Source organism: Protomyctophum bolini (assembly GCF_963924005.1).
Source record: "Protomyctophum bolini genome assembly, chromosome: 16".
Taxonomy (NCBI): domain Eukaryota; kingdom Metazoa; phylum Chordata; class Actinopteri; order Myctophiformes; family Myctophidae; genus Protomyctophum; species Protomyctophum bolini.
Window position 1 is genome coordinate 37,141,026 of NC_137877.1, and position 144,179 is coordinate 37,285,204.

The 144,179-nt window shown below is 42.5% G+C and overlaps 5 protein-coding genes across 7 annotated transcripts in view; 2 read left to right on the forward strand and 3 right to left on the reverse strand.

Moving 5' to 3' along the window:
• The first annotated feature begins 14,163 nt into the window (after positions 1–14,163).
• On the forward strand, positions 14,164–20,971 carry dhrs12 (dehydrogenase/reductase (SDR family) member 12). Its single transcript, XM_080785704.1, has 10 exons — positions 14,164–14,358; positions 14,812–14,945; positions 16,160–16,242; positions 16,685–16,777; positions 17,083–17,164; positions 17,678–17,739; positions 18,198–18,302; positions 18,553–18,643; positions 19,322–19,462; positions 20,372–20,971. The coding sequence occupies exons 1-10, from the start codon at positions 14,303–14,305 to the stop codon at positions 20,482–20,484; spliced, it is 960 nt and encodes a 319-aa protein (XP_080641830.1). The 5' UTR covers positions 14,164–14,302; the 3' UTR covers positions 20,485–20,971.
• A 2,121-nt stretch (positions 20,972–23,092) lies between these two features.
• wdfy2 (WD repeat and FYVE domain containing 2) lies at positions 23,093–46,938 on the reverse strand. The gene is made up of 13 exons (XM_080786557.1): positions 46,668–46,938; positions 45,566–45,633; positions 42,538–42,611; positions 38,447–38,501; positions 37,382–37,532; positions 34,334–34,446; positions 32,069–32,195; positions 31,574–31,679; positions 29,281–29,382; positions 28,017–28,147; positions 26,639–26,747; positions 25,224–26,013; positions 23,093–25,152 (listed from the first exon to the last, which is right to left on the reverse strand). Exons 1-12 carry the CDS (start codon positions 46,802–46,804, stop codon positions 25,984–25,986), a joined length of 1,203 nt encoding a protein of 400 aa, XP_080642683.1. The 5' UTR covers positions 46,805–46,938; the 3' UTR covers positions 23,093–25,152; positions 25,224–25,983.
• Positions 46,939–50,193: 3,255 nt separating this feature from the next.
• On the forward strand, positions 50,194–86,821 carry ints6 (integrator complex subunit 6). Its single transcript, XM_080786606.1, has 18 exons — positions 50,194–50,716; positions 50,909–50,986; positions 51,516–51,665; positions 57,454–57,543; positions 60,276–60,459; positions 66,788–66,913; positions 69,651–69,802; positions 71,748–71,900; positions 73,874–74,006; positions 76,587–76,681; positions 76,938–77,048; positions 77,942–78,163; positions 80,312–80,438; positions 80,961–81,103; positions 81,603–81,804; positions 82,500–83,027; positions 83,155–83,248; positions 83,687–86,821. The coding sequence occupies exons 1-18, from the start codon at positions 50,606–50,608 to the stop codon at positions 83,778–83,780; spliced, it is 2,793 nt and encodes a 930-aa protein (XP_080642732.1). The 5' UTR covers positions 50,194–50,605; the 3' UTR covers positions 83,781–86,821.
• Positions 86,822–87,403: 582 nt separating this feature from the next.
• serpine3 (serpin peptidase inhibitor, clade E (nexin, plasminogen activator inhibitor type 1), member 3) lies at positions 87,404–99,419 on the reverse strand. Its single transcript, XM_080785679.1, has 9 exons — positions 99,309–99,419; positions 98,361–98,680; positions 93,477–93,716; positions 91,915–92,157; positions 90,247–90,445; positions 89,289–89,389; positions 88,659–88,742; positions 88,086–88,169; positions 87,404–87,503 (listed from the first exon to the last, which is right to left on the reverse strand). The coding sequence occupies exons 2-9, from the start codon at positions 98,623–98,625 to the stop codon at positions 87,451–87,453; spliced, it is 1,269 nt and encodes a 422-aa protein (XP_080641805.1). The 5' UTR covers positions 98,626–98,680; positions 99,309–99,419; the 3' UTR covers positions 87,404–87,450.
• A 10,025-nt stretch (positions 99,420–109,444) lies between these two features.
• The window catches only part of fam124a (family with sequence similarity 124 member A), a 45,360-nt gene continuing 10,625 nt past the window's right edge, over positions 109,445–144,179 (reverse strand). For 2 of the 3 annotated variants that reach the window (XM_080785427.1, XM_080785425.1), the window contains 4 exons: positions 121,638–121,861; positions 120,539–120,864; positions 119,374–119,644; positions 109,445–111,191 (listed from right to left, as the gene is read on the reverse strand). In XM_080785427.1, the coding sequence (XP_080641553.1) occupies positions 110,187–111,191; positions 119,374–119,644; positions 120,539–120,864; positions 121,638–121,861 (1,826 nt within the window). In that variant the 3' untranslated portion in view covers positions 109,445–110,186. The remainder of the gene's footprint in view (positions 111,192–119,373; positions 119,645–120,538; positions 120,865–121,637; positions 121,862–144,179) is intronic. The other variant, XM_080785426.1, reaches the window with a different exon arrangement.

Sequence of the window (144,179 nt, forward strand, 5' to 3'; positions counted from 1 at the left end):
CCAACCTCTCGGCCAGCGGGAGATTGCCCCTGTGTTTCAATGGCGTTGCCACGTCTGCTCGTATCAAGCCTGGCTTCGTCCACTGAAAACGTTTTTATTTCGGGAACATTTTTCTGATTTTATTTGACTTGATTATGTTGTTCTTATTTGCTTGTTGTACTGTCACTGTTTTAATTATGATTGATTTGATTGTGTCACTGTACAGCACTTTGTAACATTGTTAAGAAAGGTGCTTTATAAATAAAATGTACTTACTTACTTACACAAGGCAGGTCGCTGGTTTCCGTGGCAAAACATGGCAACGACCCAGTGCGTCTCACAATGTTGTGATTTCTCTGCATGCATGCAATTAAAATGAATGACCTGTAGGTGTCGTCAATGCACAGCGTCTGATCAATAGTTGAAATGTCAATTTTGATTGATTTAAATATTTATTAACAGTTTGCAGAATTACAGTAGGCCTACATTTCAAAAACAAACTCAATACAAAGACTGTTAACTGTGAGTGGACGACCCAATTAAGCCTTACACTTGTTTACCAAAAGGGCATTGTTCAATTCATCAAAACATTTAGAGACAAACAAATAGACACTTAAATCAAATGTAAAATTCTACAGTGTAAAGACACCAATTTAATTATAAATGTCAATAAAGTTGAATATCTAAGAATATCAATTTAAAATGTATTATCCAATACAAATTTCCTTACCATTTTTAATGTTTTAGTTTTGTATTGCTATTTTTATTTGCTAATTGTAGATTGACCTACTTTTTGTTTCTGGCATTCCGCTGCTTGTTATTTTTTATTTTATTTTCATGTGAAGTACTTTGAGTTGCATTTTATGTATGAAATGTGCTATATAAATAAAGTTTACACCACTGACTGTCCCTCCATATAAAATAAAGGCGAAAGTCACAAAAGAAAATTGATCAGTTACAATTCCAGACTATGAAGAATCATTTAATAAAGGAAGACTTCCAGATTCAGTTAAAGATTAGCTACAAAATTGTGATATTAAAAGTTAAATGCTCGTAATATGACATAACAGAGAGGAATGGGCCGGACCCTGCGCGCAGGATCCGGAACAATCCTCTCTGTTTTACCCCTGCCCTTATTGGCCGCCCAAAAGCATGCAGGCTCCCATTGGACCGTGAGTTCCAACCTCTCGGCCAGCGGGAGATTGCCCCTGTGTTTCAATGGCGTTGCCACGTCTGCTCGTATCAAGCCTGGCTTCGTCCACTGAAAACGTTTTTATTTCGGGAACATTTTTCTGATTTTATTTGACTTGAGTATGTTGTTCTTATTTGCTTGTTGTACTGTCACTGTTTTAATTATGATTGATTTGATTGTGTCACTGTACAGCACTTTGTAACATTGTTAAGAAAGGTGCTTTATAAATAAAATGTACTTACTTACACAAGGCAGGTCGCTGGTTTCCGTGGCAAAACATGGCAACGACCCAGTGCGTCTCACAATGTTGTGATTTCTCTGCATGCATGCAATTAAAATGAATGACCTGTAGGTGTCGTCAATGCACAGCGTCTGATCAATAGTTGAAATGTCAATTTTGATTGATTTAAATATTTATTAACAGTTTGCAGAATTACAGTAGGCCTACATTTCAAAAACAAACTCAATACAAAGACTGTTAACTGTGAGTGGACGACCCAATTAAGCCTTACACTTGTTTACCAAAAGGGCATTGTTCAATTCATCAAAACATTTAGAGACAAACAAATAGACACTTAAATCAAATGTAAAATTCTACAGTGTAAAGACACCAATTTAATTATAAATGTCAATAAAGTTGAATATCTAAGAATATCAATTTAAAATGTATTATCCAATACAAATTTCCTTACCATTTTTAATGTTTTAGTTTTGTATTGCTATTTTTATTTGCTAATTGTAGATTGACCTACTTTTTGTTTCTGGCATTCCGCTGCTTGTTATTTTTTATTTTATTTTCATGTGAAGTACTTTGAGTTGCATTTTATGTATGAAATGTGCTATATAAATAAAGTTTACACCACTGACTGTCCCTCCATATAAAATAAAGGCGAAAGTCACAAAAGAAAATTGATCAGTTACAATTCCAGACTATGAAGAATCATTTAATAAAGGAAGACTTCCAGATTCAGTTAAAGATTAGCTACAATAATTGTGATATTAAAAGTTAAATGCTCGTAATATGACATAACAGAGAGGAATGGGCCGGACCCTGCGCGCAGGATCCGGAACAATCCTCTCTGTTTTACCCCTGCCCTTATTGGCCGCCCAAAAGCATGCAGGCTCCCATTGGACCGTGAGTTCCAACCTCTCGGCCAGCGGGAGATTGCCCCTGTGTTTCAATGGCGTTGCCACGTCTGCTCGTATCAAGCCTGGCTTCGTCCACTGAAAACGTTTTTATTTCGGGAACATTTTTCTGATTTTATTTGACTTGATTATGTTGTTCTTATTTGCTTGTTGTACTGTCACTGTTTTAATTATGATTGATTTGATTGTGTCACTGTACAGCACTTTGTAACATTGTTAAGAAAGGTGCTTTATAAATAAAATGTACTTACTTACTTACACAAGGCAGGTCGCTGGTTTCCGTGGCAAAACATGGCAACGACCCAGTGCGTCTCACAATGTTGTGATTTCTCTGCATGCATGCAATTAAAATGAATGACCTGTAGGTGTCGTCAATGCACAGCGTCTGATCAATAGTTGAAATGTCAATTTTGATTGATTTAAATATTTATTAACAGTTTGCAGAATTACAGTAGGCCTACATTTCAAAAACAAACTCAATACAAAGACTGTTAACTGTGAGTGGACGACCCAATTAAGCCTTACACTTGTTTACCAAAAGGGCATTGTTCAATTCATCAAAACATTTAGAGACAAACAAATAGACACTTAAATCAAATGTAAAATTCTACAGTGTAAAGACACCAATTTAATTATAAATGTCAATAAAGTTGATTATCTAAGAATATCAATTTAAAATGTATTATCCAATACAAATTTCCTTACCATTTTTAATGTTTTAGTTTTGTATTGCTATTTTTATTTGCTAATTGTAGATTGACCTACTTTTTGTTTCTGGCATTCCGCTGCTTGTTATTTTTTATTTTATTTTCATGTGAAGTACTTTGAGTTGCATTTTATGTATGAAATGTGCTATATAAATAAAGTTTACACCACTGACTGTCCCTCCATATAAAATAAAGGCGAAAGTCACAAAAGAAAATTGATCAGTTACAATTCCAGACTATGAAGAATCATTTAATAAAGGAAGACTTCCAGATTCAGTTAAAGATTAGCTACAAAATTGTGATATTAAAAGTTAAATGCTCGTAATATGACATAACAGAGAGGAATGGGCCGGACCCTGCGCGCAGGATCCGGAACAATCCTCTCTGTTTTACCCCTGCCCTTATTGGCCGCCCAAAAGCATGCAGGCTCCCATTGGACCGTGAGTTCCAACCTCTCGGCCAGCGGGAGATTGCCCCTGTGTTTCAATGGCGTTGCCACGTCTGCTCGTATCAAGCCTGGCTTCGTCCACTGAAAACGTTTTTATTTCGGGAACATTTTTCTGATTTTATTTGACTTGATTATGTTGTTCTTATTTGCTTGTTGTACTGTCACTGTTTTAATTATGATTGATTTGATTGTGTCACTGTACAGCACTTTGTAACATTGTTAAGAAAGGTGCTTTATAAATAAAATGTACTTACTTACTTACACAAGGCAGGTCGCTGGTTTCCGTGGCAAAACATGGCAACGACCCAGTGCGTCTCACAATGTTGTGATTTCTCTGCATGCATGCAATTAAAATGAATGACCTGTAGGTGTCGTCAATGCACAGCGTCTGATCAATAGTTGAAATGTCAATTTTGATTGATTTAAATATTTATTAACAGTTTGCAGAATTACAGTAGGCCTACATTTCAAAAACAAACTCAATACAAAGACTGTTAACTGTGAGTGGACGACCCAATTAAGCCTTACACTTGTTTACCAAAAGGGCATTGTTCAATTCATCAAAACATTTAGAGACAAACAAATAGACACTTAAATCAAATGTAAAATTCTACAGTGTAAAGACACCAATTTAATTATAAATGTCAATAAAGTTGAATATCTAAGAATATCAATTTAAAATGTATTATCCAATACAAATTTCCTTACCATTTTTAATGTTTTAGTTTTGTATTGCTATTTTTATTTGCTAATTGTAGATTGACCTACTTTTTGTTTCTGGCATTCCGCTGCTTGTTATTTTTTATTTTATTTTCATGTGAAGTACTTTGAGTTGCATTTTATGTATGAAATGTGCTATATAAATAAAGTTTACACCACTGACTGTCCCTCCATATAAAATAAAGGCGAAAGTCACAAAAGAAAATTGATCAGTTACAATTCCAGACTATGAAGAATCATTTAATAAAGGAAGACTTCCAGATTCAGTTAAAGATTAGCTACAAAATTGTGATATTAAAAGTTAAATGCTCGTAATATGACATAACAGAGAGGAATGGGCCGGACCCTGCGCGCAGGATCCGGAACAATCCTCTCTGTTTTACCCCTGCCCTTATTGGCCGCCCAAAAGCATGCAGGCTCCCATTGGACCGTGAGTTCCAACCTCTCGGCCAGCGGGAGATTGCCCCTGTGTTTCAATGGCGTTGCCACGTCTGCTCGTATCAAGCCTGGCTTCGTCCACTGAAAACGTTTTTATTTCGGGAACATTTTTCTGATTTTATTTGACTTGATTATGTTGTTCTTATTTGCTTGTTGTACTGTCACTGTTTTAATTATGATTGATTTGATTGTGTCACTGTACAGCACTTTGTAACATTGTTAAGAAAGGTGCTTTATAAATAAAATGTACTTACTTACTTACACAAGGCAGGTCGCTGGTTTCCGTGGCAAAACATGGCAACGACCCAGTGCGTCTCACAATGTTGTGATTTCTCTGCATGCATGCAATTAAAATGAATGACCTGTAGGTGTCGTCAATGCACAGCGTCTGATCAATAGTTGAAATGTCAATTTTGATTGATTTAAATATTTATTAACAGTTTGCAGAATTACAGTAGGCCTACATTTCAAAAACAAACTCAATACAAAGACTGTTAACTGTGAGTGGACGACCCAATTAAGCCTTACACTTGTTTACCAAAAGGGCATTGTTCAATTCATCAAAACATTTAGAGACAAACAAATAGACACTTAAATCAAATGTAAAATTCTACAGTGTAAAGACACCAATTTAATTATAAATGTCAATAAAGTTGAATATCTAAGAATATCAATTTAAAATGTATTATCCAATACAAATTTCCTTACCATTTTTAATGTTTTAGTTTTGTATTGCTATTTTTATTTGCTAATTGTAGATTGACCTACTTTTTGTTTCTGGCATTCCGCTGCTTGTTATTTTTTATTTTATTTTCATGTGAAGTACTTTGAGTTGCATTTTATGTATGAAATGTGCTATATAAATAAAGTTTACACCACTGACTGTCCCTCCATATAAAATAAAGGCGAAAGTCACAAAAGAAAATTGATCAGTTACAATTCCAGACTATGAAGAATCATTTAATAAAGGAAGACTTCCAGATTCAGTTAAAGATTAGCTACAAAATTGTGATATTAAAAGTTAAATGCTCGTAATATGACATAACAGAGAGGAATGGGCCGGACCCTGCGCGCAGGATCCGGAACAATCCTCTCTGTTTTACCCCTGCCCTTATTGGCCGCCCAAAAGCATGCAGGCTCCCATTGGACCGTGAGTTCCAACCTCTCGGCCAGCGGGAGATTGCCCCTGTGTTTCAATGGCGTTGCCACGTCTGCTCGTATCAAGCCTGGCTTCGTCCACTGAAAACGTTTTTATTTCGGGAACATTTTTCTGATTTTATTTGACTTGATTATGTTGTTCTTATTTGCTTGTTGTACTGTCACTGTTTTAATTATGATTGATTTGATTGTGTCACTGTACAGCACTTTGTAACATTGTTAAGAAAGGTGCTTTATAAATAAAATGTACTTACTTACTTACACAAGGCAGGTCGCTGGTTTCCGTGGCAAAACATGGCAACGACCCAGTGCGTCTCACAATGTTGTGATTTCTCTGCATGCATGCAATTAAAATGAATGACCTGTAGGTGTCGTCAATGCACAGCGTCTGATCAATAGTTGAAATGTCAATTTTGATTGATTTAAATATTTATTAACAGTTTGCAGAATTACAGTAGGCCTACATTTCAAAAACAAACTCAATACAAAGACTGTTAACTGTGAGTGGACGACCCAATTAAGCCTTACACTTGTTTACCAAAAGGGCATTGTTCAATTCATCAAAACATTTAGAGACAAACAAATAGACACTTAAATCAAATGTAAAATTCTACAGTGTAAAGACACCAATTTAATTATAAATGTCAATAAAGTTGAATATCTAAGAATATCAATTTAAAATGTATTATCCAATACAAATTTCCTTACCATTTTTAATGTTTTAGTTTTGTATTGCTATTTTTATTTGCTAATTGTAGATTGACCTACTTTTTGTTTCTGGCATTCCGCTGCTTGTTATTTTTTATTTTATTTTCATGTGAAGTACTTTGAGTTGCATTTTATGTATGAAATGTGCTATATAAATAAAGTTTACACCACTGACTGTCCCTCCATATAAAATAAAGGCGAAAGTCACAAAAGAAAATTGATCAGTTACAATTCCAGACTATGAAGAATCATTTAATAAAGGAAGACTTCCAGATTCAGTTAAAGATTAGCTACAAAATTGTGATATTAAAAGTTAAATGCTCGTAATATGACATAACAGAGAGGAATGGGCCGGACCCTGCGCGCAGGATCCGGAACAATCCTCTCTGTTTTACCCCTGCCCTTATTGGCCGCCCAAAAGCATGCAGGCTCCCATTGGACCGTGAGTTCCAACCTCTCGGCCAGCGGGAGATTGCCCCTGTGTTTCAATGGCGTTGCCACGTCTGCTCGTATCAAGCCTGGCTTCGTCCACTGAAAACGTTTTTATTTCGGGAACATTTTTCTGATTTTATTTGACTTGATTATGTTGTTCTTATTTGCTTGTTGTACTGTCACTGTTTTAATTATGATTGATTTGATTGTGTCACTGTACAGCACTTTGTAACATTGTTAAGAAAGGTGCTTTATAAATAAAATGTACTTACTTACTTACACAAGGCAGGTCGCTGGTTTCCGTGGCAAAACATGGCAACGACCCAGTGCGTCTCACAATGTTGTGATTTCTCTGCATGCATGCAATTAAAATGAATGACCTGTAGGTGTCGTCAATGCACAGCGTCTGATCAATAGTTGAAATGTCAATTTTGATTGATTTAAATATTTATTAACAGTTTGCAGAATTACAGTAGGCCTACATTTCAAAAACAAACTCAATACAAAGACTGTTAACTGTGAGTGGACGACCCAATTAAGCCTTACACTTGTTTACCAAAAGGGCATTGTTCAATTCATCAAAACATTTAGAGACAAACAAATAGACACTTAAATCAAATGTAAAATTCTACAGTGTAAAGACACCAATTTAATTATAAATGTCAATAAAGTTGAATATCTAAGAATATCAATTTAAAATGTATTATCCAATACAAATTTCCTTACCATTTTTAATGTTTTAGTTTTGTATTGCTATTTTTATTTGCTAATTGTAGATTGACCTACTTTTTGTTTCTGGCATTCCGCTGCTTGTTATTTTTTATTTTATTTTCATGTGAAGTACTTTGAGTTGCATTTTATGTATGAAATGTGCTATATAAATAAAGTTTACACCACTGACTGTCCCTCCATATAAAATAAAGGCGAAAGTCACAAAAGAAAATTGATCAGTTACAATTCCAGACTATGAAGAATCATTTAATAAAGGAAGACTTCCAGATTCAGTTAAAGATTAGCTACAAAATTGTGATATTAAAAGTTAAATGCTCGTAATATGACATAACAGAGAGGAATGGGCCGGACCCTGCGCGCAGGATCCGGAACAATCCTCTCTGTTTTACCCCTGCCCTTATTGGCCGCCCAAAAGCATGCAGGCTCCCATTGGACCGTGAGTTCCAACCTCTCGGCCAGCGGGAGATTGCCCCTGTGTTTCAATGGCGTTGCCACGTCTGCTCGTATCAAGCCTGGCTTCGTCCACTGAAAACGTTTTTATTTCGGGAACATTTTTCTGATTTTATTTGACTTGATTATGTTGTTCTTATTTGCTTGTTGTACTGTCACTGTTTTAATTATGATTGATTTGATTGTGTCACTGTACAGCACTTTGTAACATTGTTAAGAAAGGTGCTTTATAAATAAAATGTACTTACTTACTTACACAAGGCAGGTCGCTGGTTTCCGTGGCAAAACATGGCAACGACCCAGTGCGTCTCACAATGTTGTGATTTCTCTGCATGCATGCAATTAAAATGAATGACCTGTAGGTGTCGTCAATGCACAGCGTCTGATCAATAGTTGAAATGTCAATTTTGATTGATTTAAATATTTATTAACAGTTTGCAGAATTACAGTAGGCCTACATTTCAAAAACAAACTCAATACAAAGACTGTTAACTGTGAGTGGACGACCCAATTAAGCCTTACACTTGTTTACCAAAAGGGCATTGTTCAATTCATCAAAACATTTAGAGACAAACAAATAGACACTTAAATCAAATGTAAAATTCTACAGTGTAAAGACACCAATTTAATTATAAATGTCAATAAAGTTGAATATCTAAGAATATCAATTTAAAATGTATTATCCAATACAAATTTCCTTACCATTTTTAATGTTTTAGTTTTGTATTGCTATTTTTATTTGCTAATTGTAGATTGACCTACTTTTTGTTTCTGGCATTCCGCTGCTTGTTATTTTTTATTTTATTTTCATGTGAAGTACTTTGAGTTGCATTTTATGTATGAAATGTGCTATATAAATAAAGTTTACACCACTGACTGTCCCTCCATATAAAATAAAGGCGAAAGTCACAAAAGAAAATTGATCAGTTACAATTCCAGACTATGAAGAATCATTTAATAAAGGAAGACTTCCAGATTCAGTTAAAGATTAGCTACAAAATTGTGATATTAAAAGTTAAATGCTCGTAATATGACATAACAGAGAGGAATGGGCCGGACCCTGCGCGCAGGATCCGGAACAATCCTCTCTGTTTTACCCCTGCCCTTATTGGCCGCCCAAAAGCATGCAGGCTCCCATTGGACCGTGAGTTCCAACCTCTCGGCCAGCGGGAGATTGCCCCTGTGTTTCAATGGCGTTGCCACGTCTGCTCGTATCAAGCCTGGCTTCGTCCACTGAAAACGTTTTTATTTCGGGAACATTTTTCTGATTTTATTTGACTTGATTATGTTGTTCTTATTTGCTTGTTGTACTGTCACTGTTTTAATTATGATTGATTTGATTGTGTCACTGTACAGCACTTTGTAACATTGTTAAGAAAGGTGCTTTATAAATAAAATGTACTTACTTACTTACACAAGGCAGGTCGCTGGTTTCCGTGGCAAAACATGGCAACGACCCAGTGCGTCTCACAATGTTGTGATTTCTCTGCATGCATGCAATTAAAATGAATGACCTGTAGGTGTCGTCAATGCACAGCGTCTGATCAATAGTTGAAATGTCAATTTTGATTGATTTAAATATTTATTAACAGTTTGCAGAATTACAGTAGGCCTACATTTCAAAAACAAACTCAATACAAAGACTGTTAACTGTGAGTGGACGACCCAATTAAGCCTTACACTTGTTTACCAAAAGGGCATTGTTCAATTCATCAAAACATTTAGAGACAAACAAATAGACACTTAAATCAAATGTAAAATTCTACAGTGTAAAGACACCAATTTAATTATAAATGTCAATAAAGTTGAATATCTAAGAATATCAATTTAAAATGTATTATCCAATACAAATTTCCTTACCATTTTTAATGTTTTAGTTTTGTATTGCTATTTTTATTTGCTAATTGTAGATTGACCTACTTTTTGTTTCTGGCATTCCGCTGCTTGTTATTTTTTATTTTATTTTCATGTGAAGTACTTTGAGTTGCATTTTATGTATGAAATGTGCTATATAAATAAAGTTTACACCACTGACTGTCCCTCCATATAAAATAAAGGCGAAAGTCACAAAAGAAAATTGATCAGTTACAATTCCAGACTATGAAGAATCATTTAATAAAGGAAGACTTCCAGATTCAGTTAAAGATTAGCTACAAAATTGTGATATTAAAAGTTAAATGCTCGTAATATGACATAACAGAGAGGAATGGGCCGGACCCTGCGCGCAGGATCCGGAACAATCCTCTCTGTTTTACCCCTGCCCTTATTGGCCGCCCAAAAGCATGCAGGCTCCCATTGGACCGTGAGTTCCAACCTCTCGGCCAGCGGGAGATTGCCCCTGTGTTTCAATGGCGTTGCCACGTCTGCTCGTATCAAGCCTGGCTTCGTCCACTGAAAACGTTTTTATTTCGGGAACATTTTTCTGATTTTATTTGACTTGATTATGTTGTTCTTATTTGCTTGTTGTACTGTCACTGTTTTAATTATGATTGATTTGATTGTGTCACTGTACAGCACTTTGTAACATTGTTAAGAAAGGTGCGTTATAAATAAAATGTACTTACTTACTTACACAAGGCAGGTCGCTGGTTTCCGTGGCAAAACATGGCAACGACCCAGTGCGTCTCACAATGTTGTGATTTCTCTGCATGCATGCAATTAAAATGAATGACCTGTAGGTGTCGTCAATGCACAGCGTCTGATCAATAGTTGAAATGTCAATTTTGATTGATTTAAATATTTATTAACAGTTTGCAGAATTACAGTAGGCCTACATTTCAAAAACAAACTCAATACAAAGACTGTTAACTGTGAGTGGACGACCCAATTAAGCCTTACACTTGTTTACCAAAAGGGCATTGTTCAATTCATCAAAACATTTAGAGACAAACAAATAGACACTTAAATCAAATGTAAAATTCTACAGTGTAAAGACACCAATTTAATTATAAATGTCAATAAAGTTGAATATCTAAGAATATCAATTTAAAATGTATTATCCAATACAAATTTCCTTACCATTTTTAATGTTTTAGTTTTGTATTGCTATTTTTATTTGCTAATTGTAGATTGACCTACTTTTTGTTTCTGGCATTCCGCTGCTTGTTATTTTTTATTTTATTTTCATGTGAAGTACTTTGAGTTGCATTTTATGTATGAAATGTGCTATATAAATAAAGTTTACACCACTGACTGTCCCTCCATATAAAATAAAGGCGAAAGTCACAAAAGAAAATTGATCAGTTACAATTCCAGACTATGAAGAATCATTTAATAAAGGAAGACTTCCAGATTCAGTTAAAGATTAGCTACAAAATTGTGATATTAAAAGTTAAATGCTCGTAATATGACATAACAGAGAGGAATGGGCCGGACCCTAAGCGCAAGGGGACAATTTACAATTTAGGCATTTAGCAGACGCTCTTAATCCAGAGCGATTTACATTTTAAATTGATATTGTAATCACAGACTATCTTCTTGGTGTCTTTGAACTATAATTTGACATTTGATTTAAACATACAAAAGGACAAAAGTGTCATCAAAGCAGGTTATTGAGCAATGCAGGGCCTCGCACCCCATATAGGTCAGCAGAAGCTGGCTAATAGTACTATTACCATCGCTTTTCGTGTTGCTTTGCTTTGTGACACTTGAGTTCATTGTTCATCATCCAGCAGTTAGCTAACATGCTAACAGATACTACATGTCCATAACTAAGCCAAAAATGGACAGAAATGTTCCAAATTAAAATCGTTCCCTTATTGGCCCCTGGAGAAAGCCCTGCCGCCTTTAAATATTTTCCAAACGCCTTGTACGATTTAATAAAAAAATATCAAATATTCACACATGATATTAAGAACCCATCATCACCATCATCATCCAGCAGCTAGCTAACATGCTAACAGATACTACACGTCCATAACTAAGCCAAAAATGGACAGAAATGTTCCAAATTAAATTCGATCCCTTATTGGCCCCTGGAGAAAGCCCCGCTGCCTTTAAATATTTTCCAAACACCTTGTACGATTTATTAAAATTATGAATACGTCCATCCACCGCACACTGTAACAAGATGGCCGCCGCCGTGCTGTTTTTGGAATTACTGAGAGGTAGGGGCGGGACCATGCCCCCATTGGCTCCTGGGTTGGAACCCCAGGTGGAACCCCAGGTGGAACCAGCCAATGGTAGCCTGCACGATCCGGGCACCGGCCAATCGGTGGCCCGGAAGTTGAAACAATGTTGGAACACTGCTGTAGTAGTAGTAGTAGTAGTAGTAGTAGTAGCACTGTAGCAGCCAGCAACCTATAGTTTTGAGGCTTAGGATGATACACCTAAAACAACTTGTATTGGTAAGATGGCAAGAAAGTTACATGGTTTTATTTTTGTATTTACTTTGTATAATGGCCTGGGAGACAGCATGGGCAGTGGGCACCAACATCAGCCTTAAAACTTGCGCACAGTTTGAGAGTCCATATGATATGCTTTCACTTTGTTTACAGTAGACTATATAGTGCTTTAGTTTATTTACAGTACAGTACAGTGACATCAGATGACTACTATACGTCAAAAGACTGGCCACATGAAGTTCGAGTATGGATTCCAAAACCACGTGATTTATATAGCCTACCCTACACGAGATGTTTTGTATTATATTGTTGTAAATAATTCGTCAAGGTGCCATAGTTCTTGGCTTTCATATCATCACAACGTAATATGATTCTTTCCGGCGCAAAAGTAATGTCAGAAGGATTCGAACCCACGCCTCCATTCGGAGACCAGAATACCCATTTTCTATGGAAGGAGCAACCTTGAGTCTGGCGCCTTAGACCGCTCGGCCATCCTGACAACTGGTTTTCATAGCACTCGAATAACGTATTTGAACTTGCAATCAATAGTTGGCATTGACTGGTGTTTATATTATTGTGTTCAATGAAAGCTATAAGCTTTATGAGCTAATACTATACATTAAAAAGTAAATATAGCAGAGTAAAATTATTGGGTTTCTGCTCTTGCAGTCGGACAAAATAGCAAAGCAGTAGTAGTAGGCTAATCTGAATCAAGGTAAATTCGGGTGCCTGTGTGAGATTGAGATCATGTTATGAAACAGATTTACCGGTAGCTAAATATTAGAACGTACTCCAGACTGCTAATTAGAAGGCTAACGTTACATGAAACGTCAAACATCAGAAGAAGACAAAAATAAACTTAATCAAGTTAATCCAGTTTACCAGTTTATGGGTAACTTAGATATGTATAATGTATTGAAAATTCAAAAAGATTCTGTCAGAAGTGGGATTTGAACCCACGCCTCCATTCGGAGACCAGAATACCCAATCCTATGGAAGGTTTCAACCTTGAGTCTGGCGCCTTAGACCACTCGGCCATCCTGACAACTGGTGTGTGCGGGGGAATAAATGGTACATAACATGACGATATCATGCAGTCTGTGTGACGACGCTATTTCATTGGCAAAATAGGCAGCTCATCAAATTAAAGACGTTTCAAAGGTACAAAGCAACACGTTGTTTTTCAGCGTCAGTTGCTGCCATTCATGAATGTGAGAGGCTAGGCTAGCTAGCTGGGGTGGCTACGCTAGTTAGCATCCGAATAACAAGAGAGCTTAGTCCAGTTACCCTGGGTAAACATAGTACATAGGAGTGCTGCACTGTGCTGCCTGTCAGCCTGTGCCTGGCCTGCGTCCAATGATAAGAAATAAAGCACAAATGAAGCTAAACATACGGGTAAACGACGGGGGCTTTAAGTCACTCAAGGTTGTGGCCATTTTTTTCTTCATAAAATAAGAAGTGATTCGAAACAAACAGCAGATGCTATGTTTTATTCGTGTCAGGCTGCTGGACTGGGTCTTTCTTGAGCGGATAAGGAAACGGTTCATCCATGTTTGCGTGTGTGCTGTGTGAGTGTGACCCCTCCTCGCGTGAAAATGACCGAATATAGTAGGCGGGATATAGACCGGATCACATTAGTTAATTCAAAGTGGAAACCATGGCCACGTGAGACATGAGACCCGTCCCTTTTACTACATAACCATTGCTTCTTCTGTTGTTGTTGTTGTAGTCAGTCATATAATAACGTTACGTTACTAGGTGAGGTCTATTTTAACGTTAACTTGTGCCTGGTTACTGTCACATTGGAGGTCTTCTCTTCCCCGAACAGATCAGTGCTTTGTCTTAGAAAATGTCACTTTACAGAAACGCGGTTTGGATAGCCAAAGGTCTTCAGGAGTACACCAAGTAAGTGTAATTACTAGGCTATGTGCTTTGTGTAACGCTGTCTGACCTGACCCAATCAGCTTGTGCAATGTCCATTAACCACTAAACCTCTTCGGACATGTGAGTATAGGCAATAACTGACGTGTTTTCTATTCATTAGGAATTAATTAATTGTTTTAGTGGTTAAATAACTTTGATTGATTGATGTTTTCATTTCACAGTATGCCGAATGAAACATTTTAACCGAAAACACAAGTCAATATAAAAACTGTTACTTTGTGAACGATCCATGATAAAGCATTACACTTGTTTACAACAGGGTCCACAACTGTTAGTGTTACTGACACCGTGACAGATTAGGTCTGATAAAATAACCCTTGCACTTTGCAGCATGCAACTTTTATTCATTTATATACTGTATGTGGTGGTAGCTATAGTGCATAAACTATGTTTCACCTTTGTTCTGACCTACAGGAGTGGCTATGAAGCTGCAGCGAAGCGTTTCAATCCAGGGGACCTCGATGTGAACCTAAGTGGCAGGACCTTCATGATAACAGGGGCCAACAGCGGCATTGGAAAAGCCACAGCCCTGGAAATAGCTAAAAGAGGTGAGATATTTACATTTTTTTACAATAAGACCCTTGGTAAATGAATGATGCTTTTAAAATAATGGTATGCCTAATCAATGCAACTGTAATGCAGTATAGCCAGCCGGTAATAGTCAGGAGTATCCTGGATCCTGGACACCTTTTTTGTATTTGACATGACGTGGGATACCTCATCTCAAATACAAAAAAAGGTATCCCGGGTTCCGGAAGGGTATAGCTATGTGCTGAGATGATCGTCTGAAAAGACAAAATGCATAATATTCTTTATTTTAAAAAAAATATTTTTTTCACCCAGTGTCAATGATCTAATGTAATCCTGGGTGCTACACTTCCTCTGCCAACCTGGGGGGGCAGCGGACTGACCTCATGCTTCCTTCTATGCATGAGGAGTTTCCCTGGTTGGACGTAGCACGTGGAAGGAACACGTTATTTCCGACCAGTTCCTTTCCCCTCCATCAGGCCCCCCGGCTGGCCAGGGGGAGGTAGTTTTAGAGACCAGGATTACTGCATGTTTTGTGTGAGGGTACCTACCCTAGGGCAGGGGTTCTCAACGTTTTTGGCCGGGACCCCCAGAAAAGCTTTGGCAATGTCTCGGGACGTCCGCCCCGCCCCCCAATACGAATTGACTGCTACAATAACCTTAATAATAGAGACGATACACCATAAATAAATACTGAAACCAGATGTACCGTAATCATTAGGGAAGGTGTATGCATGTACTATGTGTACTATATGTAAACTCTTCATTTCCATTTTCCGGCCATTCAGTTGCAAAAAAATATTTGGGGACCCCCCAAAATAATTTGGTGACCCCCCCCCCCGAGGGGTCGCGACCCACGGGTTCAGAACCCCTGCCCTAGGGGACACGGGAAGAACATGCGAACTCCACACAGAAAGGCCCCTTTGAAAAAAAAAGCATCCTCTTGACAATAAAGAGGGCGAGTGAAAAGTATGATAAGGCAATGCACTTGCAATGTCCACAATACTGTACAGATCATTTGTTGTAACATAAGGTTGTAAAGTTTCAATGTATGTCAAAGGTAAACATGTTTTCTCGTATCCTTGTATGGTTTGGCCTGGGAACTCCAAAGACAATGGCCACATCTGTCCAAGTGCTAAATAGAAGTAACACAATTCTGCTTTCTCATAGCTTTGGAAAAGAAAAAATGTGAATGTAGTCTGTCCACCATAATGACTTCTTTATGTGTCTAAAGGGGGAACGGTCCATATGGTATGTCGCAACAGGGGGCGGGCAGAGGCAGCCAAGGACGACATCATGGAGCTGACTAAAAGTCAGGTGAGGATTGGTAGTTCACACACCTTCCATTCATACCATATTGGGCTCTGAAGTACATGTTTTGTTGTTATGTGAAAGTTTGAAGACATTATGGAGCGAAACACGTGCTATAATGGGTCCTTGGCTTGCTAATATGTCCTGGTCTCTTAGACTTTTGTAATAAATCCAGAGTGGCTCACAATGCAGAAGCAAACCGTAGCTTAAATGTAGGCTAGTGATGAACCGGGTAAAACAAAGTATTTTGTGTAAAGTCAAAGCTTCAGAGACTGACCCGTGTGTCTAAATAGTTCTGCACTGATACGATGGACCAAGACAGTTTGTCACAGACACACGGTCGAAATAAACATGGAAAGTCTATACTGCGAGCTCTTAGCAGGTGTCATTCTGTACAAATGATTAATATGATATCACTAATTATTCAGTTTCTGTTTTTTCTTCTCAGAGTGTTCATGTACATGTTGTGGATATGTCCAGTGCTAAGCAAGTGTGGGAGTTCGCTCAGAACTTCTCACAGAATAACAGTTTACATGTATTGGTACGTATATGCGTATATGAGCACAACACTGAGACATCAAAACCTGTGAAATGAATAATTTACAGAACAAATCAACAAGATAACACTAAGGAATTAAAACAGTGTAGTAAAAAGCAAACGACAAAATAAAAATAAAACCAAATGGCATCAATAAAACAATGCAAGAAAGTATACGCACACTATAGAAAAATGCCTTGGCGTCAAAAATAATATGTTTCCAGAAGAGATTTAAAAGACGACCCTGACCTTGCTAGCCTTAGATCCTAAGATGTGAAAATAATGGTTTATCTTTTCCTTTTCTTTAGATCAACAATGCAGGGTGTATGGTCAATCAGAGAGAACTAACTGAGGAGGGCTTGGAGAAGAACTTTGCCACAAATACTCTGGGTAAGAAAGAAAGGGAACGCTAATATGCCACTTTGTATTTCAGTAAAAACAACCAGGGTTTGTAAAGCAAACCGAGAGATCGACACTTCTCTAATATACATTTCTGTTTATTGTGATATTATCAAATATGAATTTCATTATCAAACATGTCTGACAGTACATTTTGCAAAGGGAAATGCATTTATTTAATTCCGTCTGAGCCAAAGCAGGGATGAAACCTCGTGTATACAGTATATATAAAAGCCTTTACAGACGGGGAGCGAGTGACGCAGGCGTTATGTCTGGTCATGAAATAAAACATCACCACAATCCTGGTCTGGTGGCCCGCTGACGTAATCGCCTCTCAACTTCTCCGCGTGTCCAAAATAAACGCACGCCTCTCATTGACAATGAAATGCTAAGGCACGTCGAGTCGTCAGCTGCTCCCCGTCTGAAAAGGCCTTAACGGTGCAAGTGGAGCGTCCAAGAAATGGGTTGCCGACTTGTTTTCTCCCCGCTTGTGTTTATTTGCAGGCACGTACATCCTCACTACAGCCTTGATACCTACCTTGAAACAAGCTGAAGACCCCAGAGTGGTGGGTTGTGGCCTGTCTTTATTACTTTGTTGTATGGTGTTATGCAAAGATGCAGGCATATGATGGCATATGATGATGCCATGCCCGAAATAGGGAACACCAGGTGGTGAAAGTGGTTTAAGAGCTTGAATTTGACCACACTGATGCACACATGTTATAATCGGCGTGGTAATCGATTGCAGTCCTGTTTACTTCCATTATGGAATAAAAGTTAAATGTTTCAAAACCTTTACAACATATGTGGAGGTGGGGGAAATAGTGGAGATACTTCTGTGAACCTACTGGCAGTGTGTATACAAACTTTGGCGCTGACAGTTGTAGTAGTTAAGCTAAATTAGCTCCAGGCAGTGCCACAGACGCAAATAGACACGCTGACATAGATGACTAGCCTCAGCTATGTCAGCCTAGCCTCTTGCAGAGTCACACTGTAAAAATAATTTACTATGCCATCTTTGCAGATCACTGTGTCATCAGGAGGCATGCTGGTGCAAAAGCTGAAAGTGGATGACATGCAGTGTGAGAAGGGGACATTTGATGGCACCATGGCCTACGCTCAGAACAAAGTATGAAATGGAGACACTGTACTTGGGAGGGACAGACGAGACCTATATCTTAAAGCACTGTTTCTTAACCAGTGGTCCGTGGCATATTTACAAGTGGTCCATCGAATGTTTAAATAATCTGACTGTGTTACACCTTCTTTTATACAACATATATTCATATTGTTTGTAAGGTGGGTTGGGTTAGTCCTTGAGGATTCAAGAGATCAAATGTTTACACCTGTTAAAGTGCCCCATGCTTTTGTTCTGACAGAGGCAGCAGGTGATCCTGACAGAGCGATGGGCATCCCAACACAAAGACATTCACTTTTCCGTCATGCACCCTGGCTGGGCAGACACACCAGGTAACAATACAGAGAACAGATCTCATGCCATACGTAAGTCAATCGCTGTGCTGCATAATTATGATCTGGATTGATTGTGTTTATAGCAGTAGAGCACCCAACACACTCTCAAATCGTGTCATCAGGGCCGGGCTATATACATTTGTTTTTGGCTTTATTGATAGGAAAGTGGGAGAGAGAGAAGGGGAGAGACACGCAGCAAAGGTCGTCATGAACGGGACCCGAACACGCAACACACTGTCAGGCCTATATGTGGAATTCATGCGCCTGGACCACTAGGCCAGCGGGCGCCCGGGCTGGGCTATATATGACGGTAGCTGTTAGATTGTGATAGGAGAGTTAACAGTGTATTTTGAATATTGCGATGTGGCATGTGTCGTCTTTTTCCTGGGTTGAATTATTTACGCCTTATTTTATTCTTTCAACTATGAGCTTCTGGAGTAGGCCTGTGCCGCCTGTGGAGTAGGATCAGACAACTGCCTATTTAATTGTGATAAACCGCCTCCCCCTGGCCAGCAGGGGTTGCCTGATGGAGGGGAAAGGAACTGGTTGGAATAACGTGTTCTCTTTCCGCGCGCTACGTCCAACCAGGGAAAAAAAGTGATACCAAGTCTGTCGGCCTGCTTACTTGTGAGTGAATTTGGAGCCTTTCTTTTGTGTTTCTAACTTCCTCCATAGCTGTCCGGTCATCCATGCCAGACTTCTACGACAAGATGAAGAACAAACTGCGGACAGAGGCCATGGGGGCAGACACGGTGGTGTGGTTGGCCCTGTCAGCCGACGGAGCTGCTAGGCAGTCCAGTGGACTCTTCTTCCAGGGTGAGACACAGTCGGTGTTAAAATAAGATAATGAATTGCATTTTTATGGCGCTTTTCCAAGTGCTCAAAGCGCTTTACAATGGTTCGTTCATTCATACATTTGGAGGTGACGCGGCGAACAGTCGACGCCAGCGTCCTCACTTCGCACATTCACACACCGACGGTGGCAAAGCTCACACCGACCGACTCATTGGAGGCGATGTAGGGTTCAGTGTCTTGCCCAAGGACACTTCGACATGTGGACAGGAGGAGGAGGAGCCGGGATTTGAACCGCCGACCCAGGGATCATTGGACGACCTGCGCTCTACCTCCTGAGCCACAGGCTCCCTGGATTAGAGTTTTAAATAAACACTAGGGGCTCTATTTTTGTCGATTTTTTTCTTTACTATTTTATTTTTATTCTTTTTACTATTTTTAAATAGTTAAAATCTACAAGCTCACAACGTGTCGATGTAGATCAGCTAGTTGAACTATTTCAAAATAGTAAAAAAGGCAAATAAGTTTAGGGATAAGGGGTTTAGCATGGACGAAAATAGAGCCTTAAGTATTTTACTGTGTACGGAGGCTATTCATAATATATTGACTGAGCAAATATCACTGACTTGTAGTGAAGTTGAATAATATTTGACTAGCAGTATATATATATATACTTAAACTGTAGTACTGGAGTGGAGTACGTTGGCCCTATATTCTTTGTTGCACAATGAACATTTCAAATAGCGAATCTACAGGCTCACACAACATGTCGCAGCACATTGTAGATCGGCAATTAGGTTCCATTTTCATTTTGCTGTCCAAATGTCCAAAATAGGGTTGCCATGTGGAAAGTGGTTAAACGTCTACAAACTACTCATACACCACTGGGTTCTTGCTTTGTCTCATACTGTTCATACCTACAATTTATTGCAGACCGCAAAGCTGTGGCCTCACACTTACCCCTGGCCTGGACCAGAGCCTCGCCACAAGAAGAGGACATGATGGTCGCTACGCTGGAACAGCTGGCCAACAAGCTCAAACCATGAACTCTGACAAAACAGGAAACCTCATAACTCCAAAATGTTCATTTTTCAGGAAATGAAAAATATAACATTTTTCAGGAAATTAAGAAAACCTTTATATTTATAGGTGGTGGAGTTAGTTGCTTTAGCAGACATTTTGAGGGTCCAATGGAGTTAAGAAGTTTTGTCCAAAGCACTCTTTACTACTTTCCGTTGGTTCAGTGGAGTTATGAGGTTTCCTCCCGACAGCAACGATTATTATATTAATTAACACTTATTACTTATATTACTTAACACTCCTAATGACGGATAGATTTTACATCTACTACTGCAAATTCTTTTGACCGATTTGAAAAATATTTAAAGAATTGAGGCACTTGGCCTGGCGGGCAGAAGAAATACGACGCTACCCTACCTCATAGTACAAGATACTACATGAAAACATGTTCTCCTGGTGGAGAGAACTATATTTAGTTTGCATTCTGAGAATGTTTAGTCATTTAGTGGGGGGGGGGAAATCTTGGAAATGGACAGTACCGTTCAGCACTTTAACTGTTCCAGTTAAGTGATTAGGAGGAAGCAATGTTGACATTCTGTAAGTTGTACGTACGGTTAAGTAGAAATATCGACCATTTAACAAAAAGTACTGTAGCTAATGAACATGGAATAGCCTCCCCCCTGCGGTTGTTGTTGGAGACATGCACTGAGTAGTATCAATGCCTTTAAGAGGCTGAGCAAGCACCTCCTCAGTATGTGACCGCTATCCCTTCAAACACCTCCTCAGTATGTGACCGCTATCCCTTCAACCTTGACAGTCAAACGTGCCAATGAAAAAAACAGTAATATATTGACATCACACTATCAGCCTCTCCCCTAACCCCTCCCCCTTTATCATACAACTACAGCTGTGGGTGCGGCTTCAGTTCAGGTGGATCACATACTTAATTAACTGGTGGGGGTGCCCACATAAAAACGACATTTTAACAAATACTGTACACTTTTGTTTTGAAAAACTTCCTCCTCCTCCTTATGACCTGATGATGTTTTAGGGTGGAAAAAAATCATGGCACTCCATCTTTCAGTTTATACAGTATATACCCCTGACTGAGTAGCTGCAGATCAGTGATACAGTGATATTTCTGCCAAATCTTAATAATAAACGTGGACAGTGTTTACAATGCCATAATACCACCGATTGCAAATTCTTCTCACCCCCATTGAGAGGTAAAAAGTTCAAACACAAACTCAGATTCTAGGTATATTATGTATAAATGTAAGTTTCAGGGAGAATATTTGTATTGCCAAAGTGCAATGTAAATACATTTACATATAAGCAAAACCAGCAGCATAAGATTTTCGTGGAAAGTGGTTAAACTAGCACAATAGTATTCTGAATGAAATTAATTGAATTGAAATGCAAAGAAAATGTATGGATCTTTTATGAAAAATGTCTCCTTTCCCAATGGACCATCTTCGGTCCTTGGAACAACATATTTTGAGATGGGGTTCGGAGGGCAAATATACAGATATTTTTTGGGGTCCTGGACATGACAATGTTTGAGAACCACTGACACGTTTCTGTGTCAGTGGTTCTCAAACATTTTCATGTCAATAGGTTTTTCAGATTTTCATGATTTAGAAGACATTTTGTAGAATTGAGCTCAGCTCAAGTGAAAGGTTGAGCACTATGGGCCACGCATAAAACATAAATTAATATACAAAACTAACGTCATGTTGACCTATTTCTACCTTCTGTTCAACTTTGACCCCTCGGGAACTTGTGCTGCTGCTGCACAAATAGTCCCATGTGACAGAGGGGTCAAAATATCTAACTATTATATCTATTTAATGTATAATCTGATATATATATACACATACACACTATGAGATAATATATAACTCTTTAGATTATATAACTATTACAGTATAACTTAATACAATACTGTACACGAAATATGGTAGACAACCGAGAACCATGAGCAGTGAAGTTGTTACACTGCTAACCTTTCAGACTTCTCTAGTTGCAAAACATACATAAAAAATGTAATAAATTAATTGATGAAATGCTACTGTACAGTAACATCATGACTTGGTACCTTAGTAGATAGAATACACTTAGTGTTAGGAAACCATATTTGTTCTTCAAATACAACATGAAATAGTAAAGGGCCGTTCACCCTTAAAATGATAGTTTTAGCCCATTCTGGACGGGAACATATGTTATACTTATGTTATAGCTGTTGAAAAATAGCAGATCTACAGTACAAGCACAGAGTGCCGCGCGACGAGCTTGTAGCGGGAGGATCAATGGAACAACATATTAGACGGGGATCGGCGGCTAATTGCATATCATTTCTGGGCTCCTTGACATGAAAATGTTTGAGAACCCCTGAAATAGAAATATAGGTTTTTCAGAAAACTGTCAGGATTTAGAAGTCATTTTGTAGAATCGTCCTCACTCTCAGGTCTAAATGGGTTAAAATATAGTTTTAAAATCATTCAAAAGTCAAGTGGATGGCAGAGTTCAACTATAAAACAAATACAATGGTGAATTATATAGTTATCGGTATAGTGTGAACGGCACTTAACACCAAAAACCTTGCATTTTGGGGACAGTAAATCTTCTAAAAGAACCAGTTAATCTTTTTTTTAATTCAAGTACAAATGTCAAACACTACGACCAAAGTTACAAGGTTTTTTTTTCTTTTTCTTGACAATCTGTTACAAATCTTCTCTTTTGATTCCAGTGCATGAACTGACACAAACAGTATATATTATGATTTAAAAACAAAATCAAAGCAAAAAGTGCCCATTACACAGATTCCTTTTAGTCCCGTTACACGTCACCACCAAGGTCAATGATTATAGCTTAAGGATATGGACATATTCATATAACAGACACAATTCATAATAAATATAATCATAAGACATTTACAATACCCCTTGATGACAGTATATAAGCATGAGCTACAACAATGTACACTTCTATTTTCAAATCAGTAGGTAATGAAAGCATATATGGTTTCTTATTAAAGTGCTCCAGTATATTTCGTTGCAAAGCATGTGAAATGCAAAGATAATTCGTCATTATGGGACCTCAAGTGTAAACATGTAATATTCTCATTGCTTACATTACATGCCGTGACCGGATTTAGGAAATGTACGCGTGACCTGGTGACGTATAGTCCATAGACATATACTGTATGAAGTCTATATGGCTCAAGGCGGAGTCTCTGACGTAGTTCACATGGAGGCCATCTTGCTTGGGGACTACAGTTCCAATCTTGACGGATTTACAAACGGGTTGGTTTTAATACGTGGCTATGACTCAGGACGCGTATCCGCTTCATTTTAAGTTTTAAGACGTATCTGACGTTTATAACAAACCAAACCGTTTGAAAATCGGTTGAGAATTGAGCAAGTTATGGTTATTTAAAAGTACATGTCTATAGAATAGACACAATGTTATGCTGCCACTCCATTGGCCAGAGCGTGCGCGGGTGAGCCATCTAGCTTTCTTACATACATCTGTGACGTAGTCAGCCCCTACAGTATTTATTTTTGTCATTATGTATCCTCTTGAAAAGAACAGAAATAACAAAATAAACTTTGGATCATATAACACTTTCTCACCTCACCATCTTTCAAAACAAACCTCGAGGCCCCAGTGCATGAAGACAGTGGACTCCCTTCATTTCATTAAATCTATTCTTCCAGCCTGCCAACATTGAAACATAAACCTTTTCAAATTGATTATAGTTGTGAATACTGGCATTTTGAATGGTTGCTGTCGAATGGGTGACGACTTCGAAATCAAGAGGCCACCACCATTCTGCACTAGGCCTTACTTTTTTTCTTTTAAAACAAACTGATAACATGACATTTCACATAGATGTCAGCTCTATTTGGCGGTTCTGAAGCTGATAAAAGCATGCATGATATAAAAACTCAGCATGCTTCTATGTGCACAGGCCAGGTCTCCCTCTTGTGTTTGATGCAGGGTACCGCAGCATCAATAAGCAACTCAACATTGAGTATAGGTTTCAGATCCTTGTTTTGACAAACCTCAAGGACCATCCATCGCCCTCGTCAGCTTGTTAATGTTTACAATATATGGTTCATTATTGTTCCTGTCAATTCCGTCTTCAGAGGGGTTTAGACTTCACTATAGTTCAAAGTAGAGATGTCCCCGATACTGTATCGGTATCGGAAAAAGGATCGGGATCGGCCTTTTTTTTTGTCATATCGGGTCATATCGGTATCGGCAAATATGCCAGTCTAACCACCGATCGGACACAGGGGGTAATGGGGCAGGTAAATAAAATGTTGGGTCATGTGGAGTTTGCTTTCGAGTTGCCCCAAACTGCAAGTGCACATTTGAGTGAGGAGTCTGCTATAAACAACACAAGATAAAATTAAGTAATTTTCTTTTTTTATTATTATAAATATTATTCTCTGGTAGTGGTTTTATCGGTATCGGTATCTGCTAACACAGAAATTGTTGGTATCGGGACATCCCTAGTTCAAACAAAGGTGAAAGTCTTGATTGATTTAACCCATTCTGACCTGAGATCAGATTCATACGAGGTTTCCACTGGACACACACTGGTCTGATTAACCCATTCTGACCTGAGATCAGATTCTAAAAATGTCAGTCGTTCTTCGATTTTTCAAAAATAGCAGACCTACAAGCTCTTAGCGCGCCACTCGGTGGCGCGCTATGAGCTTGTAGATCTGCTATTTTTCAATAGCTAAAGCATAACATGATGCTAAACACCAAAATGGGTTCCCGTTCAGAATGGGTTAATTAACTTCAATAATCACCGATTACTTCATTTTTGCGGTGTGCTTCCACAGAATAATTTGTGTTCAAGTATTATGTGTGGGGAGGAAAAACCAGAACAAAAAAACAGTTAACGTGAGAGATAATTTTTCATGCCTGTGGCTGATCGGAGAAATTTTGCCCCCGCCGGGGCTAACCGCGGGGAGCAAAAGAATGTAAGCATGCAACCGTCATAGTGTCCCAGAGTTTCCAGTTTTAAGACAGGCAAGGAATGCAGTAAGTAGAAGTAAATAAACGTGTGTCAATTCATTATTATTTAAAACGAAAAAAAGCACTACACCCGTCCCACACCCAACCCACCGCACCGCACACCTCCCAACCCCTTATAGGCGTAATATGCACACAAACACACACACACACACACACACACACACAGAGGAAACGCTGCCTTCAATAATCCTGTATCCATTAAGGTCCGTTCCAATCTCCCTTCTGCCCTGCATGGTCACCCCCGGAGCCTCGCCAGGTTGACTGCTGCTGACTGAGCGTTCCAACAGTTTTGTGAATTCTTTTTTTCAGGACGGTTTTGGCAAAGATTACCCAGACAGACGACGACGATGTATTTTCTCCTCCTTTTCTCTTCTTCTTCTTCTCATGTTATGACCCCTGCCTGAGGTGTAAACCTTCCATCTGGTCAGGTGAGCAGTGGTGCCTGTTGACCCCCCGGCCGAAGACATAGCTCATGATACCACAGGAGTCATGTCCCATAGCTGACGAAACGCACACGTGCACAGACACACACACACACACACACACACACACACACACACACACACACACACACACACACACACACACACACACACACACACACGCGCGCGCACACACAGAGGATCAACTGCTTGTGAACAGAAATGCTTCTTGTACATTTCCTATTCTAACCTTTACACATGTTATCATTTTTTTTTTAAATATTTAGACTTTTTCGTGTATGACATGAAAGTGATTAACCCATTCTGGGCGGGTACCCCTTTTGGTGTTTTAAAGCATTATATAATTTTATAATTTAGCTATTTTTGAAAAATCGTGAAAATGTGCATATAATTATATTCTTTCAGAGCGAACGTTATTAACTCAAATCTTAGCTTCTGCCGGGCGGTTCCTGGAACAACATATTTTGAGATGGGGGGGGGTCGGCGGCCAATTACATATATTTTTGGTGGTCCTTGACGTGAAAATGTTTGAGAACGACTGAACATAGAAACGCAGGTCTTTCAGAAAAGTGTCAGGATTTAGAAGGCATTCGTTTAGAATCGTCCTCAGGTCTAAATGGGGGGTAAGAGTTATCAAAGATTTCAATTAATAATTCCACTTAATACATCACCCCTGTCTCACCTGGATGACCTTGTCGGTTCCGGAGGTCAGTAGACTTCCCGTGGTTGGCTCATAGTGGATGTAAACTATGCTGTGCTTGCTGTCATGGAAAGTGGCCGTGGGTGCTCGACTGGAACGCACAGAGTGGAGAAACACAGGTTACTTTACCCCTTTAATTATCAAGGAATTAATATCGCTCTCATATCGTATTCTACAAATTATTGTGCTCCATCAGAAAGATAATTCTACCACAGGTCGTTTCGAGGAAGCAATCTGATTGGTTGAAACAGCCTTCTAGCCATGGGTTAAACCAGCACTGTTCACCACCTAATCAAAACAAAGAATTCAGCTGCTATGTTCTCCCAGAGCGCTAGCAAACTCGGTGGCTAGGCTAGCTAGTTTCTTGGGAAGGTTGTGGTCGTAGTGACTACATCTGTCATTAAAAAAATATATTCTTTCAGCGATTTTAATAGTTTTAAGGGTAACTGTGGTAGAATTGCAATATTACACTCGAGGGTGTGGGTTAACGTGATTATTGCCACGACAGTGATGCGGTCAGGAACGAGACGGAGTCGAGTTCCGCAAGCATCACTGAAGTGGCAATAATCACGTTAACCCACACCCTCGAGTGTAATATTGCTTAATTCTTCCACGGTCCCGGTCTGCAAACCACCTTTGTGCATTCACCAGCAAAAGTGCATTTAACCACATTATTCCCCATTGTATACTTGTGTCGTGTGACAGTGTTGAGCGAAAATAATCGATCTGCAACCTCACAATGTGTCACATATATGACATGTTCCAAGTTTTGTAGGTCAGCTATTTTCGCTATTTGAGGAAAACGGATGAACATAATTTGCTTAATGTTCAACGGTTCGCAAAATGTGGACTGCCCAAAATAGGGAGGGCCAGGCTGGCTGAGAGTGGTTAAGATGTGTTGATTTTGGCAGCAAAATTAGATTTGAGTTTAGTCAGTCTTTTGAATAAAATGTAATTTAGTTTTAGTTATAATTTAGTCACCTGAAATGCTTTAGTGATGCTCTCAATTTGAGTCTACTAAATCTGCAGTTGATTTAGTTGACTAAAATGTATTTTGGCGGGCCGTCGTAATGACTGATTTTACAGTTGCTGAAAATGGCAGATCTGCAAGCTCAAAATGTGTCGCAGCGCAACCAGGTGTAAAATGACCCTGCGTCTTTTATTTATACTGGATCTCCTGTCCACTAGTCCCTTCCTAACATCTTAGTCTAGTTTTTATTTGTTGACGAAATTTAGTCTCAGTTGAAGTCATCACAGCTTAGTTCTCATTTAGTTTCCATTTAGTTTTCGTAGGTAGTCGACGAACACTCTTCGTCATAGTATTAGTCGACAAAACATGGTAACGGGAAATGGAACTCACTCGTCATCCGTGATGGACTCGTGGCAGCCGTCGCAGACTCGCACCTCAAACTCGAAGCCCATGAGGGGGATGGTGGTGCGTTTGGACGAGCACTTCCCACACACTGCCTGGCCACACTTCCTACAGTGGTGCTGGCAAAAGTAGAAAAGCAGAAGAGAATCTAAATGATGTGCCCAGTCGACGGTCTTATAGCCTGGGTGTCCACCTATGCTTTCTATATGGCATATATATATATATAGGCAGCTCCCGGCAGGATCCGCCGGGAGAATCTAGACACAGCTGCCCGACATGAGACTAATTAATTAGAGCGACAGAGAGAGAGACGATCAGAATTCAGCAGAGTGAGCGATGTTTGCGCTACTGTATGCCGAATTGAAGTGGACTCGGTCCCAGACTTTTATTTTCCTCCCTGGAAATAAAAACCTCTGGGTTTCCGAGGCTAACGGTCTTATAACCCCCTACCTAATGGGTATCACTAGGATTAGTATTTTCTCATTTCTTATCTCTCATTAACGCTCCTAATTTTCTCACGATGCCATTTATTATAATGCATTATCCTACGTGTGTAGCTGTCAGGAAATTGCAGTGTAGAGACAAGACTCTCCTTGAATTGAGAAAGTACAGGATGTCCGCTGAATATTACCAGAAATGAATGGTTGTGAAACCTAAATCTATATAAACTAAAGCTAGCCAACGGTCGGGGGATTTGAGATGATGATATCATCTAGATGTCAAATATCACAATCTTCCCAGGAAATTCATAATTTGACAATATTTTAAGGATGACTAAAAGTTTGATAAATTATCACCAGTAAGTAGATATAATGATATAATAGTAGAAGCATTCAGTGTTCATTTCAGTTCAGAAAATAGAAATGCAGCCACAAGTCCACAACATTACAATAATAGCTACAATCCAATATGCTACTACAGCAATACATAAACATAATGATTATAATAAACAGTACTTATTATGATATCTATTTTTAATTCTGCCGATGAAGGCATGGACCTTCAACTGCAACTTTGATACCAGAAAGAGGAATTGATTATGCAAAAGCGAAAATAGCCTAGGTACAACATTTTGAAGAGTTTAAAGAAGAAAAAAAAGTGATATTGGCCCGGTTTCCCCCTCTTCAAAAATAATAAAATAAAGGTGAAAGCCATTAAAGCATAAAAGAAAAGGGTCCAATTTTGAAAAACAGAAAAAAGGAGAGGCATGATTTCGGCAAGACGAACCCTGGTCATCTGGAATGCACAGTACCTGCCGTAAGCCAATCTTCTTACTGTCCCACATCTGTTTGAAGTTCCAGAAGAAGGGCTGTTCACACTTCTGACACGAGTCACTGTCCAGCCACTCTGGGGTCTGGGCAAAGACGACACACACACACACACACACACACACACAGGATCCACCGCTTTAGTGTTTGTTTGACAAATAACACCTTAGCTGATTCATACACGGTGATATGGTTCTGTTACACACTGCTCATCAAAGGATGATGTGTTTTATTAATGTTGAAAAATGTAAAATAACTCGAACGAAAGCAGAGGGATGGATTAAATGTAGAAAAACACTTTATCAAAATAAAAATATTAAGGTCTGTAAACAGTGCAATTCATGCACATTATTTTAAATCTGTTCGTGTTATGAGTACATGACCTCAGAGTGCGATTAAGCAACGTCATTTGCTTAATCGCAAATTACGTTTTCAGCAAGTGTAAAATCAGTCATTATGACGGCATCAAGGCCCGCCAAAATACATTTTAGTCGACTAAAATCGAGAGCGACACTAAAGCATTTCAGGTGACTAAAGTATAACTAAAACTAAATTACATTTTATTCAAAAGACTGACTAAAACTAAAATCAAAGACATCCCCAAAATACATGTTTGATGTGAAATTATCAGAATTCTTGCTCCTTGTGTGCCCCTTTACAGTGCACAAAATGCATAAATGCATAATGCATAATGTTCTTCTGTGAAGGTATTTAGTAATTAGTGTAGAGTGAAAACAGGAGGGGACCCTTGGGAATCTTGTCAACTACGGATAGGGTTTAAGTGGTTTTAACCCATTTTGGGCGGGAACCCCTTTTGGTGTTTTAAGCATTATGTTATACTGTACTACTTACTGTACTTGAAAAATAGCAGATCTACAAGCTTGTAGGTCTGCTATTTTTGAAAAATCGTGAAAACGGTCCCTGGAACAACATATTTTCAGATGGGGGTCGGCGGCCAAATACATCTATTTTTGGGGGTCCTTGACATGAAAATGTTTGAGAACCACTGACACATAGAAACAGAGGTTTTTCAGAAAAAACCTGAAAAAGATATCAGGATATAGAAGACATTTTGTAGAATTAGTTCTCAGCTCTAAATGGGTTTAAGTGGTCTTAACACCCTTACAGAGAGACACTATGTGAGTGGGCTGATCCCAGAACAGCCCGTAGCGGGGTTGAAGCACGAGACACTTGACCTTTCAAAAGGAATGTGGAATGAGGAAATCAAGAATGAATCCTTGATGAAGTATCATTCATGACTGCAGTGACAAACAGGGAAGAAAACGACCGACGTCGGAGGAACAAAGCGAGGGACTTTGCCTTTTGGTTTCATTATAGCAACAATTTCAGTCCTTACTAACTAGCTTTCTGGAGAGCGACCGCCGCCAGAGGACAAGAGGGAGGACGCAGGGTTGGTTATCCAATCACAGCTGGATTACAGTATGTGTGTTCCCTGCATGCCTGTTTTTGGTTTGTGCGCACACACCAGTGCGCATGTGCGTGAAATGAATCAAGGGTACATTCTGCTAATCTGGTGACCTTTCCTGACCCTCTCGGGAAGAGCTTAATCCTCAGTATGAGGGGAGAACGTCTTACACAGTATTGTGTGCCTCGTCTATATAATGGTGCATTTATATAGCGCCTTTATCCAAGGCGCTATAAATAGATTGTGCATTACATTCACACACGCACGCACGCACGCACACACACACACACACACACACACACACACACAGCAGCAGCGGCGGAAACCATGCAAGGCACCAACCAGCACATCAGGAGCAATTAGGGGTTCAGTGTCACTTCGACACTAACTCTGGGGGAGCCCCGGGTTCGAACCGGCAACCTTGCGGTTGACATCCAGTCACTCTACCCCTGAGCCACCGCTGCCCCGCGTATATATCATGTACGTGCGCGCACACACACACACACACACACACACACACACACACACACACACACACACACACACACACACACACACACACACACACACACACACACACACACACACACACACACACACACACACACACACACACACACAAACTTGGATATACTTTACTACTACGTTGGGGGCGCAGCAGCACTGTCTCTCTTCACGCTGCAGAACACCAAAGTTGATGAGCGATTGAGTCTGAAAAGGGACACTGCAGGAGCTGTGTGTGTGTGTGTGTGTGTGTGTGTGTGTGTGTGTGCGTGTGCGTGCGTGCGTGCGTGCGTGCGTGCGTGCGTGAGTGCGTGCGTGCCCCTCCAAAGATCAGTCACGCCCCTCACCTCTTGTCGTGTCACATCCATGTTCCAGATGACGATTCCTCCGTCAGAGCTACAGGAGATGAGCTGGCGAGTGTGCGACGCATAGCACAGGCCCTGCACCTTGTCACTGTACGGAGAACATGCAACACACACACACACACACACACACACACACGCATACAGCACACACATACAAAAGAATGCAGTTTGCATACCTGACTTGCAACATTATTACTCAGTCAGCAGTCGGCATACCAGCTGTAATATGTGAATGTAGAGATTTCGTGTAGCGGGGGGAAAAAAAAGAGGAGAAAATCAATACTGCAGATGATTAATTAATGAGTAATTCCCTGATTAAACTATCTATACCGACAACTCTTAAAGAGACAGTGAAGGTGACTGTTTGTTGAGTGTGCGGCGCACACGAGTGCTTGTGTCTCACACTGACTTTGTTGTGTGTGTGTGTGTGTGTGTGTGTGTGTGTGTGTGCTATTGCGCAGTGTGTATGGGTCGTACTTGTGGCCCTGCAGCTCGATGGCGGTGCCTTTGCGCCCTCCGATGTCCCACATGATGATGGAATGGTCTGAACTACCAGAGAACAGCACCCTCTGGACGGGGTCCCAACACAGAGCCGTCACATTACCTGGGGAGCAGAGAGAACACACACACAAACAAGGGACTCAATTCATTTCGCTCCTATTTCCACCAAAATGTGGAACGCCCTACCAACAGTCATTAAGACATGCGAATCCCTTGACTCCTTCAAAACTGCCCTCAAAAGGGCACCTATACGGACGGCTGCAATTCGAAACTGGCCCCTGTCAAATCTGAATCCCCCACCCACTGTATTTTTTCTCCCTTCTCCCTGATGATTTCCTGTTTTTGGCTATATAGAAGTGTATATCCGTACGCCTCTAAATGTCTTGACCCTCTTGTGAACAAGTGTAATGCTTTATGGTGTCGTCCACTCACAGTTAACAGTTTTTGTATTGAGTTGTACTTGAAATGTACTGTAATTCTGCAAACGGTTTTTATAAATAAATCAATCAAACAAAAACCAGGAAGGGCTTAATCTTAGTCAGAAACCTTGTATCTCCACGTTTCATCTTTTTACGTACAGTAAGTATTATGTAAGGGATAATGTGTATGGCTGAGTGGTCATCGTTTATAGATAAATCACCGTCAGGCTGTGTGAGATGGAGGATGACTGATTTAAGCAGTCACACCTGGCCTGAGTCAAACTAGAACTGGACTCAGAGCTGGGTGTGGCTGCGCACCTGTTGTGCCAGGCTATCAAGAGAGAGAGCCTCTGTCCGGACAGTGGAGAACTATCGCTTCTCCTGTGTAAAATGTTAAATTGTGAATTATTCCCTGAACTGAGAGGAATAAAACAGTCTACTTAAGGAAGCTGCCCTGTGGTGTGTCCTTCCTTTGCCCTGGGTAGTGACTAGTCGCTCACAGGCTGACGCGACAGCGGAGGTGGAAGGTGATTTATATATAAACAATGACCACTCAGCCACACATTATCCACACATTACACAAAACAACAAAACGAATCTTATTTCCTTGCTTGGTAATGAAAGTGTCGCGCTGGACGGCGTCTGCCCAGCTGCAGCACCGTCGGAAAACAAGGAATTGAGTTGATCAACTAAAATCCATTTTCGGGTACTTCTTCGTCTATTTCTCGCTCAAATGTTTTCAAAAACATTTATTGAGAGCAATGTTTTGCTGTAAATGACACTGTGTGTGTGTGTGTGTGTGTGTGTTTTTACATGGCTGTCATGTTGGAAACAGCAGTAAATCAGCGGAGCACAGCAGGTGCTCCGAGGGTTTGATTAGCCATCGGTCTGTTATAGAGCAGAGCGGTCTGTTATCCAGAAATAACAGACCGATGAATTTGGCGATTGAGCAATCAGAATCAAGCATTCAACCAAGCCGTGTAATAACTAATTATAATAATACAGTTTATACTGTGTTGTGTAAGCAGCACATGTAAGCTGACATGTCACACCGAGACACGCTGTTACTTACGCATGTTACTTTTGCTAATTTTGAAAGATTTAGAACATTTTTACCTATAGTGACAGGCCCGAAATAGGGACACCAGGTTGAAAGTTGTTTAAGTCTGTCCATGATTTTTATAAACCTTTAACCAAATAAAAGTATCAAAGAGAGCTTGTGAATTTGCGACTAATTAACACGGAGCCCACCAGAACCGTAGAGTTAAACTAGTACCCCTAGCCCGCCAGAACCGTATCCATGTTTTCCACGTACAGGTCTAGTTCGCATAAAGGTGAAAATGGGACAAACACAGTTGAGCACAGCGAGACCTAAAGGGAATTTGTTTTCATCTCATGGATGTTTGGCAACAGTTACCGGGGGTTTCCCCAGGGTACAATTTGTAAAAACAACAACATTCTTAACTTGACTGCACATGGAGATTTCTTTCGCAGAGTTTGAATGGGAGAAAGATGACCTGGTGACTGGCGCTGTACATCATGTGAAATCAGGTGACAACTCCCACAGTATCACAGTCATGATGTGTCTCAGTTACGACGACTGCACAAGGATATCTGGTCTAACTTTTCTGTTCCACATAGAGGGACTTGCTAAGACTTTTAGTTCAACTGAACTGAACTGAACTGAAAACTACGCCTATACATTAGGTAGGCCCTTACTGAAACCATAACATATCAGAGAAACATTATCACAGTTTGCACATTGCAAATGATTATGTCACCGTGTGCGTGTGCGTGTGCGTGTGCGTGTGCGCGTGCGTACCGGTGTGTCCTTTGAAGGTGGTGACAAGGCTACAGCTGTCCTGCTCCAGCTTCAATATGGTGACCTGTCCAGACTGGTCTCCTACAAAGGCATGCCTTGTCTCCACATCAAACCTGAGGAAATGGCAGTCAAGGAATCGGAATAACTGAAGTATATACAGTACAGAATAGAAAATAACTGCAGTATAATACTATTGCACCCCGGGGGGGGTGAAAAAATCATGTATAATGTGAAAGGAAAATTCTCTCACTTTCAAAAGATCTGCGGTCGGGCAACGGATATGTGATGTGAACTGGAGAGGGCTAATTGATGTATAATGGAGATTGTTGTTGGTGTCATTGGTGTTACCATTGTCCACTTGTCATTCTTGTTGTTGTGTTTTTATTCATGCTCTGATGAAGGCTGCATAGCCGAAACACGCAAGCTTTCCTTTTTGGTGTGTGCCAATAAAGAAATGGAAATGTGAGTACTTTGACCGCCATTTATCTGGACGTGTGCTACCTTTTTGGAAAAGAAATTTAATTCCTATTTTTTTATGTTTTTATTTATGTTTGTAGCACAGATGATAATAGTCAGAAGAAAACCATGCATGTGTTAGTTATTTGTACTAGGAAGGGTTGGGTTTCTTTCTCTTTAGCTAGGAAATACATTTTTGTATATTTTGAATTTTGTAAATTAAAATTTAAAAGTAAATAAAAGATAATAATTTTAAAAACAAATTTAAAAAATGAAAGAAATAACTGCAGTATAGAGCAGTGGTTCCCAAACTTTTTAATGTCAAGGACCCCCTAATTGACACTAACTAGACTGTGGACCCCCATTTGAAAAGATATGCCAGGGACCCCCAGAAGATTTGTACGTCTCTAGCAGAGATTCTCAACCCGTGTGATTTCAAGGACCCCCCAGTTTGATATGCATATTAGTCTACGGACCCCCATTTAATGGCATTTCTATCTCTGGGACCCCAATTTATATTGTAAAATCAATGTTAATTTAACTCTCAAGAGTTAGTCCATTTGGTTCCAAACAATCATTTAGCTGGGGACCCCCTTGCAACTCCCTCAAGGACCCCTGGGGGTCCCCGGACCCCACTTTGGGAACCACTGGTATAGAGACCAGCTGATAAGAAGATTCAGTTGTTGCAATCATGAGCGTGGCCTTATTTTGTTATAAGTTTATAGTACAAACATATATTATGTATTTCAATGTTTCTCAGCCTATCATCTAAAAGTCTACAATGCAAAAACAACTTAAACCTTAAAAATCCACTTTTTTTTTTCAAATACACGAGAAGAACATAATATGACAAAATAGTTTGGACGTTTGTTTTCGATAGAACATTTAGCTATTCCTTAAAGCAGAGCTTGTCAATGTGGGTTCTGGGGGCGGCCCCCCCCATGGGTTCTTGAGGGGGTCCCCAGTTAAATGAGTGATAGTTAGGAACCACATGGGCCCTTATAGGTCTGTAACTCCATTTGTACACAAGAGGATCTTTCTATTAAAAAGAAAAAAAATATCCCACAATTTTTGTAACCCATTTTTTCACCCCTGTGTCATTTATCTAATGTGCTCCTGGGCTCTACACACCCTCCGCCAACCTGGGGAGAGCAACGGACTTGAACTCATGCTTCCTTCATGCATGAGTGTCCAAGTCGCTCCTTTACACCTGACAGGGGGGGGAGTTTCCCTGGTTGGACGTAGCGCGTGGAAGGAACACCTTATTCCAACCTGTTCCTTTCCCCTCCATCAGGTGCCCATAGCTGGCCAGGGGGAGGCAGTTTAGTGACCAGGAGTACTGCATGTTTTTTGTGAGGGTACGTATCCTAGGAGGGGACACAGGGAGAACATGCAAACTCCACACAGAAAGGCCCTTTCAGTGTAGATTGGGGTCCCCAGAAATAAACAGTAAACAAACTGGGGGTCCTTGAAATGATAAAGGTTGAGATCCAGTCCTTTATTTAGAGAGCAAACACCACATCTCACATTTCAGTTCGGCCTTCTCCTCCAACAAGAAAATGGTCACAAAGTGCCAAGGACTTCACTCTCAGTTTCACAGGTCCCAGGATCAACTAGTTCCTCCTCTGACCTACAAACCGAAATGCATTAATCCTCTGCCACACAGCAGTAATACAGAGAAAAGCAAATAATCGCGCAAGAAGTAACCTAATTAAATTCTCTGATCTAATCTCATTTTGTAATATCTTTCGAAAAAGGAGCCGGGCATCCAATATGCAGCTACAAATCTAATTACAGGCTATCTCCATGCTGTGGTGGTTAGAGCTCAAATAACCCATTTGCTGACCACATTCATGTGCTTGCGCTTTTTGAGTTTAAAAGTCAAACGACTGGCCAATATAAAATGTCAACGTTTTTAACCAAAGAATGTAGCCTTCACTGGGTTCCCTCAATTTTTTCTATTCACCTTTCTATCTATTCTAACTATAGAATGTAATTTGAACAAGACTAGCATGCCTTTGGCTTGAACGTCTCAAAATCATATCTCACACAAGTCTCATTGGTATGGATCAGCGTTGTTGCTGCAGCGTCTCACTGCCTTTCACATCATGGACATTACAGAAATCCTCCCCAACCGTATCCAGGACAACAGCATGACTAATACCTATTGTTAGCCCTCCCCGATAATAAAAGATAACTGAAATCACTCCCTGACTATCTTAACCGCGTTCAACCTGCCGATCCAATTTTGAGTATGTCATTCTCATTCTAGGTAAAAAAAAATATATATCTTGGCCATGCACCCCATTACCCCCGATCTAGCTGATGCACCACCCCCACATGGGAATATAAATGACATAAGCTATAAAGACATAGGCCCTCATTTATCAATTGAGTGTAAAAATCTGCCACAGATTCGAGTGTAGGTTTCGTAGTATCTAAAAGATCGGTTTCTCCAGATAGGGTATAAATTTGCCGATCACTGATAAGGTATACATTGCCGTCGATCGGAGTGAATATTGGCCGATACGGCCGATCAGCGATCGGTGGCCGATTATCGGAAGCATATCCACAGCTCTAAGTTGAGGATACTGTAGTCCAGAGACCCAGGCAGCGGTGCGGTAGACTCCCAGCTGCTGGCCACTCTCTGAGCAATGCCAGGTGAAGTTCTTGTCCTGGCCCGTGGAGAGAACCCACTCCATCTCCAGCACAAACAACGCCACGGTCACTCTGCCCTGGTGGGCTACAGAGGGAGAAGATGTGGACACAAGGATGAAGGTATTGGTTTGGTACACAAAACTCTATATATATATATATAACAGGTTTAACAATACCAAGAGAACCAGCTGAAGTCACTGTGTCAATATCACTCTCTACGCTCATTCAACAAATAAAAAGCTTAGTTGTAAGTATCTGGAAACCCCTTGTTTGTACTGGAAATAACAGAGAGACCCTACGGCTGTGCCGTTTGTAAAATTAGGGGAATAAACAGGTTGAAAGTGTTTTTTTAAGAAGCACACGTTTACGTTCTTGAGGTGACAGCCAGGGGTTCATCATGGCCCTGTAGGCAAACCACAGGGGGGGCGGGGCGCAACACGGTTTTCACATCAACAAACTTCCAAGCAACTGAACCGTGGCACCGTTTTGGAATGGATTCCACCTCCTAACCAGTGTTGTTTTCGTTGACTAAAACTTAAGACGAAAAATGTCCGTCGACGACCCTTTTTCACTGACTAAAACCAAATAAAAACAAATCTATGACTCTAACTATGACTAAATATGACTAAATACAAACTAGACTAAAATGTTAGGGAGGGACTAGTGGACAAGAGATCCAGTTTTATGCTAGGTTGCATGCTGAAAATAGCAGATCTACAAGCTCACAAGGCGTCCGCCGTCACATTTTAGTTGACTAAATCGTCTAAAATCGTATGATATTCAGTCGACTAAAACTGGACTAACACTAAAACATTCCAGGTGACTGAAATGGGACTAAAACATGAAAATGATTCAAAAGACTATGACTAAAACTAAAATCTAAATTGGCTGTCAAAAACAACACCTGCCTCCTACAGTGCCAGTTCAGTTGACACATGCATTCTCTCACGGCACGCACACGGCGTGCACACACACACACACACCCCCCACCCATCTCACCCTGGTAGGTGCGTGCTGGGGTCATCTTGTTATAGTCTTCTGACAGAATGAACTCCTGAAAGACAGATAGTATACAACGTGATGATGAGACATTGAGACGCTTACACAAGTCCTATGCAGCAAAATCCAGAAAGAGTCCTAACTTTCAGTGTAAAAAAACTCTGTGTTAGGGTCCCCAGGGGGTCCCCGGAACTTCCAGACCCACAGGAACGCGCGAGAAATGACAGAGTTACTGTGTGGAGGAATTAGCATTTAGCTCTCTCTCTCTCTCTCTCTGTAATTAGCAGGCAACAGTGCAACACTATCTCTCTTCTCTCTCTGTTTCTAGCACAACAGCACCACTTTTGCCCCTACTGGTACTCTAAACATAGGGACAGACAGTTTCGTGGACATAGGTAGGGACATAGATAGGGACATTGCTGTTCCTTGGAGCGGTTGCACCACTCAAAAACCTGACCATTACGGATTCAATTTTACACTCTAGACCTACTGTGTGGCTCAAAATAAAACAACATCTTCTGTCCAGAATTCAGATTGTTTTTCACCAACTAAGCAGCATGTGTCAGTATGGAAATGCATGAGTGTACTCTTGGAATTTCCCTTTTTACAAACAGTTACAATGTACTGCATTATATACAATATTCAGATACAAGAAGAAAAGGTTCTGCTTTCAAATTTACATTTGTCTTTGCAACCATTTTTTAAGGGTCAGGGTATCACCCAACTGACACTCTGGGAGCAAACCAGTGTTGTTTTTGGCAGCAAATCATATTGTCTTCAATAGTTTTAATTTAGTTTCAGTCACTTTTGTCACCTGGATTGTTTTAGTGTTAGACTAGCTTTAGTCAACTAAATATAATAAGATTTTAGTCGATTAAATCTACAGTTGATATAGTCAACTAAAATGTATTTTGGCGGGCCTCGATGCCGTCGTAATGACCGTTTTAACACTTCCTAACATTCTAGTCTAGTTTTTAATTTGTTGACGAAATTGTCAATATATTTATTCTTAGTCTTAGCCATCATACCTTCCTTAGCTTTCATTTAGTTTCCATTTAGTTTTAGTCAGTGAAAAAAACAGGTAGTCGACGAACATTTTTCGTCTCAGTTTCAGTCGACGAAATCAACACTAGTGGAGCCAACCCAGGGCAAAGGCAGGAAAGGCAAGGAGTGCACCACCACATACGTAGATGCACTGCACAGCTTACATCTGATAACAACACTGGCGAGCTCAAGACCCTGATGTTAGATAAGAGTGTGGAGGGCAACGATTCAGGAGTCCTGAGTTGGCGTTGGCTGCAGCTGCTAAAGACCACACTCTCATCACATCGCATTCAGATTAACCACATGTACCCTTATTGTCTCCGCCAGCCAGACCTATAACTGCACTGATCTGTATAAAGAAAATGTGTACGCGCCACCGCCACGCACACTCCCTAGAGACTAAGGGAAAACCTCAGCCCTGCATTTTTCACATCTGCCTTTTCTAGCGCCACCAGGAGAACCGACTGTAAAACAGTTTCATATAACGCCTTCAGAGCAGTCATGTGATAAAGGACGGATGATGAGTTCGCTTTTTCATATTCCATCCTGATTGGCTAATATTGACACCTAAAAAGTGTCCCGTTTTGTATAAAATGCTGCAAATCACGAACGCAGCGTTTGACTGCGGTGAAACTGCGCATGCACTTTCACACTACGCTGAACAAATTCCACCTTTAAAACATTGCCCAAGCTTGTTGTTTGCAAAACATTTTTTTGAGTGGTGCACGTGTGTGATTTTATATATATTATATATATTTCATTTCATATTTATTTATTTCATTTCAGTTTGGTTTTTACATACTTATATTCATTTTACAATTTTTTTTTTTACATATTCCAAAACTGAAAAGAAAAGGAGCAGGAAGAAGATAAATCTTATTTATACCTGCCCCTATCAAAATAAAAAAATAAAACAACTAACAACTAACCCAACCCTCACCCTAACCCTAAAAAAGAGAACAACAAGACGAAATAACATAGAGCTCAATAAGAGAACAAACAAAAACAAAACAAAACAACGCTGAGGGAACAAAATAACACTTATCTAACCTTCTCGTTCATATTTTATCATTTTTTCCTTTTTAAACACTTTCTTAAACTGAAACACTGTTGTACAACTCTTCAACTCCTGGTTTTGTGAATTCCATAATTTTATACCTGTGACAGAAGTGCACATTTGTTTTAGTGTAGTCCGGGCGAACAGATGTTTAAAATCATGTCTTCTTCTATGGTTCTCATCCTCTGAGCTAAACACAAATGACTTCTGTAACTGTATTGGTAATGATCTGTTTTTCGCTCTAAACACCACCAATAATGTACGTAATTCAACCAAATCCATGATTTTTAAAACACCTGATAACATAAAAAGCCTATTGGTGTGTGCTCTGAAGTCTTCTTTATACATGATTCTTAACGCTCTTTTTTGTAACATTATCAAAAAAGAGCGTTAAGAATCATGTATAAAGAAGATTGTCCAAGCATCACACCAATCGGTACACATTATCTCTATAGTCAAATGATCAAGACGGATCAGTCAGATGTTTCCATCCTGACTGGTGAAGTCCAAACATTGCTGGCCCACATTAGCCTACCTGACCTGGCGGAGACCTGTGCTCCGACGAGCACTTTTTCTAGTTCTATAGGCATGATATAATAATATGCGGACATTCTGCAGAAATGGCAACATCCACGAAAAATAGACGAGCTTAGCTCATTGCGAGCTTGCATATTGTATTTAAGCACTTCATATTTTTCCTCTACTGCAGATGCTGTTGTATATAGACTGCACTGCATTGGCTCACTAACAAAGATATTCAATGCCGATCGGCTTAAGAGCCCATTAGTACACTGAAACACCTAGCTCTTTTAAATCATTGACTGGTGCAGTGTCTGGACAAGACTGAGTGACAGAGGAATTCTACTGAATCCTCTATCTCTCTCTCTGGTGTGTGTTGTGAGCGCGCGTGTGTGTGTGAGCGTGTGCAAGTGCGTGCGTGCGTGCGTGTGTTTGAGAGTGTGTGTGTGTGTGTGTGTGTGTGTGTGTGTGTGCTTTAAGGGTATTTACTTCTGACTCAAAATATTATGTAAAACCCTGCAGGCCTGTGTACAGAACAGAAGATACACAGTTACAGACAATTCATTTCATTTTATGGGTGTAATTCCCTTTCAAGCCTAGGACACTCGAGTAAAACAATTATGCATATTACATCCTTGCAACGCTTGTTAACTTTGTTATTGTACCGGTGAATTTCAAATGACTGACTCAGCAGGGAGGATTCTGTGGGCCAGAACCTTTTAGAACAAACAATTAAAATGCTAAATAAAGGAACTAAACTAGGCTAGCTCTTAGAGACACTCAGTCACTCAGTAAATCACTGAGTGACTGAGCCTTTTGTTTTAGTGCCCCAACCACATGAAATGACCTACAGCTTAAATTAAAGATCTGTTCTCTCATAACATACGGTCAATTTAATGTATATATATAAGTGTCTGCAACTGTTTTTAAACATAGCCTACGTGCTACGTCACGCGATGAGGAAAAATTACTGTTCCGGTTTTGTTTATTGTTTGGAAATGTTGTATTCTGTGTATCTCGACGACACTGCAAATGAGGATGACAGGCTCAAAGTCTTTTGAGAATAAATAAAGGTTTGAATGAATTAATGAAATTTGCCGGCACTCAAAGTCTCGGTAGGAAGATGAGTAGCCTACACACAAACTACCCTACAAGTTCAGAAGACCATGAATCAGATCCCAGATGGAGCTACTGTTAACTGTACAGCCTAGTTTCCATCCATTAAGTACATGTACTGTACACACACAGTCAGAGGAGTCTTCGTCCTGATCAAATATTGCCAAATCAAAAGGTGAAGGTATATTCCATTCAATTTGCAAAGAGAGAAAACCGGGCATCCGACTTGCTTCCTCTTAGAAAGCCAGCCAAAACAAATAAGACCTTTTCAAACCCGTACATTTCCCATGGAGGAAACACGGGGGAGTTCATTTTGTGTTTGGAAGGGATAAAAAAGGTTGGCATTTGAACTTACACAGACAGATCCGGTGTCCGTACCCACAGACAGTCTCCTGGTTTCTGGGTTAAAGGACATACAGGTGCACGAGGCTGCGGGAAGACAGGGAAAAATACAAGACTGTTAAAACTCTTTTGCCACCATCAAACAACTTCAGTGTTGATGCCCCGTTTTGTCTTGGTCTGTTAAGAACACTGCTCGTATGAAAACATTGCAGCAAAGAATCCATGGCAAAGTATTGCTGATGGATTCCGTCATGGTTATATGAAGCAGCTGCAGTTGTGGAGGTCTGCGGAGGTCTGCGGATCCACCCGTCCCGTCCATCTCCACCCAATGCGAAAGGCAATTGCAGTGTGCCCACTGTGCCCTCCACGAGGTCTACTAAAAACCACATTACCTCAAGGAGCACCAGGCAACATGCTATAGGAGGGCAGGGGGCTGCTAGTGTGATATTATTTTTCCTTTTTCTATTCTAACATTCTAACATTTTTTTATTTCGATTTTTTTTTAAGTGGTTTAATAAAATAAATCTCAGTCTGTATTAGTTATATCTTGTTTTGTTTGCCTGTTTGTTCATTGTATAATTATTATACTGCATACAAGTTTTCATAATTCATTTCACACTTTCGTTTTGGAAAATAGCTAGGAGGATCCAGCATGATCCAGAACTCCAGAGAGGACTCTGAGGTCATCATCCGCCGATGGCGATGGCAATGACAATGACCAGAGACGTATAAAAAGGGGGCAAAAACTTTCCCGAGATTCCTTGCAAAGCATGAGTGGGAAGCTTGCCAAGCTTTCCGCGTGCGTAATGGAAGTCCCGGGAAAAGACGCGCTGTGATTGTGGCTCCATATGGCTCCAACGAACTGCAGCGGCCAATGGGGCATCTATTTTTTAAATATCTATGGCAATGACTGTAATAGACTAGTCATCAACTGTCAACTTGACTAATGCTTTCAGTCCTTTTAAGATAGATTATAGCTTAAAAGCCAAGCAAGCCTACAAAGCTTCATATTGCATCACACTGTGAGCCTGTAGATCTGTTTTTTCTTTCATTAACTTTTTTAAATATCTATATTTTCTCGCAAAAGTGGTTCAAAATTCAAAAATCATTTTTTTTTGTACCACATGACCATGTTGTTTTTCTTGGCAAAACTGGTTGTCTTTTTTCTCAGCTTAACATTAAAATCTAGTCAATGATTCCTTTATATCATGAATATGGTTAGACAGAGAGGCAGAGAAAAAGATGACCGATTGTAAGTGGTTATTATACGTAGATGCACTGTAAGCTATTTATTTTTTATCCCACGATTTTGCAACCCTTTTTTTAATCTAATGTAATCCTGGGCGCTACACTTCCTCTGCCAACCTGCAAGGCAGCAGACTGACCTCATCCTTTCTTCTAGGGGTGTAATTTATTTTGATATTTTATATATATATTTTTTCCTGCTTACAGTTAGTTTTCACTACATGGTGTTTGTGATATGAAATGTAAGCTTACCCTAATCACAGTATTAAAAACATGTCTTCAGTCATTTTCTAGTTACTGTAGTCAGTACTAGTCACTTCAGATCAGCACAGCTGTATTGTATTGTAGTATTGAATCGAAAATCATTTTGAATAGACAATTGTTTTGAATCTGGAAGAAAAATGCTTTATAATAAATAAATAAAAATTGAATCGAATCGTGACCCCCAAGAATCGGAATCGAATCGACTCGTGGAACACCCAAAGATTCACAGCCCTACTTTCTTCTACGAAAGGGGAGTCCAAGCTGCTTCTTTTCACCCGACAGGGGGGAATTTCCGTGGACGGACATAGCGCGTGGTAGGAACACGTTATTCCGACCAGTTCCTTTCCCCTCCATCAGGTCTGGCCAGGGGGAGGTAGTTTAGAGACTAGGATTACAGTGTAAGCAATTTATGTGGGGGCTTAACTTTAAATTATAGAATATCTGATGGGATCTACATCGGACCCAGAAATCTGGCATTGTTCGGAATCTAATCATGGGACCCTGTGCAATGATGAAAAAAATCCATTATTATATTCTCTTACCACATGACTCATGATTCCTAGTGGTTTTTCTTTTCATTAATCATTTTGAAACCTGTCCTGGACAGGAGTCTCTGGACATATAAACAAACAACTAGTTCTGAAACATTTCTGACATTTTACAGACAACAGCATAGGATTTCCATTTATTGTGGGTGAACAAAAGGAAAATAGAAAATGGGAAGTGACACTGTTTGATAGCAAAAAAAAAGACCACAGATACAGTAGTATCTATGACAAGAAAATATTTTGTATCACAGAGTAAAATAAATGACAACCAAGGCTATAATTTACCATGTTAATACTTTCCACATCATAAAACTAGGTAGCTAGGCAGTGTAGGCAATATCGGCATTCTAGCGGTCAGTTAACTGGAACATAATGTTGTGTTGTTTTTTTTATCGTATTGTGATTCAAATATCATATCTAGTATCGTGATTCAAATCGCATCGTGAGTTGAGTGAACCGTTACATTAGTGTACTAGTATACAAGTAGACCCAAAAAAGGCACATTTTAGCTTAAAGACTAATTTAAACTCTGCAGTATGATGAGTGGTCTGCTGACGAGCACAGGGACTTCTCTTCAAGCTAACATAATAACTAAAAAACATCGCATGGATGCACCTGGGACGTATCCTCAGTGATGTATCCTGAGGTCAACGGGGTTTCGGGGTCTCTCAACATCATACCCCTCACTCAGGCGACCCAGCCGGGAGTGATCGAGTCCCGACTTACGTCCCAGTAGCTACCCTCAATCAGTCCCACTAGGGAAAAACCAGGGGCACACAATCCGTTGGAACTACTCCAGAACTACTCTGCCAGGGCTGGGAGGTACACTTCTGGCTCATCATAATGGAGTGTAAATGACACTAGACCACAGTGATGTGTTGATGATCCTATTCAATGATCTTCAAGCTGTGAGTTTGTGGATTGGCTATATTTTGGCAACAGTATTTGGTGTAAACATTAAATAGTGGTTTAAAGTAAACTTACTTGTCATGGCGTGATAGACACTAGGCCAGTATTGGCCACCGTCCCTCTTCAGCCATACCCGGATCGTCCTGTAAAAGTTAGGCGAGAGCTCGGCTTAGCTTCTGAATGACAATGGCACCTGACCTCTGCTTTATTATCAGCATTATGTGCTGCCTAACCTTTATGCAGATGCATAGAACATCACCCCATGTCACTGGTTCTCTCTGTCACACACACACGCACACACACACACACACACACACACACACACACACACACACACACACACACACACACACACACACACAGCTCTAGGCAGGCAAGTGAAATGCACACAATTCACTGAATTCAGGCAAAACGAGTTGGGAGAGTTAGCAGTTGAAGACACATAATTATACTTAAATTATACTGTACTGTGCATACGTTTATCACCACCCTAACCTGTAAAGAGCTATATTCCCCCTGACACACCCATGAAGTTCATTCAGCGCGCTCAGCACTGCAGCCTTTTAATTATTTCAGTCATGTTTAAATATTTCCAATCCCATATCATAGCCTATGCCATGATAATAATAAAAAGAATACAGAATAGATTTCTAGTTTGAGATTAGGTCTACAATATGATCAAGCACGTACATTTTCATACGACATTGTATCAGCCTGATCTGCAAAGCATTGATCCGAGAAAAAAAGAGAACATAACTATTTTCATTGCATACATCACCCATGTGTAGAGGGTTATAGACTATATGCGTAAAATGTGTAACTCTGTGGTTTATATGAACTCAAACTCAGCCTTCAGAATGACTAAGCCAGGTCAGCTGACTTTGACTGGACAGTTTTATGGGGAAACCTGAAACGTGTCTTTTATTAAAAAAAAAAAAAAAAAAACATGAAGCAACAAAAGATGGCATTGAAACAATCAAAGGCAAACAAGACATGAGTTCCGATCGATGACCGAGCTGGAATGAGGACAGTGGAGGGACAGACAGTCAGACAGACAGACAGGGGATAATTTCACACACCGCTCGGACTTTAACTTCCTTTATGAAGCTATAGATTTCTATGCATCCAATTAAAAGCTATATCTGCCGCAAATTAACGAATGCATGCATCTCTTTACCTGTCTTCAGAGACGCTGATCACCCCGTCTTCCTTGGGGATGATCACAGCCGTGGTCACAACATCATGGAATCCCTCGATCTTGCTCAGCAGGACGGGCAGACGATCCTGTGGCTTGGGCTGGACCTCGGCCGCCATGTGGAAGAAGAATCAATATCGCTAACCTCCTTCTCCAGTTTTGCCTTTTTGGTAACATAACACTTTTAGTGGAGCAGCAGCAGCAGCAGCATAGCCAGAGGCTGCATGGTGGTGGTGTCGTGTCGCTTCGCTGCAGACCGTGCACAGTGTTGTGGCAGCCAGGCAGCACCGCAGCAGCAGGCAGGTAGCCAAGACTGCTGCTATTGAGCTGAGTTACGCAAACTCCGTTCCCTTCATGGGGCCAGTCCAATATGGCGGCTCTCCTACATAGACTTCTATTGAGAATGGGGACAACCAACTGGGACAAGTAGGCAGAAAAGCATTGGACCCAGGCAACAGCCCGGCTTTAATGCTCTTAGATCCCTTTTATTTTAGATTGTTTTGTAGTACAAAAAACATAAACATTACAGAGACTTTAGTTGTTACTGTACAATACTTTAAAACAGTTGCCATGTTGGCACACATGCCTAAAATTGCTCTTATTTGCGCCGCCCTCGTTGAAAACAATGTATTTCAAACTCTAGTTCGTCCGAGTTCAGGCTGCATGAACAGCGCTCGAGCGCTCGGTTTCTGCCCCCTCAATGTCGTAACTCTTATCTCTATGATTAGACATAGCTCTCTGACTCTGGTCAGCTGACAAGACATGCATGCAACGTAAAGCACACATGACACACAGGACAACGCAAAAACTAAACACAAACACACTTCCGGTAGATTTTGGTTTTGACTACATAATAAAAAGATTGGATTGATAATTTAAAAATATATATGATTATTATGATGATGATAATAATAATTACAATGATAATCATAGTAATACCGGATAATAATACAATTCTTCTTCTTCTTCTTTGTATTATTATTATTATTATTATTATTATTATTATTATTATTATTATTATTATTATTATTATTATTATCTAGGGGTGATCAGGTGTATATAGGGTATGATTAATTGGCTAATTTGGGCCCTGTCCAGAGCCTGGGCAGAGGCTTTTGTGGCTTACTTGGAACGATGCAAGTTGTAAATGGATGCCCCACCCAGTTATCATGTCTGCGTCCCTTTTATGCCCATATATGGAGTTCTTAAACTCTTTGTCAGGCAGCATAGCCAAATATGGAGTCTATGCAGATGTCAGGAATGATGTCAGAACAGGTCATCTCATATCGGGGTGATCAGGTCTAGAGCCCGAGCAGAGGCTTTTGTGCTGGTTCTGGACAACGGCGTATCCGACGGACTCGACACCGGGCACCGCACTCCCTGTGGGGTTGTGGAATGCGTGTGTAGAATTTGAAGTCGGTGGGGCGAACGGTTCTCGAGTTACGTGGATAAAGATTACAGATGTAGCCTACACACGTATGTACGTACAGAGACTTGGTCCATTTATGGATAGATTTATTATCAGTATTATGAATAAAACATACTATTGCCAAGGTTGTAAACAGATATGCTATCAAACTGGACTTCCTACAACCAGCAAAATATATTTTTAGAATATATCTAGATTCTAGAATATAGAATAGATCAGTAAATTAGGCTAGTACAAAAATCTTATTAATCAACAAAGGTATTCATCGATTATATACTATTCTGGATTGACATTATCCCCTTCCTCTTGTAAAATAGCCTTTTCAGAACATTTTTAAATAAGTTCTGGGATAACATTATGATGTACACAGTCCATTCTGCATCTGTTGAAATACTTTCATAACACAGCTAGCTATATGTTTTGAATAATTTGATCAAAGATTAAACTATTCAATTCAAAATCAACAGCTGAATGTGTGTCTTAAATACCTGAAAGTTTTTTTTTTCTTTTTCATCTTCAATGGATTAATTAGTAATGAGAGAATATAATCTCTCACAAATATTCCATAATATAAACAAACACAATGTAGAATGCGTTTGCTTTTACAGTAGCATCATAGACTTTTATTTTGAAAGGTAGATGCGACTAAACTACAAAACCGGAAATATTATAGTAGGGCTGTGATCGTGTTTCAGTTGTTTTTATCAACTCGATCGTGCCAATTCTGCAAAAAAAAAGAGCGCTTTTGTTTGGGCTCTGTGCACGGGACGATCTTCTATAACTGACTCATGTTTTCTTAGTAGGCCTACTATTTTTGCGGAAGTGATGATACTTTCCAAGCAGGCATGTTCGCTAATGATTCATATTTCATGATTATTTTGGTGTAATAACCCCTATGGTAATAACGCTATGGACCAGACTACTAGTCACCAGAGCTAATTTGGTGTCATGGAGCAAAATTATGAACTGGGCTGTGGCTCTGCTGTGTGATGTCATTTTTTTAAAATAAACCATTTGGATTGACTTGGATGAAGTCGACCTTATATGTTTTTTAAACCATCATAACTTCTGAAATCAGTGAAATCATGTATTCACAGAATGATTCAGAATGCACGTTTTGTCGAGGTTGAAAATGTTATCAATAAGGTGTGTGCGTGCGCGCGCGTGCGTCGTGCACATGAGATCATTAGATCAATGCTTTGCAGAGATGAAAATGCTAACAACCTAACGCGAGGGAGGCTGCATTATGGCGCTGGGGATGTTTAGTTTACAATACACATTCTGATGATGACCACTCATCACTGTCATCAGAATATGGATTGTAAACAGAATCATTATCTTTACCTGCAGATCAAACGCCAAGTGTGAATTATGACTCCATATAGGATTAATCGAGCATATAATGATTGTTTGGAATGTATTTCTAACGTCGCCGTCGGTTTAATAATTTGTCTTATGTTCTTCAGGCCCCATATTTGTTGTTGTTCAATGGCTGCCTCAGCCTCACACTCTACACACAGTGACAGTATAGCATACGCCCGTCCGTGCATAAGAATGCTGACTATTATGCAATCATCACTTCCAATAAACATTGTAGTTGTTTGGACTTGCTCCAGGGATGCGCGTCATCATTGCATGATTCTTCAACAACAACAACAACCACCAAGCAACACATATAAATGCGTCTCCTTCTTGAGAAGATATATATTTCCTCCTTACATCCCTAGCCTTTCAAAGCCAAGAAAGTGCTATGCGCACAAGGACCCGGCCGGGAGGGAGGGAAAAATAATAATAATAGGCGATCTACAAGCTCACAACGCCTTGCCCGGGCCACGCGCTGTGAGCTTGCAGATCGGCTACTTTCGGCGCGCGGCACCGGCGCGCAACCGACGAAAGCTCCTATAACCGCCACCATCCTTATTTGGATATGGTAATTCGTCCCCCCTTCCACGCCGACCTATCAGGCGACGAGGCCGCGGCCCCACGTGACCAATGACGGCGCGTCGGGGAGGCGGGGCCGTGCGCGAGGCTGAGGTTAAAAGCCCAGTGGACGAGCCGTCGCGTTGAGTGTAGGGAGAAGCAGGGACACCACTGTGAGAGGGGAACTTTGTTCCCATCAAAACTTAAGAAATATTGGCAACATAGCGTCAAAATTACCAAAAAATCCCTCGTAAACAATAACCTGCCCCCTAGGGTTTGAGGTTTTAGACTCGAGCTGACGCAGGAAGGGCAGAAATACTCACTATTCTTGACAACTTTTTTTTTTTTAACGAAAGAAGAATGTGTGAGACAGGCAGTTAGCCTAGGCTAGCTTATAGCTTTAGCTTTGAGAGAGAGAGAGAGAGAGAGGAGGAGGTGGTGGTGGTGGTGGTGGTGGTGATACACACAGGGCGGCAGGAGAACAAAAGATTTTTTTTTCTTTCCTTTTTTGCGTTTTGGTGGCCGGTTGCACTGACACCAAGTCCATGCAGAACGTGTCATCACCATCACAATGCCCGTTTTACTTTTTCTGATAGACACGTCCGCTTCAATGAACCAGCGCACCCATCTGGGCACTACCTATCTGGACATAGCAAAAGGCGCTGTTGAGACTTTTATGAAGGTACTGTATTAACCACGGACTGGGGGTGGAGGGGGGTACAAATTGATTTGGGGGGAGATCCCCAAGTTGTGGGATGATGATGATGGCCGGTTCAGATCAATCGTTGTTGACCGTTGCAGGCTCGCCTTGTCAAAACAGGGGGAAAAATGCTCTCGATAACCCGTCAATATTAATGCTTTACTATTTCCACAGCTCAGAGGGAGAGATCCGGCTAGCCGAGGCGACCGGTATATGTTGGTAAATTTTGAGGACGTCCCAGTCGGGATAAAGGTAGAGATTTTTTCGTTATTTTTCGGGGTCATGTCCAGCATTAACAGCTTTAGATTGTCCTTCCCCATCGTTCCACCACGTTGTGTCGATCACTGCATCAATTGTATGGAGAGAAAATCTTCAGGAGGAGCTTTCATACCCCCCTTTTAAAACATGGCCGACATTTTGTTTCAATGTGAGCAGCAAGGAACTCTGGGTGATATTTATACAGAGAGGAGGTGATGTCTGGGCTAGGAGGGAGGGAGGGGGGGGGGGGGGGGTGTAACTCAACTGACTAGCCCACTTTAGTTGTTTAGACACATTTGTCACTTATGTCTCATAGCGACTTTGACAGTGTTATCTGTTAACGTTATAGTACAGCTGCTATAGGCGGACTAAAGAATGTGGGCTTGGCTTTAGTGCTGTCAAGTTGTTGTGTTGAGGAAGTGACCTATATAAATGTTTTATCAACATGTTTGACATCTGTTTTCAATAACAACAAATTATGCTCATATTTTGTTATTTCTTTCCCCCCCCCCTCCCCCTAAAGGCTGGATGGAAAGAGAGCCATGCCACATTTATGACAGAATTGAGGAACCTTCAAGCAACCGGACTAACGACAATTGGCCAGTCCTTGAGGACGGCTTTTGATTTACTCAATCTCAATAGATTAGTGACTGGGATAGACAACTATGGACAGGTATGTAGTCATTTAGGCAGAGAGGAGACTAGAGTAAACGATGCCACAACTCAACTGCAGTTCCCCCTTCCAGTGTCCCCCCCAGTCTTACAAGCATCAAACACCTGCACCTGACAACATCACCCCGCACTCCTCAAAAAGTCACCCGAGTTCATTAAACAGACCTCATATGTGACAGCATAATGTCAAAGATCGAATAACCCCCCCCCCCATTTCCACACATGAACGGCCTTTTATTGATTACTTGGCATTGATTTAATGATCTTTCTTTTGCTGCATATGTTTGTTTTTTACCTTTAAAAAAAACCCCAAACTCAAATAAGTTTATAAATGGGACTAAATATGATAGTCAAGATTGATTTCTTGAATATTATCTTAATAAGTAGTAGTAGTAGTATCTTAACAGTAGAGGTACAGTCAAAGGTTGTGCTAAAGGCTTAACACAAAAAAAGCACCAGGGGGCTTCCATTATTCCATTGTACTAAAAATAAGAGAGAGAAAAAAAAATAATACTAATTATAGTGCATGAATTAACATTTGTATTGACTTAACTTCAATACAATATTTTGGATAGTATAGTGTGGACCAGAGCAATGGAGTATGACAGAGTTACGACATTGAGTGGGCAGAAAACAGCCTGGTCACGTGGTTCATGTACTCCCGTGAGCCCATAGACTGCAATGCATTCTGTAAACTTCCGCTTGTCCCTTTTCCAATAGAAGTCTATGTAGAAGAGCCTGGCCCCATGAAGTGAACGGAGTTGTGTCTCCGTCTTACTCTCTGGCTCTGGTGTGACCAACATAGTACATTTTCAAAGAAGAACCTCTGCTCATATGACATACATTATTATTATGACAGCCTGTCCTTAATGGTATTCTCTTTGTCGATGAGAGGTTTCATATTGTCATGGCAGTTGAATGACGACACCAAGAAAGTAGAATTTGATACTTGTGCAAAATATTTCTGTTTGGGACAGTGTGTGACTGTGTCTGTGTGCATGGAGACTGGGAGTTTCACACAGGCCATTGAATCATTCTTTTCAGATGCGTGATCATTCAAAAACATTCAGACATTCAGGGGCGTACAGTGCAGGATCTATACCCAAATGTTAGGAAAATCACAAAGCATTGTTTCCCCGAGGAGAAAAAAAAGAGGCTTTGAGATGGAGAGGGCAGCTGTGAGACCGGAATATTTTAATGTCAAAGCACAAGACGAGGATATAAAAACAGTGTGGCAAAATCTGGGATCTTCAGCCCCGTTACAGTGCCCCCCGTTTCACAACACTGTCCATGCTAAATCGTTGTATAATGACTTGGTCACATGATTTGTCAGTTTAATCCAGCCTAGCTTTGCTTGCCTCTGATTGTTTTGCTACTGGTGAGAACATGAGACGATGATAACCCACTTAGAGTGAGATTAAGGTGATATTGTTTTAGACTCCCGCTCTTTTTCTGTAATCCACTTGCATTCAAGCATTTATCTAATGCCACGGAGTGGGTGGACCTAGACCTATATTATAAGCATAGGCATTCTCTGCCGTGCCTCTATGCCTTGCTGTGGTTAATATGAAGTATTTCAAAGTCTGTACTCTGTGCCCAGTTTATTTCTTTCTATTTAGTCGTGTTGTCTTGTTTTCGGGGGGGGGGGGGGGGGGGACACGACGACGACAAAGGGAAGATTCCCTTCTGTGGAGAGGGTAATGCATACATACAGTGTGAATAATGTATGCCCAACACACTACTCTGAGGGAGTTTGAATGGCAGCTACCGCCATGTGAGGTAGACAAATCTAAGCGGTACTTAGTTTGGATAAGGATAAGCATACATTTAAACACTGGCTGCACAGGCCTCTTTTTGGATCTAAGAATACACATAATATGTTCCTGCAGTCTCAATCTCCCTGCACCGTTGTTGTTTGTTTTTGATAGGCTAATGTTTTTAGTCCAGGGATACTGTTGTCTGTTGCCTAGGAGCTCTTAACTATTATTATGAGTGTAATTCAGTGTCCAGTCGCTGTCTCATACAGGATTTAAATGAATGCCAGATTATTTTTTATTTTATACATTTTTTGTCTGACAAGATAGTTGAGGCTGAGAACATTTCAAATGTCAATATAAGCACAAAGGGCATCTTTTAAAAACGTTAGGAAATTCATTTTGAATGAGTACTACTGTACTGTATACTCACCCAGATGCACTCTGATGAGTGCATTGAATGCCGTTTACTTTTGGGAAGAAGCCTCCTCAGTTTCTCCTGGAGGTCTCCTTGCCCTTTTTTTTCCCATTAAACATTCCTAGCATTGTCTTCACCGAGCGTGTAAAGTTGAAAGGATTAGCACCTGGAAAAAAGTGCAAGTTTTAAACTGATGAGATCTGCCGTCTAGACTCTAGAGTGCTCGGAGCCGGTAGTTGGCTATAGGTGCTCTTTTTGACATGTCACTCAGTACTTGACATGTCTACAGTGCTCAGTGTTTTACAAGTCTTCTTTGACTGGAGTACTCTGTGTTTACATATTGTCTGACAGAGTGACAGAGGGTTTTCAATCATCTCTGTGCTGTTTTCAGATGTATTGGATGTGGTTAGACCTATGGTGGCTGCTGCTGTTTTGTTTCCATCAACTAGTTTGAAATCCAAGCTTAAGCAATACAGCGGGTGAATATAACGATGATCCTGCTCGGGGCATTCAAAAGGCTCTGTATGTTAACGTGTTTATATATTCTAGGCTCCCTTTGATCCCAAGGGAGGGTTTTTCGGCGGTTTTTACATGAACCATTATGCCGTTCACATGGATAGCCTTTATTTAATCACTTGGCATTGATTTAATGATCCTCCTTTTGCATAATGTAATGGAACTTTGAATAGTTTGAGTTTCAACTCAAACTATTTCGATGCTGTGACTATTAAAGGATAATGACTGTCAAGACTACTAATGATAATGTGTGAAGTAGCCTTTTAAGTTCAATAAATGCTTATAGTGGCTAACTTATTCCATTTTGAAAGGAGACCCTCCATGTTTTTCAACTTGAAAAATGGGATTGGCACTAAAACCGGATTCTAACCATGGGCAGTGTTTCCAGAAAGAAAGTGTTGCTATGGAAAGCCACAAAGCATCCTGGTCTATTTAGAACCATATATATATACACACCGGTATATGCATTTAGGGAGAGGACAAGAGTGGAGGGAAGAGAGGGAACTGTCTCTGTAGAGAACACAGACATTGGAGGTTTGTTATTATTCTCCATGGTGGTGAAGAGCCCTCCAAGGTTGCCAGGCGTCTGAAACGGCTCTCTTTAAGAGATGAAGAGGGGGTGGTGTGTGTTGGGAGGAGTGTAGAGAGCAGCCAGTGGGTAATCCTCGATGGTCACGTCGAGGAGCAATGAAAGATGTCAAGTGAAAAGGGAGGTTGTGCATTCAAATGGAGGCTGAATTCACAAACATGTCAGCCAAGGTGACAGACAGGAGACCAGTGGATCTCCAGAAATCCGTCGTTGTGCTGGCACAGTGTTTCTCAAACTACTACAGGGGGGGGGGGGGGTATGTGGGAGAAAGCGGATGGAAGGATGTATATTTACTGTTAATGTTGGCGATAAAGCATTGATAAATATATTTGTTTTTAGTTTTTTCCAAAAATTATGTTTTAGCAAATTCAACATGTATACAAGGCAGAACGAGGGCGGAACAAGGTAGAAAGAGCCTGCTGTTTGGTCAGTCAGGGACCAATGAGAAGGTGGTGAATTGCAACTCTTCTTGACTCCATTTCTTTGTAATGTTATATTCTTCATAATATAGCCATTAGTTGTGGAGCATATGGATATTCCGTGCGAATTCGTCTAAAAGTGCCACATTTTGAACAGCTGTAGTAGCCCAGGGCATCCTCTATTGATTTTAGCTAGGGCGCCCGAGCCCGGCGACCTTCGGGGTCGCCACAGCGGCCAAAAAGCCACTCGCCCCAAATGTGCCCGAATGTACTACTGACCTTGGTTTTTAGCCCAAGTCGTGTGGGCCTGCGCCACTCGCTCCCCGTCTGAAAAGGACCCTTTTTTTTAAAGGGGAAGCCAAAACGAAAGTGGGTCCAACACAAGCCCCCAGTGAGGCTCTCCAACGTTGAAGCACTCTGCCCTACTGGTCAGAGGAGGGACTGCGTCATAAACCCGTGGGTTTATGACGAGGAAACCCCGTGCATTTGGGCTTTAACATTGAGCGCCCGTTTGCACTTCCGCATTTTGGACACCAAATTTCGCAACGTGTCCATTGCGACACCCGCGGTATGTGTTTGACTCTACGAAGTGAAAGGTTTGACTTCTGACATGGTATACCCTTCATGCTACACTGACGTTTATACTCACAAGTTATTCAGACGGCGAGCTTATAAATCCCCTCGGAGGTCCCCGCCCCCCCGCCCCCGGGGCTGATACACATTGAGATGAATCACTGCTTGGGATTCATTACATCAATAGGAAATGCTGATGTCATGAAATATGGCATCGTCTGGGAAGAAAGGGAGGCGTTCCAATTCCAAAGATGCTTTAGCTAATGCGCTGCGCCCCAGTGTTGGAGAATGGGGAGTGATGGTGGCAGTGAGATACTCCCTCCAGACACTTGCACATACCTTTTGTTATTGAAGAGGTGTTGATGTAGTCAGTGTTGCACTCTCCCTCTAGAGTCTACTCTAGACTATACTCTTTTCTATTTGTGATTGCCTTTAGCTAGGGCTATTCTCTCTCTCTCTCTCGTTTGAAATGGATAGCCTATGAGTTATCTATATGATACTTAATCTGCACTCGTTATTTTTACTTCAGACATTCAACGGTTTTACAAACATGATATGGCCATTTTAAATATTTCTCTGGCAAAGACATGAGTGTATAGACGACGTTACCGGTTTGACGCTTTGATATCAAGATCTGTATGCATTTTGAATCACTTTTAATCACATTTACCGGTAATCACTTCTTTGTGCTATGACATTTCTAACGTTTTTTGACAACAATACATGGCAAATGTACCATTTGACATGTATGTATGCCATGTGTATATATATATAATAATAATAATAATAATACAACTTTATTTGTATAGCACCTTTCATGACATGAAATGCAATTTCAAAGTGCTTCACAGAGCAATGGAGAAAGAAAAAAAAATAATAGCAGTAATGCAATACAGTGAGGACGAAAAAAAAGTCCAATTAAAGATCAATTAAAAGCAAGAGTGTAGAAATGTCTACAGAGGCTGCCTGTCTCTGCACTTTTAGCACTTTTATCCAAAGCGCTTTACATAGATTGTGCAGTCTATAAAGAGTTCTGGTTCTTTTTTTTTTTTTCACTTAATTTTTATTGAAGGAAGAACAGACACAAACAAAAACAACTAACAAGACAATACGGGAAAGAAAAAGAAAAGAAAAAGGACAAAAAGTAAAAGAAAAAAAGGCTGCATTTTTCATATTACAATAAACATTCAATGAAATTCTATTGCAATATCACTAGGCTGAGAGAAGAGATTCCACTTTTCCCATTTTTTTTATAGAATTTATCCTCTTGTATAGTCTCAGTATGAATGTTAGTTTTTCCATAGAATACAGTTCCTCAATAATGTCCATCCATTGATCTTTCATTGGTGGGTCCTGTTGGCACCAGCGTCGTGTGATTGCTTTTTTACTTGATGCTAAGAGGATCTTGATTAAATATTTATCATGTAAGAGTTCTGGTTCTATTCATTAACCTTGTGTATCTCCCTCTCTCTCTCCCTGTTCCTCCCCCCCCCCTCCCCTCCCCCCCCAACCAATCACAGGGCAGGAATCCCTTCTTCCTCGAGCCGGCCATCATCATCGCCATCACCGACGGCAACAAGCTAACCAGTACTGGCGGCGTGCAGGACGAGGTCAGCCATGGTTTCCGTGGAGACGGGGGTCACAGGCCATCAGGAGGGCTTCCTGGTTGGTCTGGTTGACTACTCTGGATCCCTGTGTCCGCTGATAATAACACAAACACCACGTTAACGTTAACCCCCCCTTTTGGTGTTTTTAAACCATGTCGTTATACTTTAGCTTTTGAAAAATAGCAGATCTATACAAGCTCGTCGAGCTATACGAGCTTGTAGATCTGCTATTTTTGAAAAATCGTGAATTACATATTTTTTGAGATACAGATAATTCTAGGGGGTCCTTTGACATGGAATAGTTTGAGAAAACCACTGACGGAAACGGAGGTTTATCAGAAAACTGTCGTGATTTCGAAGACATTAAGTGGAATCGTCCTCTGGTCTAAATGGGGTTAACCTTAATTAAACACAAGCATCCACCACTCCCCCGACAGTGTTGATTTTGGCAGCAAATTTAGATTTTAGTTTTTTTTTAATAGTTTTCATTTAGTTTTAGTCACCTGGAATGTTTTATCGTTAGTCTAGTTTTTGTCGAATAATATAGGATTGTCTTTAGTCGACTAAAATTTATTTTAGCGGGCCTTGATGCATCCTAGCACATCATCTTTGCTCAATATACAGTCATAGAGGCATGACGTAAGTTAGCGGGACTATTAATTAAGACCATCGTAGAAATGGTGTAGACCAGGGGTCTTCCCAAACCTTTTCATGACAATGACCCCCAAAATGATACTCATCAGCCTAGCAGGGACCCCCCATTTGAAAATGGGACCCCCATAAGAGCAGAGATTTACAGCTCTAGCAGTGATTTTCAACCATCACTTCCTTTCCAAAACCCTCCCGGTTTGACCTGAATTAGGCTACGGTCCCCCATTTAATGGCAATTCTATCTTTTGAGAACCCAATGTACACATTGTAAAATCAAAGTTAATTTAACTCTTGAGAGTGTACAAATGTACACTCTTGAGTTAATAAGGGTCCATTTGGTTCCCAAACCCAACTATCATTTATCTGGGAACCCCCTGGAACTCCCTCAAGGACCCCTAGTGGTCCCGGGACCCCACTTTGGGACATGTAGACATTACAGGACAAAGATCACAGAAACAGTCAGGAACGAGAACATATCCACTGGTTTAAAACCAAGACAGACTGATGTACAAAAGAGTTATTTAGTCTGTTGATGATTTCTACTTCTGCCACCCACACAAACGGAAAAACATCCAGATCGCTTTATCTCTCTCTCTCTCTCTCTCTCTCTCTCTCTCTCTCTCTCTCTCTCTCTGCTCCCCCGGACACTGCGTCGAGGCTGCCAGCAAGCCATAATATATAGTATTGTAGTTTTGATAACTTGAGAAGCTTATGTTTCACACACCATCGAACACTAAATGACCAAAGCCATAATTGTACACGCTTTAATTGTAGAGCAGCAGTGAATGAGCCTGTGGTGTGTGTGTGTGTGTGTTCTGAGCAGGAACCAGGGAATCCACTGCCATTGGCATTTTAGTGTGGAAGAGTCACTGAGCCATGTCCGGGTTTCCTGTAACAAAATAATGAAGACTTTCTATTTAGGCTTGTGTGAGAAAGTGTAGACATTTTATTGCTTGTGTTTTTGTGCCGCATGAGTGAGAAGAGCGGCATTTATGGTCATCTAATCTTAACCAGTGGTTTTCAACTATTTTCATATCAAGGACCGTTAACGCGTCCATTTGGTTTCATTTTACGCTCAAGAGTTAAAGATCTATAAGTTCTATATAACCCCTTTTAGTAAGCTTTATGTTATACTTTAGCTATTGAAAAATAGCAGATCTACAAGCTCAAGTACGAGCTTGTAGGTCTGCTATTTTTGAAAAATCGAGGAATTGTGATGCAAATCTTTGAATATATTTTCTTTCAGAACGTTTTCTGAAAGAAAACAAATCTTTGCTTCTGGGGGGTCCCTGGAACTACATATTTTCAGATGGGGGGTCGACGGCTGATTACATATAATCGTTTGGGTCCTTGAAATGAAATATTGAGCACCATTGATATAGAAACATGATGTTTTTCAGAAAATTGTCATGATTTAGAAGGCATTTATTTTATTTCCGACGTCGGGCCTAAATGGGTATGACTAACGTTCATCCGTTGAAATCGGCACTGCGGAATGAATTCATACAGTTGACCTAACAACCTATGACAAAGGTTAAATATTTACTGCCTCTGCCAACGTGCTAAAAAAGATATTTACACACACTCACCCTCACCTCATCCCCCATGTCGCTACTGTAGATCAGTGGTTCTCGAAGTTGGGTCCGGGGACCCCCAGGGGTCCTTGAGGTAGTTCCAGGGGGTCCCCAGATAAATGATTAGTTTGGAACCAAATGGACCCTTATATGGGTCTGTAACTCTGAGTGTTCTATTTGTACACTCTCAGTTAAATTAACATTTTGATTTTACAATATAAATCGGGGTCTCGGAGATAGAAATGCCATTAAATGGGGGGTCCGTCCGTAGCCTGTTATATACCAAACTGGGGGGGGGGTCCTTGAAAATCCCTGCTAGAGCTGGGAAAATGTTCTCTTATGTGGGGGGGGGGTCCTTGGCATATATTTTCAAATGGGGGGGAGGGTCCGCAGGCTAATGAGTGTCATTTTGGGGGTCCTTGACATATATATATATTTAGAGTCCCTAAAAGTAGCTCATAGATTGTTGTGTGATTTACGCTGGGATCTTCCTTCCACCCCTCCTTCCAGCTGCACCTGCCCCTGACCACGCCGCTGCCCGGCAGCGAGCTGACCAAGGAGCCCTTCCGCTGGGACCAGCGCCTGTTCTCCCTCGTCCTGCGCATCCCCGGACACGCCTCGGTGGAGCCCGAGCCCCTGGGCGGCGTCCCGCCCGACGACTCTGCCATCACGCCCATGTGCGAGGTCACCGGAGGTAGGCTTCTTTCAGGGAGAGAGAGAAGATTGGGGGGGGGGGCAGGGGGGCAAATCGGGCAGAATTTGCTGGGACGGTGCATACGCATCAAAAGTGGCGGGTTGGCTGGGACGGTGCATACGAGCCGGGCGAAACTATTACTTGCGCGCTCTGCTTGCGCAAGTAATAAACCAATGGTTCTCTCAATCAGCGTCATCAGGTGCTAGGTTTTCCTATAGTCTCAACAGGGTTCCTAGACTTGTTGAACGTGTTGATCCAAAATAAATCCCCTAAACCAGTGGTTCCCAATCTTCTCGGGCCCATGACCCCAAAGCGGAAGTGAGATATTAACCCGGGACCCAAAACTAGTGAAAATTGCCGATGTACAAGCTCACAACGTGGTGCTTGTGAGCTTGTACATCGGCTATTTTCACTACGTCCTAAATATTTGTTCTAATTTCTTCGATTTGTCTTCATGACATTACTGAAAAAAAATCATTGGGTTTTGTAAGAAGTTTAGCTTTTTTGGGAATGTTTTTATTAATTTTTTTATGTTATGTTATGGAATAATAATCAAAAACCAAATGTAGGAAACAAAAAGTAAGTGGACCCATAACAACGTGTCCGCGACCCACAAATGGGTCCCGACCCAGTGATTTGGGAAAACGATGTCCTAAACCATCTCAGTTGAGTTTAGGTCGGGTTAGCCTCGGAAACCCAGGCGTTTTTATTTCAAGGGAGAAAAGTTAAAGTCTGGGTGCCGAGTCCACTTCAATTTGGCATACAGTAGCGCAAACGTCGATCACTCTCTGCTAATTTCTGATCGTCTGCACCTTTGTTAAATTGACACGCACGTACACACACGCTCTAATTAATTAGTCTCATGTCGCGCAGCTGCGTCTAGATTCTCCCGGCGGATCCTGCCAGGAGCTGCCTATGCCATAGACGGCATAGGTGGACCCCAGTCTAAGGTCGGGTTATCTGACGCGGGCGGCAGCACTCCATCACTCTCGCTTCTTGTTCCAATAGCCTATTAACCCATTCTGACCGGGAACCCATTTTGGTGCTAGCATCATGTTATGCTTTAGCTATTTAAAAATAGCAGATCTACAAGCTCATAGCGCGCCACCGAGTGGCGCGCTACGAGCTTGTAGGTCTGCTATTTTTGAAAAATCGAAGAACGACTGACATTTTTTTTTAAATCTGATCTCAGGTCAGAATGGGTTAATAGCCTGGAGGTGGTGTTTTGGAGTCATTGTCTCGATGTTCCCACTAAGCGCAAAAACCAGAAGGGATGGAAGGTCACTGCAGAACGCTGTGATCGCCATGCTGAATAAATCAACAAAGTGTCACAAGCAAAGCACAGTCCCCCGCAACATCACACATTAACCACCACGTCCTCCATGCTTCACGGTGGCACAACCACACATGAAAAGAAAACCACAGCTAGAAGGTCCTGGGTTCGATTCCCGCTGGGGACGATGTGGTAAATGGTAAATGGTGCATTTATATAGCGCCTTTATCCAAAGCGCTTTACATAGATTGTGCATTACATTCACCCATTCACACACCGATGGCAGCGGAAACCATGCAAGGCACCAACTAGCACATCGGGAGCAATTAGGGGTTCAGTGTCTTGCTCAAGGACACTTCGACAGTAACTCTGGGGGAGCCCGGGTTCAAACTGGCAACCTTGCGGTTCCCATCCAGGCACTCTACCCCTGAGCCACTGCCGCCCCCTGTGGGTGCTGGCGGCGTGTCCTCTCCTCCGCGTCATCAGTGCCCATACCCGAAGGCGGGGTTGGCGAAAGGGCCTTTCTGTGTGGAGTTTGAATGTTCTCCCCGTGTTCCCCTAGGGTAGGTACCCTCACAAAAAACATGCAGTAATCCTGGTCTCTAAACAGCCTCCCCCTGGCCAGCCGGGGCACCTGATGGAGGGGAAAGGAACGGGTTGGAATAAGGTGTTCCTTCCATGCACTACGTCCAACCAGGGAAACTCCCCCCTGTCAGGTGTAAAGGAGCAACTTGGACACTCATGCATGAAGGAAGCATGAGTTCAAGTCCGTTGCTCTCCCCAGGTTGGCGGAGGGTGTGTAGAGCCCAGGATCACATTAGATCATTGACACAGGGGTGAAAAATTGGTTACAAAATCGTGGGATAAAAAAAAGGAAAGAAAGATGGGAGGAATAAAAAAACCTCAAATTTGGACTGGTACAGCTTTCCACTGGTAATGTCCATTCCTCGTGTTTCTTCTCCCAATTGATTTTATTATTACTTGTCCTTGTCCTATATCTCATAAGTACGCTCTTCTGTGCTGCGATTATATACTATGAATGCCTGATTCACACAGTCTTCCTCTGAACAACCATTGAATAGTTCGGTGTCCGAACCTTTCACTCGTACTGTACTGTCTGCATGTCACCATGTTTGCATGCGACTCATACGCTGTACGCTCATCACAACAAGACCATGGAATCAGAAAAAGAGGGCTACGGTGAACTAGTGAAGATAAAAACATAATTACAAACAAAGCTCTTTGGTCCAAAATGGGAACCTCTAACTTCAAAAAGAGAAATGTTCCTTGATAGTCCTCCTCTTCACAATGCTTCAGTAACAATGGAGGATGACCTAGTCCTTGAAAGAGAGAGAGAATAAAATGGGCGATATGCTTCTTGACTTCAGGGCAAAAGTAAATGGTGCTGGTTTGGCCTGTAGACGGCCATCTGAGGCCGGAACATGTCTTACCACATGCCAAAAAGGTTGCCCTGATTTATATAAAAAAAGGTTGCCCTTTTCCAGCTGTATACCCGTTTCATATTGATGCAGTTGTTTCACATTTTCACGCTTGGGAACTGGCTACGTCTTAATAACATGGCCTCTTTTTTCTAGTCTTTCTGCCCTCCTCAAAAAAAACACCTTACAATGTACTTTGTATTCACACATACCATTACGGCACAGTACAGTATGGCTGCTGGCAGTATGCAATGTGGTTTCACACACTGATGGCAGATAAGGCAACCAAGCAAGGCAGTATAGGCACCAACCCACTCATGGGGATGGGGGTTGTGGGGGTTCAGTGTGTTGCTCAAGGGCACCTCGACACACAGGCCCAGGAGGAGCCGTTGAACATGGCAACTTCCAGCTCCCAGGCCGCGGCTGCTTTCCCTCCTGAGACACTGCTGCCTTCTGTCTTCTACTTTGTTTTAGGCACTAACAGTGTTTTTGGGCAGCAGATAGATTTTTAGTCATAGTCTCTTGAAGTTTAGTTTCAGTCACATTTTAGTCACCTGGAATGTTTTACCGTCTAGTTTTAGTCGACTATCATAAGATTTTAGTCTACTAAATCTACAGAATCTACTAAATGTATTTTGGAGGGCCTTGTTGCCGTCATGACAGTTTTTTTTTGCACTTGCTGAAAATAGCCGATCTACAAGCTCACAACGCGTCGCACTGCGACGCGTTGTGAGCTTGTAGATCAGCTATTTTCAGCATGCAACTAATTGTAAAATGACTTATACTGGATCTCTTGTCCACTAGTCCCTTCCTGACATTTTAGTCTAGTTTTTATTTGTTGACGACATTGTCAGTATATTTAGTCTTAGTTTTAGTCATCATAGCATTTAGTTTTCGTCAGTGAAAAAAGGTAGTAGACAGACGAACATTTTCAGTCTTAGTTTTAGTCGATGAAATCAACACTGGGCAGTAGGCGCCTGAACTGGAGGAGTTGGGGGGAGGGGGGAAGGCTTTAAGTGGTCATTGACTACATAGGAGACGACAGTACTCATTCAGTACACTGTCCCAGATTCGTCCCCCAGCTGGCCAGGGATTTGAACTTGTGATCACACACGCCCCGCATCTCTGACCCGTTGGCTCCTACAGTGAAAATTAGGCTAATGATTTCCTGCCTTGCGAGTCCCCAGGCTCGAGAATAAATAAGCCTGCCAGGTCATCATCTGCCCCGTTGTGTTACAGAACATCCACACTCTGGAAAAAAGTAGGCTTTTGGCTCTCTCTTGCCTCCGGGCTCTACTGTTATGGGTAGTCGGGGTGTGGCTGGGGAATAGACTAGATTCTAGAACAATGCTGATGAGAGGTTAAGATTAAAACACACAGCCGGTCGGGGTCTAAGCTTTCTGTAGATCTGTCAGTAGCTGTTGAATGCAGAACATGACACAGCGAGCCACAGACAATGACTGACAGTCTACGTGCATGCCCTTTTTCTATTACTGCTGATGGCAGACTGACACAATGCCAGGACGCTATTGAAACCTGCATGGAGTGAATGGTTTCGCTCCCCGGCGGCAGGTCACTGGAGTTGAAGTGTGAGACAATGAGGTGGCACATGCTTATAAATGTGAAGTACCGCTTATCAGTTGTGCCAAATTATAGCCACGTGACCTATGATAATGGCTGGCTATCGCATGCATGCATACATGAAACATTTAAATAATCTAACCTTTCACGCATTGCCTCATTTGCTTTTCAAAGTTAATTTTGATTACATAGCTGGCAGTATCACATTTGTATCTTTTTCGTGGCCGTAACATCCGGAAAATAGAAACACAACAAAATGCATCTGTTCTCCTACCTTCCCGTAATTGTTTTGTGACAGGCTCAATGGTGGTGTGCAGACAACAGCCAAGATTATTTTTTTAGAACGATGTTTTCCCAGTACTGAAACACTCTGCTTCCCATTATGTCTTATTTCCTAATGGTCAATCATCGTAGTTACAAATACAAGACTTGACAGGTGTGTGTGTGTGTGTGTGTGTGTGTGTGTGTGTGTGTGTGGCCGACGTGTGCACAACAAGTGTGTAGTCGAGGAACAAACGTAACTTTTTTTTTTCTTTTCTTTCTGGCGGCTGGTAGATTAAAGAAACGCTACCAGCCAGGCAGATTTTCTTACCGGCTAAAAATGATAAATGGCTTTTTAGTGCATTGCCATGGTTTACCATATAAATATAATCCACTCAAAATGTAATTTGTAATGCCTATCGTGAACAACATAATAGTATCATACAGTATCTCGAGGGTTGAAAAAGGTGGCAGGTGGTGGTAGAATCGTCATCGGGTCTAAGTGGGTTAAAACGGTATGCATGTAGTGACGTGAGTGACTAACTTTGTTCAGAAGTGAAAATTGCCCACCTCAAATTTGAAAATGCCTTTTTGTAACCTACATTACTGTTGACATGCTCTTTAGAATTTGTACTTTTTTTTTTTTATAGTCATGGCTAATTTGTATAATCTTCTGATAAGAGCACCACAATATACACCATATATTCATCATAACCATATAATTGAAATCAACCTGGGCAGGGCAGATTGTATGATGACATTATTATGATGACACTGTGCAATTTGGTTCAGCGAGGCTACAGCCAAATGTACTATGTGTGACGTGTCACGTTTCAACAAAGAACGTATGTACAAACTGACCACGCATTTCATTGTGAGGCACTGTTAACTTACAAATCAATTATTTCGCGATTGTTTCCATTTATTCTTTGACATGGTTTGCGCACTTTCCAACTTGATTGCTTGAATTTACCCTCTTGATTGATGCTGTGCTATGAACGGACACACGGAGGCACACACACACACGCGCGTTAGTTAGCCAGACAGCGGGTGATGCAGGCGTTGTCGCCTGGATCAGCGACAGGTCTGCTCCAGGTGTGCTCGTGACTCGCGACGTGCACCATGAAAGAAAATCTCACCAATATCCAGGTCTAGTCGACCGCGGGGCGCGTGCACGGAACGAGCATGCGCGTGACAATTTTACGGGTCCGCGCTTGTGAAAAAAAATGGACTTTTTTCGGTGCCATCCTTTTGGATAAAATGTGCTTTTTTGACTGTACCATGTACTGTTTTTCTGCATATGATATATTGTCTAATAAAATAATCAATCAATCAATCAATACACGTCCTGTAAATGCATGCAGTGGGTCACATGCCTTCTCCAGTTCACTGCCAATGGATGCCAAATTAAGAATTGATGACTGAGAGGCCATGGGCGGCTGTGGCTCAGGAGGTAGAGCAGGTTGTCCAATGATCCCTGGGGTCGGCGGTTTGAATCCCGACTCCTCCTCCTCCTGTCCACATGTCGAAGTGTCCTTGGGCAAGACACTGAACCCTACATCGCCTCCAATGAGTCGGTCGGTGTGAGCTCGCCACCATCGGTGTGGTGAGTGAGGACGCTGCCGTCGACTGTTCGCCGCGTCACCTCCCAATGTATGAATGAATGAACCATTATAAAGCGCTTTGAGCACTTGGGGAAAAGCGCTATAAAAATGCAATTCATTATTATGTTGTATTTGAACAGTTTTTTAACGGCATGCGTGTTGCTTTGCAGGGCGTTCCTACAGCGTGTTCTCCCAGCGCATGTTGAACCAGTGTCTGGAGTCTCTGGTGCAGAAGATCCAGAGTGGAGTGGTCATCAACTTTGAGAAGACTGGACCCGACCCCCTTCCAGTAGAGGGTGAGAGCCCAGCTTTACAGTACATCGGCTCGTTTTGAACTTTATATTTATTTATTCAAACTTATTAGAATTTACTATTTTCTTTTTAATTACATATCAGTAAAAACATCTGTAATTGGTGCGCCTAGGACTTTATAAGCGATATATGTACTAGGGATATAGAGCGCCGAAGTCCTGACGTCACTCACTCATCCCCTGGTTCACAGAAGTAATTTCTCTATGGAGAATAACATGGTGTAACAATCGCCCTTTGTGTCTTAACTTAAAGGGACACGTCAGTCTCTGACTAAACGAAATAAGCAGGCAGACAAACTGAAATCAACAAACGATACTCTTTCAAAACCCCTCCCGCCCTAAAACAAGTCCCGACGCTCTCTCTAGCGTCCTGCGCCACAACGTTCACAACAGACGAAACAATAAACGATCCCCCCCAAAGTCAAGTGCGCACAACCGCTCTTAAGTATTAAATAAATAAATAAAGTCTGCGTTTCGTCCTCTTCCTTAATTGAACGCGGCACGCCCGCGATAAGTCTTTAGCGGTTCCTTATCCAAAGAAAAGAGCTCCTCCGCTCTGAACGATTAAACAAAAACAAATGAAAGTATTAAAGTTTATAATCCAACGGAAAGCTTTTGGCTCGATCTCACCGGTATGTAGGTAGTTCAAACTCCATTGGCAGAAAACCACCGACCGGATTCCAGTCCAAACGCCGATCACCCGACGGCGGCAGCAATTAAGCGGTTGCTTAATTCCGGTCCCGACAGTTCTGTTGTTAAAGGCTGCAGATAACGCCATCAATCTTCATTCATTAATCCGACTGCTACCTGGCACTCCTCTTCCCCCATGTAGGCCTATACACAGTACACACTCATTCAGATTTTTCCCCCTGTCCCCTGTGTGTCACTTCCTCCCTATGTAACCTTGAGTGGGTGTAGCGACATCAGTCTCTGTCACCTGTCCCTCATCACTGTCCAAGGCCCATTAGCATTCTTGTGAATAGGAGAAAATACTATTTCACACACAGTCAGCATCACACGTTATATATATATATATGCAAAAGGAAAACAAAGTAGAAAAACATTACAATGTGCTTCGTCACAGTGGGGTCATCTTAAAAATCGTCTCATGTAAGCATTGTGGTCCAAAAAATAAACAAAGTGTCTCTGCGAAAGAGGTGGCTCTGTGTCGTTTACGACCGTCAGTCACTCATATTTGATACCGTCTGTTTCTAGCGAAAATGTAACTAATTCAGCAGCAGTAACGGTAGCGTTTTCTCTGTCAGTTGATTCTTCATATCCATATGAGTGAAACGTCCGGGATGACATCTTCAAACTCTACCGAAAATTGACATCAGACTTCGGTACTCTATATATATAGGCATTTTCAGTACATGTGTAAGAATTTATTTTCGAGGGACTCATTTGACTTGTTGGCCAGCATCTGTTTTGAATAAGCCTCCCTCTCTCCCCTCTATCCCTGCCTCCATAATAAGGCAAGACACTTCCTCTAGTGTGACTCAAGATGGAATTTATACAACTTTAATAAGTAGAGCTATAAATATACATATTACTGTTGTTTTCGAGAGCCCGCAAGTATCAAATTCGGCAGAGTCTCCTTTGAGTAATATGACATAGTCAGGGATTTGACTTTGCTGCTACTGAGACATTTAATACAGTATCTTACTAACTGTAACAAATTAATAACTAATTGTGACAAACAAACAACAAACACATTTTGGGCCGAACAAATAATTACAAAGAAGGAACAAAAAGTGTTGTACCCTCACTACCCTGCCCTTTTTTCCTTCTTTCTAAATATTTGTTAGACCCAAAGATATTCTTGTTTGTTGTCATGATTTGTCACGATCCGAGTTGGCTTTGTGCGAGGCTTATAGATCTTTAAATAAATACTTTTTGTCTGTGGGGAAAACGCATGCAGGGGACTTATTTCCTGGGCCTGTCCAAGGTTAATTAAATTAGGTTAGGAAGCGAAGGCCATACGGTGGACTCCATGTTGCTCCATGGAAGGAAAGAAACATGTGCATTTGAGACCAAGGAAGCTGAAGGCGGAAGTGTTGGGCTGCATATAGCCCATTGCGCATGTTTTCTTTCCTTCCATGGAGCAACATGGAGTCCACCGTACGGCCTTCGCTTCCTGTCCTCTTTTAATAGTCCTTGGGCCTGTCGTCGTCATGAAAGGGGGCGGGACTGCGACGCTCTATAGAGCGTTGCAGTCCCGCCCCCTTTCAGAACGACGAGTGGCCCAGGAAACGATTCTCCCTTCATTTTCTCCATAGGCTTTTCAAAACGTATTTATTTAAAGACCTTTTAAGCGTCGTACGAAGCCAACTCGAGTCGTGACAAATCACGACGACAAACACAATATTCTGGACCAAACAAATAATCACTCGTTTCACTACAAAGAAAAACAACAAAAAAAGTGTTTTTTTTCTACTTTCTAATTTTGTTTGGTCCAAAACATTGTGTTTATTGTCATGATTTGTCACGACAAGAATTGGCTTTGTCCGCGGCGTAAACGTCTTTAAATAAATACTTTCTGAAAAGTCTATGAGGAAAATGAACGGGGATTTATTTTCTGGGTCTCTCGAGGGGGGGGCGGGACTGCGACGCTCTATTGGTGATGTAGTTAAAGAGTTGAAATGAAGCCATTCTCACTGGCCTGCGTGTGTGTGTGTGTGTGTGTGTGTGTGTGTGTGTGTGTCTCTCCATGCCTGTCCAGATTGTCCAGCGGAGGTGGTGAAGCCAGGCCCGCAGACCTGGCACTGCTGTCACAAGCTCATCTACGTGCGGCCCAACCCTAAGACCGGTGTTCCTATTGGACACTGGCCCATCCCTGAAGCCTTCTGGCCAGACCAGAACTCCCCCACGCTGGTAAGCAGAAATGTGGACTTAAATGATGTCACCAGGGCCTCTGTTTTTATGTGTTATGTTTTATTTCAATTATTTAGGTAATTGATATTCCTCTATCCATAGTGAAGTTGTGTACTGTAACATAAATGGTAAATGGTGCATTTATATGGCGCCTTTATCCAAGGCGCTTTACAGAGATTGTACATTCACCCATTCACGCACGCTCACTTACACTTACACTACCTTTTAAGGAAACACATAAACATATTATATATACACAGTATATAATGTTTGAGTTATGGACTATGAGGTTTATGGATGTCCACACCCGCCTGTCGGAGGCTGCCTGTGTGTTAAACACATTCCACTGACACTGTTAACCCATTTAGACCTATTTCATGTCAAGGACCCCACAAATTATATGTATTTGGCCGAGGACCCCCATCTGAAAATATGTTGTTCCAGCAAAGATTTGAGTTAAAAACGTTCGCTCTGAAAGAATATATATTCAAAGGTTTGCGCCACATTTCCGCGACTTTTCAAAAATAGCAGATCTACAAGCTCGTAGCGCGGCACTCGGTGCCGCACTAGGAGCTTGAAGATCTGCTATTTTTCAATAGCTAAAGCATAACCTAATGCTTAAAACACCAAAAGGGTTTCCCGCCCAGAATGTTTTAAACACATGCCACGGACACTATGCAGCTTTCACATACATACAGACATACAGTACATATAGAGAGATGTTTATACTGTACTTTATGAGGAGGAATCTCCAGCTCAAGTGCGTTAAGAGACTGACGTAGACAGTTTGTTATCCTGTCTCGTCACAGCTCCCATTCTTCGATTATCCATTTTTTGAATGGTGCAACCACTCCAATAGACGGCTATGTATGTGTCTGTGCCCCATGGGTCTGTCCCTGACAGTGTCTTATTTCACGATAGATATGTATCACGATACAGAGGCAACAATACGATATATATATATCGATATGTCTCGATTAAGCCTTTATTCAAAATAATGACCATGTTGCACAAATACAATAAAGCACTTTCAGGCCCACAGAGATCTTTAAATTAAAATAAACAAGGGCTCTGTATGGGAAGGGAGTGCATTGCAACTCCCAAGGCGGGCTTTGATAACGTTAAACAGAGGTACGTTTGGCAAAACACTGCGTCACCCAGACAATTCATTTATTGCCATATCGATACAGCAGTCTCTCGGATCGATTCACCTATCGTCCGGACTTTCGATATATTGCCATTTGCCATATCGATTAATTGAATGCGCCACTACACAACATGTAACGACGACAACAATATTGCCTCAACACGTTTTTTCACTGACATAAAGTTTATATCAAGGCTATCGGTGATGACTGAATGAATGTCCAGTGGTAATACTGTATTTCTGTTGTCTGCCTCTTGTGACACACAAACGGGTCGGCAATGTGTGTCCCTTTACGTACGTGTCTGTCCAGCCAAGCACGGAAATAGTGTTTGTTGACCACCAAATGTCACTGTTTCGCAGCCTAACACACACACACACACAGGCCATTGTGGAGAGCTTGTACAGTACAGTACAGCACAAGTACAGTACAGCACCACTTTTATTGTATTGCTTTAAAACCTTAAAACTCAATGCATCGTCACGTGGCGTGTTGTGAGCTATTTTCACTGTTTTTGAGATGAGGGCTGAAGTGAATCAATTCATTATGTATTTTAATTACCGCTTGGGTTCCCGCGGAGACGGCAAGACTTTTGGGTGTCTAGCTGAAAAAAACACTGTCCTAATAAGAGCGCACCGTCTTCCCCTTTTTTTAAGTGGTGCAACCGCTCCAAGGAACAGCAATGTCCCCCATGTCCTAACCTATGTCTCTATGTTTAGAGTACCAATAGGGGGTGCTGTTGCGCCACTCGCTTCAGACTGGTCTGATTTGTTTTCCCCCCTCCTGTGTGCCCACTACAGCCCCCCCGCTCGGCCCATCCCCACGTCCGCTTCTCCTGTCTGGACGCTGAGCCCATGGTGATAGACAAGGTGCCCTTTGACAAGTACGAGCTGGAGCCGTCGCCTCTCACGCAGTACATCCTGGAGAGGAAGTCTCCTCACACCTGCTGGCAGGTAAGGCAGGCCAACACCCAATTAGTGTTGATTGTTTGACTGCATATGTATTAGCCCATTCTGACCTGAGATCAGATTCTTTGAAAATGACAGTTTTCTGAAAAAGCCATGTTTCTATGTCAGTCGTTCTTAGATTTTTCAAAAGTAGACCTACAAGCTAAAAATAGCAGATCTACAAGCCCACAACGTTTTCAGCATGCGACCCAGTATAAAATGACTTATATTGGATCTCTTGTCCGCTAGTCCCCTTCCTAACATTTTAGTCTAGTTTTTAATTATTTGTTGACAACAAAATTGTTAGTTTTAGTCATCGTAGATTATAGTTTTCATTTAGTTTTCGTCAGTGAAAAAAGGCAAAAAAAAAAATTCGTTATAATTTTAGTCTACGAAATATTACTTCTATATACTATATAGATCAGACCTACAAGCTCGTAGCGCACCACCGTGTGGCGCGCTACGAGCTTGTAGGTCAGCTATTTTTGAAAAATCGTGAAAATATTCATTTCAGTAAACTGGAGGATTTAGAATATATATTTCTTTATTTTGAGGTCAGGCCTAAATGGGTCAACACCAGAACCCTTCAGGAAATGGAGAAAAGCTCCAATGTAGTTATTGTTATACAAATAAACACACAGACGTGACTTAACCACTTTCATCCTGGCGTCCCTATTTTGGGCATAGTTTTATATAAGCAACATTTTCTTTTAAATTATGTTCTGTATTTAGATCAGCTATTTTTGCTACTGTTACGCAACAGTGTCATGCGACCAAGTAGGGCATTAATTTACAGATTAAATATACAAGGTTACTTACTGCCCGAGAGTGATGATGACGTACAAGGGGCAGAAAAATAAATCCATAGATCAGTGACATTTTTACTTTTGCTAGGTGTAAAGATACATAGATAGAGTTTTTATTAAAGTGTCCTACACAGTACTACAGTGTCTTGTAAGCACGGGCTTACAGGACACTCACAAAAGTTTACATACACAGTGATACATCATAAACAAAATACATAGACAGTTACTTATGGATACATCGTTCTCCAACGTAACTGCCTTCTCTATGAATTTTCCTAAAACAAAAACGTCATTGCTGAACAACCAATTTAACATAAAACATTCAGATATCCAAAACAAATCTGGGTTCTTATCCTGAATTTTATCAAATAAAGAGTTTCTTAAATCATGGTATAGTGGACAGTAGAAAACAAAATGAAACTCATCCTCTACAACTCCCAGGTCACAAGTGTAAAAGTGGAAACTTCACTCTCGGAGTAATACTTAACCCTTTGGATTTTAACGGAGTGGTCTACTGCTTATCTAGCGAAATAAATAGAGTCCGCAACACTGTTGCATAACTGTTGAATAACTCGGCTCCACTGGTTTATTAACCCATTTGAGGACGATTCTACGAATGCCTTCTAAATCCTAAGACAGTTTTCTGAAAAAACCCTATGTTTCGATGTCAGTCGTTCTCAAACATTTCCAAGTCAAGGAGCCCCTAAAAATATATGTAATGTGCCGCCGACCCCCATCTGAAAATATGTTGGTCCAGGGAGCAGAAGCAAAGATTTTTAAATCTTTTTTTTTTTTTTTAAACGTTCGCTCTGAAAGAATATATATATTCCAAATTTGCGGCACATTTTCACGATTTAAAAATAATAGCACATACAAGCTCGTAGCGCTGCCGTGCTACGAGCTTGTAGAACTGCTATTTTCCAATAGCTAAAGTATAACATAATGCTTCAAAACACCAAAATAGGTTCCCGCCCCAAAATGGTTAATTCAACGTTTCGATCACTGGGGATTGCCGAGTTATTCCTTAACCAGTGTTGCGGACTCTATTTCTTTCTCTTGTACTGCCATTTTGTCCAGCACCCGGGCTAGAGTGGATGTGCATGCTCTATTTACCGTTTTGCTACTGCTTATCGTTTTGTCTTGTGTCTTTTTTGTTTCTTTCTTCCCCTGCAGGTGTTCGTGTGTAACAGTGCCAAGTACAGTGACTTGGGTCAGCCCTTTGGCTACCTCAAGGCCAGTACAGCCCTCAACTGTGTCAACCTGTTTGTCATGCCCTATAATTACCCCGTGCTGCTTCCACTGCTGGGTAAGGCTTTCTTATATATATATTTATATATATTTGGCCACACCGCGTGAATAATGTAAATGATTAGCATCTGCGCCTTGAACACATTGATTTGACACCTTGCATCCCTATTCTGTGGTTCCATAACACGGTGAAAAGTAGCCTGGGTAGCGTTCCTTTTCGTGGTTTATGATCTGGTCGGGAGTGGATGATATCGCTACGTCATGTTGTAGTCGTCAGTCATCCGGAAACTTCCTTTCCCCGTCAAACCGATTTTCTTTTTTCTCAATAAAAGCTGCAGCCTACAAGAGCTTTTATTGTTTGAGGGAAAAGGAAGTTTCCGGATGATTCTTCTTCCACACAGCAATGTTGTAACACAGACCGGGCTTACCGAGGAGGAGGAGGAAAGCCTGGTGACGCGAGGTTAGGTGAAAAGAGACTATCTGCCACAAGCTCACAACGTGTTGCGTTGCAACATCTGAGCTTGTAGAACGCCTATTAAAAAAAAGTGGTTCTAATTTGTATTTTGAACTTCAGATTTGTCTGTTATGCATTTTCTAAGGTGTAGACGTCTTATCGTCTAGTCGTCAGTGATGACTGCTTGATAAGGTTTCTTTCCCCCAAAAAAATTTGACTCATTCTTTTCTTCATCCCATCAAAAAGGATTGCCTTTTTTCACCTTAGAAATATTTCGCGAATTAGAGCCTATCTCTGTCGTTGGACGATGGAAAAAAACGCCGATCCCACGCCTTTGTTTTCTCTCGACTTGATGCAATCCACTTTTGTTGCACTTTTTTTCTGGCCTGCCAAAGAAAACGACGGACAAATTACAACTTGTTAAAAAATGCGGCAGCCAGGAGTTTTAAACTAAATCTAAGATGAGAGAACGTAAATTACTCCAGTTTTAGCTTCCCGGTTGTTTTTAGTATTGATTAAAAAAAATCTTTGACTTTGTTTATAAAGCTCTCAATGGTCTCGCACTTTCCTACCTATAGACAAATCCACAGACGGGTGCCCAGGGATTATCTGTAGGCAGAGCCAACATGGCTGCTATATTACACAGTGAATGGGAATAGTGACTGATCTGCTCACGTTACTCTATTACTAGCCATGATTCATGACTCTCGTATTCATACGAGAGTCATGAAGCAACTTCACCCTGTTTTTGGCGCTCGCTGCATTTACAAGATTTCCGTATATATATAAACATTTCAAATATAAAGTACTCACAATTTGTCCCACGGGTGTTAGTTAGTAGCAGCTCCAGCGATTAGAATTTCTGCATCCCGCGTTGTTTAATAAAAAAGCATTTTTATCCGAGCTGTTATTTTCCCATTGGCTTTCAACTACGCGCCCCTATCGGTCGGGAGGAGGGTGGCACTCGGTGTGTTCGATATAGGTACTCTGACCGCCCTGCCAATACAGACTAATAGGCGAGTGCGCTCCCGGTGTGCAACTGTGGATTTCCCAAACGAACCCCGTTTGAAAAAAGTAGCCGGGGCGCTCGGACAAAAATGCTTTTTATTAAACAACGCGGGATGCAGCAATTCTAATCGCTGGTGCTGCTACTAACTAACACTCGTGGGACAAATTGTGAGTACTTTATATTTGAAATCTGAATGTTTATATGTACGGAAATCTTGTAAATGCAGCGAGCGCCAAAAATAGGGTGCAGTTACGTCATGACTCATGATAATCATCATGGCAGTCATGTTTCAGGGCTACTCTATTACCTGCTTTTTTTACGAACACTAACTTCACAAAGATGCCCAGAACATCAGGACTTACCTGTGTAGTTTATGGCTGCTCCAACAGTAGTGGAAAATTATTGCTGTTAATAAATTAAAATAAAGCAGAAAGACTGGGTAGGACCGACGTTATGTATCTTTCACTGCTTCATCCGAGACGCACTACTTTATGCGCAACGAAATTCGGGCGGGCGCTCGTAATTTGACATTCCGTTTCTCTCCAAAGTTGAATGTTGCCACTACTGTTGGAGTGTTGGTAAAAAAGCAAGTAAAAGAGTAGTGAGCAGACTAGTCACTTTCACATTCACTGTAGTAGTAGGAATGACTTATTTTCACACTGCAGCTGTGTTGGCGCCATCTACAGGAAATTACTTGGCTGGCAATGGCTGCAACCACTGGGACCTCTCTGTGTATTTGTCTATGACTGCCTGCCTCCCAAACTGCGCCCTCAGGTCCCTACACTGCTGGCCTGCTCAATGTGCTTACAAGAAATGGCAACTAAAAAAACACAGTGCGGCAGCTTTCTGCTTCACCGTGTTTCTACAGGCCCGACGGCATGGAACCAACTCCCACTGTACCTTCGACAGGCAGCCTCTGTAGACATCTTTTAGAGCACAGCTCAAGACCTATTTCTACACTATTGCTTTTTAGTTGAGATTTTTAAATCCTTGTTGTCCTTGGATGGTTATTCATGTCCTCACTGTATTGTCTTATTCACTGCTGTTATTTGAATGTTTTATGCCTTTTGCTTTTATTCATTTTTCTGTATTGCTCTGTAAAGCACTTTGAGCTGCACATTCGTTATGTATGCTATACAAATAACGTTTTATTATTATTATTATTATTATCCCAGATGACTTGATCAAAGTGCACAAGTTCAAGCCTACCATCAAATGGCGGCAGTCTTTTGAGAACTACCTGAAGACCATGCCTCCATATTACTTTGGGGTGAGTAGAGTTGGCAGCAAAAAAATGTCTGTTATCTGTTAACCGCGCAAACCTTTTTTAAGGTTTTTCTCAATACTGTCATTAATTTATAAGAATATACTGTGTATTTTTGCATTGGGATTACATAACCCTTGCATCACAACTTTTTTTTCTTTCTGTGATAAAGGCCCCAAATCCTGTGTGAATTGATGCGTTTGGAGGAGAATTTCAGTGCATTTATTAAGTGAGTGTGTGTGTGTGTTCTTCTTCTCCGTAGTCTCTGAGGAAGGCCCTGAGGATCATGGGTGCTCCCAACCTGCTGGCGGACAACATGGAGTACGGCCTGAGTTACAGTGTCGTCTCTTACCTCAAGAAGCTCATGCAACAGGTGGGTTTGGACGGTGACATTCACCCGTACGGCTGTGTAACACCGATGTTTTACGGTGACGGACACATGACACCAGCTCAGTGGCCTTGTGGTTAGAGTGTCCGCCCTGAGACTGGGAGGTTGGTGGTTCGATCCCTGGCCGGGTCATACCAAAGACTGTAAAAATGGGACCCAATGCCTCCCTGCTTGACACTCATCAAGGGTTGGATTGGGGGGTGTAAGTCCCTGCGACATACTTGCGTTATGTCCAGGGGGTGTACTTGTACATCAAGCTGCCTCACGCTACAGAAACAGGAGATAGGCTCCTGGCCTCATGGCTCGGCAAGGCTACTTACTTACACATGATATCTCACAAAGTTAACACAAAAACCACCATTGGCGTTGATCCATGGTGGTGCACGTCCCAAAATACATATCCTTTTGGGGGTCCGCGGCACGAAATCGTTTGAGGACTACTGAATTTAGAAGGCATTTGTAGAATCGGGTAGAATCGGCCCATTTAGGCCTGAGGCCGATTCTACAAATGATTTCTAAAACAGACGGTTTTCTGTCTATGTCAGTCGTTCTCAAACATTTTCATTTCAAGGACCCCCAAAATTATATGTATTTGGCCTCCGACCCCCATCTGAAAATATGTTGTTCCAGGGACCCCCCCCCCCCAGAAGCAAAGATTTGAGTTAAAAACGTTCGCTGTGAAAGCATATATTCAAAGATTTGTGCCGCATTTTCACGATTCTTAAAAAAATTGTGCCGCGCTACGAGCTGGTAGAGCTGCTATTTTTCAACAGCTAAAGTATAAAATAATACTTTAAAACACCAAAAGAGGTTCCACGTCCAGAATGGCTTTAAAGCGGTTATTAAAACGAGTCCATGTTCCCACTTCTTCCCAACAGACGAAGATCGAGTACGACCGACTGATAGCGTCCATCGGCAAGAAGCCGCTTCCGGATCCGGGCATCAAGGTGCGATGGCGGGGGGGCGGCGGCATCTCGCTGGCCCAGCGCAAGGACTTCACCCAGCTGCTGCAGACCATCACGGGGGAGGCGCCCGCGGCACAGCTCGCCGAGCTCAACCCCAAGGAGTTCCAGGGTTTTCACCTGGCTCTGCTCAACAAGGTAACTAAAACTGTCTGCTGCTACTGTACGTCACGTCATGCTTTTTTCAGATCCTTTCTAGTTGTCCTCGACCCGGTGTTCCACTAGCCTGGGGGGGTCTGCAATATTAAGATAATATTCAGAGAGACCGGTCCTGGCGTTCTCAGTCAGCCATCTTTATTTTAGAACCCCTTGCGTCCCCGCAGGGTGCAGTCTTATCTCTTATCACAACAGGGTCCACCTATGCTTTCTGTGGCATATAGGCAGCTCCCGGCAGGATCCGCCGGGAGAAACTAGACACAGCTGCGCGACATGAGACTAATTATTTAGAGCGACAGAGAGAGAGAGGAGTGTATCCCCCTGTCTGAAACCAGCTCCTCGACACTCGCCCTACACACTTGCCCTCGATATGCGCGTTCGCGCGAGGCTGCGCCATATTAAGTGTCGTCCGAAACCAAGCAGCCTTGAGTGGAAGTGGCTTATGAAGCCCTCAAGAGCGAGTCTGTGCCGATCTAGACTCGATTGCCTTGTGCAGCCCTGCTCTCTGTCCGCATGGAAACCGCGACCTACAAATGAAAGTACAAATAAATGATAAATAAACTCCTCCTAAACAATCTTCATCTGATGCAGAATAGACAACGCTCCAACTGATGTTCACAAGGGCTCTTTATTTACCCCACCGTGAAAAACTATAAATGAAACCACACAAACAAAACAACTTTTAACACAATGATTTGTACACCATGGATGTATATGACAGTCATGCTGTATTTCCTTTATCCACATTAATGAAATACACATGTCACACAAACATACACGATGCAATGCAATATAACTGTACAAACAAAATAACAGGTACGGTAACACAATTGCATGATGGTAACCATGGCAACAAATGGTGTCTGTTTCTTCACAAGGAGGGCGAGTGTATTTCCAACAGTTTTTTATACCCAGCACCCTAATCAAGGGAACTTGATTCAGCTGGAGGGGCACTTCCTGACGAGGGAACCTCCCGAGAGCACTTCAAGTCAAGGGACTGGTTTCAGAAAGGGTCTGTGGGCTGTATTTTGCGTGTCTTAAGTACCAGGCCTTATTACTTAACTTAAGACCTGGAGGCGTGATCAATGCCATTTGGCTATTCTGAGTAGCATTGACCATCCAGGTCTTAAGTCAAGTACCGGTAATAAGACCTGGTACTTTAGACACGCAGCGGACTGACCTCATGCTTCGTTCTATGCATGAGGAGTCCAAGCTTCTTCTTTTCACCTGACGGGGGAGAGTTTTCCCCGGGCAGACGTAGCGCCTGGAAGGAACACGTTATTCCGACCAGTTCCTTTCCCCTCCCATCAGGCGCCCCGGCTGGCCAGGGGGAGGCAGTTTTAGAGACCAGGATTATTGCATGTTTTTTTGTGAGGGTATACCTACCCTAGGGGACACGGGGAGAACATGCAAACTCCACACAGAGAGAGGCCCTTTCGCCAACCCCGCCTCGGGAAGAGAGTGTTTTCTGCTGCACCAGACCATGCAGCTCATGTTTTTCCCCCAGATGGCCAGGGATTTGAATCATAGACCTTTTCCCCGGGCTGATGCAAACCCACTTTTTCAAAACCTCGAAGCTACACTGCTACCTCGATAATGAGACGGCGTAACCACTTCATTATGTAGCACATTGGGAAAGTTGCCTGGAGAAACAAATGGTTTGCACTTTCAGACAGCTGTTGGGGGACTGTATATTCTATATTCATCCTGCAGCTGTACAGTTCTATATACTTTAGTTCAGTGGGTTTTTTCAACCACCAAGCCCCCCCCCAGGGAGGCTCTCTCCAAACGCTGAAGCGCTCGGCCTACTAGTCCCTACTGGTCGGAGCTGGGACTGGTTCGGAGCTGGGACTGGGCTACGAGCTTGCAGGTCTGCTATTTTTGAAAAATCGTGAAAACGTGGTGCAAATCTTTCAATATATTTTCTTTGAGAGCGAACTTTTTTAACTGAAATCTTTGCTTCCGGGGAGGTGCCTGGAACTGGTCGGCGGCCTATTACATATAATTTCTGGGGTCCTTGACATGACATATTGAGCACCACTGACATTAGAAACATAGGGTTTTCCAGAAAACTGTCTGAAATCTGGTCTGGGGTCTATAACTCTGTGTTGTCGTCGTCCCACGCCACAGAGTCTGAAGCCACAGAGCTTCAGGAACCCCTACGACATCCCCCGCAGCCACCTGCTGGACCAGCTCAGCCGCATGAGGAGGAACCTGCTCAACACCACCGTCTGTACCCTCAGGGGACACGACCCAGGTGTGTGTGTGTGTGTGTGTGTGTGTGTGTGTGTGTGTTGAGGGGGGGGGGGGGGGGTGTTGATACCTTTTGTGTATAAATTTAAAATCCTAATTCCGGTCCATTTTCATTATATAACTTGCTAGTTTCAGTCGACTAAAAATGTCATAAGATTGTAGTCGACTAAAATGTATTTTGGCAGGCCTTGATGCCGTCGTAATGACTGATTTTACACTTGCTGAAAATAGCCGATCTACAAGTTCACACCGCATCGCAGCGACACATGTTGTGAGCTTGTAGATCTGCTATTCTCAGCATGCAACCAAGTGTAAAATGACTTGTACTGGATCTCTTGTCCACTAGTAGTCCCCTTCCTAGCATTTTAGTCTAGTTTATAGCTGTTGACGAAATTCAAGCTTAGTTTTCATTTAGTTTCCATGTCGTTTTCGTCAGTGAAAAAAAGTAGTCGACGAACATTTTTCGTCTTAGTTTTAGTCGACAAAAGCAACAGTGTTAAATGGTCGTGGTTGCGGTGCGTTCCAGACCAGCTCCACAGCGTGCCAATAGCGCAGATGGGAAACTATCAGGACTTCCTCAAAGCCGCTCCCCAGCCCCTCCGAGACGCAGACCCCGAGCAGCCCAAACGCCTGCACACGTTTGGAAACCCCTTCAAACTGGACAAAAAGGTGTGTGTGTGTGTGTTTAGGTTTAATGTTTACTATTAATACAAATCATACTGTAATTCACTCAATGTCTGTCTGTCTGAAACACTGTCGTAGCTCCTCACTGGCTGCACCAATCGCTCCAACTTTTCACACAGGCATTGACGAGAATATTACGGAGGTCTTATCGAAGCCCTTTTTTCAAATTAACAAATTGTTAGTTAATAATGATTTTTTTAGTGAATTAATATTCCCTTAGACTTACATGGGAAAATGCAAAAACTCACAGTTACAACACTTGGATGAATATTTATCAAATATAAATGACTGCGTTATGCCTTCTTAATTCTCATATACGTGCTGTACATATATTATTGTACAGTATAGTATAAAACTACAACGGTAGAGGCAAGCAGTGATTAACCAGTTGTGCTTTCGTCCAGCTGCGCAGGACTAATTGTCGTAATAACGATCAGCTGTGTAGTCATTGTGTCGTGGTGTTTTGCCGCCGTCTCTCTCACAGGGCATGATGATCGACGAGGCGGATGAGTTTGTGACCGGCCCCCAGAACAAGGGCAACAAGAGGCCCATGATGGAGAACAACAACCTGCCCGGCGGCGGGCCCAAGAGACGTCGGTGCATGTCCCCTCTGCTGCGCCTGGGCAGAGCCTACACCCCTCCGGTCAGCCCGCCCGCCAGCCCTCGACCTACAGCTGGTGACATCGGTACTGAAAATGTCACTTCTTCCACTTTCTTATGTGGAGTTTGCATGTTCTCCTCCCCGTGTCCCCCTAGGGTAGGTATACCCTCACAAAAAACATGCAGCAATCCTGGTCTCTAAACTACCTCCCTGAACTGGTTGGATTAACGTGTTCCTTCCACGCGCTACGTCCAACCAGGGAATCTCCCCCCCTTGTCAGGTGTAAAGGAGCGACTTGGACACAGTCCGTTGCTCTCCCCAGGTTGGCGGAGGGTGTGTAGAGCCCAGGATCACGTTAGATAATTGACACAGGGGTGAAAAATGGGTGCAGTAGATAGAAGATCACCAGTCAGCAGTGGCCTTGTGGTTAGAGTGTCCGCCCTGAAACTGGGAGGTTGGAGTTCGATCCCCGGCCGGGTCATTATACCAAAAGACTGTAACAATAATGGGACCCAATGCCTCCCTGCTTGGCACTCGGCATCAATGGGTTGGATTGGGGGGGGGGTCTACGAGATGAATTACGGTCTTCAAAAGCCCAAGCATTAACCTCACTTTTATCATGAATCACATTCATTCAATGTTTGTTCGACCTCTGTAGCTTCCCTGTATATATCGGACGACAATCTTTATAATAATCAAAAATAACGTCGACTGTCCCTTTCGTTGTTGAAGAGTCAAATTAACTCAGAACAATATGTTTCTGTTGACTCCTCCGCCTAGATGTGGACAGCAGCAACGACGGGAGTTCCCCAGAACCTGCGGAATTCATGATCAACCACTTCGGCGAGAACCACTACAGTCCGACGATGGACGGCACCACCTCTGAGGTGGAGGACCCCCCTGCAGGGCCGCCAGGCACGGGCGGCGGCGGCGGCGGCGGAGACCCCGGAGAACCCCAGGAGAACCAGAACCACACCATGGCTTCCCCGGACCACCCCTCGGACCACCACCACCAGCAGCAGCACAGCGGGCTGGAGGAGGACGACGACGACGAGGAGGAGGAGGAGAGGAGGGAGGAGGGGGGGGACGGCGGTGGCGGTGGCGGTGGTGACGACAACGACCGGGGGGGCGTGGAGCAGCTGCAGCAGCAGAGCAGCGAGGAGGAGACGGAGGGCATGTCGCCGGAGCACCGGCCGCCGCGCTACCTGTCGCCCACCGCGCTGAAGAAGCAGATGAACACGGAGAGCCTGGAGCTCAACAACGAGCTGAGGGCGCTCATCACCAAGGAGATCAGGAAACCCGGCAGACGTAAGTAACAAATCACACCTGTCTCTCTCTCTCTCATTAGCAGGCTTCTGTAAACAACTGTACTCTAGTCTTGTGGGCCCCGGTGCTGCGCTGCTCACTCATTCCTTCTCCTCCTCGTTTTGTACAGACTACGAGAAGATCTTCTATTTCCTGAAGCAGATCCAGGGAAGTCTGGATACGCGGCTCATCTTCCTCCAGAACATCATCAAAGAGGCGGCCAGGTGCGGCGGCTTTAACCTTCACCTTTACTGTACAAGTATATTGTGTTGCCTTTTAAATATAGGGCTGTCAAAACAACTTCACCTTGAGGGGCATTGGCTTGGAAGCGTGTGTTTGGACTTTTGGGATCCTGTATTCCTTGAATATCTTTGCCAAGACTTTTTCTTTTTTTTTTTCTCCCTTCAGGAACTTCCTTAATATAAATAGCAGTCTCATGTCCTGGAGCTTTGTTCTGGAACAAATCATCTGTGGAGACATTGACTAGCTTTTTTTTTCCCCCCTCAATCTTTTTTCCATCATGCAAGCATTTTATTTTTTATTTTTTACAAGCTATTATTTCTTTGCTTAAATGTAATCAGCCCCAGTGGCTTATTTAACCATATGTGCCCAGAAATGTAACTTAATCTTTTGTTATCGTTATCTTTTTGTTTCCGTAACAGGTTCAAGAAGCGTGTTCTCATTGAGCAGCTGGAGAACTTTCTAGAAGAGATCCACAACAGATCCAACAACATGAACCACTTGGACGCGCTCTGAGCCCCCCACCTCCCCCCCCCCCAAAAAAACGAACACGCACACACACACCCCGTGTGTCTACCCAACAAACTTTCCATCCTCCCTGACCCCCCCCATCCCCCCACACAGCGACACGGCAGACGGCATCCAACTTTCAAGACTCTCCTTCCCCCGTCACTGGACCCTGTGCCTCGTGTTGGTCATCGGAGGTGTTTTTGGATTGGTTTACACATATCCCCACTTAATCACTGAAACCGTATATACTTTCATTGACTGGATGGGAGTCCCCCAGGGGGTTTTACAAGGTCCCCCCCCCCCCCCCCCCCCCCTTCCTTTTTTTTTGTCCCCTCTACACCAAATCGATTTGGGGAAAGTAGCTGACCTTAGAAGCTCACGACGCATCGAGGGGGGTTTATAGATCAGCTATTTTTTTGCCCAAATGCTTGCCCCAGAATAGGCTCTTCTGTGTGTGTGTGTGTGTGCATGACTGTAATTCCTTTTCCCCAGAAGGTGGCTTTCCCCTTCCCTGTTTCCGGGCAAGGTTAATTAAATAAGGTTAGGAAGCGAAGACCCGTACGGTGGACTCCATGTTGCTCCCTGGAAGGAAAGAAACATGCGCAATAATGGGCTATATGCGGCCCAACACTTCCGCGTTCAGCTCAAATTGCACATATATGTTTCTTTCCTTCCAGGGAGCAACACTGGTTCACAGTCTTTGTTTCCTAACCTTATTTAATTAACCTTGGTTCCGGGTCGATGTCTCATAGCTTCGTTTCGATTGGCTCAGGCAGCATATTTGAAGTGGAAATCGTACAAACACCGTCACGTGTTTCCAGTTCAAACCTGTGAACCTGGACTAGTGTGAACGGGACGCGGGAATGCCATCTCCTGGGAAAGGATGAACTAACAGTCATGCACAGAACCTGTATAAAGGGACACCAGGGTTCATTTGGTTAACCTATGTTGATTCCAAGGACTATTAAATGAGGACCGGAAGACCGTACGGTGGACTCCAAGTTGCTCCCTGGAAGGAAAGAAACATGCGCAATGGGCTATATGCAGCTGACACTTCCGCGTTCAGCTTCCTTGGTCTCAATTGTGCATGTATGTTTTTCCTTCCAGGGAGCAACATGGAGTCCACCGTACGGTCTTCGCTTCCCGTCCTCATTTAGTAGTCCTTGGTTGATTCCCAGTCCGTTCTTCATCGATCCATTAAGTGGAGTGAGTGAGTGAGTTGTATTATTATTATTGTTGTTATTGTTACTGTTACAGGTGGAGAATTGATGGAAGGAAGCACTTGTAGGTAGCACGCCGGCTAAAACAATACAATTGTTGGTCCGTCCGTGCACCGGTTTAGGGTTTCGATATTGATCCGTGGAAACGATCCGTTTTGGCGGCGTGCATGCGCACTTAAACTTCACACGAGACTCACCTGTGGGTCGATCTGAGTGTTAAAAAGGTGGAAATCTGGATGGACAAAAGGATAGTTCAAAGTGAACAGAGAACATTGATGAATGGAAGAATTAGTCCGGGCCGAGTGCAAACTGTAAGCAGTGAGATGTTCATGGTCACTCATCAACATTGTTTTGTTTCGGCACCGTTTTGATTCACTTAGTGACTTTCTTCATTTTGTGCTGAGTTTCAAGTTAAGACCCCCCCCCCCCCCAAAAAAATGGGGTCTTTTACTTTTTGGGGGAAAACTGTCTAAAAATATCAATGGTTTGACTGGTGATATTTTTTGGACATTGCTTTTTACCACTCCATTAACCACTTACGCCTTATAAAAAAAATAAAAAAAATAAAAAACAATTATAATAATAGATAAAGAAATTAGCAGATCTACAAGCTCACGAGATCGGCTATTTTGGGGATGTCAGGGTGAAAGTGGTTAAGAGAAAAGCACTCCGTAACTGTCTCCATACAGCCGCAACAGGCACAACTTTCAAGATGGTCATTGCCGACAATGAAGACAATTCATTGTTTTGGATTTGTTTGTTCGTCATTCAAGAAAAGTAGTTGTTTTGATGCCCCTTGAGGGGAAAGAATATCTTGTTTTCTGCCCGGAGACAGAAGTGATATTGTATAATGTTCTAGTTCAGTGTTTCAACTGGTTTTGGTATAACTTTGTCTTTAACAATTTAGTATTTCATAAATACTCAATACAAATTTAAAAAGGGGAATCATTTTTTGAACAGGGCTGGTGTAAATGTTGATATACAGTACAGGGACCATAGCTCAGGAACGCATCACGGTGAAGCAATAACAATGGCACTAGTATTACCACATAATTCCACCTTTGTTATCTCAAAACGGTTGTTATGCAAATAGCAAAATGTCCCCTCTCTGGGAGACAAAATGTCCCCTCTCTGGGGGGACAAAATGTCACCTCTCTGGGGGGACTAAATGTCCCCTCTCTGGGAGACAAAATGTCCCCTCTCTGGGAGACAAAATGTCCCCTCTAGGGGGGGGACTTAGGTTTTGGATGCCAATTTGTCCTGTGTGCTGGTAGCTGCCAAATATTTAACTCCCATCTTAACTCCTTTTTTGTTTTCCCTCCACTGAATCTCAAACCAACACCTTGTCTTCATACATTTAATACACTTTTGAAATGGCTTATTTAATGTAAGTTAACCAATTTATGCCCCATTTAAATGTTTTCCCAAAAATGGGGACGCCAGTGTTAAAAGTTAAAAGAAACAAATAAGCAAAACAAAAAATAAGTTATTTAACTAAATTGAGCAGTGAGTATATTGGTCGAGCCTACATTCTGACAGAGGACTAGGACAGGGGGTTGATTTGAGATTCAGAGGGGCAGCTCTCTTCCACTCCCTTCCCCCCCTTCCTTGGACAGGGACCAAATCTGCCATACTTGTCTTTGTTTGTGAAGAGGATGCTACCAAAAGAGAGTATTTTGAATACACTGTAAAGATGTAAATAACCTTAGAGTACTATTTAAAGAGAATGTTCAGTGGAAAAGGCCTTTTTGTAAGTATTTCCATGAATAAAAGCTTCTATTTTACACTGTGAAGGGCCATGTAAATAAAGTGTCACGTTGTTCTGTACGGCTGCGATTCATTTGTGTCTCGTTTCTAATGTATTACTGGGGTAAAATATTACAGGGGTAATAAATGTGCAGTGTGTGATGGGATCTGATTGAATGTGACCAATGTAGGCCATGTCTCAGTTCTTACAGCTTCTGAAAGTGCAGGCTGTAAATGTTCAAATACTGTGTGACATTCTATGTCTTCTAAATCAGTCAGTCGTTCTCAAGCATTTTCATTTCAAGGACCCCCAAAAATATATGTAATTGGCCACCAACCCCCATCTGAAAATGTTCCAGTGACTTTTTAAGCAGTTGAATATTGTTGAAATAGACATTTGTGTGTAATATGGAAAGAATATTTAATTAATTTGTGCAATTTCATGCACATTCTGTCAAACTCCTGTCATGTCCCATTATTTCTCTCCCGCCTAAACATTTCCATTAGATGAAGAAAGGACCAAAACACTTAGTTGTAAAAACAACACGCGTATTAAAAATTTATTTACAGATATATACAAAATATATATATATATATTGTCCCTCTTACTGAAGTGTCTTCCGGACCCACCTGTTGGTCCCCAATAAATACAGTAGTGAGATGGGGTGGGTGGGATGGTGTGTGGATGAGGTGTTAAAAAAGTCTTTGATCTATGTTGCCTGGTCCATGGGATTCACCACTCGTCCAATGAATAAGATGGAGCCTGAAAACAGAAAAATGCAATTATGAGCATCGAAAGGTTCAGCTGTGCCTGCCTGGCATTTCGTCAACTAGAACTATGACGAAGAATGTTCGTCGACTACCTTTTTTCACTGACAAAAACGAAATAAAAACTAAGACTTAGCTACGGTCTAAATATGCTATTGATTTTGTCAAATAAAAACTAGATAGAAATGTTAGGAAGGGACTAGTGGACATTGGACCCAAGAGATCCAAGTTATTTTACACTTGGTTGCATGCTGAAAATGGCAGATCTACAAGCCGCAGTGTGAGCTTGTAGATCTGCTGTTTTCAGCAAGTGTAAAATCAGTCATTACGATGCCATCAAGGCCCGCCAAGATACATTTTAGTCGACTAAATCAACCGTAGATTTAGTTGACTAAAATCTCATGACATTTAGTCGGACTAAAACTAGACTAACACCAAAACATTCCAGGTGACTGAAATGTGACTAAAACTAAATGAAAACTGTTCAAAAGACTGACTAAAAAAACTAAAATCAAAATTTTGCTGCCAAAAACAACACTGCACAGCGTTATATCTTAAGTTTGCAAATAATAATCACCTGTGTCGACTTGCCGCAAAAGAAACAAGAAGGGCCGGTCGGCTTTGAAGACGGGCGCGCGGGATCGTTTGAGAAGCACCATAGCTGCAAGGGAAAGACACATCCATAAACTTCTGACTATGAATACAGACGAGGAAGGGCCTAGGTGAGTACAATTGGTTATTTGGGGGGGGTGATTCAAGTGGTTAATTCATCAACACAGATTTTGTTGAAACGTGTCTCAGCTGGCCATCATCATCATCATGCAGTGGCGTACACAGACATTTAGAGGGGCAGGTGCCTCAAGTGGAGAAAAAAAAGGGGCACCTTGTGCAGCGTGTGGAACCGGCCCGGTTGCCTTAATACTAGTGTGATATTTATAGATTTTGGGGCCTAAATAAAATATTAGAAGCTTTTTTTATCAAGGAATTGATCGATGTCACCATGGTCCACATACTGTACAGTGTACACTGTAAAAAAAAATACATTTTCAAAAAAGGCACATTTGTTCAGAGGGAAAAGGGCAGGGGGTGCTCTAGCACCCCCTAGTGAGTATCTGTGCAAGCCACTGTCATCGTGCAGTAAATTCCTCACCTGTAGCAGCAGCTGCCTTCGTCCCGTCTTCAGTGACTTCTATCTTCGCCTCGTGGAACGCGTCCGACACATACAGACCCTCTGCTGTAGGCGGAAAAACAGAAGAAAATGTAACCACTGTAATGAGCGACAGTACTGTAACCATGATTGTCCCCCAAGAGCATAGTATAGAGCGCCGCAGTCCCGCCCCCTACCAGGGCCCAGGGAATGATTCCCCGTTCATTTTCCTCATAGACATTTCAAAAACGTATTCATTTAAAAGACCTTTTAAGCCTCGAGTTGTGACAAATCATGACAAATCATGGGCCGAACAAAGAATTAGAAAGAAGAAAAAAACGGCAGGTTACAACACTTTTAATTCTTTGAAATTATTTGTTTGGTCCAAAATATTGTGTTTATTGTCAAGATTTGTCACGACTCGAGTTTGCTTTGTCCGCGGCGTAACCTGCCTTTAAATAAATACTTTTTGAAAAGCCTATGGGGAAAAATGCATTGGGCATCAATAGCATGGAAGCTATGTATGCACAGATCAAAGTGATCTAGGAATATTTATGCAGTGTCCAACGAAAGTCAAATTTTAGTAAGAATGTTGTGTACTGTGTATACTGTACAAAGTTTATTTATATTTACCAGATATGCCAGTGAAGTCAGCCGCTGTGGGGCTGAACGTATCGCTGACACCCATGGAAGGCAGCACGGACCTCAGGTTGAACCTGTTCTGCATTTTAAACCTGGAAATGGCACACATATAGGGAAAATAAATAACCAACCCCAAGAACCCATAATTATCCTTCTGTACAGATAAAGATACGGTATCTGATGAATGGTACGGTAATAACAGAATCACTTGCCACTAAACACAATTGATATGCTCAGCGTGATCTTTCTTCAGCAAGAGATTTAGGAATGGAGTGTGTATGAAGCCCAATTAACACACACCGTCTGTGAACGCCGCACGTCAAAACAGCCGCCATCCGTTATTTTCAATGAACCTATCCCACACCGGCGGCGTCCGAAGCGCGCCGGTGTGCGTTCACGGCTCGCCTGATGCTCCCGATACGCCACTGTTCTATTTTCCAGGCGTTGCCGCGTCGCGTCCCTGCACACCCGCTTCACAGACGGTGTGTGTTGGGCTTTACACACACACACACACACACACACACACACACACTCACACAGTGACCCAATATTAAATAACAACTATGTCATGGTCACGTCCTGAGCCCCTCCGTTTCTCCATGATTTTCCTCTGTCTCTCCCAAGTCCTGCTCCTCTGACTCTGATTGCCCTGAGTGCCGTCACCTGTGGGGACCAGCTGAGCCAGGTTGGGGTGATGAGCTCCAGTGACTATTTAAACTCTGCCTTGTGTTTGTTCAGTGCTGGATCTTAAGTTAGTGTCAGGTTTTATGTTCAGTGTATGTACTTCTGTTATCCTATATGCCATTAACCAAGTAAAGTCAAGTTTATGTGACGTCCTTGTCCTGCCTTTGTTTGAGTTTCCTGCACTTGGGTCCTTAACACCTGCAAACCGTGACAAACTAAGCTTGCGATCAGCCCATATGTGTGTGATGATGATGATGATGATCACCTGGGCAGGAAGATGTCCATCTTGGTTCTGCGTAGGCCCATGTCCCAGTCGGCGACCTGGCGCGGGGTGAGCTGTGACTCCAGGGCAGACAGCGGGGTCTTCCTGTCGCTGGGCAGCGCCAGCAGCAGACTGAGGGAGTGGCGCAGGTAGGGAAGCTCCAGCACGGTGTAGCGTTGCTCCGACGTCGTCCGGAACTGACCTGCAGTAAACGGCAGTATACAGACAGATACGCGCGTTAAAACGTTTTCAGGAATATTTTAACCCATTCTGACCTGAGATCAGATTCATACGAGGTTTCCACTGGACACATGCTGTTCTGATGAACCCATTCTGACCCGAGATCAGATTCTAAAAATGTCAGTCGCTCTTTGATTTTTCAAAAATAGCAGACCTACAAGCTCGTAGCGCGCCACTCGGTGGCGCGCTATGAGCTTGTAGATCTGCTATTTTTCAATAGCTAAAGCATAACATGATGCTATCACCAAAATGGGTTCCCGTTCAGAATGGGACATTTAGACCTGAGGAAGTTTCTACAAATGTCTTCTAAAATCCTGACAGTGGTTCTCAAATTATTTCATGTGAAGGACCCCAGAAATGTTATGAAATTGGCTGCCGACCCCCATCTGAAAATATGTTGTTCCAGGGACCCCCCCCCCCAGAAGCAAAGATTTGAGTTAAAAACGTTCGCTCTGAAAGAATATATATATTCAAAGATTTGCGCCACATTTTCACGATTTAAAAGAAAATAGCAGATCTACAAGCTCGTAGCACGCCACTCAGTGCTATACTTAATCTATTTTTTCAATAGCTAAAGTATAAAATAATGCAAACTGGATTATGGTTTCATGACATGGAATTTCCATTTATTTTTTATTGTTATGACCACAATTGCACACAAACAACCTGAACTTTGAACATTCAGTGGATTTTCTGTGGCCTGGGATTTTCTCTGGTCTGTGAAGCCAAAACAGTGACATCTGCTGGCAAAATCCCATTGTCATAATATGGGATTTGGCTGGCTCTTACATCACACTCCACAGGAAAATCAGAGCACTTGTTTGAGCCAGAAAACCCCAGACCACAGAAAATCTACTGAATGTTAAAAGTTCAGGGTTTTCTTTGGGGGGGGGGGGGGTGCTCAGAATCAGACTGTCACAATCAATCCCTTTAACTGATAATATAAATGTCCACCATTTGATTATGCCACCATCAAAATCCTATATTCCATAACGTAAATATCCATGTTGATAGTTTGACATTTCAGCACCATGGGACACTGGACAGCGACCTATTTAGTGGGATTGTGCAACACCCATGAGCAGCTATAACACAGGACAGCAGACATGACGCTTTCTTTGTGACACATTATTCTAACACCTTTTTCCCCTTATACTTAGAATTGTAAAGTTATAGGAAATAAAAAAAACACTAAGTATGAATCAGGCTTAAGGAGGGCTGTGTCAGTCAGTTCAAACCACTTTGGTTGGTTTAGGTGTAGAGCGTGGCCTCTATGGGCCAACTGGCTGGTCTTTAAGATACTTAGTCTTGTTGACTTGTATCTACAATATATAACTACATTCCCAAGATTTGGTATAGGGGGGGGGGGGACCAAAGCAAATACACTTAGGGATTACATGCTTGCTTGCTTGCTTGACGTCAGAATCTTACCAAAGTTGACCTCCGTGGCCTGGTACATCATGGGCACTTTGATGACGCTTCCGTCCGCCAGAGTGAAGGGCAGGTTCTGCGTGTTGACGAACAGGAACTGCTTCTGCCAGACGCCCCGGAAGGACACGGTGTTGATGAGGGCCATCTGCAGCCGGCTGCCCCACAGCGAGGCCTCTCCCTGCTGGGCCTCGCTCCCCGAGCCCGACTGCTCCCCGCTCCCCGACTGGAGGGGCCACGTTTCATCTGGGAGTTCCACAAGAGATAAAATGTCAACGTTTCGCACTAAAATGGCCACCTGTGTTGATTTCGTCGACTGAGACGAGAAATGTTCGTCGACTGCTCTTTTTTTTCACTGACGAAAACTGAAATTGAAACTAAGTGAAAATTAAGCTATGACAACTAAAACTAAGACTAAATATAGTGACAATTTCGTAAAAACAAAACTAAAATGTTAGGAAGGGACTAGTGGACAAGAGATCCAGTATAAGTCATTTTACATTTGGCTTGCATGCTGAAAATCTGATCTGCAAGCTCACAACACGTCGCCCTGCAACGCGTTGTGAGCTTGCAGATCTACGCGTTGTAGATCGGCTATTTTCAGCAAGCCAATCTATACGTGTTGTAGATCGGCTATTTTCAGCAAGCCAATCTACGCGTTGTAAATCAACTGTAGATTTTAGTCGACTAAAACTAGACTAACACTAAAACATTACGGGTGACTAAAATGTGACGAAAACTAAATTAAAGCCATTCAAAAGCCATATTATGACTAAAACTAAAATTAAAATGTGCTGCCAAAATCAACACTAAATGGCACAATGTCTACATTTCATTGCCAGGACGTCTTGGCAGTCTTAATAATTGAGTCGCAACATATACTTGGCACAATACTGGAGGCTTTAACATGGACGATGTACCCATTTTGTGGCATTTTAACATGACGACATACTAGCCTACCTATTTTCGGGCATTTCATTATAGGAGTATTTGCTCAAATGTTTTTTCCAATAAAGCTCAAATAGAAAAGCTAAAAAGGCTATTTTCATTGTGCATCACTGCCGCACAACAAATTACAAAATAGGGCTGAAAGCTGCTATAGGCAATAATATGTCCAATTTTTAATGACCTTGGTATTCAGACAGCCAGCAATGGGTAGAACGCTGCCAAAAATAAATTGTCTCTAGACTGTGACACATCTAGGGGCCGCAATCTGCATTCAAATATTTTCCTTCCTGCTTCCTGATTAGTTAGTCATTGCGACAGGGTTTTCTAGCTTCTAGGAACATCTTTGAATGCAGATTACGGCCCCTAGATGCGTCACCAGAGACTACATTTATTTTAGGAGCGTTCTACCCATTGCTGGCTGTCTGAATACCAATTTTTTTTAATGTTGACATATTATTGCTTATAGCAGCTTTACTGTAAGTAAACCATACAAATTAACTAATTAATTAACAGATGCAGGTAATACCGTTTCAACTCATTTCATAACGAATATAGACACATAACATAAGGCATGGCTCTCTGGGACAATACTACTTTTGTGAGGCTTTGCTACTCACCACTGCCATGGCTGTGTCCCCATCGCACCAGTTGGCTGTGTGTGTGGTTTGGTTGGCTGAAATTGGCTCGGACCAAGCTGGCGTTGGCCCAGGCTGCCGCGTGCTGAGTGAACTCTGTCAGGAGCTGAACGCCACTTTGGATGAACAAGGCGCAGGCCTGCTGTAGCCACATCCCTTCACTGGCGTTTCCAACGCCCACTTCGCTTTGCAAATGCAACAGGAAGTCTTGTACCTGCACGTCTGTGAGATGAAGGAAAAACGACATGCAAGAACGAGCGGTCAGAGAGGGTGATACACTGGAAAGCAATAGCAATCTCTTTACTTTGTTTTTACAATGACAGAGGTGAGGTTTTACATGTTTTATGTCTGTTGAATTAAGAGTTATTTAATTAGCTGAGGTCTACTAATTCGCAAAAGCCTATAGCCAGGGCAGAACTGGAAGTTGCACTTTATTTGATTTGTAGTGAACTTCAACAGTAAAACAGAGAGACATGGTACTAAAACTGCCTTTGTAAGAAAATGTCCAAGACCGTCTATGCCTCTTGCTGGGGGGCCTAAAGTGAGAATGAGTTATTCCTCTATAACAAAAATAACGTCTAATTGTAATGAAGCAGTTCAAACTGTGCATACCGCATTCTTGCAAGACCATGCAAAAGCAAATGCCCATTATACTTAACCACATAACACCTACAGTATATATACACCATTGTCATCTGATGAAAAGCAAATGACAAAAAAAGCAGATTTTACAAGCAGCGACGTGTCCAATAGTTTGTGACTGGGGTTGCCCTCCAAAATACCAAGAGAGCACCCTGAGTGCATTCCGGCACTCTCACAGCTGTTTCTGTATGCCTCTAACGGACCCAGCTGGGCTGGCACATAGGGTGGCACCCCACCACCCCATGGACACGCCATGGACACGCCGCCGCCACTGTTTACTAGCACACAACAACTGTTTACAAGCACACAACAACTGTTTACAAGCACACAACTGTTTACAGGCACACAACAACTGTATACAAGCACACAACAACTGTTTACAAGCACACAACAACTGTATACAAGCACACAAACAACTGTATACAAGCACACAACAACTGTATACAAGCACACAACAACTGTATACAAGCACACAACAACTGTATACAAGCACACAACAACTGTATACAAGCACACAACAACTGTTTACAAGCACACAACAACTGTATACAAGCACACAACAACTGTTTACAAGCACACAACAACTGTTTACAAGCACACAACAACTGTTAACAAGCACACAACAACTGTTTACAAGCACACAACAACTGTTAACAAGCACACAACAACTGTTTACAAGCACACAACAACTGTATACAAGCACACAACAACTGTTTACAACACAACAACTGTATACAAGCACACAACAACTGTATACAAGCACACAACAACTGTATACAAGCACACAACAACTGTATACAAGCACACAACAACTGTATACAAGCACACAACAACTGTTAACAAGCACACAACAACTGTTAACAAGCACACAACAACTGTTTACAAGCACACAACAACTGTATACAAGCACACAACAACTGTATACAAGCACACAACAACTGTATACAAGCACACAACAACTGTATACAAGCACACAACAACTGTTTACAAGCACACAACAACTGTATACAAGCACACAACAACTGTATACAAGCACACAACAACTGTATACAAGCACACAACAACTGTTTACAAGCACACAACAACTGTATACAAGCACACAACAACTGTTTACAAGCACACAACAACTGTATACAAGCACACAACAACTGTTTACAAGCACACAACAACTGTTTACAAGCACACAACAACTGTTTACAAGCACACAACAACTGTTTACAAGCACACAACAACTGTTTACAAGCACAACAACTGTTTACAAGCACACAAAAACTGTTTACAAGCACACAACAACTGTATACAAGCACACAACAACTGTTTACAAGCACACAACAACTGTTTACAAGCACAACAACTGTTTACAAGCACACAACAACTGTTTACAAGCACACAACAACTGTATACAAGCACACAACAACTGTATACAAGCACACAACAACTGTTTACAAGCACACAACAACTGTTTACAAGCACACAACAACTGTTTACAAGCACACAACAACTGTTTACAAGCACACAACAACTGTTTACAAGCACACAACAACTGTATACAAGCACACAACAACTGTATACAAGCACACAACAACTGTATACAAGCACACAACAACTGTTTACAATCACACAACAACTGTTTACAAGCACACAACAACTGTTTACAAGCACACAACAACTGTTTACAACACAACAACTGTTTACAAGCACACAACAACTGTATACAAGCACACAACAACTGTTTACAAGCACACAACAACTGTATACAAGCACACAACAACTGTTTACAAGCACACAACAACTGTTTACAACACAACAACTGTTTACAAGCACACAACAACTGTATACAAGCACACAACAACTGTATACAAGCACACAACAACTGTTTACAAGCACACAACAACTGTTTACAAGCACACAACAACTGTTAACAAGCACACAACAACTGTTTACAACACAACAACTGTTTACAAGCACACAACAACTGTTTACAAGCACACAACAACTGTATACAAGCACACAACAACTGTTTACAAGCACACAACAACTGTTAACAAGCACACAACAACTGTTTACAACACAACAACTGTATACAAGCACACAACAACTGTATACAAGCACACAACAACTGTTTACAAGCACACAACAACTGTTAACAAGCACACAACAACTGTTTACAACACAACAACTGTTTACAAGCACACAACAACTGTATACAAGAACACAACAACTGTATACAAGCACAACAACTGTTTACAAGCACACAACAACTGTATACAAGCACACAACAACTGTATACAAACACAACAACTGTTTACAAGCACACAACAACTGTATACAAGAACACAACAACTGTATACAAGCACAACAACTGTTTACAAGCACACAACAACTGTATACAAGCACACAACAACTGTTAACAAGCACACAACAACTGTTTACAACACAACAACTGTATACAAGCACACAACAACTGTATACAAGAACACAACAACTGTATACAAGCACACAACAACTGTTTACAAGCACACAACAACTGTATACAAGCAAACAACAACTGTATACAAGCACACAACAACTGTATACAAGCACACAACAACTGTATACAAGCACACAACAACTGTATACAAGCACACAACAACTGTATACAAGCACACAACAACTGTATACAAGCACACAACAACTGTTTACAAGCACACAACAACAAGCACACACAAAAACTGCTATTTTCACGAACTATTTGTGAACATTTTAGTTCATTCTATTTATTTTAATTTTATCACAACAGTGTATTTTATACACTCAAAATAATGTGCCCCCAAAAATAGGGACACCAAGTTTGAAAGTGGTTAACAACTGCTTAACATATTTCCCTCGTGGCTAGTGGTGACTGCCGTACAGTAACACCACATGGAGGTCGTCATCTGCCAAGAGCTCTCCCTCTGCATGTCAAATGAACCGTCCAAGTTCTAAATCACATTCCTGGCACTAATGAGAGGACCGTTTCTACATCAGTACACAACGGTTATTTGAAACAATTCGTCGACCTCTACGAGCAGTATAATGTCATAATATCAGCCAGGAAAGGAAGGAGGTGGTATTTTATTACCCCCACCACCGACCCTGCAACAGTGCTTGGCACTCAAAGCTATTATACCATAGCGATTTGCACTCATTGACATGCATCAGCAATTTAGTCGAGTAGCAACAAACAGGCATGGCAGCTTGCAGAACCATAGGCAGTCATTTCCAGAGGAATTTAGTGTGTAATTTTAGCCTCGCATGCCTCGAATGGAACAGGACGGTGATGGACGCACTGGTGGAAAGTACTTTTACTTAAGTACAATTGAGGTATTTGTACTTTACTTGAGTATTTCCAATTTCCAATACTTTTACTTCTACTCCACTACATCTCAGTGCCAAAATGTTTACTTTTACTCTCATTTTGATTAGAAAACATACATTCTGCACAATGAGTACTTTCACTTTTAGTACATTTTGATGCCGATACTTTTGTACTTTTACTCAAGTACATTTTCAATTCCATACTTTTACTTGTAACAAAGTAGTTCTAAATTTCAGTATTGGTACTTTTACTTAAGTAAGACAATCGAGTACTTTTCCCACCACTGCTTTCAAATGAACACGTGCGGCCAACATGATGACATTCCATCCCTGTCTAACATAATGTGATCAGAATATCACTTGGGGGCATATTCAGAGCGCTGTGACGTCGCGCCCCTCTATCGTATACAACGGTGTCGTTCGCTGAAGAAAAAAAAGATAACTATCTACAACAAGTTTAATCTCATCTTTGTGGTGTATTCCTGTATATGTTTTCTTCAGTGGCCTCTTGACCTCAGAGACCCTGGGCCTTGCCCTCAGGGGTGGGTAATGAGATTAGAACTAGTGGGAAAGGCAGGCATTAGGGCTCCAGACACCACTGTGCTCTGCCCTGGGCTAAATAATGGCCAAGAAGCAGCACCACTCCACACCACCTGGTACCAACAGCACAGCACAATCCTGGATACAACCTTGAGGATAGCCTAAACAGCTACCTAAAACTCAAAGGTGTATTCAGTGAATATAATATGACAATGGAATAGTTTTCACCCAGTTTTTTTGCACTGAAAGCTGCGAGGTTAATTGTCCCCATGTCTCTATATAGCGGGGCGAAGCATTTATAGAGGCCGACTCGGCCCACAGCTGTGGGACTTTGGGAGTGAATCCTACCATTGACGTTGTATCCAAGCATCCCCTCTAGTTGAGCTAGCGTATTTCCTCGGGCGCCCAGCTGCAGTAACCCCAAGGACAACGAGACGCTCACTGGCGAGACGATCAGGTTGGAGCTGTTCTCCGTCTCCGTGAGCGCTCGGTAGAGGCTGACGGCGAACCGCGTGTGCAGCTCGCCCATGTTGTCTTGGAGGCTGCCATTGCAATGGCTTCTCTCGAACAAGCAGACGCAAATGATGACCGAAGCCACTGACAGGCGACACATGGCCTCGGTGTTGTTGTAGGTTCCAAGGGTGGTATAACAGGAGTCCCAAAGATGCCTGTGCGGGACAAAAAATATAAATTATATTTATATATTTATTTATTAAATATAGATTAAAGTAAAGTTTAGCAGAAAGAAAAAGGCAATATTAAAGGATGACTTCGTCACTTTTCAACCCATCTTCACATAATTGGTCCTCACTAATGTTGATGATAAAATGGCACAATTATTTTCTACTCGGTCTGTGGGCAGTTCAGAAACCCATCTCCCAGTGACATCATCGATGTGGAATCCAAGCCAATTAGAAACTGCAGGCTTTCTATTCTTAAAGTTATAATTCCATAATGGCCAATGTTCTGGCGATAATCAATATACGCTTTTTAAATATTGTTTAAAAAAAGATTGCCTAAAGATGATGTCACTGGAAGATTCTGCATTGCCCACAGCCCTCCTGGCTAGAATTTACCATGAAGTGAGGACCACTATGAAGACAGTTTGAAAAGTGGTGAAGTCTTCCTTTAAGTTATATTTAGATTTTGAAGTATGAAACTATAATATGCTATGACAACACACACAGCTTCTCATAATTAAGAAAGAATACAGCATCAGCAGGTGTCCTAAATGCTAGTTAATCAGTTCGGAGTGAGAACACATGTGGAGGAATTGGTGGATGCTGAAAAACCTACCTGGCGTCCCTGGAGACAGGTGAGGTATTGTCCGTGTGATCCCCGCCACTTCTGTCAACGGTCAGTCACTGTGTGAATCCCACACTGTGTGTCGGTTAACTGCTATATCTTCCTTCCCTGTCAGTCACTTTGTTGTGCCCTCTGTCTCTGTCCCTTTTGCTTTGCTTATTGCATGAGGGAGCATGCAGTCATGAGACCTCGTTTAAAAAGGGAATGCTCCGCGTTTAGTGGTCTCTGTCGGCGATGTCCGTACCACTCGGCCAGAATTCCTGCCTCTCTCCACCACGGCGCTATAAGGAGCCAGGCGGAGGGAGGCATGTCCCTGGCCAGCAAATCCCGAACCAGCTGGGGAAAGAGCGACAACACACACACGCACGCACGCGCGCGCGCGCGCACACACACACACACACACACACAGAGAGAGAGAGAGGGCGCAGTTCAAAGTCATTGGCCTTTTGTTGTGATGATCAAAAGATGTCATAGGGAACCGTCATAGGGGCTTTTACTGGAATGCAACTGCGGCGTTCTTCTCCTGACATCAAAGAAAAGTGCCGTGTCAGCATTTTGTAATTGATAATTGGTATCAGGCTAGTCGACCTGCTGCGTGGAATGCACAAGATAATTGTCTGACTGTTGTTGTTTCCTTTCTCTGGCATTATTGTCCACCTGCCAATATCCACCTGTTGCCATTTTTTCACCTCGGCTCACTGAGCTCCCATGAGTTCTTGAGTGCTGTCATGTCATTTTATGGACAGAGAGTAGGCCCACATTCAGCAGCGCTGGAGCTTGGACTCCCTGGAGCAGCCTGAAAGGATTTCACTTAAACATTTCTCATTTTTGAGGGGCCCTAGCCCCGCCCTATACAGCCCTTTGTCCTAACACAAACATTTGCCAGTGACAATGAAAGGAGAATTTACGTCATATGTGTGTAGCCTATAAGACTTTTTTTTGTCCTAACACAAACATTGAATCATGCCATTGAAAATGAAAGGAGAATTTACGTCATATGTGTCTGAGCAAATCGGCTATCGGCTAGCAACACAATGACAATGAAAGGAGAATATTACGTCAATACAGTTTAGAAGTGTATTCTTTGCTTAGTTTTTCCTATAGGCCTACAGCTATTGTAGATTCTGTTCTGTCCTAAGTCCTAACATAACACTAACATTAAATGCCATTGTCAATGAATGGGGAATTTTCGTCATATGTGTCAGAGCGCAAGCTCCCAAGACCACAACCTCGTGCTTCTGCATGCAAAAGACATTAAAAGCCCATAAGTGTTTAAAAGTAAAATAACCCTTTAAAGTAGCCTATAGCTTTCAGACTCATTATGAAGATTTGAAGAAAATGTGGCATGGCCTGTAATATTCATTGCTGTAGGGAGGAAACCTCATAACTCAATTATTGAGGTTTTAGATTTTTTTTATTTATTTTTTCATAAATCAGTGCTATTGAACACCCTTTACCTCTGTGTGTTGTTTCGAAAATGTTGAACTACTGGAAAGTAGTAAAAAAGTGCTTTGGACAAAACCTCTTAACTCCATGATTGGACCCTCAAAATGCCTGCTAAAGCAACTAACTCCACCACCTCTCCCCCTCTCATGGAAGTAATTGACAATATATAAAGTTACAACACCAACTTTGATGAGGTTGTATTGCTTTGTTTTCTGAAAAATGAACATTTGAACAGTTATGAGGTTTCCTCCCGACAGCAGAGAGATTTAGTTTATAGCCATATAATAGGCTATGCTCTGTATTAGGCCTACACATAGAAGCAAGTGCCCCTCAGCCATCTTAATTGATGGCCCCGCCACAATTAGCATAAAAGAACACATTCTATGTTTTTTCCCACTAGGGAGATGATTGGTAGCCATCAGGTATTTGGCTGCTTTGTTTAACTGGGATTCCGCCCATTACTGGAGGACTTGACTAATTAGTGGAGCCGACTTGGCTTCATTATAAATGGAGTCGCCACATTCTTTAAAACCAAATGTTCCGAGTGCTCCGGACGCAGGAATTTGGAATTTTAAGGACTGGGATAGAGGAGATGTCATGGCAATTGACCACAGACTGTTTGAACTGCTGCCAAGATAAACAACTTGTTTTATCTTGAAGGCCTGTTGAGAGGCCTTCCGACAAACAATGCGGAAGATGAAGAGAGAGCGACAACACAATTTGTGAGGTAGAAACGATGATTTGTGGTTGCGGACTAATTGAAAAAGCAAACGGCACAAAGGCCGGGTTCAAAGTGGAAGGAATTTGCTCAGGGTGGAGTGTGTGGCCCTTGGTGTGACATATTTGAGGCTGAATGCATGCAGTCATCGCAGAGACAATTAAGAAACACCTAGTTATCATCATAGTTTAATTTGAAAATGCATGGGCATAAGGTTACACAGGTATGGTACAAGTTTCTATCTATAAAATAAATACATTTTATCGATTTAGAATTATTCTTGATCCCTTTTTAGTTTCTCAAAGAAAAATAAATCATCGATATCCGATGGAAAAAAAGGTATATATAAACTGAAATAAAATATGTTATCACGTATACAGTATAATTATTTAATTATTTATTTTAAATTGTCAATTGCTTTAAATTGACTTAATCTTAAATGCCTCTGTGTATATATGTATATGTCATTTGTAAGTTGATTAGCGGTATACTGTGGTTACTTTGCGCCACTTTTGATGCGTATAGCACCGTCCCAGCATATTCGATATGCACCGTCCCAGCAAATGACGTGTATACATAGGAGCATTACCTTTAATCCTCCCCCGACACATATCGTCATTACGTCACCATCGAAAACCAATTACACTCTGGCATTGGGTCCTTTAATCCACGGTGCATACGCATCGAATATCGTCCTGGGCTAGTACTTGCACGCTCTGCTTGCTTGCTAGTACTTGCGCCCTCTGCTTGCACAAGTAATTAGAGTAGGGAATAGAGAATAGGGAGAACACATATATCACAGTATAAGAACAGGTCAAATAACGGGTAGGAACAGAAACTCATGGTTGATGCGTGCATGGTTGGTGCGCGCATGTGTGCATATGTGTGTGCAAAGTGTGTGCGTATACATGTGCGTGCGTATGTGCGTGCGTGCCACTCTTTGTTTCCAGAGGATTACGGTTCCATGAGTTTCTGTTCCTAAATATATACGCTGATGAGTGTGTGACTCTGCTATGCCTGTGCCTTTCCCCACATGGCAGCAATTTAATCCCTATACTAGCGGTGACAATCCCCAGGTTCTCCATTCAGACCCTTCAACCCAGTCCCCTACAACCCACGACCCTTGACCTTACAGAGCGGATGATAATGAAATGAGAGGAGGAGGAGGAGGAGGAGGAGGAGGAGGCGGAGGAGGAGGAGGAAGGAGGGTTCTCAGCAGCGAAAAACCACCAGGTTTGGTTTCCTCTTCCTTAAATTTCATCCAACCACATCGTTGCTCTTGCAGGGCAAACTTTGTATGATTGTTTGTTTTTGTAAATACGAATGCCCTATACTGTACTTTATACACAAAAATAGTTGTGAGGTTATAGATTATACAGATACATTTTGATAGTGTTAAAGTCTGTGGTTATATAGGCCTATTATAAAATATTTAACCAGTGAAAAGTATTAACAAGAGCTTAACTAAATATTAGTATTTTTTTTATTTTTTTTCCCATTTCCTGAAAAGTAACGGTGCTGGACATACACCAACTGACAGACAGGACATCTGGTAAAGGGATCGCTACAGAGAGGGGGAGGTGGGGGTGTACTGTATGTGGGGAAGAGAAAGAGACAGGACCAGAGTATAGCTCTCCCTACTGTATTCCAATGAAAGGAGAGATCAAGTTGTTGGAAATTAATGGATTTATTGCGTAGCATTTGCAGTTTCATTATTGGCGTTGCATAACATTTTGGCGAGGGAGAAACCCCCCCCCATTGGAGCATTGGAGTCTATAGATGCTGGTGGTGGCAGAGCAGATGAACCTCGTTCTCAACGCTATATATGACAAGGTGGAGTTGGGGGTGGAGGTGTGTTGAGACAGGGTGGAGTAGGGGGTGGAGGTGGGTTGGGACAGGGTGGAGGTGGGGATGGAGGTTGAGACAGGGTGGAGGTGGGTTGCTTCATCGTTGCAGACTGAAAAGAGAATGGCAATTAAGTGTCAGAGGCGAGGCGGTGATATTTAAAGGCGGGGGTCCAATCGCCCGATTGGCTGACTGCAGATTGGCTAGACGAGCATGGCCTCTCAAGCTGTTGTAGATGACAACAGAGATCTTCCTCATTGGATCATATTATATAGCCTGGGTTTGTGCAATGTTCTGCAAGAGTGAATATAAATAACACTGCATGGCACACAGGTGGACATGAAGTGTGCGTCCACATGCACACACACACACACACACACACACACACACACGCACGCACGCACGCACAGACGCACACACACACACACACACACACACACACACACACACACACACACACACACACACACACAGAGAGAAATCATAATCTCTCTCTAATACCAAGCACAGATCTTTGTAACACTACACAAAGACGATGCAGTAGAAATCCACGAGATGCAGATGTGAGTGTCCTTCTGGGGGGTGCATCATGGATATACTTTGACTGATTTATTTTGATTTCACCTCCTGTGCCCTGTGTGTCCCTGCTCTGGGTCTCTCCTGCAGCTAGCCTGCATGGTGGGGCCTAGGCTGTGGGGTGGAGGAGGAGGAGGAGGGATTAGCAGGGGCTGCTCATGGGTAAGCTAGGGCCGGGCGCCGCCCGGAGCTGCAACAACGAGGCCAGGCAGCGCTGTGAGCCGGTGTCGCGGGAGCGTTCTGCCAGGTACAGCGCTGGGAGGATTAGAGTCTCGAGCGCTGGCACTGGGAGAGAGGCGACGTGAGGGGACCCATCCCACTCCCGCATCGCCAGGCTCCGGGGGCCGTGGGATAAATTGTTGAGTGTAAGAAGTGTATAGTAGAGTTCTTTTAGACCACATGAAAGCTGGAATCATTCATGGCTGCAGGGTATAGCTTCAATGTGCACGCAGTAGTACTGTCAAGACAGCATGTGGAAACAGATTATGTTTGTTCAGGGAATAACCTGACTGACCGCGCAGACAGAGGTTTGCACTTAATGTTGAACTTGGGGGATTTATAGCTGCTACCTGCCTGGGCATAAGTCAAAATAATAGTCCATCCAACATCTGTGGCTGGACTTGTTTTTTTTAGATATTGGCTGAGCTTTATATTGCAGTCATGTGTGTGTGTGTGTGTGTGTGTGTGTGTGTGTGTGTGTGTGTGTGGGGGGGGGGGGGGGGGGGGGGGGGGACGAGATTTAGTTTTGATAGCATTTTGACCATAGGATGAGAGAATGCCTATACTACTGTGTTGTTGCTTCCCAGAGTCTCAGTAGCCAAAAGGTATAGCCAAATCACCATCACAAACAAACAAAAAATAATCTGGGTGGACAGCAGCAGCAGAATTAACCTAATTAACCTAAGGTCGTTAACCTTCATGGGATGGGGCATGGATGGTTTAAGCGGTCGCACCCTATGGTCACACACACGTACCTAGCCTGAGTAAAACGAATTGGCAATTGGACTATTATGTTGTTGCTCAAGGATAAATCAGTCATCCCCACAAACCCTTTTTAACAACCTTTTTGTGCCGATCGGCCACTTGAATCAGCCAGAGTTGATTGCAAGAAGTCACGACAAGGTCATCATCGCCATAGCCTCGGTGCACTGCCAGCCTTTACTCATCTGCGAAGAGGCCGTCGATCGTGGCGATGTGCACTGAATATACCACAAAAGCCATTCCTTTTCCTTTAGAACATTTCCAGTTAGGCTATACATGCGAAAACAACATTTTTGAAAGAGGAAGTCTTGGCTTTGAGGAAACATCATTAGAGTAAAAAAAAAACAACACTTTGTAAGGCTTCGACATGCGGATATACAGTACCAGTAGGTCCGTTTACAGTCTAACAAGACAGACTTATTATTTTTGGGTAGCTCCTGTGCTTCCCAGAAAGAGATTTTAAGAATCCCCTGTTTTTTTTTCTTCTGATGGTCCCACATGATGACTTCACTTTGACAGCCACAGTAGGTGCTATTATATATGGGATTTCCCTCTTTACACTGACTGCCTGCAGAGCACACTTCACACCTGTTAATGTGCTTACACGGCGTAGTGTGAGACAGGGAGGTTACTGTACTGTGGCCAGCGCTGCTTCGTGTCCCACGTCGAAACACCTTGTTAACACACTTCCAAAACACCCAAGGGAACCACCTGCAGACCTCGTTAACAGAAACAGCTGTTGAAGCCCAATGAAACTGTGCTAACTAGTGACTATGCAATTGAACCCGTTTAGGCCTGACGTCGAAATGAAACAGTTTTCTGAAGTACCTACGTAGATGTTTCACTTTCTATATCAGTGGTGCTCAATATTTCATGTCAAGGACCCCCAATATGTAATTGGCCTCCGACCCCCATCTGAAAATATGTTATTCCAGGGACCCCCTGCAGAAGGAAAGATTTGAATTAAAAATGTGTACTCTGACAGAATATATATTCATACATATACAAGCTCATGCGCCACTCGGTGCCGCGCTATGAGCTTGTAGATCTGATATTTTTCAATAGCTAAAGTATAATGCTCGAAACAACAAAAGGGCTTCCCGCCCAAAATGGGTTTATAGTCGTACTATTGAAACACTACTAGAGTAAATTAACTGAGCATGTTGAGACGAAGAAACCTCTAAGTCCACACTAATTAATCATAATGTATAAATTATGGATAAGTGGTCAGACAGATATAAGGCATTTTGGGGAGTCAGTATAAATTATGGACTTGTCTTTTTATGGTTATTCGTCTCAACTGCTCAATTATTGATTGTATTACTTTGACATGTTTGATGTGTTTATTGGATACAGCAATAATTAAAATATGGTTTGATAATAGTTGCATGTTGGAGAGAGATGAAATTATTAAGTTGACCACAAGAGGGAACCAAAGGATTTTGCAATATGGTAGGGTCGCATGTTCCACAGTCTCGTCCTCCAGTCATCTTTCAAACCTTTTCTTTAAACCCACTGTTGCGTGGGCGGGGCCATGACATCACTCACTCACTCATTCATTCAATCGACTGTGCCTAAATAGAATGGAGCAGCCAACAGGCTTCTTTTGTTTAAAGTGGGAAATTTGGTATATATTCTTTTTTTATTGGCCTAAAATATTGTGTCGATACATTCATGAATCCATGCTGACCGGCTGTATTGAGCAATTTATTATAGGGGTTTCTTGTGACATAACCATTAACATCAAAAAATGTAAAACTTTCCTTATGCTTTAAGTTTAAGTAGCATGAAGTGACATGTCAAACTAGGGGGTTTTCGTGATTCTGAATCCATTCCAAGCATTAGTTTTGCACATAAAACACTCCTTGGGGCTAAAAACAGCCATAGCCACTCGCCCAAATATGCCCAAAAGTGTGCTGACCTCATCACATTTGTCATGTCGGCTATGGCCATTTTTTGCCCAAGGTGTGTTTTTCGTCGTGCTAAATCTATCAGACTGGCACACAGCGCAGGCACACTTTAGCGTCATGAAGACGCCGGCAGCGTTTCCGAGAATCTGGCCCCACCAACCAGCTATTAAAACCAGGAAGAGACGCCATATGCCGCCACGAGCAGCTTATTGCCCGCGCATGGAAGCCCAAGTGTGCTTACACCCACACCCAGACTGGCACACTTACAGCTATAGGTTCTGACCTGCCACAGCCTGGCCTAGCCTGGCCTAGCCTGCTATAAAAGTCAGCCTCCTGCTCAGTATATGAAGACAGACACGTGAGGCACAGCCATATCTCAGTCCCACGCCATGCATGTTTTGTTAAATACGTTTTTTTTCCTCTCAACCTTAATTCAGTTTGTTATTTTAGCCATTAGCCCTGGAGTTGGCTGTTATAGTTGTTATTAGACTTCAGTTAGGGGAGGGGGAGCAGCTTTGACGTCCCTAAAATAGGGGACCCCCTATGTTGACCGGCATCTCCACAGGCCCCCCTTTTGGTTTCCTGATTTCTGCTTAAGTACTTATTGATATTATTTGCTCGCACCCCAATGATTTAACAATATTCCGTGGGGAAAAGTCGCTTAATAAAACCAATTGGAGTCACTGGTTATTTTTGAGCATTTGTTTGGAGGTCGAAACACCCACCTGAAAATCTTTATCTACAATGTCACAACCTTGTAGATTGGTCATCAATATCTCTGTCCTTTCATCAATGTGTTTTTGTATTCTGTTCATCTAATGCACTATGGCATTACTGACTGTACTGATAAGAGTAAAGACCCTATTATTGTACAGCCTACTCCCAAACATGGAATAGGCGGCTTGGACCATGCAGCATTGATGCCTGTTTGCAGCCAGTATAGTGAATAGACCATAATTATATCGATGCTTTTTGTTACGAGTATACTGCCATTCAGGCATATACACTTGTTTGCTGTTTTGTGTCTCTGCCTATTCCCATGCAGGGTCTGATTCACTCATCATTCAACTCCGCCTCTCTCACTACTGGTTGGGCAGCCAATCATCCTTCCACCAATCAACCTTTCAGCAATCACCCTATATAAGTCACCTGAGTGCAGCCGTGTTTACATTGCTCCATGCCATGCCCTCACAGAGGTTCTGAGACAGACCTGCTGAACCTTGTTTAAGTTACACTTTCAGTTTTTTGTCATTTCATTAAGCCTTCTGTTGGTACAGGGAATATGGTAGTTTGGTTCTGGGGTACCCTGCACATATTGCACGTACAGTAGGTAACTTTGAGTATTCCCACTAGTTTAGAGGGTGAGCAGGTGGCGTTAAAGGAGAAGACATGCCACGCCATCTATGGACCTCGCTGAACCGTCTGCGCTGTGGCGTGGGACGCTTCAAGTCATCCATGAAGAAGTGTGGCCTGTCGGATACAGTGCGGCATGCGAGTGTGGCGTGCCTGAACATGACTGCCGAGCATATCATCACAGACTGCCCCCTGTACAGCCCACCCTCAGCAGCTGGCCTTTTCTACTTAGGACCTGCAGAGACGAGGGCATGGCTGCATGACACTGACTGAGTTGGCCATCTGATGATACACGAAAGAAGAAGAAGAGGTGAGTGCCACCTCCCTGTGTTTGTTAACCCATTCTGACCTGAGATCAGATTCATACGAGGTTTCCGCTGGACACACACTGGTCTGATTAACCCATTCTAACCTGAGATCAGATTCTAAAAAAATGTCAGCCGTTCTTCGATTTTTCAAAAATAGCAGACCTACAAGCTTGTAGCGCGCCACCCGGTGGCGCGCTATGAGCTTGTAGATCTGCTATTTTTCAATAGCTAAACCACGACATGATGGGTGTCGTGGGTTCCCGTTCAGAATGGGTTAAGTTGGCTTCATCGCTTCAAAATAAAACCCCTTAATTATTACCATATTAGGGACATAACAATTTTATACAGCCAGTATATTTGCTTCAGAACCGGAAGGTATAGGACACTGATTTTAATTAATGCAGAAATACTATTAAAATGTGTAGCACATTGGAATAGATATACTATGGAACACAAGGAGTCCATGAGTATGCTGTATTGCTGTAGCCTACATTTAGGGCTAGGTCTATGTGTTTATGGATGTATGGATATCAAATGGAACACAGCCACCCACTAATCATTGTGTGTATTCCTGCACAATCTGCATCCGAGTGATCTTGGTACATAGAAATTGACTTATTGAAGATTCTGACTGTCAAATGTACATTTCTGTTTTGATTGTATTGTTGTATTGTGCTTTGGCAATCTCATGCCAATAAAGCCCATTTAATTTAAATTGAATTATGGTAATATTTTTGACCACTCAATTTGTGGCAAAAGTTATGTTGACAAAATTGTCCATCTCGGTTTCAACCTCTTAGCGGCATACTTATTTCATTCGACGTCATTGCTTAAAACTATAGAATATGGAATGGAATATGCAGCCTTCACTTTATTTGATTATAGTCCAGTCCACAGATGAATGACGGGTATTTTCACTTTAGAAACGTTTAACTTTTTTTAACGTTATAAGGGCTTTGACATAATGAACTCGTTCTCATGCAGCCCTGTCCTGTGTTGATGAAAACATTATTCACATATTTGGCATATTACATTTTTATTTTTTGTTTGTAAAGCACTTTACAAAACAGTCTTTAAAAGTGCTATATATAAATAAAGTTTATTTTATATACTATTTTAATACTTGGACAGACCCCTAACGCATGTAAATGGATACAGTATCTTGTAGAATCAGGTTTATTATCGCCTAGAGGTGATAATTATTATGTAACATGCAAACAGGGGAAAACAGTTGAAACCTGATTTACTAGTTACAGTAGTTAATACCCATGCTGTCTTGCACTGAAAATAGCAGATCTACAAATCCGCAACGCAGTGGGGCACAATGCATTGCGAATTTGCGAGCTTGCAGATCTGCTTATGTCTGTGCGCAACACGTACTGGCGAGGCAACTAAGTACAAACCAGGCTTTACTGATTGGCTGTGAATTATACTCTTGACTGTTGTAAAAATGTGTAAAGCGAAGAGAGTAGATATAATTATATTATAAAACATGACAAGAAATATCCTCCACAGTAAGTCTACGTACAAAAAAAAAGCATCAAACAGTCAACACAAATATGTAAAATGCCTTCTAAATAGACCAGCGCAGAGAAGTGCTGGAGGATTTAACTTCTATAGTCACAGCCCTGGTGTTGGTGGTACTGTCATTACTGGCCACCAGGGGTCACTGCTCTGCTATACAGTCGGTTGGCCTCACTGGCCCCAACATGTGTGTCCTTTTCAGCTTCCTTCAAATGTAGAACTCTTGATCTTCCTCTTCCTCTTCCTTGTGTTTATTTTGGAAACTCCTGTCCTCCACCAGCCCGGCGGCGGCGGTGCTGACGCTGTTGGAACTGTCCCACCGGCTTACGGAGAAGTCACTCAGAGAGGGGCTCCTGCTGCTGCTGCTGGCATTCAGGCAAGTACTTTGGGGGTGGCGCGACTTTGGCAAGGTAGAGGGTAGAGTGCTGTTGCTGGACAAGCTACTCGTTCTCTTGGGAACGGTCGGCGGTCGGCCCGTCTTAGAGGCCTTCACGACGACGGCCGTGCCGAGAGAGATGCCCGGCGACGGGGCGGCAGGGCCTATGTCCTGTGTCTGTGCCTGTGTCTGTGTCCGTGGAAGGCTGGATTTAATGTACGCCGACACCACCGTTAGGTCCACATCGCTGTCCACCTTGTCGCCCGTGTCCACGTCCGTCTCCTCGGCGCCGACCAGCGCGTCCACCACGTTGAGCCGGAAGGGCGGGGCGAGGTGGGAGGACGCGCAGCGAGAGAGGGAGTGGCTGGTGTAGTGGAGGTGTTGGGGCGGCGCGGGGGAAGACGGCGCGGGAGACGATCCGTTGGAGTGGGAGCTTGTTCCCAGGCCCGGCAGAGAGAAGAGGGAGCTGGACCGGAGGTTCCTCCACGGGGACCTCCAAGAGTCCGGATGGTGGTGGTGGTGGTGATGTTGGTGGTCCCATTGCTCCTCTTCCTCCTCCTCCTCCTCCTCCTCGCCCATCTCCTCGCAGGTGAGAGGGAGCGAGGCCTGAGAGAGAGAGGCCGCCTGGTTGAGCCTGCAGGTGGCGGTGGCGGTACGCTGCGACGCCTGCAGCCGGTACCTGCGGTTGTTGTTCCTGGCGTGGGAAGACGCCGCAGCGCTGCTGCTGCAGCCCAACGCGTACGGGCCGGAGAGGAGGGACTCGGCGGCCAAAGGGGAGCACATGGTGGCGGCCATGTTGGCGTCTTGTCGTCTGCTTTTAAAGCGGGAGCCTTGGATCTGTACGTCAACAAACAAACAAAAAGTATATATTGGAACACATGGAAAGTAATGTACAGTAGTAGTTACTGTTATTATGTAGCCTATATTACAGATAATTAAAGGTTTTGTTCTTTGGTGGCATTTGGGGGCTTAGAGAGTGAGAAGCTTGTGCTGATTGGCCAGCTGCACTGCCTGGGACGCATCGTTAATCACAATGTTTTTGTTCGTCGAGGTTTGGCCTTATAGATAGAAATGATTTTTTTAGGCTAGTCATGTAGTCTGTTATAGAATAAAATTTGCACACGTTTCAAAATAATACTGACATTTTTAGCTTTCCAGCCCTTGGACTTTTGGACATTTTCTGAGTGGCCCCTGAGCCATCTTAAGTTGAACATAAATGGAGCATTTATAATATAAATGCACCATTTATGCTCAAGTTATAGTATAGCCCTGTTTCTGGAGGGACAATACAGCAGCTCCACATTCAGCGCAGGCCTCTGGCATGCTGAGCTGTCACTGTATGCAACCTTGCTCTGCTGAAGGAACTCAACCTTAACAATGACTGTCAAACATGAATGAAACTCAGCCATTAGACGTGGGAAATGTTGACAGTGGAGTGTAGACAGTTCACAGAATGGCTGTGTTATAACGGTGAGTCCAGATGTTTTTGAGGGGGCCCGCCGCTATAGCCTCTCTATATGCACAGCTTTGTGTGTAGGTGTGTCTGAGCACGTGTTTGTAGCACGGAATGTGATGATTTGACTGGCTGATGTATGATAAGAGCACCCCTCACTTCACACAAGTGTGGTGTTTTTCTTTTCTTCTCCAGCCAACTTCCGTCCGCACACTAAAGTTGGGTAAATAGTGGGACGACCATTTCGTTCGGCAGTGCAGTTCCTCATTGACGTTAATGACGTTAATTGTACAACAAATGCCCAGGTGATCATCTGCATAGGATATAGACTGTAAGTCAAAACAACTTAACCCATTTAGACCTGCAGACAATTCTACAAAATGTAGATATATATAGCATGTTCCAGGAACCCCCCCCCAGAAGCAAACATTTGAGTTAAAAACGTTCTCTTATACTGTATATATTCAAAGATTTGTGGCAGAACTGATGAAATGTCTTTTCTTGTTGCAACAAAAATTGGAACCTAAAAAAAAAAATAGCAGACCTACAAGCTCGTATAGCGCGGCACTCGGTGCCGCTACGAGCTTGTAGATCTGCTATTTCTCAATGGCTAAAGTATAACATGATCGTAGAGAAGAGGAATCCTCTCTTGTGCCTTCCTTGTTCTGTGGCCTGTAAAGTCAGTGTAAACGTAGTGAAATATGAGGTCGTGGGGGGGATACAAAGGATGGGGGGGCTACATATTCAGTCCCGTCGACCCCCCCCCCCTTCCGCAAGGCCTCCGCTCGAACTGACAGGTCCACACGCAGTGTATAGGCAGTGGAGCGAAGAAGAAGGGGGTGAGAGGGAACCCCCCTGGGCTCACTAAAGGGGCCCCCCCCCAGGTTTCAGCCTGGCTAGTTTATGAATTAGACTCAAACAGCAACAGCTGGTGAAGTTATCAGTGTTGAGAACCGACGAGCCCACAGTGTATCACACCTCCGTTACCTGAGAATCTCCTAAAGCTCAGGAATCAACTATATGCATTATTAAAGACATTGTTAGTGACTCAGTTTCTATAGCCAGATATGATATCCATTTACAAAACGGGGTTTATTGGGTAACTTAGTAACGGTATGGTCCACACACACACACACACAGACAGACATGGTGAAATGTCGTTATTCTTAAATCAATCTGCCCTACAAGAACAACATCAGCCCACTTCTTTCCGGTTTAGATTTGAACCGTGTCTCTCGCCTATGTTTCCACTCTCACCAAATAAATCCCAGCTCAAAATACTGTAGTCGTCCTCCTCTCAACAAACTGATGGCTTCCCCATGCCGGCTATCCTCATGTCTGTCCTGTCATACAGTTTCCTGACCAAACAATACCTTAGTACTTTCCAACTTGTCTCAGGCAACGGTTTCGCATAGGAGCACATGGGGCTTTTTTTTTTCCTTTTGCACATTTCCATATGTTGAAGTTCACAAATAATAACAGTCACTGAGTGTAAATGCACAAAAGTATTGAAAGTGAAAGAAAATCACACAGTGATGGAAGTGAGGGACGTAAAATTTGACGTAATTTGACTATGACATAAATGGGAATTTAATGTTCGTGTAGGACAAAGTTTGTGGACGTACACCAAAAGTTGGACATAGGAGGGGGCTATAGCGCCCCTCAGAAACTGCAGCGGTTGTTTTTCACTGAATGTCTGAAGTGAATAAACAAGCTTTAATTATGACAGGTAGTGTACCAAGCACCAAACTGTTTTTAACTTTTCTATTGTGCATGTGTATAGTATGCAACTATGGCATGCGTCATTAAGCAAATGGCTCGTTTAAGAGGGTTTCTGCTCGTGTAAGGGCCTCGTTAAGTGGACGTGTAGTCAAATAAGCGGCCCATTAAACAGCAGTTTGTTCTCCGTCGCTCTGATGAATGCCTCGCAGTGTGTTGTGCTCATTGGTAAATGAGGCTGTATACTTGTATAGTCAGAGAAGGGGTTCCCAAACATTTCAGCCTCAAGACTCAAAAGATAAATAATGGTGTCTTCCCCCAGAACCCAAACGTACAAAAATACATTAGGAATTAACTGTCACGGGGCACCAAGTGGTCCAGGCACATGCCACATACAGAGAGTATCTATAGGCTTTGGCCTGACAGCGTGTTGCGTGGGCCTGTATTTGGCTGTGTGTCACGATCCGTGACGTTTTCTGCTGCGTTTTCTAGTGTTCCTTGTTCCTAGTTTGGGTTAGTGTTTTACTGTTCTGTTGTGCTCCTTTTATTTTGTAGTATTTTGTGTCCTGGTTTCCTTTGTGGTTACTGTTACCTGTCTTGTCTCACCTGTGATTATTAGTTTGCTCCACCTGTGTCCTGTTAGTCACTTAGCCAATCCCTGTCTTGATTTTGAGTTTTGTTCACCTGTGCTCTGTGTACTCTCCTGTTTTTTCAGTTCTTTGTCAGATCATTGTTTTTTTGTCACTAGTGTTTTGCTCCTAGTGAACTCCCAGTGTATTCCTAGTTCTTGTTATCTTCGTGTTCCTGGATTTTGGAAATAAACCTCCTACTATTCCACTACTTTGCCTCTCTGCCTCGGTCCTGCGTTTGGGTCCTAACCCTCTTCACATCGTGACACTGTGGACCCCCATCTGAAAATATGTTGTTCCAGGGACCTCCCCCAGAAGCAAAGATGTGAGTTAAAAACGTTCACTGTGAAAGAATATATATTCAAAGATTTGCGCCACATTTTCACAATCTTTCAAAAATAGCAGCCCTACAAGCTTGTATCGCGGCACTCGGTGCAACTTCCGACAAAAACATGTTACTGGCTAACTGCATAAGCATTGCAAGCGGTTGTTTCACCCCCTGTCCTAAAAATAACGTACGTGACTGTCCTAAGTTTATCATCTGTAGCTCGTCAGAAATAACCATTACTTTTTGGATGAGGCGATGCAATATATCGGCTATTTTCACAATTTATTTATTTAAACCCTATACTTAAGTAGACCGGATTCCTAAGGGCTCTATACTAGGCCCAAATGTTGCTGAATGTTATTTGCCCCAAAATAGAGACTATTATTGTAAGGTAATGGTTTGTACAGTATGTGTAGGTTAATGGTTCAAAGTGTTAGTCTAGTTTTAGTCGACTAAATCTACAGTTGATTAAGTCGAACAAAATCTATTTTGGCGTCGTAATGACTATCTTTTTTTCACTTGCTGAAAATAGCCGATCTACAAGCCCTACAAGCTCACAACGTGTCACGCTGCGACGTGTTGTGAGCTTGTATAGATCTGCTATTTTCAGCATGCATCCAGTTTTTATTTGTTGACAAAATCGTCTGTATATTTAGTCTTGGTTTTAGTCATCATAGCTTAGTTAGTAGTTTCCATTTAGTTTTCATCAGTGGAAAAAGGTAGTCGACGGACATTTAGTTTAGTTCTCGTAGACGAAAACAACACTGGTTTGTACCGTACCGTACTGTACTGTACAACCACAACTTGTACGTGTGTGTAAACGAGACAGAGAGAGACAGAGTGTGTGACAAAGCCCCAGTGTTTTCCTTTTCCACACCTCATTGCACTCTCACTCTTTCTCTCTCCCTCTCCTTTCCTCTCTGAACCAAAAAGCTCCCTCTGTTCATTTTCAACCTCCTCGCTTTGCAGTCGGTCTCAGGTCCTTTATCCCGTTCTGGACGGGGAACCCCTTTTTGGTGTTTAAACGCATTATGTTATGCTTTAGCTATTGAAAAATAGCAGATCTACAAGCTCATAGCGTGGCACTCAGTGCGTTTTAACTCATACCTTCCCTGGAACAACATATTTTCAGATGGCGGTCGACGGCCGATTACATATATTTTTGGGGGTCCTTGACATGAAAATGTTTGAGAACCACTGACATAGAAACATGGGTTTTTTTTCAGAAAACTGTCATGATTTAGAAGACATTTTGCAGAATCTGGCCAGTCCTAAATGAGTTATTCTTCTTACAGTCCCTCCTATAACCCCTTTACCTCGCTGCTGCTGCTTCTTCTTCTCCTTCGTACTCTTTGCGGTGGAGTGGTGGTGATACGTATGTGGCTGTATGCTGTACTTATCTCTCCCACGCACCGCCGAAAGGAGAGAGTGATTTACAACGTAATGACGCCAGAGGGAGACCACAGGAAGGTGTGTGTGTGTGTGTGTGTGTGTGTGTGTGTGTGTACGCGCGCGTGCGCTCCCGCAACTGTGTGTACAGTGATGTTATTGTTGGATCTGTGCATACAATCCTTGGCACATATTAGTATCCTACAGGTAGGCCTACTGTGTGTATACTGTCTTGACAAAAGAAAGATAAAGAAAAACAGTGCATTTGCACACATGTAGGCTACAAACACGGCAATATCTAGTGGAGTTCATGTGACATTGTTGTGTTCGTCTCTGTGAACAACGGGGCGGGAGCAGGTATAAAACATTATTTTTCTCTCCAAAAGTGTGAAAACTCAATCAAACAAAAACTGTAAAATAATTGTTCATTTGTTTCTGGCACCGGCGTAGGGCCATTGGGCCATGCAGGGCCGTGGCTCGGTCAGTTTAGAGCTGGCCCAGTCTAACTTTGAAGAGAGGGGGCGAAAAAACAAGGAAAAACAACAAAAGAAAGCCTACTTTGGCAGCCCTTGTGCATGCAAATGTCTGTTTAGTAGCAAATTACAGCATGCAAGCCGCCTTCGTTTTAAATGGTCCCAAATTAGCATGTCGGCCCCCATGAGGATTATGAAAACTGCATGAAATAGTATGAGAACCACTGACATAGAAACAGGTTTTTCAGAAAACTGTCAGGATTTAGAAGACATTTTGTAGAATCGGTCTCGGTCGAAATGGGTTAATGCAATCATAAGACTTTTCTGTTTGGATGAATGTCAAGTGTAAAGAAGGAAGGATAACCAACGAATAAGGAAAACGAACGTTGTTGTTTATGTTGAAATAAAGAGGACAGGGAGCAGAATTATTCAGTATTTAAGTCCGACGTCATTTTGTAGTGCTACGTTACGTCCAAGTGGCACCAGCTCCCGTCCACATCCCATTGTAAATAGAATATCTAAACGCGTGAATCTTTTTACAACGACGTTATTTTTCAGAAAGGAAGCCATTGAGGGTTAAAATAGGTCTTAATGCTTCCAACTCAAGTAGAATTATTAATGTTTTGTACAAGTGTCCATGACAAAGAAAATATATGATGTGGAGACAATAAAGACTATTATTATCATTATTATTGAAGGTGGTCCATTTGCTCGGTAAAATATTCCGTGGCCATATTTAGAATGTGTGCGGGCTTGAGTATGTTGAATCTAGTTTGCATTAATGTGGATTTAGTTGACACAATAAAATAAAATGGCGATAGTATTCCATGTGGGGCAGTCACACACAGCCAGATGACGCTCATACAGTCAGCAGGGGGTTCTGGGTAATGAGGTTGCTGACATGGTAAAGGTCAGTCCCTTAACCCTAATTTTAAGGCCACGTCTCTCTTGACGGAAATCTGTGCCGTTCGGCATGCGCCCCCCGGCTCGTGTATGCTACAAAATGATCATTTACTCTGTCAGGGCTTAGGTATCTGGGATAAGCCATGAGGTCAGACATGGATCTGACCTCAGCAAGATTTAGAGCAAGACAGAGAGGGCTACATCTTGCCCTTAACCCAAACTAATTTGCCATTTTTTTTACTATTTAAGAAAACCTTTAAAACTAGTTCAAATAGCCGATCTACAAGCTCACAATGTCTCAATGTACATCGGCTAGTTGAACTATTTGAAAAGGTTTTTTAAAATAGAAAAAAAAAAAGGCAAATTAGTTTAGGTATAAGGGATAAGGGTGGCGCAAGGTGGAGCCCAGAGTGTTCAAACAATTGGCCAATGATAACTGTGACTTCACTTTAGGGGCTGCAATAGTACATTTAACTTGATTGTGAGTTGGAGTTCTAAACACAAAAAAAATGTCAGTTGGCTAGTTTAGTCGGAGCAGGTGGCTGCTAGCTAAGCCGCGTGCATGTGGCATTTTGTCATGACAGATTATTGTTGGCCTCCCTGGTTGAACACAGCGCTGCAGCAATCCCAGTAATGGACAACAGGTTCATCTAATCGGCTTGAAGAACTCCCCAGGCCTCATTATATCCCTCCCCAATAACTGGAATACACCCTCTGAAACTGACACCCTCCAAACAAGGACCAAATATGGTGTGCGTGCGTGCATGTGTCTGTGCATACACATGGTTTGAAACAATATACAGTATATATTTCCAAATATGTGGGTATAATGGTTAGAATGGGTGGTGCAGTGGGATGTGGATACACTGTGATCGGACAGACGGACGGACGGACGGACGCGGACAGGATAGGAGTGAAGGCTTCAATTAAGACTTAAGGAGTTTCTCCTTTGTCTGAAGTTTGACGTTAATTCTGTCTTCAGCATCTGTTTCCCACTCTCGGAACTACTATACGATTTTCTCTCTCTCTCTCTCTCTCTCTCTCTCTCTCTCTCTCTCTCTCTCTGTTGCTTTCTCTCTTTGTTTCCTCAAACACGTGCTCTCAAGACATGGAAGCACGCCCTCATATACACATGGTGGGAAGGGAACAGACTCTCACATAACGCATACATACACAGTAATTGAATTTCTTATCCGTGTGCTTCTGTGGTTGCGCAATCCTGCCAAGTTCTTTGTGCCTCAGTGCGTGTGTGTGTGCGTGTGTGTGCGTGCGAATCAATCTAAACAGGCCTGCAGCATCCGGCTAGCTGGAACATCTCGATCATATTTCTACCGCTGCTGTTTTCACATTACTGTCGTTATAGACGTAGACTTTGTTCCTTCACATCCCCAATAGTCTTGAGAGTCTCGGTGTATCTGTCAGGGCTTGGATCAGTTTCCTGTCAGCATTCGACACCGAGGGATGCTCTTCGGTCCAAGTGTTTTTTTGCCACTAAAAGCACTGCAACCTTTTTGTTTCCAGTTCTGGAGCGCAAAAATGTATTTATATAATCATCTGTGTTTCGCAAGCAATGGGTCGGAGTGGTTTTTTTGTGTTGACATAAAAAGCCGATTTGTTCAGCCACATATGGCGTAGATTCTGCTTTCTTTGTCCATGGCAAATGTGACACGTGCTGTGACGAAAAGCTGTATATAGGAGTGGCTAGCGCCCCTCATATTTTTGATATATACAGGTTTCCTACAGGTTTAATGTTTGTTTTTAGTTCAACGTTTGTTTTAAAAACGCCATTGACAATAAAGGGAAAATTTACGTCATCTTATCCCGAACACAAACATTACATGCCATTAACATTAATAGAGAATTTAATGTTTGTTTTGACACCGTTTGTTTTACATCACCATTACGTCACCTATAATCCACGTGAGTTAGACTGACACAGAAACATAGCTTTTTCAGAAAACCGTCAGGACGTAGAAGAACATTTTTAGAATCTGATCTCGGGTCAGAATGGGTCATTGTCAGATTGCACTGAAACTTGTTTTGCGTCGCCGTTCGAGAAACGGACAAAGACCCAGAGACTATAACAATACAAAATGGAAGACAAACAAAGAAAAGAAACACTGACTTGCAGGAGGATCTTGTTGCCGTCGTAGTCCTCGGTCTGCCAGCGCGCCTCGCTGATGGGGCTGCAGGGCCGCGGCAGGAGGGGCACCAGCGCCCCCACGTCCCTCACCCTCACCTCCATCACGGCGGCCTCGGTGGGCACGGGGCTCTGCCCGCGGGGCAGCCTCTTCAGCGACAGCTGCACCTCCGTGGCGGGGTTGGAGTACGCCACGAAGAAGCAGAAGTCCTCCTTCTTGGACTTCTGCGCCGCCACCCGGCGCTGCAGCAGCAGCCTGTGGTACCATTAAAGTTAGGGGTGTCAAAGACATCCATTGGAATTAAAATAATTGCTTTGAAAATACCATGTTGTAAAGAAAAATCAACAAACATTATGTTAAAAAAATCACACCCGTGTGAACTGAGTGGTGCAGCTCCCCCCCACCTCTCTCTCTCTCTCTCCCTCTCTCTCATTAGCAGGCAACATTGCAGCACTATCCCTCTCTCTTTGTTTCTGGCGCCCCCTACTGGTACCCTATAGTCATATACTGGTGCTCATGACCACATGGGTACATAGGTGTACATACACGGACATTGCTGGTTGTAGGAGTGGTTGCACCACTCAAAGAAAATCATAGGTGAACACTGCTGAAAAATAAACTTGCACAGAAGTGAGCCATTGCTCCGACTAAGCGTTCAAATGATAAAAATACTTTCTGATTGCAAAAAATATATATACAGCACAGCTGTATTGTATTGTAGCATTGAATCGAGAATCATTTTGAATAGACAATCGTTTTGAATCTGGAAAAAAAATGCTTTAAATTAATTATTTTTATCGGGTTTTTTTTAAATTGAGAATCGAGTTGAATGCAAGTACTGAGTAATAAGTACTTTTACTTAAGTACAATTTTGAGGTATTTGTACTTTACTTGAGTATTTCCAATTTCCAGTACTTTTTCTTCTACTCCACTACATCTCGGAGCCAAAATGTTTACTTTTACTCCACTACAATTATTTGAAAACTTTAGTTAATTTAGCGATTTAAAATGTAATTAGAAAACATACATTAACCACTTCAACGCATTGTGAGCTTGTAGATCTGCTATTTTGAATCGAATCGTGACCCCCCCAATAATCGTAAATCGAATTCGGAACGGAATGGAAAAAGATTCCCAGCCCTTAATTACCTGTACAGCCGCACCATGTCGGCGTAGGTGTCGTGGCGGCAGTACACGGTGAAGCGCACAATCTCCTTCCCGTAGTGCACGGTGCGCGCCGCCCAGAGCGGCGTGCCGGGGGCGGGCCCCAGCGTGAAGAAGTCCTGGCTGCGCGGCGCCAGCGGCAGCATGCGGCGCCCGTCGCTCACCTTCTCCGTGTGGTGGTAGCGCCACGGCGGCCTCTGGAGCGCGCGGTGCAGCGCCGCGATGGTCTGCTCCTCCTCCTCCTCCTCCTCCTCGCCGTCGCCGCTATTATAGGACTCCTGGAGGAAAAGGACGACCGCCAAGGCCGGCTGCTGCATGGCGGCAGGCCGCCGTCGAGTACAGGGCGTTCACTTTCCAGTCATTGTTTTACTAGATGACTATAGTTGACTAGTTGTTTAACTAAACTATAGGCTTGACAAACTCTAAAGTGTGCTGTGCTGATTGCAGGGTGGATACAGCCGGTGCTCACTAATTGAGAATAAAGCAGTGATAGGCTAGGGTCAATTTGCCCTCTAGCTGCCAGCCAACAGTTCTTAATTGAGGAGGTCAGCATGACCTCAGCTCAGTACTTGAGTATATTTGAGCTGGCCTTTTTCACAACCTATTATGTTTTTTTTTTGTTTTTTTTTTATACATATGACTGACTATAACTATATAATCTACCTGATCTTGAGGCCTGCAAAATCTTTGTATCAACCCGAGTGGAACAGTAAGGGCTGTATTTTGCGTGTCTTAAGTATACAGGTCTTATTACTTAATTTAAGATCTGGAGGCCAAAGAGCATTGACCACGCCTCCAGGTCTTAAGTTAAGTAATAAGACCTGGTACTTATAAGACACGCAAAATACAGCCCTAAGAGAGTGCGGCGACACACTTTGATCTCGCCGCAAAGCGGGCGCCTGTGGGCTATAGTTCCCAAACACTGGAACTATAGCCCATTGAGATAGAATGAGCACTTCCGCATTCCATTGTTACAATGGGAGACAGTCAACGCTATAGTGTCGCCACTCTCTTACTAGATTATCCTCTGGTACCAACAAGGTCGACTAGTTGAATAGTCGACTATAGTTGCTTAATGCCATACCGTCAAGCCGCCGTTTGGTTGCCGGGGTTTCAGCCGGGAACGCTGGGTCGAGGAGGAGGACGAGGCGCGCTCGGAGACGCGGAAGAGCTGCAGCTCGGGGTGCACCCACGACAGCACGGCGTCCGCGGCTCGCTGCAGCGTCGGGCCCTGGCCCGGGTCGGCGATGAGGTGGACACTCACGAGGAACGGGTCCTGGTGGCGGTCCAGCGTGGACGACTCGCCACCTCCACACCCAGCAGCAGCACCGCCATCGAGCCACAGAGGGGGAGCAGGAGGACGAGAAGAAAGGCCATGATGGAAGAGGAGGAGGAGGAGGAGGAGGAGGAGGAGGAGGAGGAGGGTGGGGAAGAAAAGAGAAGGAATCATAAGAATTGAAGCCCACTGAATTTTGAGAACCAAGTAAAACCAAATAAATAAACATCACAGCTATGCGTGGCACGAGAGACACACGAAAGGATGCGAATGCATCGCAGAGCAACCGGCATAATACGGCTTGGCCTCACAGCGGAACATCTCTCATCTTGGGGCCCGGCTCCTTTTTTCATGCCAGACATCTGCATTTCGTCCCGTCTTCACTTCCCCTTGTTTACCTCTTAGCAATTTTCTCTCCCTCCCTCCCTCTCCTTTCCCGCCCCCCCCCCCACCCTCCTCCCTCCCGAACTAATCTCTCATTACCATCGTTCTCTGTTTCACTTCTTCTCCACATCTAACACCATCTTTCTTCCCATGCCGTCCTCCCTCGATCTGCCTCGCAGTGGAACAGTGTTTCTTTGCGGTCATTAGTGGCATTAGGAGGTCATTAGTGGAAAACCACAGAGGAATGTTCCAGACCACAGCAGGGAACGCTGGTAGCAGCAAGGTGTATAGCTAGCTTCCCGCCCTGAACCTGTGACCCGGAAAAACAAGGCCCAGCCCGGGCTGCACCTCCCCTAGGCTGGCTAACCCCCCCAGCCAGGGCAGGTATACTGTCAAACTGAACATTTGCTCCAATTCTATGCTCCTGAAATGCTGAGTCCTTGGGAGAGTATTTTGTGTTCATTTGTTTTTTCTATTTACTTTAACCCATTTAGACCATGGTTTTACAAATGCCTTCTAAATCCTGACAGTTTTCTGAAAAACCCTATGTTTGAACTATATCAGTCGTTCTCAAACATTTTCATGTCAAGGACCCCCATAAATATATGTATTTGGCCGCCAACCCCATCTGAAAATGGGTTGTTCCAGGGACCCCCGCCCAGAAGCAAAGATTTGAGTTAAAAATGTTCGCTCTGAAAGAATATATATTCAAAGTTTTGCGCCACATTTTCACGACTTTTCAAAAATAGCAGACCTACAAGCTCGTAGGTTTGCTATAGCTCATATCAGCTCATAGCGCGGCTAGATCTGCTATTTTTCAATAGCTAAAGTGTAACATAATGCTTAAAACACCAAAAGGGGTTCCCCGCCCGAAATGGGTTTTAAGCCACAAACGATGTGTTGTTTTCCCCTCCGCTATACAATGTACACAGATAAACACACACACATGCCAACTTAATTCCCATTGCTACAATGTCCTCTCGTTCTCTCTTTTCAAGTAAGTCTTTAACCGGCACTCGTTATCTTTAATTTAGTTCTCTCTGGGGGCTTGTCCCATTTCGTTTTTTGAAGGCCTTGAAGGCTGGGGGGCACTGTACAGGGCGAGGGAAAGGACAAACAGTGTTCTTGTCATGGACACAGTCAGGAGGGATGCTTGGGCAGTGGGCACCGCCACCAGGCTACTCTGTTGGCTCCCAGATGGGAGTACAGGATCTTTTTGGCCTTTTTGCTAATGGACACTTTCTACTTGACGAAAAGAAACGTGACGGTCTATCGACCTTTCGGATCTCGTTACGAAGACCCAACTCTTCTGTTGTCTTTGGCTGCACAGGCCGTTCAAGCACTCGCTGGTATAATCAAACCAGGGCTGGCAATTATATCAATATATTACGTCAATATTGTGATAGGAGACTATATTGATTGGGGTTTTTGGATTGTTGCGATATCATGAGTATTGGCTGTAATCATTTGAGCCCCTTTTCTTTTTGAATTATGCAAATGTTTTGAAATTAGCCAATATACAAGCTCAGCTCACGCCTCACAACACTCTCAATGTCATGTGATCGAGCCAGCCATAACGCAAAACCTTTTCTGACCCCCAAACCCTCCATATTTTATTATTGTGAATATACCATAAGAAATGCATATCATCACTGTCGGGAGGATACCACTTAAATCCATTTTTTTTTTAAATAAATCAACCCGATTAAGCACCCTTAAAGCGCAAATAACATGCATTTTAAAACTGCTTTTAATATTTAATAATCATATTGTCTATGTCCCTCAAAGTTATTTCTAATGGTTTGAGCCTCAATCACCACTCTGATATAACCAGTCCTTGTCAATTCTTTCTGGACTTTGAAAGCAGTTTTAGCTGCAGTACCACAATGTCCTGAGGTGGTGAGGGTGCTGATATGCAGATTATTTAATATTTGAGTCATTATAATACTCATGCTAGATAAAACCAGGCTTGTTTCCATTCCATGCCAGCTTGGAAAATCAACAATGGTGGACATTGTAAACAAAGTGGAAATGCAAATTTGCAACTGAAGACTGAAGAAAAGGAGGAATTATACAAAGTAGGGTGACATTGATGACATCACGATGAGGCCAAAATCAGTCGAGCTGTTTCTGAGAGCAATTTCCATTAAAACACCCATATGACATGAAGGCCTGATTGTTCAAAATTGGTTATTTGTGGGGATAGAAAACACACATGGGAGCCCCAAAAACACAAAAGAAATTGAAAAAGTTGAATTTTATGTTATAGGTCCTTTAACATCTGTGTGTTGTTTAACAAATATTGAACCAATGGAAAGGATCTAAAACTGCTTCAGAAAGAACCTCTTAAACTCCATTGCAGTCTGGAACCTGCGGATAAAGTCTGCTCGCTCCTTAGGAGCTTGTAAGTCTTCCCCCGCACTATGAGCTTGTAGATCTGCTATTTTTTGAAAATATTATCTTTCAGAGTGAACGCTTTTAACCCATTCTGACCTGAGATCAGATTCATACGAGGTTTCCACTGGACACACACTGGTCTGATTAACCCCATTCTGACCTGAGATCAGATTCTAAAAATGCCAGTCGTTCTTCGATTTTTCAAAAATAGCAGACCTACAAGCTCGTATCGCGCCACTCGGTGGCGCGATATGAGCTTGTAGATCTGCTATTTTTCAATAGCTAAAGCATAACATGATGCCAACACCAAAATGGGTGCCCGGTCAGAATGGGTTAAGTCAAATCTTTGCTTCTGGGGGGTCCCTGGAACTAACAGCCAATTACATATCATTTTTTGGGGTTCTTGACATGAAATATTGAGAACCACTGATATAGAAACATTAGGTTTTCCAGAAAACTGTCATGATTTATAGAATACATTTTGTAGAATCGAGCTCAGGTCTAAATGGGTTAAAACTAGTTTATTTTTCCTCCATGGCTTTTAACTCTGTCTGATCCTGGATTGCATGTCGGTTTTATGGGTGACTTAAATGACAGTAAAACTGTGTCATTCTTTTGTTTGTGTTGTTATACCATGCTATATTTTTCATGTTTGTTTTCTTTTTTTCTTTCTTTTATCTGATCTTGTACAGCACTTTGGTTGACCTTTTGTGACCTTTGTAAATGTGCATAAAGTTTGGTTTGGTTTGATTTGATTGCATCCTCAAGCGGTCTGTAAAATCAACCAACTCTTCCACTGCATATGCCACAGGGCTGTTGCAATAGGAGCGCCAAAGTCCTGACTCATCATCCCCCATGGTTCACGGAAGTCATTCCTCTATGGAGAATAACATGGGGTGATCTTAAAAAAATCGTCTCATATAAACATTGTGGTTAAAAAAATAAACAGTGTCTCTGTGTAAGTTTAATTACGACCGTCAGTCACTCATATTTGATACCGTCTGTTTCTAGCGAAAATGTAACTAATTCAGCAGCAGTAACAATAGCGTCAGGATTACAATGCAAAGAAAAAGTACATGAACCCGTGGACTTAGCGCCCTCTAGTGATTATTGACGTCAGACTGCGACGCTCTATGATACTCGCGGAGCGAAAGTTTTAAACTTTAGCAAGGCAGGGGGTTTCAGGAGTATAGAGAATATATCTGAATTTGGCCCAGGAGAATATAGAATAGAGGTTTCCACCATTCCACAAAGCGCTATCATTGTGTTTGGTGTGTTGTTCAGCACGCTATATCCAAACAGACACGTTTGTGGAATAAACAGATACTTTAAAGCTACTTCTGAAAGGATTACAAGACCCAAATTGTTTACGTTAACAGACTTTGCACAGTGAAATGGTAGTATAGACAATGTTACTTTACACAGCCTAAAGTTAAAACATGAGATCATGACTACTATTAGCCTACTATACCCTGTCTCACATGCTGGGCAAATAGCTGACATTAACCTTACAATAAGAGGCAGTTGGATGTGCAGAGAATGTATAAGAGACAGCTAGGGGCTGAAAAATTGCGAAAATAGCAGATTTACAAGCTCTCAACGGCCAGCGCGTCGCGTCGAGAGCTTGTAGATCAGCTATTTTCAAGGCGCAACCCAGCAACCTTTTTGCTACTGCTACTGATGTGGTGGTCATAGATTTCTAAACAAATTCTGTCAGCGTAAAATGCTAACGTTTAAGTTCAGAATAACCCAATTCTCCTGTATGCTGCCTTTGGGTTCTGTGGCCCGCGCACCATCGCTCTGGAATGTCTTCCCCTTGGGGAGGGCTTTTAAAAACACACATTTATGTCAATTGCTTTTCCTAATTTCAGTTTTATATGTATGTGTGTATATGTATGAAGGCCTATGTGTAAATATGTAGATATGTATGGATATGTGTATGTATGTATGTATGTATGTATGTATATGTATGTATATATTCATTTATTTATTTATTTCCTCGATTTGATGTGATGTTGTGCTTTGTTATGTTCTGATGTTCTTGATGTTGTTTATGATTGTTGTTTTCAACCTGTCTGTAAAGCACTTTGTAACTGTATGTTTGGAAAGTTGCTATATAATATAAATAAAATCCATTCATTCATTTGGGTATGTGGCATGGAGAAAAGCGTGTGCAAATCTTTGAATATATATTCTTTCACAGCGTACGTTTTAACTCATATGTTTGCTTCTGGGGGGGGCCCGGGGGGGGGGGTCCTTGGAAAGACACATTTTCAGATGGGGGTCGCCCTACACATACATATAGTTCTGTGGGTGCTTGACATGAAAATGTTTGAGAACCACTGACATAGAAACATATGTTTTTTTTTTCTTCAGAAAGCTTGTCGTCCTCAGGTCTAAATGGGTTTTAAGCTCCTAAGTCTTCAGGCAAGGCTGATGTTCTGACTTTGCCAAACGCCGTCGCTGTTGGGCAGAAAGAAACCTTGCATGTCCAAAAACCGTTATCTTTCAGGAAATGTGAACCTGTGTTCCAACGGATCCAATGTAGTTTAGTCAAAAACTCTTCTTAATACTTTCATATCGGAGGATTAATATTTATTAAACCCAAAGACAGACTTGCGGGTATTGCATAACCAGGTATGCATGCCATTCCCAACTTGGTATCGTTCCTGACTTGTGTGGTGAGCTTGTATAGAACAGCTATTTCTGCTACTTTTGTGCGACACTATCGTATAACAAATTATGTCATATAGAGGCTTTAATTAATGGAGAAAAAAAAGATAAAATATGGAAATAAAAGGTTTACTGCCTTTAACAGCAACGATATGGTCCATGCAAAAGTTGCCCCGAGCCCCAAAAAAGACATTCACGTCAAAGGTGGTCCAAAATATACCACCACTATGCCATATACTGTAAATGCACACAATTGTAACCTATCTACTGTATGTTGGTCAGAAGGTGACCATTCCGTCTTTAGTGTTAACCCACAAACGCATGCATGCAGCTAATTAGCACAGGTGATACAGTAAGGTGAGATAAAAACACATTTTATTGCCTCTCCAGTGCATATAGTATGAACATATGACAGCGATTAGCAGTGCAAACTCAACCTCAAGGCCTCAGAGCGTGTGTGTGTGTGTGTGTGTGTGTGTGTGTGTGTGTGTGTGTGTGTGTGTGTGTGTGTGTGTGTGTGTGTGTGTGTGTGTGTGTGTGTGTGTGTGTGTGTGTGTGTGTGTGTGTGTGTGTGTGTGTGTGTGTGTGTGTGTGTGTGTGTGTGTGTGTGTGTGCGTGCGCTTGCATATAGCAGTTTAAGGTTTTAGCTAACTTGGCCATAGATGTAAGTCAAAACAACTGGGGCAGGAAATTCAAGCACAGGGGCCCTTTTTCGTCTGGTTAAAAAACGAGGGGGGAAAAATGATTTGAGTTCCATTGCTAATACGTCACTTTGACTGGTGGTGCCCAGTAACTTACAATCTTAATGGTTTGACTTTCAAATGTTCTGTGAAAACAATTTCACATTTTGTACTTAATTTAGAATTTCAAAAGATTTCAACGGGAACTAATTTGCGTTGGTTGCGGTTCCACAGGAATGTGATTCCATGTCACTTCTATTAGGTTTCCAGTATAAGTTATTTTACACTTGGTTGCATGCTGAAAATAGCCGTGCGACGCGTTGTGAGCTTGTATTTTCAGCAAGTGTAAAAACAGTCATTACGACGGCATCAAGGCCCGCCGAAATACATTTTAGTCGACTAAAACTAGGCTAACACTAAGACATTTCAGGTGACTAAATTGTGACTAAAACTAAATGAAAACTATTCAAGAGACTATGACTAAAACTAAAACTAAAATGTGCTGCCAAAAACAACACTTGCTGCACAGGAAATGCTTTTCACTTTTCATAATAAACTTAGACTGTATATCTGTCACATGCATTGAACGGACACTGTAAATGATTGTCTTGAGGAGGAGTCAGACCATCTCAAATATAAAACTTGTGTTCCCAAACAACCACACCAAAACATTTCAGAGAGAGAAAAAAAAACGTACACACATTTGGTCTAAGAAAAAATGTCACCTTGTGTTATAGACAAAGACGATGGTGACCCTTGTTTGACTCTCTCTGTGTCTCATTTAAACACATACACAGTGTGAGTGGCCCATATGCCGAGGCTAAGAGACAACACTGTTTCAATTAAGCCATTAAGAAACAGCCGACAGCAGCACATTTAGCCGGGGATCACTTCACGGGCCTGCGGTCCAAACCTCATCTGGAGAATGCACATTTGGTAACACTTAATTCAAAGTGCTTTACGGCATTATAGCCTGCATCTCATATGTCACTTTAAATCGAAGGCGAATGCAATTGTGTGTGTGTGTGTGTGTGTGTGTGTGTGTGTGTGTGTGTGTGTGTGTGCACTTGCGCGTGCACGTGTGTGTAACTGCACTCGTGCGTGTCGTGTGTTAGGTATGGGTGGTCTTGGGTGCATCAGGTGCTGTTCAACTTGACTGTGTGGAAAAGGACCTTGACTTGACGTCATCTCACACACACACACACACACACACACACACACACACACACACACACACACACACACTTTGGTGCTGCTGTGTAAAATGATACTGGGCAGTAGTCACTTTAAATGCGTCACCTAAAGAGTTCTAGTAAAGAAGAGTGAATGAGAAACCTGGCCAGTATGTTTAATGAAAGGCAAAAGGGCTGGTCGGTGCTGCCTGGTGAGAATAACCCCATTGAGCCAATAAATAAAATGCCTTTCTCTTTGTACACACAGATGGAGACAGAATGTAAGCGTGGGATCTTTGAGACTGAGGGCTGTATTTTGCGTGTCTTAAGTACCAGGTCTTATTCCCTAACTTGAGTAAACTAAAGACCTGGAGGCGTGATCAATGCCATTTGGCTATTCTGAGTGGCCAAAGAGCATTTATCACGCCTCCAGGTCTTTAGTTTACTCAAGTTAGGGAATAAGACCTGGTACTTAAGACACGCAAAATACAGCCCTGTGACTCATGTGCTCATGATGATGTATAATGCGTGTATGTTTTTAATTTCTACTTTATTCAGTGTTAACTTATCTTCTATATGAAGTTGTGTGGCGGTGCATGGTTAGGCAACCGTTTCGGTGTGTGATAGAAAAAGCCTCCGTTTTCGGCTTGTTTCAATGGATAAAATGATCATTTTAACCAAATTTGTATGGTAGAGGAGTATGTTATACTCTATGTTATACAATATTACTAGCACATCTTTAGAGATAGGATGCACAGTCTCTTGCATTGAGAAATGTAGACCCAATGGGGTTTTTTTCAGTAAGTGTAAAATTAGCCGTTACGACGCATCAAGGCCCGCCAAAATACATTTTAGTCGACTAAATCACCCGTAGATTTAGTCGACTAAAATCGCGTGAAATTTAGCCTACTGAAACTAACACTAAAACATTCCAGGTGACTAAAATGTGACTAAAACTAAATGAGAACTATTCAAGAGACTATGACTAAAACTACAATACAAAATGTGCTGCCAAAAACAACACTGGTTCAGATGCAGGGTATAGGAAAATAAAGGTTAGCAGCTTCTTAGGTTGCCACTCTGACTCACATCACACGCACAGTCAGGGACGTGCACACATAAGACGTCAAAGGGGGCTTCAGCCCCTGCCCCTTTTTACCTTGTCTGTAAAACAACTGCCCTTTCCCAGACCACGAATGCAGCATTTACGAAAGAAATGCAAAATGCCACTCCTTTCCATGCCATATGCCATGCCGGAAGAATTCATTTTTTTTCCCCCCGAAGTCTCCTGAACTTGAACGCAGCATTTTGCATCCATGTCGTATATACACCGCATCTCCACTAGCTAAAAGAGTGCTGAGGTTGCGCCCCGGGAATAGCAGATATACAAGCTTGAGAGCTTGTAGATCTGCTATTTTCGTTATTTTTGTCCAAAAAGTGCCCTCTTAAAGCCCCTGCCTCTCTAACACTCTCTGCACGCCCTCCCTACTGCCCACAGTTCTATGTGAATGCATGGCTAACAGAGGTCGATCTGTCCTTTCCTGGTAAATATACAAGTGACTTGTTCAATTTGTTTAGTTGCCTGGACGGATGCACATGTGTTACTGGTTCTGCTAACGTGCCATTTGTTTCCAGAGTGGGGGGCGTTTGTCCAACGCAATATGGATGAACGAGCGGCCTGGATTCAAGAGGCAAGTGTTTTGGGTTGCAGTGGAAGAAGACTCATCGTTTTTACCCACACTGACAAACACATGTTCACACCCAGATGAATGCGATTAATGCACTGGCGACGCAATACACACACACACACATATACAAGTACATTCCACATGCATACATTACAGGCAGTGGTGGAAAATTACAATTATCCTACTATAAATGCACCACGTGTGTGTGCGTGTGTGTAATGCACGTAACTCGAGAACCGTTTGCCCCACCGACTTCACGTTCGACACACGCGTTCCACACCCCCACAGGCAGTGAGTGCAGTGCCCGGTATCGAGTCGGGCGGACCCACGGTTCTCCAGAACCACCACAAAAGGCTCTGCTCAGGCTCTGCCAGTGGGAATCCCCTCACCTGTGCAATTTCCAGCCTCTGCCTCAGCCAATTGATTGCCATGGCAACCCAGAAAAAACCCATATAAAAAGGTTTTTAAAGGAACACAGACAGCACACATGTAAGGCCTTAATACGTGAATAATGACAATTGATTAGCCTACTTAACCAGTCCACTTAACAACGGGTATTATTAGGTTCCCAAGTTGCATCATTCTCAAGTAGGCCGGTAGCCGACGGGCGCGTACTGTACAGGTCTAGTATTTCCAATTGTCAATACTATTACTTCTACTCGACTACATCTCACACTATGGAGTATACTTTACTTTGGCTATAGGAGATCGACGAGCTCTTAGTTACAAGTAAAAGTCCTGCAGTATACCGGAGTCAATATTAATCAAAATATATACCTATATAGTTTAAAGTACCACAAGCCTACTAAGTGAGTATTCATTATGCAGAATGTCCCATTTCTAGTTTTCAAAATGTAGAAAGCTCTTTTGCAACAGCAGTGCTACTATAGCCTTGTGATCTTGTAGATTGGCTATTTCTGGCAAAGAGATGGTGTAGAGGGGGAAAAGTACTGAGCCAACAGGTCGTTTTACCGTCCAGAGGGTTTAAGACAGTGATTAAGTAAAAAAATGCCAGTACTTTTTTTCCACCACTGCACGCACGCACGCACGCAGGCAGGCACGCACACACATACACACGCACACGCATACGCACGCACACAAACACTCATAGATGTTTGAGTATACATCTGTGTTTGTCCCAGCCAGCAGCCATCTGCTACACACTGACTACAATTTGCAGTGTTCATTTATCCATTTCATTTGTAACTATGCGTTCCAGCGGGTCCCTGCATGCAGATAAATGATTGAGAGTTAGTACTAGTAGTATATTAGGGACCAAAGGGGCGCTTAGAACCCGTAACTTCCACAGTATTATACTAATGGTTACATTTGTATCACTGTCGGAGTTATAGATCGATCGAATGCCGTGATTTAAAAAAAACTTTTTCCGGTTTGCATGTGTCTATGGGGTTAATTAATCATCAGGTATTATGATTATACTATAGGAGGAAGATTTCTTTCAAAAAAGTGTACAGAAAGTGTTAAAATGATGTTTGTATGTGGCCACACCCACCAGTTCATTAAGTATGCCTGGTTTTCACCTTAGCACCTGCACCCACCTGAACTTAAGCCTCGCCCACAGCTGTTGTTGTATGATAATGGGGAGGGGGTTGGGGTTATGATGTCACTAAAATGGTGTTATTGCGACTGGGCCTTATTTTGACTCAAAGGCTTTCAGCTTTCAGGAAGAAACCAAAAATACACATCATACAACAACAGCTGTGGGCGGGGCCTCTACATTGGCAACAATGTTACATGATAAACATGACTTATTTATTTTAAATGGCTTTTTTTTATGCATTATGAATCACACGTGTCCTCCTCAAGTCTGTATTTATGTCCATTACACGGTCTGGTATGTTTTGGAATACTTTTATGTGTGCATAACCGCGTAGGAATTAGGAAATCACTCCTACTCACTATAGAGCACTATAGGGGCGCCCGCTGGCCTAGCGGTCCAGGCGCATCATGCCACATACTATAGGCTCTGGCCTCAGTGGCCTGTGACCCGTTCATGGCCACCTTTGCTGCGTGTCTCTCCCACTTTCCTGTCTATCTTCACGAAAGGCAAAATAGCGAAACAAAATAAATAAATAAAAAATCACACCCGTGTGAACTGAGTGGTGCAACTCCCCTCATTTCGGCCGCTTTGTATTCGCGACCTTATTATTTCGGTCATGACCCCACACTCTGCAAATGTTTATTCATTTTATTTATTTATTTATCCCCCTACCCGCTAGTTCCCTGGTCCTCCTAGTCCTCTCTCTATAGGGAGTATACTGGATGAAGGAGTGATACTAGTTCCCTAGTCCTCCTAGTCCTCTCTATACTGGATGAAATAGTGATACTATAGTTCCCTAGTCCTCTCTATACTGGATGAAGGAGTGATACTAGTTCCCTAGTCCTCCTAGTCCTCTCTATACTGGATGAAGGAGTGATACTAGTTCCCTAGTCCTCCTAGTCCTCTCTATACTGGATGAAGGAGTGATACTATAGTTCCCTAGTCATCCTAGTCCTCTCTATACTGGATGAAGGAGTGATACTAGTTCCCTAGTCCTCCTAGTCCTCTCTATACTGGATGAAGGAGTGATGCTAGTTCCCTAGTCCTCCTAGTCCTCTCTATACTGGATGAAGGAGTGATACTAGTTCCCTAGTCCTCCTAGTCCTCTATACTGGATGAAGGAGTGATACTAGTTCCCTAGTCCTCTCTATACTGGATGAAGGAGTGATACTAGTTCCCTAGTCCTCCTAGTCCTCTCTATACTGGATGAAGGAGTGATACTAGTTCCCATCCTAGTCCTCTCTATACTGGATGAAGGAGTGATACTAGTTCCCTAGTCCTCCTAGTCCTCTCTATACTGGATGAAGGAGTGATACTAGTTCCCTAGTCCTCCTAGTCCTCTCTATACTGGATGAAGGAGTGATACTAGTTCCCTAGTCCTCCTAGTCCTCTCTATACTGGATGAAGGAGTGATACTAGTTCCCTAGTCATCCTAGTCCTCTCTATACTGGATGAAGGAGTGATACTAGTTCCCTAGTCCTCCTAGTCCTCTCTATACTGGATGAAGGAGTGATACTATAGTTCCCTAGTCCTCCTAGTCCTCTCTATACTGGATGAAGGAGTGATACTAGTTCCCTAGTCCTCCTAGTCCTCTCTATACTGGATGAAGGAGTGATACTTGTTCCCTAGTCCTCCTAGTCCTCTCTATACTGGATGAAGGAGTGATACTAGTTCCCATCCTAGTCCTCTCTATACTGGATGAAGGAGTGATACTATAGTTCCCTAGTCCTCCTAGTCCTCTCTATACTGGATGAAGGAGTGATACTATAGTTCCCTAGTCCTCCTAGTCCTCTCTATACTGGATGAAGGAGTGATACTATAGTTCCCTAGTCCTCCTAGTCCTCTCTATACTGGATGAAGGAGTGATACTATAGTTCCCTAGTCCTCCTAGTCCTCTCTATACTGGATGAAGGAGTGATACTAGTTCCCTAGTCCTCCTAGTCCTCTCTATACTGGATGAAGGAGTGATACTAGTTCCCTAGTCCTCCTAGTCCTCTCTATACTGGATGAAGGAGTGATACTAGTTCCCTAGTCCTCCTAGTCCTCTCTATACTGGATGAAGGAGTGGTACTAGTTCCCTAGTCCTCCTAGTCCTCTCTATACTGGATGAAGGAGTGATACTATAGTTCCCTAGTCCTCCTAGTCCTCTCTATACTGGATGAAGGAGTGATACTAGTTCCCATCCTAGTCCTCTCTATACTGGATGAAGGAGTGATACTAGTTCCCTAGTCCTCCTAGTCCTCTCTATACTGGATGAAGGAGTGATACTAGTTTCCATCCTAGTCCTCTCTATACTGGATGAAGGAGTGATACTAGTTCCCATCCTAGTCCTCTCTATACTGGATGAAGGAGTGATACTAGTTCCCTAGTCCTCCTAGTCCTCTCTATACTGGATGAAGGAGTGATACTAGTTCCCTAGTCCTCCTAGTCCTCTCTATACTGGATGAAGGAGTGATACTAGTTCCCATCCTAGTCCTCTCTATACTGGATGAAGGAGTGATACTAGTTCCCTAGTCCTCCTAGTCCTCTCTATACTGGATGAAGGAGTGATACTATAGTTCCCTAGTCTTCCTAGTCCTCTCTATACTGGATGAAGGAGTGGTACTAGTTCCCATCCTAGTCCTCTCTATACTGGATGAAGGAGTGATACTAGTTCCCTAGTCCTCCTAGTCCTCTCTATACTGGATGAAGGAGTGATACTAGTTCCCTAGTCCTCCTAGTCCTCTCTATACTGGATGAAGGAGTGATACTAGTTCCCTAGTCCTCCTAGTCCTCTCTATACTGGATGAAGGAGTGATACTAGTTTCCATCCTAGTCCTCTCTATACTGGATGAAGGAGTGATACTAGTTCCCATCCTAGTCCTCTCTATACTGGATGAAGGAGTGATACTAGTTCCCTAGTCCTCCTAGTCCTCTCTATACTGGATGAAGGAGTGATACTAGTTTCCATCCTAGTCCTCTCTATACTGGATGAAGGAGTGATACTAGTTCCCTAGTCCTCCTAGTCCTCTCTATACTGGATGAAGGAGTGATACTAGTTCCCTAGTCCTCCTAGTCCTCTCTATACTGGATGAAGGAGTGATACTAGTTCCCTAGTCCTCCTAGTCCTCTCTATACTGGATGAAGGAGTGATACTAGTTCCCTAGTCCTCCTAGTCCTCTCTATACTGGATGAAAGAGTGATACTAGTTCCCTAGTCATCCTAGTCCTCTCTATACTGGATGAAGGAGTGATACTATAGTTCCCTAGTCCTCCTAGTCCTCTCTATACTGGATGAAGGAGTGATACTATAGTTCCCTAGTCCTCCTAGTCCTCTCTATACTGGATGAAGGAGTGATACTAGTTCCCTAGTCCTCCTAGTCCTCTCTATACTGGATGAAGGAGTGATACTAGTTCCCTAGTCCTCCTAGTCCTCTCTATACTGGATGAAGGAGTGATACTATAGTTCCCTAGTCCTCCTAGTCCTCTCTATACTGGATGAAGGAGTGATACTAGTTCCATAGTCCTCCTAGTCCTCTCTATACTGGATGAAGGAGTGATACTAGTTCCCTAGTCCTCCTAGTCCTCTCTATACTGGATGAAGGAGTGATACTAGTTCCCTAGTCCTCCTAGTCCTCTCTATACTGGATGAAGGAGTGATACTAGTTCCCTAGTCCTCCTAGTCCTCTCTATACTGGATGAAGGAGTGATACTAGTTCCCTAGTCCTCCTAGTCCTCTCTATACTGGATGAAGGAGTGATACTATAGTTCCCTAGTCCTCCTAGTCCTCTCTATACTGGATGAAGGAGTGATACTAGTTCCATAGTCCTCCTAGTCCTCTCTATACTGGATGAAGGAGTGATACTATAGTTCCCTAGTCATCCTAGTCCTCTCTATACTGGATGAAGGAGTGATACTAGTTCCCTAGTCCTCCTAGTCCTCTCTATACTGGATGAAGGAGTGATACTAGTTCCATAGTCATCCTAGTCCTCTCTATACTGGATGAAGGAGTGATACTAGTTCCCTAGTCCTCCTAGTCCTCTATACTGGATGAAGGAGTGATACTAGTTCCCTAGTCCTCCGAGTCCTCTCTATACTGGATGAAGGAGTGATACTATAGTTCCCTAGTCCTCCTAGTCCTCTCTATACTGGATGAAATAGTGATACTATAGTTCCCTAGTCCTCTCTATACTGGATGAAATAGTGATACTATAGTTCCCTAGTCCTCCTAGTCCTCTCTATACTGGATGAAGGAGTGATACTATAGTTCCCTAGTCCTCCTAGTCCTCTCTATACTGGATGAAATAGTGATACTATAGTTCCCTAGTCCTCCTAGTCCTCTCTATACTGGATGAAGGAGTGATACTAGTTCCCTAGTCCTCCTAGTCCTCTATACTGGATGAAGGAGTGATACTAGTTCCCTAGTCCTCCTAGTCCTCTCTATACTGGATGAAGGAGTGATACTATAGTTCCCTAGTCCTCCTAGTCCTCTCTATACTGGATGAAGGAGTGATACTAGTTCCCTAGTCCTCCTAGTCCTCTCTATACTGGATGAAGGAGTGATACTAGTTCCCTAGTCCTCTCTATACTGGATGAAGGAGTGATACTATAGTTCCCTAGTCCTCCTAGTCCTCTCTATACTGGATGAAGGAGTGATACTAGTTCCCTAGTCCTCCTAGTCCTCTCTATACTGGATGAAGGAGTGATACTAGTTCCCTAGTCCTCCTAGTCCTCTATACTGGATGAAGGAGTGATACTAGTTCCCTAGTCCTCCGAGTCCTCTCTATACTGGATGAAGGAGTGATACTATAGTTCCCTAGTCCTCCTAGTCCTCTCTATACTGGATGAAGGAGTGATACTAGTTCCCTAGTCCTCCTAGTCCTCTCTATACTGGATGAAGGAGTGATACTAGTTCCCTAGTCCTCCTAGTCCTCTCTATACTGGATGAAAGAGTGATACTAGTTCCCTAGTCATCCTAGTCCTCTCTATACTGGATGAAGGAGTGATACTATAGTTCCCTAGTCCTCCTAGTCCTCTCTATACTGGATGAAGGAGTGATACTATAGTTCCCTAGTCCTCCTAGTCCTCTCTATACTGGATGAAGGAGTGATACTAGTTCCCTAGTCCTCCTAGTCCTCTCTATACTGGATGAAGGAGTGATACTAGTTCCCTAGTCCTCCTAGTCCTCTCTATACTGGATGAAGGAGTGATACTATAGTTCCCTAGTCCTCCTAGTCCTCTCTATACTGGATGAAGGAGTGATACTAGTTCCATAGTCCTCCTAGTCCTCTCTATACTGGATGAAGGAGTGATACTAGTTCCCTAGTCCTCCTAGTCCTCTCTATACTGGATGAAGGAGTGATACTAGTTCCCTAGTCCTCCTAGTCCTCTCTATACTGGATGAAGGAGTGATACTAGTTCCCTAGTCCTCCTAGTCCTCTCTATACTGGATGAAGGAGTGATACTAGTTCCCTAGTCCTCCTAGTCCTCTCTATACTGGATGAAGGAGTGATACTATAGTTCCCTAGTCCTCCTAGTCCTCTCTATACTGGATGAAGGAGTGATACTAGTTCCATAGTCCTCCTAGTCCTCTCTATACTGGATGAAGGAGTGATACTATAGTTCCCTAGTCATCCTAGTCCTCTCTATACTGGATGAAGGAGTGATACTAGTTCCCTAGTCCTCCTAGTCCTCTCTATACTGGATGAAGGAGTGATACTAGTTCCATAGTCATCCTAGTCCTCTCTATACTGGATGAAGGAGTGATACTAGTTCCCTAGTCCTCCTAGTCCTCTATACTGGATGAAGGAGTGATACTAGTTCCCTAGTCCTCCGAGTCCTCTCTATACTGGATGAAGGAGTGATACTATAGTTCCCTAGTCCTCCTAGTCCTCTCTATACTGGATGAAATAGTGATACTATAGTTCCCTAGTCCTCTCTATACTGGATGAAATAGTGATACTATAGTTCCCTAGTCCTCCTAGTCCTCTCTATACTGGATGAAGGAGTGATACTATAGTTCCCTAGTCCTCCTAGTCCTCTCTATACTGGATGAAATAGTGATACTATAGTTCCCTAGTCCTCCTAGTCCTCTCTATACTGGATGAAGGAGTGATACTAGTTCCCTAGTCCTCCTAGTCCTCTATACTGGATGAAGGAGTGATACTAGTTCCCTAGTCCTCCTAGTCCTCTCTATACTGGATGAAGGAGTGATACTATAGTTCCCTAGTCCTCCTAGTCCTCTCTATACTGGATGAAGGAGTGATACTAGTTCCCTAGTCCTCCTAGTCCTCTCTATACTGGATGAAGGAGTGATACTAGTTCCCTAGTCCTCTCTATACTGGATGAAGGAGTGATACTATAGTTCCCTAGTCCTCCTAGTCCTCTCTATACTGGATGAAGGAGTGATACTAGTTCCCTAGTCCTCCTAGTCCTCTCTATACTGGATGAAGGAGTGATACTAGTTCCCTAGTCCTCTCTATACTGGATGAAGGAGTGATACTATAGTTCCCTAGTCCTCCTAGTCCTCTCTATACTGGATGAAGGAGTGATACTAGTTCCCTAGTCCTCCTAGTCCTCTCTATACTGGATGAAGGAGTGATACTAGTTCCCTAGTCCTCCTAGTCCTCTCTATACTGGATGAAGGAGTGATACTAGTTCCCTAGTCCTCCTAGTCCTCTCTATACTGGATGAAGGAGTGATACTATAGTTCCCTAGTCCTCCTAGTCCTCTCTATACTGGATGAAGGAGTGATACTAGTTCCCTAGTCCTCCTAGTCCTCTCTATACTGGATGAAGGAGTGATACTAGTTCCCTAGTCCTCTCTATACTGGATGAAGGAGTGATACTAGTTCCCTAGTCCTCTCTATACTGGATGAAGGAGTGATACTAGTTCCCTAGTCATCCTAGTCCTCTCTATACTGGATGAAGGAGTGATACTAGTTCCCTAGTCATCCTAGTCCTCTCTATACTGGATGAAGGAGTGATACTAGTTCCCTAGTCCTCCTAGTCCTCTCTATACTGGATGAAGGAGTGATACTAGTTCCCTAGTCCTCTCTATACTGGATGAAGGAGTGATACTAGTTCCCTAGTCCTCCTAGTCCTCTCTATACTGGATGAAGGAGTGATACTAGTTCCCTAGTCCTCTCTATACTGGATGAAGGAGTGATACTAGTTCCCTAGTCCTCCTAGTCCTCTCTATACTGGATGAAGGAGTGATACTAGTTCCCTAGTCCTCCTAGTCCTCTCTATACTGGATGAAGGAGTGATACTAGTTCCCTAGTCCTCCTAGTCCTCTCTATACTGGATGAAGGAGTGATACTAGTTCCCTAGTCCTCCTAGTCCTCTCTATACTGGATGAAGGAGTGATACTAGTTCCCTAGTCCTCCTAGTCCTCTCTATACTGGATGAAGGAGTGATACTAGTTCCCTAGTCCTCCTAGTCCTCTCTATACTGGATGAAGGAGTGATACTAGTTCCCTAGTCCTCCTAGTCCTCTCTGCATGGGGAGTATACTGGACGAAGGAGTGATTTGGGACGCGGCCCGGTGAGCGCGTCCATGTCCAGCACATGGCCGTCTTTGTTTTCATAGACTGACCTCTATCCTGTTTAAAACATGCACCCTCTGACCCACAAACATTCATCACTCTGATGGGAGGCCCGCTGGCTGGTATGCACACGTGCACGCACAAACACACACTCGCATACACACACACACACACACACGCACACACATGCCCCCATTTGTGCGCAACTTTTATCTGTGTACAAAACAGTGAAAACAAACAGCATGTTGAACAACGCGAGTTGCCTGAGCATCGTTTCCATCAACTGACCCGGAATGCCTATATGCGAGCTTATACAATAAATGCACCACGTCTCCGTGTGTAAATGGTAAATGGTGCATTTATATGGCACCCCTTTATCTAAGGCGCTTTACATAGATGGTGCATTACATTCACCCATTCACACGCACCATTCATACACCGATGCCAGAGGAAACCATGCAAGGGAGCAACCAGCACATCGGGAGCAATTAGGGGTTCAGAGTCCTGCTCAAGGACACTTCGACACTAACTCTGGGGGAGCCCGGGTTCGAACTGGAAACCTTGCGGTTCCCATCCGGCCACTCCACCCCTGAGCCACTGCTGCCCCTGTGTACTTATGTATGTAATCCACGTAACCTGAGAACCGTTCGCCCCACCGACTTCAAATTTGACACATGTGTTCCACACTACCACGGGGAGTGCAGTGCCCGGTGTCGAGTCGGTCAGATACACGGTTGTCCAGAAGCGCCACAAAAGGCAAGTCCCCTCGCCCGCTAGAATTCCCAGCCTCTGCCTCCGACCAAATTGATTGTCAGGAAATATTTTTTAAATAATAGACGTTTTTCCTGAAAACTTTACAAGGCGTTTATTTTTATTTTTATCAGCCTCACGGTAGCAGCATTCATGCCTTAATTCACCATATCTATTCTAAATTTACGAAACGCTGTCGGTCGGATTTCATAAAGTGTCGCCTGTCTGATGTCTGAGGCCTCATGCACGCGTACAGAACACAAATGTTTGGTCAAACCACGTGACTCCCATTGGAAAAGCGTTGAGGCCAGGCGTGGAACTACCGGGGGGAGGGGGGTGTAGTTTGAAGTTTCCCCCCGCGGCCCATGAACCCATGGGGGCCCCGGGGGCTGTCAGATGATCGATCGATGACCACACAGCGTTACACAGTCACTCACGACAGATACCCATTCAAAGCGTTATCTCTCAGGGCGCTACAAATATATCTACACATCCTGTATAGGTTCACTTAAGACATAAAACTAGTGTTGACTAATCATTACAAGTATAGCTCTTATTTTGAAGAGGAAGAGGAAGTCTGTTTCGGCTGTAGCCTATACTTCCATGACTGTCATCATGACAGACAGTTGTTTTTCCAGATCATAATATTGCCTGGAGGGAGGCACTGTAAACATTGATTAGAAGTGATGGTGGTGGTGGATTGCTTTTAGCCAAAGTTTATATTACCGTATGAAAGCCGTGATGCTGCACATCTTTGACTTAAACAACTTGTACACACTTTGGAATATACGTTAAAAATGGTGGGTCCTATCGAGCTACTGCGGCAGTAGCCAGCATTAGGTGAGTAATTCATTGAATGTAAAAGTGTCACGCTGACGCTGGTAAGGCAGCTGCCCAAAACATTAACAGGTAGGCAGGCAGGCTACAGTAGGCCTACAGTATACTGTCACTGCCTGCAAGGATGTACAGTACTTGGAACTGTTGGCCCGACTTGGCCGCCGTGCCATAATATTAATTTTAGTTCAGAAGTGGGTCCACCTTTTACCTGCAGCTCCGCGGTCTGGTGCTTGCACACATGCATGCAGCAAGCATACAAAGAACTACGATTTGTAGCTTGTCTGACACCTTAATCAAGTTGAGAGAGGAGCATCTTATCGGCAGTTCCCGGGATATGTTTGTTTAAAAGTGATGTTACGCGACGTCAAGCGTCACCGTCCATATATGGCATCGGGTATTAGAACGGGTAATATAAGGCCCTAGTCTTTGTAAACAGATGCTTTGTGGAAAGATGTGATAGCTAAGCTTAATAAACAGGTGTGTGCAGCTTTGTGCAAAACCAAAAAAAGGATGTAATTATACCTTGCTCTAATCCGTCATTGAATGCTGAGCCTGACGGTACAGCATTAAGTACAAAACACAGTGGTATATATGCTATATCATTGCGGAGGTTGGTGGTTCAAACTTTGACCTCAGGCGCTTTTCAGAACTAGTAGTTTGCAGTTGTACCTAGTCCTAGTCATGATTCACTAAAGAGCATGCCAGACAATGGACTAAATACAGAACACGCACACACACACACACACACACACACACACACGCACACGCACACGCACACAGAACAGAACAGCTCAGGCTGGCTCACTTTGTTAAGACATTCTCTAGAGATGTTCCTAGAATCATCGTTGGAGGTTCAAACCCAACACTTCCTTATAAGGAGAGATTGAACAACTTTCAGTCAAATAATATGAGTATAGAAAAGGAGACACTGAAAAGGCCCATTCACACAGCTGTGATGGAAGACAATTAAGGGGAAGGGCCGGGAGGGGGGGGTGAGTCTAAATGTGTTAAGACAATCTGTAGACGTTCCTAAGATTAGATCGACGGTTCAAAGTGACTCCAAAGCAATGAAGGCTGATATTCAGAGCATGACTGAAAGCCCTCTAGGAAGGTTTATTGAGTGTGACGGTACCCCATAGGGTATAGCGGTGAGGTCCCTCTGAGGGCCGAAACAGACGGTTAAAGCCCCCCTGAGTGTGACGGTATACCATTAGGGTAGCGGTGACTTGAAGTCCCTCTAAAGGGCCAGAACAGCCTGTTCAAGCCCCCCATCATGCCAACCCAAATGACTCCATCACAAGAGGCTGTCTTATCTCCCTGGTGTTTCCAGGGAGTTCCTGTTGGTGTGTTATGGTAAGAAGAATCACCCAACTGCACTTTTACAGATATATATACAGTATATATATTGATTGCCACTGTATACAGTACATACAGGAGCTATTCTGTAGAATAGAATTCAGTTCTCGACCAGATGAAGACCGTAAACTATTCGAAACGTGTTAGCAATTATTTATTTATAGAATAAAATGTGTTTTAACTTCACTTCCTCTCCATCCACATATTTGAGTGCTCGGATCTCCTTTTCCTTTTTAAGAATAGAATAGTTTCCCCCTCCTCCTCCTCCTCCTCCTCTTCATAATAATAATAATAATACCACTAACACTACAGTAGTAGTACTAGTTATATCATTTAAAATAAGTTCTGTGTTGCAGATTTAATAACACATTTTAACAGCTATTCACCGCCAAGGCCTGCAATATATTACAACGAGACACATCATCGTGTGTGTGCGTGCGTGCGTGGCGTGGGGGGGCTAAGGCGGCGGACTGGCCGACTACAATGGGCTTGCGACTGATCTGCCGTGAGGTCAAAGGGCAGGAGTTAGAACCACCTGTGCAAACATCACTCTGCTCTCCGTCGAGACCTAAATAATATGCTAGACGGTGAGACGGGGGAGATGAGTGTTGATGTGCGCCGTCGCGCACAGACACGTCTGAGTACATAATACAGTACAGGCAGACACACGTACTGTACACGCGCACATAAACAAACATTATGCCTTGATGGATGCAAGCCAGCCAGCACACACACACACACACACACACACACAGGCACACATTCCACATTTGTCTCTTTGCTCATCATGGCAAAATGCGCACACGGGTGAAATGACCCCTCAGCGGCTTCTGACAGACAGTTTTAACGGACCCCTCACCAACCTTATATAATCCAGTCGTTTTAACCCTGCCCCTGTATAGTTCTGTACCTGCCTTGTCTAACCTGTATTGTGATTAGTCTTTGTTTTCCACCTGTGTCCTCTTAGTCCCCCAGCCAATCCCTGTCTTGATTTAGAGTTTTGTTTCACCTGTGCCTAGTTAGTCTGTGTCTATTTATACTCCCCTGTTTGTTCAGTTCCGTTGCTAGTTCGTCACATAATGTCAGTAGTGTTCAGCTCCTCGTGTATCCATGATTTAACTCCTAGTGTATTCCTGATATATGTACTTCAAGTTCCTTGTGTTGGGTTTTTTGGAATAAAACCCTTGCATTGAAGCTCATCTGCCTGCGCCTATCTGTCTGCAATTGGGTCCTAATTGCTCCTGACTTTGCACTGTGACACGTACCAACTATCATTTAGCTGGGGACCCCCTAGCTGGAAAGGACCCCTAGGGGTCCCCGCCGGACCCC

Bases quoted from the DNA above. Each gene is read 5' to 3' on its own strand.
- ints6 (XM_080786606.1), top strand. From the start codon at position 50,606: ATGCCCGTTTTACTTTTTCTGATAGACACGTCCGCTTCAATGAACCAG. The intron at 66,914-69,650 runs GTGAGAGCCCAG...ATGCCTGTCCAG, and splicing joins CGACCCCCTTCCAGTAGAGG to ATTGTCCAGCGGAGGTGGTG. The intron at 81,104-81,602 runs GTGTGTGTGTGT...TCTCTCTCACAG, and splicing joins CCTTCAAACTGGACAAAAAG to GGCATGATGATCGACGAGGC.
- serpine3 (XM_080785679.1), bottom strand. From the start codon at position 98,625: ATGTGTCGCCTGTCAGTGGCTTCGGTCATCATTTGCGTCTGCTTGTTC. The intron at 93,717-98,360 runs GTAGGATTCACT...TTCATCTCACAG, and splicing joins GCTTGGATACAACGTCAATG to ACGTGCAGGTACAAGACTTC. The intron at 90,446-91,914 runs GTAAGATTCTGA...CGTTTACTGCAG, and splicing joins GGCCACGGAGGTCAACTTTG to GTCAGTTCCGGACGACGTCG.
- dhrs12 (XM_080785704.1), top strand. From the start codon at position 14,303: ATGTCACTTTACAGAAACGCGGTTTGGATAGCCAAAGGTCTTCAGGAG. The intron at 14,946-16,159 runs GTGAGATATTTA...ATGTGTCTAAAG, and splicing joins CCTGGAAATAGCTAAAAGAG to GGGGAACGGTCCATATGGTA. The intron at 17,740-18,197 runs GTGGGTTGTGGC...CCATCTTTGCAG, and splicing joins AAGCTGAAGACCCCAGAGTG to ATCACTGTGTCATCAGGAGG.
- wdfy2 (XM_080786557.1), bottom strand. From the start codon at position 46,804: ATGGCGGCCGAGGTCCAGCCCAAGCCACAGGATCGTCTGCCCGTCCTG. The intron at 42,612-45,565 runs GTAAGTTTACTT...GTCTTCCCGCAG, and splicing joins TGTCTATCACGCCATGACAA to CCTCGTGCACCTGTATGTCC. The intron at 32,196-34,333 runs GTACGCACGCGC...TCTGCTCCCCAG, and splicing joins CACCTTCAAAGGACACACCG to GTAATGTGACGGCTCTGTGT.